General features: G+C 39.5%; 1 protein-coding gene and 1 pseudogene across 5 annotated transcripts; both read left to right on the plus strand.

The window, feature by feature from the left end:
- On the plus strand, nucleotides 21819–22351 carry LOC689816 (similar to ribosomal protein L24; annotated as a pseudogene).
- Zfp931 (zinc finger protein 931) lies at nucleotides 40576–121403 on the plus strand. 5 transcript variants are annotated; one of them, XM_008762575.4, is made up of 7 exons: nucleotides 40576–40704; nucleotides 52065–52191; nucleotides 52397–52457; nucleotides 68634–68760; nucleotides 75101–75227; nucleotides 75438–75498; nucleotides 76648–79334. In XM_008762575.4, the coding sequence occupies exons 1-7, from the start codon at nucleotides 40630–40632 to the stop codon at nucleotides 77438–77440; spliced, it is 1371 nt and encodes a 456-aa protein (XP_008760797.2). In that variant the 5' UTR covers nucleotides 40576–40629; the 3' UTR covers nucleotides 77441–79334. The 5 variants fall into 5 exon arrangements, with proteins under 5 accessions (XP_008760797.2, XP_063141204.1, XP_063141205.1 ...); XM_063285134.1 differs by lacking the exons at nucleotides 75101–75227; nucleotides 75438–75498; nucleotides 76648–79334 and adding exons at nucleotides 107635–107757; nucleotides 120206–121403; XM_063285135.1 differs by lacking the exons at nucleotides 75101–75227; nucleotides 75438–75498; nucleotides 76648–79334 and adding an exon at nucleotides 107635–107770.
- Nucleotides 121404–125982: the final 4579 nt, after the last annotated feature.

A 125982-nucleotide genomic window follows, 5' to 3' on the forward strand; every position in this document is an offset into this window, starting at 1 on the left:
TCCTGTAGGTAGAAAGGGTTTGTAGATGGGTTATTATAATCATTTCTTCTTGGGTGTCCTCTCCAGTCAGGCTCCATTTCACACACTCCTTGAGAGTGAGTCTCAGGTACATTCACACTAATACATTCCATAGTGCATCCCCCATTCCAGATCTCTAGCACATCCTAGACAATCCCTTCCCCATCCTCTTATTCCTTCTCGAGATGCCCCGTACCTCCTCACATCTGTCATCCTCTAGTGGGTATGGGTCCCTCGGTAAGGTCACAGCAATCAGGACAGTTGGCAGGCAGAGAAACTGGGCAAATCTACATACAATTTGCAATTTTTCAGTACCATTTACAGGCAAGCAGAATAAAAATTTCTCACAGCTTCTAACTCACAGCAGCTCCTACTACACAAACAGTAGTTTATCTGGGCACAAGTTGACCTAAATCAACTTGCAGTTTGAGATATTTGTCTGGGGTCATACTGTTCCAAGTGTTGATAGGGGTCAGCATATGCCTTTATGCTTACATGTTGTCTCCCATAGTTTCACTGCTTGGAACAGACACCATGAACAAGGCAAGACTTACAAAGAACATCATTGAGTTGAGGTTAGCTTGCAGGTTCAGAGTTTCAGCCCACTATCATTAAGAAAGGAACATGGCAGCATTCCTGGTAGGCATAGTACAGGAGTAGCTCAAAGTTCTACATCATTATCTGAAGGCTGCTAGCAGAATACTGGCTTCCAGGCAGCTAGGATGGGGGTCGAAATGACCACACCCATAGTGATGTACCTGCTCCAATGGTACACACCTTCCAACAATTTAACCCACTTGGCCTAGCATGTGCAAAACAACACAAGGTAAGTTCTTTATCATCTGAGCTATTTACAGCCTGACTCAGTGGCATAACTATTGACAACAGAGCATTCTGCACAAGAGGTAGAATTTATGAAGCTGTGTGAACTGTCTCAGACAGAAAGGCCCAGGGATTCATCACAAGCTCTTGTACCCTCTTGGCATCTGTGCTCTCTCTCTCTGTGGAGCAAGGTTTGGGCCCCTCACTCAGCATGGTGCTTCTAGTGATTTAGAGGCCAGTCCTTTTACCAGATGGAGCAAATTTAGGTTTGCCTCCTAGTGTTCACTAACCTAACTTCTGTGACCCAGCTGACTTGGTGTCCCACATGTTTGCCATTCCTCTCCACCTACTTGTCCTCCTCCTCTTCTTCCTCCTCTTCTTCCTCATTTCATTCTTCTCCTGCTTGTCTTCCTGCTCCCCCCCTTATTTCCCTTGCTCGTTTTCCCTTTTACTTACAGTAAAGTACACAGGATCTATGATCTACCATGTTTCTACATTCAGGTATCTAATTCAGCATGTTAAGGAAATGATGTATAAATTTCAAAGAACATATACAGAGTATCTTTGATCTTCCAAATTTGTACTCTCTGCCTACTCAAACATTAATTTTCACCTTTCTCACCCACATATTGGCTCTCAGTAAATTCTAACTCTGTATGTTTGATAGCTCTAAGGATCACTTATATAAGGTTAAGTGTTTGTTGGTCATTGTGAGAGTGGCTCATTTCATTTTGCCTAAGGACCTCCTGTTGCTTTGAAAGAGAACACTGACTATACACTCATATGTTTGAATATTCTGTCCCTGGATGGTGGGACAATTTGGGAAATATTAGGTGGTATTAACTTATTGAGGACTTGTGCTTCCTGGGGGGTATCTGGGGGTGGGGTGGGCAGGCAGACCTTGACATTTGTAAAGCCCAACCAATTCTGAGTGTCTTGTGTCTGCCTCATCCTTGTGGATCAAGATTCAGGATGTGATGTCTTACCTACTGTGGCAACCCCATGACACCAGCTGATTGCCACTTTCCATGTCATGGTGGTTCATTCTTTTCTTTTCAGTGATATCCCGAACATTCAATTTTACCAGTGAAGACTCATTAGGCCAATGTTGTGGTGAAAGTCTTATAGATCAGAAGGCAGAGAAAGTACCCAACTGACCTTACTCCTCAACTGACTACCCAGAATTAAAGGGCCCTTTCTCTTTCTCCAAGCTATCTTAAATACTCCTCTACTCATTTCCTTCCTTTCCACGTCTTGTGTTCATTCTCTCTCAACTATCACCTTGCTTTTAATTTTGATTTATGGTCAAGTTCATTTAATCCTGTTTATAGAAACCTCTCAGAATTAAAGTTATGTCCTAGAGCTGAGCCATAGCACATCAAGGAACAGGATTTTCCAATTCACAATCTTGGGGCTCACAATAAAAACAAATGTCTAGCAACAATGGCTGTAAAATCTTACTGTGCTTGCTATGAAACTGTAAGTCCTCAATGAGGTTTTCTGTGTTCCCTTTGTTATGGTATTTTATCACAACAAGAGAAACACCATTGGGAGACTTCAATGTTAATTCGCATTATGGCAGATGTGTTGACAGATACTTTGTTATCTGTATAAAGCATGCACATTCCTTACTTCTTCATCTCACTAATGAAGTCTGGCTGTTTGTACTTCCATGTCTTGAGAATATAGGTGTGATGAAGATTGGTGTTGAAACCTATATGACACCTGGTGTTCAGTTCTTCTGTAAATGGAATCAAGAGCTTCCCCACTCTAATTATTTTGTTGCTTGCTCTAAGGCAGTTACCATACCATTTTTTATAGGGTGGTATCCTCTCACAATCCCCCAACCATGAACAAGTGCTCCAGTTTGACCAAATCCCAGAACACTTGCTTTCTTAGTCTAGCTCATCTACCGTAGAAATGAAAAGGATTTGATGGATCCTTCTTATTCTAAACTTGGCACAATCTGGAAACACAGGAAGGAAAGTCTCGAGCAGAAATCATTTGAATCAGGTTAGCATTTGACTATATCAGTGGGATACTGTCATAATTATGTTTCTTGAGGTGAATACACTCACCACAGTGAGTGCTTCCATTTCCTAGGCACGAACCCTGGTTGTCGAAGAATTCAGAAAGTGAACTGTTCATTAGCCCACATGAACTAAGCAATTTCTGCTCTTGACTGTGGACAGCTATGAACTCTTGTCTCAAGCTCTTGACCCTTTGAAATTCTACAATAATGGGATATAGCCAGGAACTGTGATCTCACATTATGCTTTTTTCAAAAGTTGCTGTTCTTACTGTATTTTATTTTAACAATACTAATGAGCTTTAGAGATAAATTTAAACATTTTGTTTCTATTTGAAGGATTTTTTTTAAAAATGAAATTTAAAGTGAATGAGGTTTGGAAGGGGTTTTCCACAGAATACCAAGTTTTCATTTGCAGAGACATGTAATCCTGTCTCCTGGGATTAAAAGTTTGTTCTAAGTTGGCTGGAGTTATTTAGTTGGGTGGGATCTTGCCACAAGGTCATTATTTCCTTAATTCATTTTAATATGCTTGAGCATAGGATCCAGCTCCGTTTTACTGCCAAGTTTCACTTTAACACTCGAATCATATTTTGTACTTTTTGTCTCTACTTCTCTTATTTCATTAAAATGATCTACATGAGTATTAACCAGAAAACAAAGTCTATGATGGGTATTTCTCACACTTCTTTTGTCAATGCAATTAATCTGAGTCATTTTACCTTAGCCTCAGGCAGACTCTTCAGACAAGGTATAAAGTAGCTACATTCTACAACAAAATGCCACATAAGCAGTCTATACAGCACATACTGAAATCCTTCTCCTCTGAACCCTCTTGGGCCAAGCCTGGACAATTCAAATCACTCTCAGTAACAAATATTTCCCCATTCCTAATAAGATCACACATAAAGTCCCATTACAGCATTCCACTGCTTTCCAAATCCAAAGTCCCAAAGTCCACATTCTTTCAAACAAAAGAATGAACAGGCCTATAACAGAAATACCCCAGGCCCTGGTACCAATTTCTCTCTCACTTATGGTTTTATTTCTGTGAACAGACACAATTGCCACTGCATGATTTTGAAGGACAAGGTTTAATTGGGGAAGGCTTACAGGTACAGAGGTTTAATTCATCATCATCAAGGAGGGAGCATGGCAGCATCCAGGCAGGCATGGTGCCGGAGGAGTTGAGTTCTACATCTTCACCCAAAGGAAGCCTGGAACAGACTCATCATCCTAGGAGTAGGTAGGAGGAGGGTCTCCAAGGCCATGACACAGTGACACACAACCTCAAACAAGGCCATCCCTTTTAATAGTGCAAATCCCTTGGGCAAACATATGAAAACCATCACAATATACAATAAGATGAACGTGGGTTTTTTCTATGAGTTTCTTTATACAGTGGATTAGATTTGTGGAGTTACATATAATTTAACATCCCTTCATTCCTATGATGAAGCCTACTTGATCGGGATGGGTGATTATTTTGATGTGTTCTGGAATTTGGATTGGTAGAAATTTATTGAGTATTTTGTAATAGGTATTCTTATGGGAAATTGATCTGGAGTTCTCTTCTTTGATCGGTGCTTTAAGTTTAAGCATAATTGTGGCTTCATAAAAGTAATTAGGTCAGACAAGCCTGGGAAACCAGAAGAGACTCCTCTCTGCACACACATCTCGGACGACAGAGGAAAAAGCCAAAGACCATCTGGAACCCTGGTGCACTGAAGCTCCCGGAAGGGGCAGCACAGGTCTTCCTGGTTGCTGCCGCTGCAGAGAGCCCGTGGGCAGCACCCCACGAGCGAACTTGAGCCCCGGGACCACAGGTAAGACCAACTGTTCTGCTGCAAGAAAGCTGCCTGGTGAGCTTGGGACACAGGGAAGCAGAATTCCTCTAGGACCGGGCACGTTCTGTGTTTACGGGAAGTCCCACACCCGCGAACCCCGGCCCACAGCAGCTCTCTGCCCCCAGACCCTGTGAGAGAGAGACACAACCGCCTGGTCAGGTGGGCACTCCTGAGGCTGCAGAGCGGAAGAGACCACCAACACTGCTCACCCCTGCCCACATCCCTGGCCCAAGAGGAAACTGTATAAGGCCTCTGGGCTCCCGTGGGGGAGGGCCCAGGAGCAGCAGGACCCCTGCCTGAGACACCACCAGAATCTGAAGGAAAGAGACCGGATAAACAGTTCTCTGCACCCAAATCCCGTGGGAGGGAGAGCTGAACCTTCAGAGAGGCAGACAAGCCTGGGAAACCAGAAGAGACTCCTCTCTGCACACACATCTCGGACGACAGAGGAAAAAGCCAAAGACCATCTGGAACCCTGGTGCACTGAAGCTCCCGGAAGGGGCGGCACAGGTCTTCCTGGTTGCTGCCGCTGCAGAGAGCCCGTGGGCAGCACCCCACGAGCGAACTTGAGCCCCGGGACCACAGGTAAGACCAACTTTTCTGCTGCAAGAAAGCTGCCTGGTGAACTCAAGACACAGGCCCACAGGAACAGCTGAAGACCTGTAGAGAGGAAAAACTACACGCCCGAAAGCAGAACACTCTGTCCCCATAACTGACTGAAAGAGAGGAAAACAGATCTACAGCACTCCTGACACACAGGCTTATAAGACAGTCTAGCCACTGTCAGAAATAGCAGAACAAAGTAACACTAGAGATAATCTGATGGCGAGAGGCAAGCGCAGGAACCCAAGCAACAGAAACCAAGACTACATGGCACCATCGGAGCCCAATTCTCCCATCAAAACAAACATGGAATATCCAAACACACCAGAAAAGCAAGATCTAGTTTCAAAATCATATTTGATCATGATGCTGGAGGACTTCAAGAAAGACATGAAGAACTCCCTTAGAGAACAAGTAGAAGCCTACAGAGAGGAATCGCAAAAATGCCTGAAAGAATCGCAAAAATCCCTGAAAGAATTCCAGGAAAACATAAATAAAAAAGTAGAAGCCCATAGAGAGGAGACACAAAAATCCCTGAAAGAATTCCAGGAAAACATAAATAAACAAGTAGAAGCCCATAGAGAGGAGACACAAAAATCCCTGAAAGAATTCCAGGAAAACACAATCAAACAGTTGAAGGAATTAAAAATGGAAATAGAAGCAATCAAGAAAGAACACATGGAAACAACCCTGGATATAGAAAACCAAAAGAAGAGACAAGGAGCTGTAGATACAAGCTTCACCAACAGAATACAAGAGATGGAAGAGAGAATCTCAGGAGCAGAAGATTCCATAGAAATCATTGACTCAACTGTCAAAGATAATGTAAAGCAGAAAAAGCTACTGGTCCAAAACATACAGGAAATCCAGGACTCAATGAGAAGATCAAACCTAAGGATAATAGGTATAGAAGAGAGTGAAGACTCCCAGCTCAAAGGACCAGTAAATATCTTCAACAAAACCATAGAAGAAAACTTCCCTAACCTAAAAAAAGAGATACCCATAGACATACAAGAAGCCTACAGAACTCCAAATAGATTGGACCAGAAAAGAAACACCTCCCGTCACATAATTGTCAAAACACCAAACGCACAAAATAAAGAAAGAATATTAAAAGCAGTAAGGGAAAAAGGTCAAGTAACATACAAAGGCAGACCTATCAGAATCACACCAGACATCTCGCCAGAAACTATGAAGGCCAGAAGATCCTGGACTGACGTCATACAGACCCTAAGAGAACACAAATGCCAGCCCAGGTTACTGTATCCAGCAAAACTCTCAATTAACATTGATGGAGAAACCAAGATATTCCATGACAAAACCAAATTTACACAATATCTTTCTACAAATCCAGCACTACAAAGGATAATAAATGGTAAAGCCCAACATAAGGAGGCAAGCTATACCCTAGAAGAAGCAAGAAACTAATCGTCTTGGCAACAAAACAAAGAGAATGAAAGCACACAAACATAACCTCACATCCAAATATGAATATAACAGGAAGCAATAATCACTATTCCTTAATATCTCTCAATATCAATGGCCTCAACTCCCCAATAAAAAGACATAGATTAACAAACTGGATACACAACGAGGACCCTGCATTCTGCTGCCTACAGGAAACACACCTCAGAGACAAAGACAGACACTACCTCAGAGTGAAAGGCTGGAAAACAACTTTCCAAGCAAATGGGCAGAAGAAGCAAGCTGGAGTAGCCATTCTAATATCAAATAAAATCAATTTCCAACTAAAAGTCATCAAAAAAGATAAGGAAGGACACTTCATATTCATCAAAGGAAAAATCCACCAAGATGAACTCTCAATCCTAAATATCTATGCCCCAAATACAAGGGCACCTACATACGTAAAAGAAACCTTACTGAAGCTCAAAACATACATTGCACATCACACAATAATAGTGGGAGATTTCAACACCCCACTCTCATCAATGGACAGATCATGGAAACAGAAATTAAACAGTGATGTCGACAGACTAAGAGAAGTCATGAGCCAAATGGACTTAACGGATATTTATAGAACATTCTATCCTAAAGCAAAAGGATATACCTTCTTCTCAGCTCCTCATGGTACTTTCTCCAAAATTGACCATATAATTGGTCAAAAAACAGGCCTCAACAGGTACAGAAAGATAGAAATAATCCCATGCGTGCTATCGGACCACCACGGCCTAAAACTGGTCTTCAATAACAATAAGGGAAGAATGCCCACATATACGTGGAAATTGAACAATGTTCTACTCAATGATAACCTGGTCAAGGAAGAAATAAAGAAAGAAATTAAAAACTTTTTAGAATTTAATGAAAATGAAGATACAACATACCCAAACTTATGGGACACAATGAAAGCTGTGCTAAGAGGAAAACTCATAGCTCTGAGTGCCTGCAGAAAGAAACAGGAAAGAGCATATGTCAGCAGCTTGACAGCACACCTAAAAGCTCTAGAACAAAAAGAAGCAAATACACCCAGGAGGAGTAGAAGGCAGGAAATAATCAAACTCAGAGCTGAAATCAACCAAGTAGAAACAAAAAGGACCATAGAAAGAATCAACAGAACCAAAAGTTGGTTCTTTGAGAAAATCAACAAGATAGATAAACCCTTAGCCAGACTAACGAGAGGACACAGAGAGTGCGTCCAAATTAACAAAATCAGAAATGAAAAGGGAGACATAACTACAGAGTCAGAGGAAATTCAAAAAATCATCAGATCTTACTATAAAAACCTATATTCAACAAAACTTGAAAATCTTCAGGAAATGGACAATTTCCTAGACAGATACCAGGTATCGAAGTTAAATCAAGAACAGATAAACCAGTTAAACAACCCCATAACTCCTAAGGAAATAGAAGCAGTCATTAAAGGTCTCCCAACCAAAAAGAGCCCAGGTCCAGACGGGTTTAGTGCAGAATTCTATCAAACCTTCATAGAAGACCTCATACCAATATTATCCAAACTATTCCACAAAATTGAAACAGATGGAGCCCTACCGAATTCCTTCTACGAAGCCACAATTACTCTTATACCTAAACCACACAAAGACACAACAAAGAAAGAGAACTTCAGACCAATTTCCCTTATGAATATCGACGCAAAAATACTCAATAAAATTCTGGCAAACCGAATTCAAGAGCACATCAAAACAATCATCCACCATGATCAAGTAGGCTTCATCCCAGGCATGCAGGGATGGTTTAATATACGGAAAACCATCAACGTGATCCATCATATAAACAAACTGAAAGAACAGAACCACATGATCATTTCATTAGATGCTGAGAAAGCATTTGACAAAATTCAACACCCCTTCATGATAAAAGTCCTGGAAAGAATAGGAATTCAAGGCCCATACCTAAACATAGTAAAAGCCATATACAGCAAACCAGTTGCTAACATTAAGCTAAATGGAGAGAAACTTGAAGCAATCCCACTAAAATCAGGGACTAGACAAGGCTGCCCACTCTCTCCCTACTTATTCAATATAGTTCTTGAAGTTCTAGCCAGAGCAATCAGACAACAAAAGGAGATCAAGGGGATACAGATCGGAAAAGAAGAAGTCAAAATATCACTATTTGCAGATGACATGATAGTATATTTAAGTGATCCCAAAAGTTCCACCAGAGAACTACTAAAGCTGATAAACAACTTCAGCAAAGTGGCTGGGTATAAAATTAACTCAAATAAATCAGTTGCCTTCCTCTATACAAAAGAGAAACAAGCCGAGAAAGAAATTAGGGAAACGACACCCTTCATAATAGACCCAAATAATATAAAGTACCTCGGTGTGACTTTAACCAAGCAAGTAAAAGATCTGTACAATAAGTACTTCAAGACACTGAGGAAAGAAATTGAAGAAGACATCAGAAGATGGAAAGATCTCCCATGCTCATGGATTGGCAGGATTAATATAGTAAAAATGGCCATTTTACCAAAAGCAATCTACAGATTCAATGCAATCCCCATCAAAATACCAATCCATTTCTTCAAAGAGTTAGACAGACCAATTTGCAAATTCATCTGGAATAACAAAAAACCCAGGATAGCTAAAGCTATCCTCAACAATAAAAGGACTTCAGGCGGAATCACTATCCCTGAACTCAAGCAGTATTACAGAGCAATAGTGATAAAAACTGCATGGTATTGGTACAGAGACAGACAGATAGACCAATGGAATAGAATTGAAGACCCAGAAATGAACCCACACACCTATGGTCACTTGATTTTTGACAAAGGAGCCAAAACCATCCAATGGAAAAAAGATAGCATTTTCAGCAAATGGTGCTGGTTCAACTGGAGGGCAACCTGTAGAAGAATGCAGATCGATCCATGCTTATCACCCTGTACAAAGCTTAAGTCCAAGTGGATCAAGGACCTCCACATCAAACCAGACACACTCAAACTAATAGAAGAAAAACTAGGGAAGCATCTGGAACACATGGGCACTGGAAAAAATTTCCTGAACAAAACACCAATGGCTTATGCTCTAAGATCAAGAATCGACAAATGGGATCTCATAAAACTGCAAAGCTTCTGTAAGGCAAAGGACACGGTGGTTAGGACAAAACGGCAACCAACAGATTGGGAAAAGATCTTTACCAATCCTACAACAGATAGAGGCCTTATATCCAAAATATACAAAGAACTCAAGAAGTTAGACCGCAGGGAATCAAATAACCCTATTAAAAAATGGGGTTCAGAGCTAAACAAAGAATTCACAGCTGAGGAATGCCGAATGGCTGAGAAACACCTAAAGAAATGTTCAACATCTTTAGTCATAAGGGAAATGCAAATCAAAACAACCCTGAGATTTCACCTCACACCAGTGAGAATGGCTAAGATCAAAGACTCAGGTGACAGCAGATGCTGGCGAGGATGTGGAGAAAGAGGAACACTCCTCCATTGTTGGTGGGATTGCAGACTGGTAAAACCATTCTGGAAATCAGTCTGGAGGTTCCTCAGAAAATTGGACATTGAACTGCCGGAGGATCCAGCTATACCTCTCTTGGGCATATACCCAAAAGATGCCTCAACATATAAAAGAGACACGTGCTCCACTATGTTCATCGCAGCCTTATTTGTAATAGCCAGAAACTGGAAAGAACCCAGATGCCCTTCAACAGAGGAATGGATACAGAAAATGTGGTACATCTACACAATGGAATATTACTCAGCTATCAAAAACAACAAGTTTATGAAATTCGTAGGCAAATGGTTGGAACTGGAAAATATCATCCTGAGTGAGCTAACCCAATCACAGTAAGACATACATGGTATGCACTCATTGATAAGTGGCTTTTAGCCCAAATGCTTGAATTACCCTAGATCCCTAGAACAAACGAAACTCAAGACGGATGATCAAAATGTGAATGCTTCACTCCTTCTTTAAATGAGGAAAAAGAATACCCTTGGCAGGGAAGGGAGAGGCAAAGATTAAAACAGAGACTGAAGGAACACCCATTCAGAGCCTGCCCCACATGTGGCCCATACATATACAGTCACCCAATTAGAGGAGATGGATGAAGCAAAGAAGTGCAGACCGACAGGAGCCGGATGTAGATCGCTCCTGAGAGACACAGCCAGAATACAGCAAATACAGAGGCGAATGCCAGCAGCAAACCACTGAAGTGAGAATAAGTCCCCCGTTGAAGGAATCAGAGAAAGAACTGGAAGAGCTTGAAGGAGCTCGAGACCCCAAAAGTACAACAATGTCAAGCAACCAGAGCTTCCAGGGACAAAGCCACTACCTAAAGACTATACATGGACTGACCCTGGACTCCGACCCCATAGGTAGCAATGAATATCCTAGTAAGAGCACCAATGGAAGGGGAAGCCCTGGGTCCTGCTAAGTCTGAACCCCCAGTGAAGTAGACTATGGGGGGAGGGCGGCAATGGGGGGAGGGTTGGGAGGGGAACACCCATAAGGAAGGGGAGGGGGGAGGGGGATGTTTGCCCGGAAACCGGGAAAGGGAATAACACTTGAAATGTATATAAGAAATACTCAAGTTAATAAAAAAAAAAACAACAAAAAAAACAAAACAAAAAAAAAGTAATTAGGTAAGGTTTTTTCTATTTTTATGTTGTGGAATAGTTTGTAGAGTAATGGTATAAGGCCTTCTATGAAGAAGAATTCTGCACTAAACCCATCTGGTTCTGTTTTTTTTTTTTTTTTTTTTTTGGTTGGGAGACTTTTAATGACTGTTTGTATTTCTTTAGGTGTTATGGAACTGTTTAAATGGCTTAATCTGACACTGATTTAACTTTGCTCCTTGATATCTGTATAGAAATTTGTCCCCTTTTTCCCGATGTTCCAGTTTTGTTCAGTATAGGTGTTTGGAGTAGAATCTGATAATTTTTTTTAATATTTTCTGTTTCTGTTGTTTTGTCTCAATTTTCATTACTGATTTTAATAATTTGGATACTGTCACTGTGTTCTGTGCTAAGTCTGGCTAAGGATTTTTCTACCTTGTTGATTTTCTCAAAGAACTAGGTTCTGGTTTTGTTGATTCTACATAGAGTTTTTGTTTGTTTGTTTGTTTCTTTCTTTCTTTGATTGACTGTTTGTTTCTCTTTGGTTGATTTCAGCACTGAGTTTCAGTATGTCCTGCTGTCTAGTCCTCTTGGGTGTATTCACTACTTTTTGTTCTAGAGCTTGCAGGTGTGCTGTCAAACTGCTGCTGTATACTCTCTCCAGTTTGTTTTTGGAGGAATTCAGAACTTTGAATTCTCTTCTTACAACTGCTTTCATTGTGTCCCATAAGTTTGGGTATGTTGTGCCTTCATTTGCATTAAATTCTTAAAGTCTTTTATTTATTTTTTTCTTTCTTCCTTAACCAAATTATGTTGTTGTTAAATTGTAAAATATAAAATGGTTTTCTTTCACTCCCTCTAGATCCAGCACTGCAGTGCCCCATGATATTTGGCAAATATATTAATCTCAATCAACAATGCCTCTAACCTGCTTTGCTCCATCCCATATCACACTGCTGAAGGTCTCTCTCTGAGCCTGGCAGCAATCTCTCTACCCATCTAGTTCCCAAGTCAGGTTTCTATGCCAGAAACATCCCAAATCCACAGTTGCCCAGTGTTTCCAGCCATTGCACACTTCCTTACACTTAAATCACTACATGAAAGAACACACAACACAGTAACCTTATGACCCAATTGCTAAGATATAATTGCACACCTAAAGACACAAAGCCCAGTACACATCCATCCCTTAAGAACATTCCTTCCATGTTGTCTACAGGCTACTCTCTCTCTCTCCCTTCCGTTCCTGTCTCCTCCTCTTCCTTCAAACTCTTCTGCAGCCCATCCCTCCTTCTCATCCAATGACAGGCCTCCTCCTATCTTGTACCTGCCCTCACCTCTATTTTACAAATTAAAAGGGGAAAATGTTCTGGTCAAGTCACATGAGTCCTCAGTAAGTGACTAGGCAGCCATGCTAGTAGCAGTGGAATTAGCATCAAAATACAGGTAACTCCAGGGCAAACCACAACAAAACTAACATTGAGTAGAGCTTTGTTCAATTTCCCTGTATATGTTGGCTTTCTATAGTTTTTGTTGTAATTGAAGACCTAGTCCCTGGTGCAAAGATAGAATACATGGGACTATGTCAATCTTCTTGTATCTGTCGAGGACTGTTTTTTAAGCAAACATATGGCCAATTTTGGAGAAGGTAACGTAAAGTTCTGAGAAGAAGATATATTCTTTTGTTTTAGGATTAAATGTTTTTTAGATATCTGTTAAATCAACTTAGATCATAACTTCTGCTAGTTACATTTTATCTCTGTTTATTTTCTGTTTCTTTGATCTGTCCATTGATGAGAGTTGGGTGTTGAAGCCCCCCACTATTATTATGTGAGTTACAATATGTGTTGAAGTTTTAGTAAAATTTCTTATGAATGTGGGTGTCCATGCATATGGAGCATAGATATTCAGAATTGAGAGTTTATCTTGGAGGATTTTTTCTTTGATAAGTATGAACTGTCCTTCCTTATCTTTTTTGATAATTTATGTTTGAAAGTCTAAATTATTCAATATTCGAATGGCTACTCTGTCTTATTTCTTGGTACCATTTACTTGGTCTCAAAAGTTTTCCCAGACTTTCATTCTGAGGAAGTATGTGTCATTATCACTGAGTTGTGTTCCCTGTATGCAGCAAAATCCTGGGTCCTGTTTATGTATCCAGTCTCTTAGTCTTTGTGTTTTCATTGGGGAATTGAGTCCATTGATGTTGAGTTATTAGGGAGCAATTATAGCTGTTTCCTATTATTTTGGTTGATAGAGGTCGAATTTTATATGTGTGACTATCTTCTTTTTTGTTAGTTGAAAGAAGATTAATTCCTTGCTTTGTCAAGGACAGAGTCTACCTACACATGTTCAAGTTTTCCATATATTATCATTTGTAGGACTGGATTTGTGGAAATGTTTTGTGTAAATTTTATTTGTAATGCAAACTACATTGTAATTTAGACCAAAGACCAGCCAACAGATTGGAAAATGATCTTTGGCAATCATACATCGGATAGAGGACTAATATTCAATATGTAAAAGAACTCAAGGAGTTAGTTTCCATAGAATAAATAACCCTACTAAATGGGTTGCAGAGCTAAGCAATTTTCAACAGAGGAATATTGAATGGCAGAAAAAGAGCTAGAGAACAGAATGAAGGAGCTGAAAGGGTTTGCCACCCCATAAGAATAACAATACCAACAAACCAGAGCTCCCAGTAACTAAAGCAACATCCAAAGTGTACAAATTGACAGACTCATGTCTCCAGTTGCATAAGTAACAGAGGATGGCTTTGTTGTACAACAAATAGGAGGAAAAACCCTTGGTCCTGCCAAGGCTGAACTCTTCATTATAGTGGAATGTCATGGCGGGGAGACGGGAAGAGGTAGGTGGTTGGGAGGGGAAACTCCCTCACAGAAGAAGAGACAGGGGGATTGGATAGGTGGTATGAGGCAGGAAACAGGGAAAGGGGATAACATTTGAAATGTAAATTATAACATATCCAATATCTCAAAATAGTAAAATTGCATGAGGTCAAAATCTGAGGTAGCAAGAGATACTGGCAAGGATGTGGAGAAAGAGAAACACTCCTGGACAATGGTAGGATTACAAGCTGGAAATCATTCTGGAGGTTCCTCAGAAAAGTGAAAATAGTACTACCTGAAGAATCAGCTATACCACATAACCAAAACTGCTCCAACATATAACAAAGACATTGCTCCACTGTCTTCATAGAAGTCCTATTTATAATAGCCAGAAACAGGAAAGAACCCAGATGTCCCTCAACAGATGAATGAATACTCAATTGTGGTACATTTATAAATGGAGTACTACTCAGCTATTAAAAACAATGACTTCCTGAAATTCTTTTTTTTTTCTTTTTTTTTTTTCGGGGCTGGGGATCGAACCCAGGACCTTGCGCTTCCTAGGCAAGCGCTCTACCACTGAGCCAAATCCCCAACCCCGACTTCCTGAAATTCTTAGCCAAATGGATGGAAGTAGAAGATATTATCCTGAGAGAGGTAACCCAGTCACATACGAACTCACACGGCATATAATCACTGATAAATGCATATCTGCCAACAAGATGCTCAGAATAACAGCAATACAACTCTCAGACTATACCAAATCCAAGAAGGAAGATCACACCAAAGTGTGGATGCTTCAGTCTTACTCAGTAGGTAGAAGAGAATATTTTCTGGGAAGTAGAGTGAGAGGGATCTGGGAGTTGGTAGGAAAAATTTGGGCCAGTTCAGATTTGGGAGAAAATGAGGGAGAAGTTAGAGTCTCATGAATTTGAAGGTAGGTATATAGAAGTAGGGTTGGGAGAACTAGGCATTGTCACCAGAAAGTCCCAGATGCCAAGGAACTAATAGTTTCCTAGGATATAACAGGGAGGATATTAGCCAAAATGACCATAGAAGTGGAAATAGATCCTGTAGACACCATATCTAGTTGCTAGGCATGGCCCCCAGTTGAGGGATGGCGGTATCATCCCACCTCAAAATAGTAATCCAGAATTCCTCATGTCAAAAGGAAATACAGGGACAAACAGTGGAGCAGAAACAGAAGGAAAAACCGTCAAAAGACTGCCCACCTTGGAATCCATCCCATTTGCTGACCCCGAATTCAGAGACTGTTGCGGATGCCAAAAGTGCTTATTGAAAGGAGCCCGGTATAGATGCCCTCTGAGAGGCTCTTCAGGAGTCAGGCTAATGTCAACGTGGATAGTCATAGTGAAACTTTGACTGGACACAGGGACACTAATATGGAAGTCAGGGCAAGGACTTAAGGATGTGCAGTGGTTTACAACCTCATAGGAAGAACAAAAATATCAAATAAATAGACCACTCAAACAATCCAGAAACTAAACCAGTAACAAAAGAATATACAGGGGATCCCCATGATTGCAGCTAGAATGTACCCTTGGTCCTGTGGAGGCTTTATGACCCAGGATAGGGGAACATTAGTCCACTGATGCAGAAGTGGTTGGTTGGGTTTGGGGACACCCTAACAGAGGGAGCAGGGGAGAAGGGTGATAGGTGTCTTGTGTAGGGAAAACTGTGAATGGAATAACATTTGAAATGTAAATAAATAAAATAATCAGGGTTGGGGATTTAGCTCAATGGTAGAGCGCTTGCCTAGCAAAAGCAAGGCCCTGGGTTCGGTCCCCAGCTCCGAAAAAAAAAAAAAAAAAAAAAAAGAAAAAGAAGAAAAAAATCAACAAGAAAAACGATCTTCTGGGGTAATCACCATCCCTGCCCTCAAGATATACTGCAAAACATTAGTAATAAAAACAGCATGGTATTGGCACAGAGATGGACAGATTGAAGACTGTACTAAAATTGAAGACCTAGAAATAAAACTACATAATTATGACCACTTGAGTTTGACATAGAGGCCAAAATATAAAATGGAACATAGAAAGCATCTTCCATAAATAGTGCTAGTTTCACTGGTAGTATGCAGAAAAAAGAAAATGAATCTGTGTTTGTCACCTTGAACAAATATAATGTCCAAGAGGATCAAGGACCTCAAGATAAACCAAATATACTTAATGTAATAGAATAGAAAGTGGGAAAGAGCCTTGAACACATGGGCACAGTGGGAAGGGATAGATTTGCTAAAAAGAACTCCAATGGCTCAGGCTCTAAAATCAAGAATTGATAAATGAGACTCATGAAATTGAAAATCATCTGTAAGGCACAGGACAGAGTAATTGGCAACCTAGAGACAGCGAAAAAAAATCTTAACTATCCTCACATCAAAGAAAAGGATAACATCTAAAACATATAAGGAATTTAGAAGCTAGCCACTAAAAAAAAATCCAATCCAAAAATGCACCTAAACAGAGAATTCAATGATATCTCAAATGGCTGAGAAGCACTTATAGTAATGGTCAATGTACTTTTTGATCAAGGACATGGAAATCAAAAAGACCCTGAGATACCACCTTACACCAAACAGAATGGCCAACAACAAAACTCAGGAGACAGCACAGGTTGGTGAGACTGTACATTAAGTAGAACACTCCTCCAGTGCTGGTGGAATTGCAAAAACACTCTGGGAAACAATCTGTAGATTCCTCAGAAAGTTAGAAATAGATCTACTTTAAGACGCAGCTCTACCATCCCTGGGCATATACCAAAAGTGTGTCCCAACAAAACACAAGGGCATGAGTGTCACTATGTTCATAACAGCCATATTTGTTTTAGCCAGAAGCTGGAAACAATTCAGGTGTCACACAAGGGAAGAAAGGATCCAGAAAATGTGGTTCATTTACACAATGGAATTCTATTCAGCTATTAAGAACCAGGACATCATGAGTTTTGCAGGCAAATGGATGGCACTAGAACATGTCATCCTGAGTGAGCTCTCTCAGACCAAAAGGGGCATGCATGGTATGTATTCACTAATAAGTGTACATTAGCCAGAAAAGTACAAAAAAAAACCTAGAAGCAATCCATAGAAGTCAAGAAGGTTAAGAAGCCAAAGGACCCAAGTGAAGATGCTTCAAACTCACTATGGAGGGGCAGAATGCAGAGGGCAGCGGGATGGAGGGAAATGGGTGGGAGAGGGAAAAGATTGGGGCAGAGGAAATGGTCATCTAAGAGGGACCAGAAGTGAAGCACAAGAGCCAGCACAGTGAATATATTCAGGGGGTGGGGGTGTGTGATGTAACACTCTAGACCTGGTGTACGTGAGAGAATCTGAAGACTCAAACAGATAGATCATAGATAAAATGCCCAACAATGGAGAGAGAGAACTTGTTGAATCTACCTACAGCAGAAAGATAGAGCATCAAGTGGAGGGATGTGGTTGCCATACCCACAGTCATAGACTCTGACTTAAAATTCTTCCTGTCTAAACGAACAGCTGAGTCAAATTTGGAGAAGAGAATGAAGGAAAGGAGGTCCAGTGCTATACCTAAATTGTGATCCAGATCAAGGGGAGGCTCTAAGAACTGACATTATTACAGAGAGTGTTATTTGCTTAAAGACAGAGGAGTAGCATGGCTGCTGGACTAGAGACCCAGCAAACAGCTGACTGAGACAGAAGCAAATATTATGCCCAACCAATGTATGTCATTGGGGGACCCTGTGGTTGAATCCGGAAAAGGCTTGAGTGCATTGAGGAGGAAGTGTGATCAGAGGAAGACCAGGAGTCTCAACAAACCTGGATCCCTGAGATCTCCCAAGCTCAAAACCCCCAAAGAGGCAGCATCTATTGGCTGGCTTGGGGCTCTCAATATCTATACAGCAAAGGACTTCCTGGTCTGGACTCAGAGAAAGGAGACACATCAAACACTTGAGAAACTTGATGTTTTTGGGAATCGGACGATCTTATAGGCTGTTGTCTATGTGGTTGGGGACATCCTCTTGGAGACAGGGTAAGAGGAATGAGACGAGGAACTGTTGGAGGGCAAAAAGGAGGGGGATAAGGACTGGATTGTAAAAAAATGATTAAAGGAAAGTTTACAAAGTAATTTGCTTTCCTGGTTGTTTGAAATATCTCTTCTAAATTCCCAGAGAAACACCCCCTTCTCCTGGCCACAATCTAAGTTTGCAATCATCCTACTGAGTTAATAAAACTAGACTTTAATTACGGAAAGATAAATAGAAAGATAGATATAGAGATATAATGTATGTAATGTAATATACACATATATTTATATAATATACACCTTGCATTCTTTATTCAAAAGTTTGCAGTTACTGCCAGAAGACAGTATTTAACAAAGAATGTTTTCAGGTTTCCTTGTAGGGCACAGCAATATTAAGCCCAGAACCCAGGAGTTTTTGAAATGGTAATTTCAAGACATTCCCACCAAGCTCTCTTAGCATCTGTGCTTAACAGAGACAGATCTCTAAGTACTTTTGCAGTGTTAAAAGAAAATATGTCCTTGATATCTATTAAGAATTAAGTGCCTGTGGTCATGGGATGCTCATTCTTAAGATAATCAAAAGGAAACTTTGAGTAAATGAATGGATTGATATGTAAAATAAAAGACTGTGTTTATGATCTGCGGGAGATGAGCTATACAGAGATTTTGTTTTTGAACAGCAAGAGAGAATTGCTTGGATAATGGTTCCCAGCAAAGCATAGAGATTTTTCTAAAGATATCCAGGGATGGTAGATCAGGTAAAAAGAGAACAGAACAGAATGAAAGCAGACTAGAAAACTTTTTCCAGTTGAACAGACGTTGCCCTACTGTACTGATGATTTGACTGCCAGTTCTTTATTTTTGCTACTCACAGACATCCCTTCCCCCAGGACAGTCCTTCTACCCCAGGCATGGATCTTGGCAACAGAGGTGTTTTTTATATGACTATTTTTATGTCTATATAAAAAGACTTACATAAAATGTCTCATTTATGTAAATGTCCATATCAATGCCAGGTACAATCTTATACCCATCTCTTTTGATTTATGATTCTTATGGAAATGTAGTTAAATGGTGATCTGCCTTGTGAGTGTAAGATATGAAATGGATTTGAATAGTGCTCCTGACAATGAATGATCGCTGCATGCCCACTCACCCAGTTTCAATAAAATAAAAGAGAATACTGTGCACAGGATATTAGATATACAAGGACCAGTTTTAAGTAAAGCAGCAAGCAGGTTGTGAAGTTTGCAAAAAGGAAGATTGTGTGCAGAAGGTGAAAGAGTTGGAGGAGTGGGAATACATAAGACCTTATGGCTAAAACAATTTCACCATAATCACAAGTTGCTGAATGAAGACCTATTAGTTTTGTTTTCCCTGATAAATTTTGGTTGTGTTTGTTCTATTTGCCCTTTCTTGTTTATGATCTGATCTTTCTGGGAAGGATCATTTTTGGGGGACATAATAAGGAGTAAATGGAACAGCCTCTCTACAGGATATGGAGCAGTGTGGTCAGATTAAAATGTAATTTCCACGTTTAAAGAAAATATAGTAGTTAAAGGAAACTGGTTTCCATAGCCTCATATGTTCACATACTACTTTTCTGTTGGAACTGTTTAGGAAGGAGCACAGGTATGGCCGTTTTGAAAGAGGTGGGTCACATGAAGTTATTTTTATGTTTTAACATCTTCTGACCTGCCCATTTTGCTAGCAACCTCTTGTCTGAGGCTCAAACTCTGAGCTCTCAGCTCTGCCTGATGGTATGTGTTCATGGTGCTATTATTGAATCTGACACTTTGGAACTGCAAACCCATTTTGATGCCTTCAATTACAATTTGCTTTGTCCATGCTGTGTTTTATGATACCAATCGAAAGGTCAATAAATATACAGTAGTGTTCTGTTGAAGATCAGAACACAGAAAATTTTCCCTTCCAAATATGGAAACTAGGGAGGAATATTTTCCAAATTTTATCTCTGAAGTACGTATGATTTGTTCCTTGCCTTTGAAGCTAGGAGTGATCTGAAGATTGACTATTAATAAACTTTCCTGAAGAGTCAACCCCTTGAAGAACACTCTCTTTTACATCTTACCCAAACAACACCAAATAATGTATCAGGTCTATCTTTCATTTAAAAGTGTTATGTAATGAATGGAGGTCCAAAAAAGCACAGGAACATATATATATGTACATATATATATATATATATATATATATATGTTATTGTCCCAATTCTCAAATCTTCTCTTATTCTGTGTTGTAAATTTTGTTTTTTTATTCCTGTAAGTGTGTGTGTGTGTGTGTGTGTGTGTGTGTGTGTGTATGTCAGTGTCTGTGTGAGTTCTTAATTAGCACTGGCTATTTTAAAACTCTGTGATCTCACTGCCTTGTGTTCTGAATGCTGGGATTGAAGAAATGCATTGCTATCCTCATCTTCTAATAAGTTCTATCTATCTATCTATCTATCTATCTATCTATCTAATCTATCTATCCTTGTTTCTCTCCCTCCTCTCTCTAGTAAAAACAGTTTTATTTTGTTTGTATAGTTGTTTTGCCTATATGTGTGTTTTTGTGTCCTGCACATGCTTGTTGTCCAGGAAGACCAGGAAGGACAGGACAAGGTTTTGGAACTCCAGGAACTTTATTTAGAAACAGAAGTGGCCGCTTTAAGTACTGTGACTGGAACCCATGGGCTCTGAAAGAAACTGCAGTGCTCTTAGCTTTACAGGAATTTTCCACCCCTATGTTTTCTATTTCTGATAATATTCCTGTAGGACTCCTCATGATTTAATTTTTCTTATAGGAATCCCTGCAAGTATCACATAGGAAAATATACAGGAGAGAATGGAAACACAGTGGATATTGATTTGGTTAAACTACATCATACTTGGGGAATCTACATCATACATGTGGAATCTTTGCCAGTAGAATTGTGGAAAAGATTTACAGGCAACAATCAGTCCAATCAGTCTACCTCTAGGGATACAATAAAGCTTAAGGTGTGACTACGTAGAAATTCTTTTCCAAAGGACAGGTGACCAGGGTTGTTTCCATAGCTGAAAGACCTCGAATTGAATGTGGACTCTGACCAATAGCATGGAGGACAGCTAAACACAAACTGCATGTTTCATCTCCACAGAGTGTGCCGATGCCTCTAGGAAAGAGTGTGGAATAATCATTTTTGGGAATTTGGTTTAGTTAAGCCAACCATGTAGGAAATTGAAGTTGAAGTCTGTTTCCACAGATGGCAAAGAGGTTAGAAGCACTTTAAACAATACTACTCCAAGATTTTGATGTTCCTGGTTTCCCTAGTACTCTGTTTGCAAGGAATCTGTGCCTTCAACATCCTGCTGCTCAATAAAGAGTAGAACTCTCCTGCAGGTGGGACAATTAGACTCAGAAAAACCTGACTTCCCTCTGTCGCCATTCAGTGCAATCAGTGCAGTTTGATCAGTCCTGAAACCATGTGCACACAGCACCTGAAATGGACTCATCATGCTTTATTCATGTATGTGAACATACTTTTTCACACATAGTTAAAAGTAGTAAGAAATTGACTGGTAGCTTTTTCTCTTCGCCATCTTTCCCCCGGCAGGCCGACATCTGTCACCATGAAGGTCAACCTATGCAGTTTTAGCGGTTACAAGATCTACTCAGGACACGAGCGGCTCTACGCCAGGACCGATGGGAAGTTTTCCAGTTTCTTAATGCCAAATGTGAGTCCGCATTCCTTTCCAAAAGGAACCCTCGGCAAATTAACTGGACTGTCCTCTACAGAAGAAAACACAAGAAAGGACAGTCGGAAGAAATTCAAAAGAAAAGAACCCACCTTGCAGAAGTTCCAGCGGGCCATCACAGGCGCTTCTCTGGCTGATATAATGGCCAAGAGGAATCAGAAACCAGAAGTTAGGAAAGCTCAGCAAGAACAGGCTATCAGGGATGCCAAGGAAGCAAAAAAGGCTAAGCAGGCATCAAAGAAGACAGCAATGGCTGCTGCCAAGGCCCCCACAAAGGCAGCCCCTAAACAAAAGATTGTGAAGCCTGTGAAGGTCTCTGCTCCCAGAGTTGGTGGGAAACGCTAATTTGGTAGATGAGAGTTTAAAAATAAAGATTTGTCTCTAGGTGAAAAAAACAAAAGAAATTGACTGGTAAAGTTTTGGGAAATGATGGTCCAAGGAATAAATGGGACAACTGATGTAGCAGATGTTCATTAAAAAGGATAAAAATAATTTTGAATTAAAAAAATGGCTAGTGGGCTGAGTTAGAGTTTAGAGTAATTGACGTTGTTGCCAAGGATTAATGTTCCATCCCGGTTTTGCTGTAATTCCAGTCCCACGCTTCTCCTTTGATTGTATGTCCTCTGTGGGAGCAGACACATGCAAACACGTGAAAAGCCACTCACTCATGTTCACACACATGTTCTAGGTTTTCTCTAGAGACATACATACATATATGTGATCATGAATTAATTGTAATATAAGTGTAAACAGTGTATTAATGTGACAGACATATTTTTTTACCTTGTGTTTGTCCCCAGAACCTCCACAACAAAACTTAGATTTATGTACAACTGCACATCAGTTGCTAAGCAATTAAGACCTTTCCTTATCTGTGATGCTGACCTGGCTACCTCCAAACCCTATCCCATGGTACTTATTTATAATTATTGACTTGGCTCTTCAGATCCTTTTTTCAAGGGTCAGTTTCATTTGTCCACACAGCACATCTGCTCCCCACCTCTCCTTCCTCCTCCCTGTGGAATTCCCGCCCTGATCTCTGATTCTGCCCTGACATTTATTCAGGATTAATTGATCAGCATTTATTCACAAGGCAAAGAATACCTGATAAGAATTGTGTACACAAACTTACAAACTTGAAATAGGAGATCCTTGGTATAATCGTTACAATGTATCTCCCCAATTTAAATAGGATTTAAGAGATCAGCATTTAAATCACACAAATGCAGATTTTAGACACCATGGAATATATTATGCCTATATATGTCTAGAAAGAATTTGTATGTTTGTGTTTCTCTATGTGAGTGTTTGTATGTGTGTATGAATGTTTATACAATGATGTCATAGCTCTCAGAAATAGCAGTTCCTCTATGAGCAGTGTCTATGCTGAAAAGGTGACTTTTCTTTGAAGTTTTCTGAATTTGTGTTCTTTGTCCTTTATAACTGTAAAACTGTTAGCATTGATATATTTATGTATTACATCACAGATTATGATTAAAAGGTAGGACTGGCCCCTAAGTAATCTGTTGTCACAGCGTCATTTACTTCATTTTCAACTAATACCTTGTAGTACAAGATGAACTTTCCACATGCATTTCTGTCTGGCACAAATGGAGACTGGAAGGCAGTATCATGCTGTATTATTTATGCATGTATTGAATCTTTTAGCATGTACTGACCTATGATGATGTGCATGTGAATTTCACTCAGGAAGAGTGGGCATTGCTGGATCCTGCTCAGAAGAATCTCTGCCAAGGTATGATGCTGGAGACTTATAGGAATCTCAGTGCTATAGTTAATGCAATGAATTTATCATTCACTTTGTAAAATGTAATCACAGCAGGTTTTGTTTATTATTATTTGTTTTTTTATTTCACTTAAAAATGAGGAAGAATGAGGTGAATAAATCAGTCATGGTTCTAAAGTTCACAAAAGATAGTAACTTAAATGTTGCCTAATTCCAATAATTTAACATACTTTCTCTGATACCACTTTTAGGCTACATTTGGGAAGACAATGCTCCTGAAGAATATTGTAAAAGTTCTCTAGGACATGGAAGGTGATTTTCATATGCAAGATGATAACAAAATGCCTCCCAAGAAAGTTTAATAAGTCCAGCAGGTTTGAAAAAGAGCAATAGGGTAAAATATGTACTGCAGAACACATTGATTAGGTCATCATTATGTATCTACAACTTTTAATGAGCAAATAGTCTATAGTAAATTTGTGGTGAACTATATTCTCATAACATAATGGCTAAATTTACTAAGATGAACAGTTTACAAGATTCAAGAAAGGTTTTGTGGAGAAACCTTAAACCCTGTACCAAATCTCTGTGAGGAAAAAAATAAAACTGTATGAATGTAATGCGGAACTCTTCTTTGGTAATGATGTAATGTGCTATTCTTCTTTTGATATGAATGTCATATGTCCCTATGAATGCAAGCCATGAGAGCATAGTGATACTGAAAGAAGCAACATACCTCTCTCTTTTCCAGAACAATTAGAAGATGTGCAGTACACCCCACTTTGAGTAGAGTTTCTTAATGTTGTAAAAGTTTATAAATATTTAGTTTTTGTCCATTATTGGGGACATTTTCACATTGAAAGTGCTGAATCACTTTATGAGATTAGGGTTATAGAAATTTTTCATTGCATTGGTTCCTGTTGCAAATGTAATATTCCTCAAAAGAAAGCAAAATTTATATTCACAGTCAGACTACAAAATCTCTGAGTTCATCATGTTCTCTTCAAATATGTTTAAACTCTTTAATAGAAAAATTATGGAATAAATGCGATTCATGTAATCAAATCTCTTTCTATTCCATGTATCTTCAAACATTCAAGACAACCCATAATGAAAGGGAAGACCATTGAATGTAAACAAACTGATATTATGTTAAGATCATATTGCTCTTTACAATGAAATCAAATGTGAAATGAATTCATAGATATAAAAAGATTCGTGAATATAATCAATGTGAGAAAAAAATTTACATGCGCCAATTGTATTTGCAGGTATGAAAGAAGTTTTACTGGAAAGCAAACCTTTGATTTTATTCAGTGTGGTAATGGCTTTGAAATTCATAGTCATACCCAAAGGCATAATGGAGAGAAGCCCTATGAATGTAACCATTGTGATAAAGCTTTTGCACAAAGGAGTACTCTCAAAACACATAAAAGTACACATGATGGGGAAAAACATTCTGAATGTAACCAATGTTGTAAAGACTTTATAAGAAGCAGTGTTTTCCAAAATAAAAGGAGAGAAAACTCTGAATGTAATCAATGTTATAAAGCATTTGTACAAAACCATGGTCTCCAAAGACATAAACGAACACACACAGGACAGAAACCCTATGAATGTAACCAATGTTGTAAAGCCTTTGCAAAAAGCAGTCATCTCCAAAGACATATAAGAAAACATACAGGTGAGAAACCCTGTGAATGTAACCAATGTGGTAAAGCCTTTGCAGGAAGTAGTAATCTCTAAGAACATAAACGAACACATACAGGAGAGAAACCCTATGAACGTAACAAATGTGCTAAAACCTTTGCACAAAAAAGGCATCTACAAAGACATAACAGAAACCATGCAGGAGAGAAACCCTTTAACTCTTACCAATGTGCCAAAGCTTTTTCACAAAGCAGTGGTCTCTAAAATCTTAAAAGTACACATACAGCAGAGAAACTTTTTTGAATGTAACCAATGTGGTTTTAAACCATTTTCACAAAGAAGTGGCCTCCAAATACATAAACAATCACATACATCACAGAAACCCTATGAATGTCTTAAATGTCCTGAAGCCAGTTCACATCACAATCATCTTCAACTGCATAAATCAATATGTACTAGAAAGAAATGCTTTGACTGTAACTCATATAGTAAAGCTTTTGCCCACAATGGTCATCTCCTAGCACATAAAATAATACAAACTGCATAGAAAACCTATGACTGTAAGAAATGCGGTAAACCTTTTGCATGTCGCAGGACTTTCTGAGTAAATAAAAGAAGACGCACTCAGGAGAAACCCTATGAATATAATCAATGGGATTGAGCCTTTGTATTTGAACGAGCAATCATACTTCAAATACATAAAAGAAGACAAACATGAGGGAAACCCTATGAATGTAAGCAAAATGGTGTAGCCTTCACATATCAGTCATATTCAAAGGCACAAAATAAAAGATAGTGTAGAGAAATCCTGAGAGTGTATTTAATAAAATATTGTGAGTGCATGTAACATGATGAAACCTTCATGGATTCCTATAGTCAGTCTTCATCAACCTGAAACGATCTGTACCAGAGAGAAACTATGTGAAGGGATTTAATATGGAGAAGTCTTTTCCATTTTCACACATTATCACAATGGAAAAAAAACCTATAAAGGGAATGAACCCTTTGCACATTTCTATAGTCTTTATCATCATGAAAATAATACTCCAGAAATATGAGTGTGAACAATGTGGTAAAGCCTCTGTGGAATGCGGTCAACACAAACCCAACACAACTTAAACTCAGGTGATGAAAATAGCAGGAATTTACTATAATAATGCTGCTCCTGGATCATGGACAGAAAATGAACTCAAAGCCTAAACTGTGACAAGTAAGACATCCCCTAATCACTGTTACATAGAATGTCAAAGAGCTGCCATCCCACAATCAAAATCTCTGACCAGAATGGTCCCTGTGTAAAAGAACTGGAAGAACAAAAATGGAGAAGAGCCTGAGCAAAAGGAGGTCCAAATTGAGTTCCAGCTCAGTGGGAGGCACCAAGATCTGACACTATGATTCAGGCTATGGTTTGCTTACACACAGGGGCCTATCATGACTGCCTTCTGAAAGACCCTAGAAGCAGCTGAAAGAGTCAGATGGAGACATTTACACCCAACCAATGGGCAGAAACTGGGGACCCCTGTGGTTGAATTAGGAAAAACCTGCAAGAATCTGAAGGGTGATCCTATATGAATACCAGCAGTGTCAATTAACCTGGGCCCCTGGGATGTCTCAAACACTGAGCAACCAGCCAGGCAGCATATACATGATAATATGAGACCCCCCCAACACCTACAGTAGAGGACATTTAGTTCAGGACTCATTCAGAGAAGACAGTCATATCTGTCAAGAGACTTGGGTCCACAGAATGTGGGATGGTGGGATGGGGACATCCTCCTGGGGAGTGGGGTCGAGGTGTGGGATGTGGAACAGTCAGGGTACACTGGGAGGGGGATAAGTCTGGAATGAAAGATATTAAACAATAAATTATAAAATAAACTGGAAACATCTGTGCCATGTCCAGCTACATTTTTCCATTGTCCAGGATTTAAGTCTCCCAAATGTATATTTTACTCACCATGGAATACAGATGCCTATATATGTCTGGAGAGAGTTTTTAAGTATATGTTTCTCTATTTGAGTGTTTGTATGTGTGTATGAATGTTTATACAATGATGTCATAGGTCTCAGAGAAATAGCAGTTCCTCTATGAACAGTGTCTTCCTAAATGGTGACTTTGCCTTGAAGTTTTCTGAATTTGTGTTCTATGTCCTTTATGTCTGTAAAAATATTAAGATTGATACATTTATGTATTACATCACAGATTATGATTAAAATGTAGGACTGGTTCCTGAACAATCTATTGTCACAGCATCATTTACTTGATTTTCAGCTAATTTCTTGTAATACAAGATGAGCTTTCATGAGCCATTTCCGTCCCCCATTTTTATTATTTACATGTGTTTATTCATGACTTTCAGGTAAGAATGTCCTCAAGTATTGATGCTTTTACATTTGACCATGTTCAGAAGAGGAAATAATATTCCTAGGCGAACCTATATTGAAACATATCCAGATTCCCTTAGTAAAATCTCAGTGCTCTTTTTCTGAGAAAGGCATTGGGTTAGAAATGGCCCCTATGCTTGTCTTATGTGCCCCAGTAATCAATATTTCCCAGCTCTTCTGCCTTTCTGTTGTGCTTGCTATTTTTGGTAGTCATATCTGGAATAACAACAAACCAAGGAGTTAGGAACTGTGAGGGATTTCTCTTCATTATAGTTTTGGACCTGGGAAAAGTATTAATCTGTGTCTTTTCAGGTGATAAGAACCACATTTAACCTATGTCATAGTTTGTGCAAACAGCCTGCAGATAAAGATCATTGAACATGGTAGCTCTTTTTCTTTGTCCTATGGCCCTACATCTGTCTAGCAACTTTGTGCTGTCATTTGTTTGTTTCTTTTTTGTGGTTATGTCATTAGAATCTATTTTTCACAATTCAGGTATATACTTAATAACAGCCGAGACATTCAGCCACATGGACTGAACCACTCTTGGATTCTTCATCTTTCTGTGGGTAGACAGCCATTGTTGGATAGTTGAGCTGCAACCAGTGAGCCATTCTAATAAATGCGTTTTCTACACAATAAGAGATTCATTCTATTACCTTTGTACATCTGGAGAAACTGCACAAATGTAGTTGTGGATTTGTTGTTGTTGTTTTTGTTATGTTCATTTAACTAATTCATGGAGACTGATCAACTGATTAACGAGAGTACTCTACAGTGTGTCAGATAACACTTGATTTGTTCTGAGGCTTGTCACGTAGACATCAGGGGAAACTATTTACATTTTACCTTAACCCAGCTTGAAGGCACAAAATAAAATACTGTTTTCTAAAAGGTCACATTAACTCTATTTTAAGCTGGTTTATGAACTATGAAATCCATCAGAATTAAATCCAGGAGGGTACCAGTGTAATGGTCAAATGAGTGCTGTGATTGTAGCTCACTCTAACCCTATCTCAAAATATGCAAATCAGTGAACAGAGTGTCACTACCCACATGGAATAGAAGCAGACAGTTGCTTAGCAGGGATCTGGAGTGTAACTTTCTGTCAGGGGATTGATTGGAGGACAGACAGGTAATATTGGAAGAGAAGCGCTTGTGCTGCTGAAATTCAGATTGGCAGATTTCTAAAGATTGACCCAGGGTGGATCCACTATGCTGTGTCCCTTTCTTTACCCCTAACCCTAATGACAGGCTGATGTCACTCAAAATTCACTAGCCAATCAGTACCTCCAGAGGGACTTGCCAGTCAGGCGAGGAGGCAGGTCTTCTGGGTAAATGGGTTACAACTTCCCGTTGGTAACTCAGCCTGTATGAGTGTTTCTGAGAGGAACGTTCTGAGTGACTACTCGGGGTGCTGTGAGGGGAGTTCAGACATGATAAATGCAAGGTCATGTCCACAAACAGGAGGAGCAAGCTGCTTAGCAAAGGGTATATGTATAATGGGTCCTCCCAGTGGCTGGATGGTAAGCAGCAGAGACACCTAATGCAGCCACTTGTGAGGTCCTTGGCAGGCTTTCCTTGTGTGGATAATGAATAACTTTATTATAGGACCTGCATTTGTCCCAAATCATGACAGCGGTGGCTTATGTGGAGAATTATTCTTGGCAGGATGCAAAACCTGAAATCCCGGGTTTTATATCATCCTCTATAAGTTCTGACTTTAGAAGTTAACAGGTAGGTAAAACGTCCATTTTGAGTTAATTTTGTGGAGGCAGTAAAAGACATCTCATGTGTGGGACAGCTGTTCCCTTTGTGCAGCACTGTATTATTCGAATTCTCCTGAGTTTGTACCATCGTATGATATTAAGCTCTGATGGATATGAGCTGTATTGATGATGTAAAGATTTACCAACTTTTTGGATATAATACCTTACACTGAGTAGAATGTAGCTGAGGTGGACTGGGTATAAACACCTCACAAGTATGGAGTATGCTAAACAGTGCAGTTTAAGATTAGGATAGTACTTTATATCTTGTTTACCATGATTGTCGACACATTTGTCTCCAAACCATAATAAAGGGTACTAATCTGGTTTATAGTCAGCCTTTAGGCCCATGCTGATATCAAAGTACAGGCCCCTAACCAACTCCTCAAGGTGGGATTATAGGGTCACAACCAATATTAAGACCTGGCCATCAATATGGATCCTGTTTTGTTCTTGAGATAAAGGATAGTTTTGACTCAAGTATAGGACTATACCCTGTGACAGCTCTTTGAAAAGGACAGGCAATGTTTTGTTTAGGGCAGTCCCACTCAAGCAAGCCTTGATCCTAATGGGTGGAGAATTACAGGGTTCCTTCTTATACTCCAGACCCATGTCAGTCTGGGATCCAGCATACACATACAATAGAGAAAATTTTGAATGTACCCAATGTGGTTTTAAACCATTTTCACGAAGCAGGGACCTTCAAATACATAAACAAACACATACAGGAGAGAAAGCCTATGAATGTCATCCATGTCCTGAAGCCTATAACTTGGGATGGGGATCTGTGCGAGGAACCTATTGAAGTTGAGAATACTGAATCTTCAGATTCTCAATGGTTTGTCCCACCTGAGGAAGCAGTACCCTCAGCCCTAACCCTTTATATTATGCCTAATTCACATGAGGAAATTAGGCCCTCAGAGTCTGATAAACCAGCAGTGACCCTAAATGAAGAAAATAACATAGAAGACAATGTTGATATTAAGGTCCACCAATAGTTTCTTCTATGCCCATAGGCAGACCTAAGGCAAAACAGGCCCCTAGAGAGGAGGTATTGTACAGAGACAGGCAGATAGAGAAGTGGAATAGAATTGAAGACCCAGAAATGAACTCCCACACCAATGGTCACTTGATTTTTGACAAATGAGTCAAAACCATCCGAAGGAAAAAGATAGCATTCTCAACAAATGGTGCTGGTTGAACTGGAGGTCAGCATTTAGAAGAACGCAAATGAATCCATTATCACCCTGTACAAAGGTTAAGTCTAAGTGGATCAAGAACCTCCACCTCAAACCAGATACACTCAAACTAATTGGGGAAGAGGAAAATTGGGGAAGAATCTCAAACACATGGGCACTGGAGAAAATTTCCAGAACAGAACACCAATGGCTTATGTGCTAAGATCAAGAATGGGCAAATGGGATCTCATAAAGCTGCAAAGCTTCAGTAAGGAAAAGGACACTGTCATTAGGATAAAACGGCAACCAACAGATTAGGAAAAGATCTTTACCAATCCTATAACTGATAGTTAATATCCAAAATATACATAGAACTCATGAAGACTCAAGAGAGCCAATTAAACTTATTAAAAATGGAGTACAGAGTGAAACAAAGAATTCACAGCTGAGAAAAATTGAATGGTTGAGAATCACCTAAAGAAATGTTCAACATCCTTAGCCACAGGGAAATACAAATCAAACAACTCTGAGTGAGTCCACCTTAAACCAGTCAGAATGACTAAGATAAAAATCTCATGTGACTGCATATGCTTGTCAGGATGTGGATAAAGAGGAAGACTCCTCTATTGTAGGTGGGATTGCAAACTGGTACAACCTTTCTGAAAATCAGTCTGGAGTTTCCTCAGAAAATTGGACATTGTACTACTTGAGGACACAAGTATACCTTCTCCTGGGCATATACCCAAAATATGCCCAACATATAACAAAGACACATGCTCCACTATGTTTATAGGAGCCTTATTTATAATAGCGAGAAGCTAGAAATATCCAAGATGCCCTTCAACAGAGGAATGGATACAGAAATGTGTTTCATCTACACAATGGAGTAATACTCAGCTATCAAAAACAATGACTTCAAGAAATTCATAGGCAAGTGGATGGATCTACAGAATATCATCTCTAGTGACGCAACCCGATCACAGAAGAACACACATGCTATGCACTGATTGTTAAGTGGTTATTAGCCCAAATGCTCAAATAACCCAAGATGCACAAACCACAAGAACTCAAAAAGAGTGACCAAAATGTGGATGCTTCAATCCTTCTTTTAAAGGGGAACAAAAATATCCATAAGAGAAAATAGGGAGGCAAAGTTTAGAGGAGAGACTGAAGGAACAGCCATTCAGAACCTGCCCCACATGTGGCCCATATAGTTACAGCTACCAAAACTAGATAAGATGCAAGAAGTTTAAAAGTGCATGCTGACAGGAACAGGATATAAATTTCTCCTGAGAGAAACAGCCAGAACATGTCAAATAACAGAGGTGACTGCCAGCAGCAAACCACTGAATTGAGAATGGGACCCCGGTTGGAGGAATAAGAGAAAGGACGGAAAGAGATAAAGGGGCTTGCAAAACTATAAGAACAACAATGCCAACCAACCAGAGCTTTCAGGGACTAAACCACTACCCAAATACTATACATGAACTGACCCTGGGCTCCATCTGCATAGGTAGAAGTGAATAGCATTGTTGGGGCACCAGGGGAAGGGGAAGACCCTGGTCCTGCCAAGGCTGGACCCCCAGTGTAGGGGAGTGGGGGATAGAGGTAATGGGATTGGGTGGGGAGGGGAACACCCATATGGAAGGAGAGAGGGAGGGGTTGGGGGCTGATGGACAGGATACCAGAAAAGGAAATAACATTTGAAATGTAAATAAATACTAAATTTAATAAAAATGGATTTTAAAAAAAAAGAAATTTGTTAACATGCTCCTGATATTCCAGTTTTGTTTAATGTAGGTGTTTGTAATGGGATCCGACAATTTTTTAAAGTTTTCTGTTTCTGTTATTTTGTCTCCCTTTTCATTTCTGATTTTGTTAATGTGGATACTGTCACTGTGCTCTCTGCTGAGTCTGACTAAGGGTTTTTCTATATTGTTGATTTTCTCAAAGAAGTAGCTTCTGGTTTTGTTGAATCTATATACAGTTCTTTTTGTTTCTACTTGGTTGATTTAAGCACTGAATTTCAGTAAGTCTTGCTGTCTAATCCTCTTGGGTGTATTTGCTACTTTTTGTTCTAGAGCTTGCAGGAGTGCAGTCAAGCTGCTTGTGTATGCTCTCTCCAGTTTCTTTTTGGAGGAACTCAGATCTTTGAGTTCTCCTCTTAGTACTGCTAAGTACTAAGTTTCAATGTGTTGTTCCTTTATTTTCATTAAATTCTTAAATTTAATTTAAATTTAAAGTCTTTAAGTTTTTTCTTTCATTCTTTCTTTTTTTCTTTCTTTCTTCCCTCCCTCCCTCCCTCCTTCCTTCTTTCCTTCCTTCCTTCCTTCCTTAACAAAATTAACATTGGGTAGAGCATTGTTCAACGTCCATGTAAATGTGGGCTTTCTGCTGTTTTGTTGTTATTGAAAATCCTTGTCCCTGGTGCCTGATAGGATACATGCGACTATGTCAATCTTCTTGTATCCATTGAGGCCTGTTTTGGGAATAACTGCATGGTCAGTTTTGGAGAAGGTACCAATAAGTTCTGAGAAGAAGATATATTCTTTTGTTTTAGGAATAAATATTTTATAGATTTCTGCTAAATTAACTTGGTTCATAACTTCTGTTAGTGTCATTGTATCTCTGCATACTTTCTGTTTCTATGATCTGTCCATTGATGAGAGTGGGGCATTGAAGTTCCCCACTGTTATTATGTGAGTTGCAATATGTGTTGGACCTAAGTAAAGTTTCTTTTATGAATGTTGGTGCCCTTGCATTTGGAGTATAGATATTCAGAATTGGGGTTCATCTTGATGGATTTTTTTCTTTGACAAGTATGAAGTGTCCTTCCTTAACTTTTTTGATAACTTCTGGTTGAAACTCTACATTATTCAATATTAAAATGTTCACTCCAGCTTATTTCTTGGTACTATTTGCTTGGTGTCAAAAATTTTCCCAGAATTTTATTCCAAGGAGGTGTCTGTCTTTATCCCTGAGGTGTGTTTCCCATTTGCAGCAAAATTCTAGGTCCTCTTTATGTATTCAGTCCATTAATCTTGTGTTTTTATTAGGGAATTGAGTCCACTGATGTTGAGTTATATTACGGAGTAATGATAGTTGTTTCATATTATTTTTGTTGATAGAGGTAGAATTTGGTTTGTGTGACTCTCTTCTTTTCACTTAGTTGAAATAAGACCAATTTCTTGCTTTGTCAATGGTGTACTCTCCCTACATTTGTTGAAGTTTTCCATCTATTATCATTTCTGGGCTGGATTTGTGGAAATGTTCTGGGTAAATTTTATTTGTAAGGCAAAGTACATTGTCTTTAGGACAGAATAGCAAACAACCGATTGGAAAAAGATCTTTGCCAATCATACATTGGATAGAGGGCTTATATTCAATATATAAAGGAACTCGAAAATGTAGTTTCCAAAGAATCAAGTAACTCTGTTAAAATTGTGTTACAGAGAGAAACAATTTTCCACAGAGGAATATCGAATGGCATAAAAAGAGTTAGAGAACAGAATGAAGGAACTCAAAGGGTAAGCAACTCCATAAGAACAACAATACCAACAAACCAGAGTTCCCAGTAAGTAAAACACCATTCAAAGAGTACACATGGACAGACCCATGGCACCAGCTACTTCAGTAACAGAGGATGGCCTTGTTGGGTACACATAGGAGGAAAAGCCCTTGGTCCTGCCAAGACTAACCACTTCAGTATAGTGTAATGTCAGGACAGGGAGGCAGGAAGAGGAAGTTGTTTGGGTGGGGAAACACCCTCACAGAAGATGGGGCATAGGGGATAGGATAGGTGGTGTGTGGACAGGAAACCAGGTAAGGGGATAACATTTGAAATCTAAATAATAAAATATCCAATATCTCACACCAGTAAGAATGCCTGAGGTCAAAATCTCAGGTGGCAATAGATGCTGGCAAGGTTGAGGAGAAAGAACAACTCTCCTTGACTGTTAGCAGGATTGCAAGCTGGGGCAAGCACTTTGGAAATCAGTCAGGAGGTTCCTCAGAAAATTGGGCATAACACTACCTGAGGACCCAGCTATACAATTTAACCAGAAATGCCCAAACATATAACAAGGACACATGCTCCACTGTGTTCATGGAAGTATTATTTATAATAGCCAGAAGCTGGAAAGAACCCAGATGTCCCTCAACAGATGAATGGATACATTAAATGTCATACCTTTATAAATGGAGTACTAAGGAGCTATTAAAAACAATGACTTCCTGAAATTCTTAGGCAAATGGATGGTTACCTCATTTGAGTAGGTAACTCAGTCAAAAAAGAAATCACATGGTATATAATCATTAATAAGTGTTTATTTGCCAACTTGAAGCTCAGAATATCCACAATAATACTCTAAGACTATATGAAACCCTAGAATGAAGATAACACCAAAGTGTAGATGCCACAGTCCTACTCAGTAGGGGGAAGAGAATATTCTCTAGGAAGTAGAAGGAGAAAGAGACCTGGGAGTTGGGAGAAAAAATTTGAGCCAGTTTAGATATGGGAGAAACTGAGGGAGAAGTTAGAGTGTCAGGAATTGAAAAGTAGGTATGTAGAAAAAGGGTAGGGGTAATTAGGCATTGCCACCAGAAAGTCCCAGATGCATGGGACCTAAGAGGTTCCTAGGATATAACAGGGAGGATAGTAGAAGAAATGACTGTTGAAGTGGAAATAGATCTTGTAGACACCATATCTTGTGATAGGGGCATGGCCTCCAGTTGAGGGATGGGACTATCCTCCCACCTCAAAATAATAATACAGAATTCCTCATGTCAAAAGGAAATGCAGGGACAAAGAGTGGAGCAGAAGCATAAAGAAAGACCATCAAGAGACTACCCACCTTGGAAACCATCTCATCTACTGACACCAAATGCAGACACAAATTCATGGTTCTACTCATACCAAAAGTTCTTACTGACAGGAGCCCAGTACAGATGTCTCCTGAGAGGCTCTGCAAAAGTCAGAGGAATACCTATGTGGACGGACTTAGCAAAACATTGGATTGAGAACAGGCACCCCAATGACGAAGTCAGGGGAAGATCTTAAGGACATGAAATGGTTTCCAATTTCATAGGAAGAAAAAAAAATCAAAAAAGCAGTTCCCCCAAATAATCCAGAAACTAAACCACAACAAGAGAATATACAGGGGATCCCCATGGCTTGAGCTAAAATGTACCCTTTGTCCTGTGGAGGCTTGATGACACAGGATAGGGATTAGGCCACTGATGTGGGTCGGTGGGTTTTGTGACATCCTAATAGAGAGGGTTGTGGGACGAAAAGAGTTATAGGAGGCTTGTCGAGGGAAAACTGTGGAGAGAATAACTTTTGAAATGTAGATAAATAAAATAATCAATAATAAATCGATCTTCTGGGGTAATCCCTATCCCTGACTTCCAGATATACTACAGAACAATAGTAATAAAAACAGCATGGTATAGGCACGGAGATGGACAGATTGAACACTGTATTACAATTGAAGACCTAGTAATAAAGCCACATAATTATGAACACTTGAGTTTGAAAAAGGAGCCAAAGTATACAATGGAAGAAAGAAAGCATCTTCCATAAATTGTGCTAGTCTAACTGGCATCCAGTATATAGAGAAATCAAAACAAATCTGTATTTTTAACCTTGAACAAAGCTCATGTCCAAGTGGATCAAGGACCTCAACATAAACCAGATACACTTCATGTAATAGAGGAGAAAGTAGGAAAGAGCCTTGAACTCACAGGCACAGTGGGGAGGGGGTAGATTTGCTAAAAAGAACTCCAGTGGCTCAGGATCTAATAATCAAGAATTGATAAATGAGAGTTATGAAATTGAAAATCATCTGTAAGGCACAGGACAGAGTAATAGGTAGCCTAGAGACAGGGAAAATATTTTCACTATCCTTACATCATTGTGAGGGCTATCATATAAAACATATAAAGAACTCAGAAGCTAACCACCAAAAAAAATTCAATAAAAATGCACCTAGAGAGAAAATTCAGAGATATCTCAAAGGGCTGAGAAGCACTTACACTACTGGTCAATGCACTTTTTGATCAAGGACATGGAAATCAAAAAGACCCTGACATATCACCTTATACCAATCAGAATTCTGACATCAAACACTCAGGAGACAGTACAGGTTGGTGAGAATGTAGAGAAAGTGGAGTACTTCTCCAGTGCCAGTGGGATTGCAAACCGGTACAACCACTCTGGAAATCAATCTGTAGATTCCTCCGAAAGTTTAAAACAGATTTACTTTAAGACCCAGCTTTATGACCCCTGGGCATACAGCAAAAATGTGTTCCACCATAACACAAGGGCATGTGTGTCACTCTATATTCATAATGACCATATTTCTTTCAGCCAGAAGCTGGGAACAACTCAGGTGTCACACAAGAGAAATGATCCAGAAAATGTGGTTCATTTACACACTGGAATATTATTCAGCGTTTAAGAACCAGAACATCATGAGACTGCAGGCACTAGAATGAATGGCACTAGAGTAAGGTTTCTCAGAACAAAAAGGGTATGCATGCTATGTACTCACTAATAAGTGTACATTAGCCAGAAAAGTACAGAAAAATCTGGAAGTAATCCATAGAACTCAAGAAGGTTAATAATCAAAAGTGCTCAAGTGAGGATTCTTCAATCTCATTATGGAGAGAGAAGGATGCAGATGGTAAGGGGATTGAGTGAAGTGAGTGGGAGAGAGAAGGGGTTGGGGCAGAGGAAAAGGGGAACATGATCATTAAACGGTGACCAGGAGTGAAGCCCCAAGAGCCAGCATAGTGAATAGATTCAGTGGGTGTGGGATCTGTGACTTAACACTCTAGACCTGGTGTAGGTGTGCGAATCTGAAGACTCAAAGGGATAGATCATAGATAAAATGCCCAACAGTGGAGAGAGGGAACTTGTTGAATCCACCTGCAGCAGAAAGACAGGGCATCAAGTGGAGGGATGTGGTTGCCATGGCCACAGTCAAAGACTCTGACTTGGACTTCTTTCTGTCTAAAGGAACTGCAGAGAAATAAATGGAGAAGAGCATGAGGGAAAGGAGGTCCATTGACATACCCAAATTGTGATCCAGATCAAGGGGAGTCTCTAAGGTCTGACATTATTACAGATGATATGGTGTGCTCACAGACAGGAGCCTACCATGGCTGTGCTATAAGACACCCAACAAAGAGCTGATTGAGACAGAAGCAAATATTACTGCCAACCAATGTATGAAGTTGGATTGGAAGCGTTTAGGAAAGAAAGAGTATGGAAAATCATTTTTGGGAAATTGCTTTAGTTAGGTCATCCTTGTAGGAAATCAAAGGTGAAGTCTGCCTCCAACACTGGCAAAGAAGGTACAAGCCCATTAACCAAATCCACTCCAAGGTTTAGTATTGAAATTAGGTATTTTATCTCAATCATTGGGAATCCTGTCTTCTTGACATTCCTGGTTTACCTACTACCCTGTGTTTGCAAGATCCTCTCTGACCCCAACACCCTACTGCTCAATAAATAGTAGAACCATCCTGCATGTGGAACAGTTAGACTCAGGAAAACCTGACCTCTCCCCGTTGCTATTCATTGCAATCAATGCAATTTGGTCAGTCCTGAAACCGTAGGCACACAACTGAAATGGATTCAACATGCTATATTCATATATGTGAACATACTTATTCACACACAATTACAAGCAATAAGATATTGACTGGAAATGTTTTGGGACATGATGGTGGTAGGTATAAATGGGAGAACTGATGTAGCAGATTTCCATTAAGAAATATAAAAGTAAGGGCTGGGGATTTAGCTCAGTGGTAGAGCGCTTACCTAGGAAGCGCAAGGCCCTGGGTTCGGTCCCCAGCTCCGAAAAAAAAAAAAAAAAAGAACCAAAAAAAAAAAAAAGAAATATAAAAGTAAATTTTAAATTAAAAATTGGCTAGAGGGATAAGTTAGAGTTAAGTCTAATTGATATTGTTGCAAAGGATTAAAGTTCCATCCCTAGAAAGTGGTTATGCGGTAATTCCAGTCTAATGCTGCTCCTGGGGATTTCTGCCATCGTGGGAAAAAGGCACATGCAAACACATGAAAACCCACTAATGCATGTACACACAGACACACACACACACAAGTTTTTTATATATATATACATACATACATACATACATACATACATACATGTGATCATGAATTAATCGTAACATAAATGTAAACAGTGTATTAATCTGTCAGAGGTATTTCTTTACCTTGTGTTTGTCCCTAGTACCTGCACAACAAAACTTTTATTTACCTAAAACTTCACATCAATTGCTCAGCAATTAAACAATCTATCCTTACCGTCTATGCTGATCTGGCTTCCTCCCTATCCCATGGTACTTACATATTATTATTGACCTGACTCTTCAGATCAAATTCATTTGTCCACATGGCACATCTGCTCCCCATCTCTCTTCCTCTTGCTAGTGGTATTCCCACCCTAGCTGATTTTGCCCAGTCATTTATTCAGGATTGGTTGATCAGCATTTATTCACAAGGCAGAAAATACAAGATAAGAACTGTGTACGCAAACTTGAAACAGGTGATTCTTGGTAGAAGCATTACAATGCACCTTCTTGATTTAAATACGATTTAAGAGAAACTAGCATTTTAATCACCCAAGTGTAAATTTTATTCAGCATGGAATATATTATGCCTATATATGTCTATGTCTCTAGAGAGAGAGAGAGAGAGAGAGAGAGAGAGAGAGTTTGGAATTAACTAAAATCACAAGAGTTGGGCACTGTGAGGGTTTTTTCATAATTATAGATTTGGACTTGGGAAAAGTATTTTTTATTTTGTATTTTTGGTGTTAAGAACCACTTTTAATCTAGGTCATAGTTTGTGGAGACAGCCTACAGATAAAGATCATTGAACATGGTACCTCTTTTTCTTTGTCCTATTGCCCTATCTCTGGCTAACAACTCTTTGTTGTTTTGTTTGTTTGTTTGTTTCTGTTTGTGTTTATGTCATTAGAATATTTTTTTTCAAAATTCAGGTATCTAATTAATAACAGGAGAGACATTCAGCCACATGGACTGAACCACTCTTGGAATCTTCATTTTTCCATGGGTAGACAGCCATTGTTGGACTAGTTGAGCTGCAACCTGTGAGCCATTCTAATAAATGCATTTTCTACATAATAAGAGATTCATTCTATCAGCTCTGCTCATCTGGAGAAACTGTACAAAATGTAGCTGTGGATTTGTTGTTGCTGTTGTTGTTTTTGTTATTGTTGTTGTGTTCATTTTACTAATTCACGGAGGCTGATCAGCTGGTTAAACAGCATAGTCCACAGTATGTCAGATATTTCCTGATTTGTTCTAACGTTTGTCACATAACTGCCAGGTGAAAAGCATTTACAATTTACCTAAACTCAGCTAAAAGATATAAAACAAAATATTGTTTACTAAAATCCCTCTTTTAACTCTATTGCAAGCTGATTTATGAACTCTGAAAGCCATACAAATTAAATCCAGGAGGAAGAAGTGGAAGGGTCAACTGAGTGCTATCATTAGAGCTCAGGCAAGCTCCAAATTTGCAAATCAGTGAACACAGTGTCACTAGCCACATGGAGTAGAAGCATTCAGTTGAACAACAGCGATCCTAAGCTTAACATTCTGACAGTTGATTGACTGGAGGACAGACAGGTAAGCTATTTGAAGAGAAGCAGTTGTACTGCTGAACTTCAGATCTGCAGGTGTGGCAAAACTTTGGCAGAGGCTGGAACCATTATGCTGTGTCCCTTTAGTACCCTCCAATCCTAAGTGTTAGGCGGATGTCACTCGAAATTCACTAGCCAATCAGAACCTTTGAGGGACTTGCCAGTCAGGCAAGGAGGCGGCTCTTCCGGGTACAAGGCTTGCAACTTCCTTCTGGTAACTCAGCAGGTATTAGTGTATATGTGCGGTCTGTTGCGAGTGACTCTTCGGGGGTGCTGTGAGGGGAACTCAGGCAAGCTCAGGACTCCAGACATGGTAAGTGCAAGGACATGTCCACAAACAGAGGGAGCAAGCTGCGTAGCAAAGGATACATATGTAATGGTCTTCCCAGTGGCCGGATGGTAAGCGGCAGCCGGACCTAATGCAGCCACTTGTGATCTCCTTTGTGGTCTCTCCCTGTACTACACTGTAGCTCCTTAATGACTTTATTATGGGACCTGCATTTGTCCGAGGTCCTTATGGTGGCGGCTTGTGCTGAGAAATATACTTGGCAAGTTATCAACCCTGAAATCCTGGGTTTTATACTATCCTGTATACATGAACTGACCCAGGGCTCCAACTGCATATGTAGCAGCGAATAGCCTTGTTGGGGCACCAGTGAAAGGGGAAGCCCTTGGTCCTGCCAAGATTTGACCCCCAATACAGGGGAATATTTGGGAGTTGGGCAATAAGGGGGAAGTATGGGGGGAATACCCGTATGGGGGAGTGGGAGGCGGAGGGAATAGGATGGTGGTTTATGGACAGAAAACCAGGAAGGGGAATAACATTTGAAATGCAAGTAAAGAAATATATCTTAAAAAAAAAACAATTTAAAAAAGACATCTTGTGTGTTGGGTAGCACTCGAATATTAAACCGTGTTTTACAAGTGTAGAATTGATGATGTAAGCATTTACCAAATTTTCGGCTATAATACGTAGCTATAATTTTCGGCTATAATACTTAGTAGAATGTAGTTGAGGTGGGCTGGGTATAAACACCTCACAGGTATGGAGTATGCTAAGCAGTCCTTTTTAAGATTAGAATAGTAGTATATATCTTTGTTTACCAGGATTTTCCAGACCCTTTTCTCCAAACCATAATAAAGGTTACAAACCTGGTTTACAGTCAGCCATTAGGCCCATGCTGATATCAAAGAACAGGCCCCTAACAAAATGCTCAGGGTGAGATAATAGGGTCACAAGCAACACTGAGGCCAGGTCTGCCATATGGATACTGTTTTGTTCTTGAGAAAAGGATAGTTTTGGCTCAAGGGTAGGACTCTACATGGTGACAGCTCCTTGAGAAGGAAGGACAGATTTTTGTTGAGTGCAGGCACGAGCAAGCAAGCCTTCATCCTAATGTATGGAGAATTATATGGCTCCTTCTTAAACTCCAAACCCTTATCAGCCTGGGGTTTAGCATTGGGAGCGTAACCTAAGGCCCTGATGTATTGATTCTACCTTCTACTTTTCTAATGTTTCTCATCCTCAGGAACCTCCAAATCAGGACCCTATACAGAAAATGATCTCCTATTTCAGGACTCTCATGCACTTAAGAAATGATTCTGGGGATCTTTGCTGTGTAAATCTGCTAGCTGCCTAAGTAGGACTTGCAGTCCTTATTTAAACTGTATTTGAACAATCCGAGGCCTTTTCTGTATAGAAAATTATCAATCCCAGCATCTGTGGAATCCAAAACATTGATTTTTGCCTGGCTCCTCTTTGAGCATTATACAGAGCTGATCCCATGCTATCATTAAAGAGATCTTTGCTTGTTAACGTTTTAATTGTATATGGAGTGAATTCTTTCTGGGATATATTAATACTGAGACAGCTGCTTCTTGTGCTCTTTATAGAAATAATTCTCAGACAGTCTAGCCTTAGACTAGCCTAAAACTCAGATAGCCTTGATCCTGTTCATTTGCTCTACAGGGCAATGACCTTGCATTCTTTTGTTGAAAATCTGAAATTCTTGAGTTAAATGAATAAAAAAAATCAGTGTTTTATACTTGCTCATTTGATTTACGTAATGGAATATCCATTTCTTCTACCTTCACATGAGAACAGGAGAAATAGTGTACTCTATTCACGGTCAGGTGAAACAGGGCAGGCAATAGCTAGATAAGAGACCAAAGTTTAAGGGAGGCATCTGTAGGTGTCACCATTCTGGAGAAGGACATGATTCAGGCATGGTGAATAATTTTGTAATTGCACATCACGTATTAAATAATACATGTAATTAAAAAAGTAGATTGATGGGTGTTTTATTTGAGAAGGTGAGCTGAGGCAGTTGATAATAAATCCCTATTTTAGGACCTGTATTATAGAGATATGTGCAATCCTTGTTTACATATCTAAATCATCCCTGAATTGTACAATAGATGCTATCAGCTGTAGCTTGGTGTGCCATGATATAGATCTCAGCAGTTAACACTGCACAGAGGGGCAAGGTCAAACACTATCTTTTTAATGCCATTCCTTCTATAAGGAAGGACTTCTTTTTCAAAGTAACTTGTATTTATAGTTTTTTTTTTTTTATTAACTTGAGTATTTCTTATATACATTTCGAGTGTTATTCCCTTTCCCGGTTTCCGGGCAAACATCCCCCTCCCCCCTCCCCTTCCTTATGGGTGTTCCCCTCCCAACCCTCCCCCCATTGCCGCCCTCCCCCCATAGACTAGTTCACTGGGGGTTCAGTCTTAGCAGGACCCAGGGCTTCCCCTTCCACTGGTGCTCTTACTAGGATATTCATTGCTACCTATGAGGTCAGAGTCCAGGGTCAGTCCATGTATAGTCTTTAGGTAGTGGCTTTGTCCCTGGAAGCTCTGGTTGCTTGGCATTGTTGTACTTTTGGGGTCTCGAGCCCCTTCAAGCTCTTCCAGTTCTTTCTCTGATTCCTTCAACAGGGGACCTATTCTCAGTTCAGTGGTTTGCTGCTGGCATTCGCCTCTGTATTTGCTGTATTCTGGCTGTGTCTCTCAGGAGCGATCTACATCCGGCTCCTGTCGGTCTGCACTTCTTTGCTTCATCCATCTTGTCTAATTGGGTGGCTGTATATGTATGGGCCACATGTGGGGCAGGCTCTGAATGGGTGTTCCTTCAGTCTCTGTTTTAATCTTTGCCTCTCCCTTCCCTGCCAAGGGTATTCTTTTTCCTCATTTAAAGAAGGAGTGAAGCATTCACATTTTGATCATCCGTCTTGAGTTTCGTTTGTTCTAGGGATCTAGGGTAATTCAAGCATTTGGGCTAATAGCCACTTATCAATGAGTGCATACCATGTATGTCTTTCTGTGATTGGGTTAGCTCACTCAGGATGATATTTTCCAGTTCCAACCATTTGCCTACGAATTTCATAAACTTGTTGTTTTTGATAGCTGAGTAATATTCCATTGTGTAGATGTACCACAATTTCTGTATCCATTCCTCTGTTGAAGGGCATCTGGGTTCTTTCCAGCTTCTGGCTATTATAAATAAGGCTGCGATGAACATAGTGGAGCACGTGTCTCTTTATATGTTGAGGCATCTTTTGGGTATATGCCCAAGAGAGGTATAGCTGGATCCTCAGGCAGTTCAATGTCCAATTTTCTGAGGAACCTCCAGACTGATTTCCAGAATGGTTTTACCAGTCTGCAATCCCACCAACAATGGAGGAGTGTTCCTCTTTCTCCACATCCTCGCCAGCATCTGCTGTCACCTGAGTTTTTGATCTTAGCCATTCTCACTGGTGTGAGGTGATATCTCAGGGTTGTTTTGATTTGCATTTCCCTTATGACTAAAGATGTTGAACATTTCTTTAGGTGTTTCTCAGCCATTCGGCATTCCTCAGCTGTGAATTCTTTGTTTAGCTCTGAACCCCATTTTTTAATAGGGTTATTTGTTTCCCTGCGGTCTAACTTCTTGAGTTCTTTGTATATTTTGGATATAAGGCCTCTATCTGTTGTAGGATTGGTAAAGATCTTTTCCCAATCTGTTGGTTGCCGTTTTGTCCTAACCACAGTGTCCTTTGCCTTACAGAAGCTTTGCAGTTTTATGAGATCCCATTTGTCGATTCTTGATCTTAGAGCGTAAGCCATTGGTGTTTTGTTCAGGAAATTTTTTCCAGTGCCTATGTGTTCCAGATGCTTCCCTAGTTTTTCTTCTATTAGTTTGAGTGTGTCTGGTTTGATGTGGAGGTCCTTGATCCACTTGGACTTAAGCTTTGTACAGGGTGATAAGCATGGATCGATCTGCATTCTTCTACAGGTTGCCCTCCAGTTGAACCAGCACCATTTGCTGAAAATGCTATCTTTTTTCCATTGGATGGTTTTGGCTCCTTTGTCAAAAATCAAGTGACCATAGGTGTGTGGGTTCATTTCTGGGTCTTCAATTCTATTCCATTGGTCTATCTGTCTGTCTCTGTACCAATACCATGCAGTTTTTATCACTATTGCTCTGTAATACTGCTTGAGTTCAGGGATAGTGATTCCCCCTGAAGTCCTTTTATTGTTGAGGATAGCTTTAGCTATCCTGGGTTTTTTGTTATTCCAGATGAATTTGCAAATTGTTCTGTCTAACTCTTTGAAGAATTGGATTGGTATTTTGATGGGGATTGCATTGAATCTGTAGATTGCTTTTGGTAAAATGGCCATTTTTACTATATTAATCCTGCCAATCCATGAGCATGGGAGATCTTTCCATCTTCTGAGGTCTTCTTCAATTTCTTTCCTCAGTGTCTTGAAGTTCTTATTGTACAGATCTTTTACTTGCTTGGTTAAAGTCACACCGAGGTACTTTATATTATTTGGGTCTATTATGAAGGGTGTCGTTTCCCTAATTTCTTTCTCGGCTTGTTTCTCTTTTGTATAGAGGAAGGCAACTGATTTATTTGAGTTAATTTTATACCCAGCCACTTTGCTGAAGTTGTTTATCAGCTTTAGTAGTTCTCTGGTGGAACTTTTGGGATCACTTAAATATACTATCATGTCATCTGCAAATAGTGATATTTTGACCTCTTCTTTTCCGATCTGTATCCCCTTGATCTCCTTTTGTTGTCTGATTGCTCTGGCTAGAACTTCAAGAACTATATTGAATAAGTAGGGAGAGAGTGGGCAGCCTTGTCTAGTCCCTGATTTTAGTGGGATTGCTTCAAGTTTCTCTCCATTTAGTTTAATGTTAGCAACTGGTTTGCTGTATATGGCTTTTACTATGTTTAGGTATGGGCCTTGAATTCCTATTCTTTACAGGACTTTTATCATGAAGGGGTGTTGAATTTTGTCAAATGCTTTCTCAGCATCTAATGAAATGATCATGTGGTTTTGTTCTTTCAGTTTGTTTATATAATGGATCACGTTGATGGTTTTCCTTATATTAAACCATCCCTGCATGCCTGGGATGAAGCCTACTTGATCATGGTGGATGATTGTTTTGACTTGCTCTTGAATTCGGTTTGCCAGAATTTTATTGAGTATTTTTGCGTCGATATTCATAAGGGAAATTGGTCTGAAGTTCTCTTTCTTTGTTGTGTCTTTGTGTGGTTTAGGTATAAGAGTAATTGTGGCTTCATAGAAGGAATTCGGTAGTGCTCCATCTGTTTCAATTTTGTGGAATAGTTTGGATAATATTGGTATGAGGTCTTCTATGAAGGTTTGATAGAATTCTGCACTAAACCCGTCTGGACCTGGGCTCTTTTTGGTTGGGAGACCTTTAATGACTGCTTCTATTTCCTTAGGAGTTATGGGGTTGTTTAACTGGTTTATCTGTTCCTGATTTAACTTCGATACCTGGTATCTGTCTAGGAAATTGTCCATTTCCTGAAGATTTTCAAGTTTTGTTGAATATAGGTTTTTATAGTAAGATCTGATGATTTTTTGAATTTCCTCTGACTCTGTAGTTATGTCTCCCTTTTCATTTCTGATTTTGTTAATTTGGACACACTCTCTGTGTCCTCTCGTTAGTCTGGCTAAGGGTTTATCTATCTTGTTGATTTTCTCAAAGAACCAACTTTTGGTTCTGTTGATTCTTTCTATGGTCCTTTTTGTTTCTACTTGGTTGATTTCAGCTCTGAGTTTGATTATTTCCTGCCTTCTACTCCTCCTGGGTGTATTTGCTTCTTTTTGTTCTAGAGCTTTTAGGTGTGCTGTCAAGCTGCTGACATATGCTCTTTCCTGTTTCTTTCTGCAGGCACTCAGCGCTATGAGTTTTCCTCTTAGCACAGCTTTCATTGTGTCCCATAAGTTTGGGTATGTTGTATCTTCATTTTCATTAAATTCTAAAAAGTTTTAAATTTCTTTCTTTATTTCTTCCTTGACCAGGTTATCATTGAGTAGAGCATTGTTCAATTTCCACGTATATGTGGGCATTCTTCCCTTATTGTTATTGAAGACCAGTTTTAGGCCGTGGTGGTCCGATAGCACGCATGGGATTATTTCTATCTTTCTGTACCTGTTGAGGCCCGTTTTTTGACCAATTATATGGTCAATTTTGGAGAAAGTACCATGAGGAGCTGAGAAGAAGGTATATCCTTTTGCTTTAGGATAGAATGTTCTATAAATATCCGTTAAGTCCATTTGGCTCATGACTTCTCTTAGTCTGTCGACATCACTGTTTAATTTCTGTTTCCATGATCTGTCCATTGATGAGAGTGGTGTGTTGAAATCTCCCACTATTATTGTGTGAGGTGCAATGTGTTTTGAGCTTTAGTAAGGTTTCTTTTACGTATGTAGGTGCCCTTGTATTTGGGGCATAGATATTTAGGATTGAGAGTTCATCTTGGTGGATTTTAACTTTGATGAATATGAAGTGTCCTTCCTTATCTTTTTTGATGACTTTTAGTTGGAAATTGATTTTATTTGATATTAGAATGGCTACTCCAGCTTGCTTCTTCTGACCATTTGCTTGGAAAGTTGTTTTCCAGCCTTTCACTCTGAGGTAGTGTCTGTCTTTGTCCCTGAGGTGTGTTTCCTGTAGGCAGCAGAATGCAGGGTCCTCGTTGCGTATCCAGTTTGTTAATCTATGTCTTTTTATTGGGGAGTTGAGGCCATTGATATTGAGAGATATTAAGGAATAGTGATTATTGCTTCCCTTTTTATTCATATTTGGATGTGAGGTTATGTTTGTGTGCTTTTCTTCTCTTTGTTTTGTTGCCAAGACGATTAGTTTCTTGCTTCTTCTAGGGTATAGCTTGCCTCCTTATGTTGGGCTTTACCATTTATTATCTTTTGTAGTGCTGGATTTGTAGAAAGATATTGTGTAAATTTGGTTTTGTCATGGAATATCTTGGTTTCTCCATCAATGTTAATTGAGAGTTTTGCTGGATACAGTAACCTGGGCTGGCATTTGTGTTCTCTTAGGGTCTGTATGACATCAGTCCAGGATCTTCTGGCCTTCATAGTTTCTGGCGAGAAGTCTGGTGTGATTCTGATAGGTCTCCCTTTATATGTTACTTGACCTTTTTCCCTTACTGCTTTTAATATTCTTTCTTTATTTTGTGCGTTTGGTGTTTTGACAATTATGTGACGGGAGGTGTTTCTTTTCTGGTCCAATCTATTTGGAGTTCTGTAGGCTTCTTGTATGTCTATGGGTATCTCTTTTTTTAGGTTAGGGAAGTTTTCTTCTATGATTTTGTTGAAGATATTTACTGGTCCTTTGAGCTGGGAGTCTTCACTCTCTTCTATACCTTTTATCCTTAGGTTTGATCTTCTCATTGAGTCCTGGATTTCCTGTATGTTTTGGACCAGTAGCTTTTTCCGCTTTACATTATCTTTGACAGTTGAGTCAATGATTTCTATGGAATCTTCTGCTCCTGAGATTCTCTCTTCCATCTCTTGTATTCTGTTGGTGAAGCTTGTATCTACAGCTCCTTGTCTCTTCTTTTGGTTTTCTATATCCAGGGTTGTTTCCATGTGTTCTTTCTTGATTGCTTCTATTTCCATTTTTAATTCCTTCAACTGTTTGATTGTGTTTTCCTGGAATTCTTTCAGGGATTTTTGTGTCTCCTCTCTATGGGCTTCTACTTGTTTATTTATGTTTTCCTGGAATTCTTTCAGGGATTTTTGTGTCTCCTCTCTATGGGCTTCTACTTGTTTATTTATGTTTTCCTGGAATTCTTTCAGGGATTTTTGCGATTCTTTCAGGCATTTTTGCGATTCCTCTCTGTAGGCTTCTACTTGTTCTCTAAGGGAGTTCTTCATGTCTTTCTTGAAGTCCTTCAGCATCATGATCAAATATGATTTTGAAAATAGATCTTGCTTTTCTGGTGTGTTTGGATATTCCATGTTTGTTTTGATGGGAGAATTGGGCTCCGATGGTGCCATGTAGTCTTGGTTTCTGTTGCTTGGGTTCCTGCGCTTGCCTCTCGCCTTCAGATTATCTCTAGTGTTACTTTGTTCTGCTATTTCTGACAGTGGCTAGACTGTCCTATAAGCCTGTGTGTCAGGAGTGCTGTAGACCTGTTTTCCTCTCTTTCAGTCAGTTATGGGGACAGAGTGTTCTGCTTTCCGGCGTGTAGTTTTTCCTCTCTACAGGTCTTCAGCTGTTCCTGTGGGCCTGTGTCTTGAGTTCACCAGGCAGCTTTCTTGCAGCAGAAAAGTTGGTCTTACCTGTGGTCCCGAGGCTCAGGTTCGCTCGTGGGGTGCTGCCCACGGGCTCTCTGCAGCGGCAGCAACCAGGAAGACCTGTGCCGCCCCTTCCGGGAGCTTCAGTGCACCAGGGTTCCAGATGGTCTTTGGCTTTTTCCTCTGTCGTCCGAGATGTGTGTGCAGAGAGGAGTCTCTTCTGGTTTCCCAGGCTTGTCTGCCTCTTTGAAGGTTTAGCTCTCCCTCCCTCGGGATTTGGGTGCAGAGAACTGTTTATCAGGTCTGTTTCTTTCAGATTCCGGCGGTGTCTCAGGCAGGGGTCCTGCCGCTCCTGGGCCCTCCCCCACGGGAGCCCAGAGGCCTTATACAGTTTCCTCTTGGGCCAGGGATGTGGGCAGGGGTGAGCAGAGTTGGTGGTCTCTTCCACTCTGCAGCCTCAGGAGTGCCCACCTGACCAGGCGGTTGGGTCTCTCTCTCACCGGGTCTGGTAGCAGAGAGCTGCTGCTGTATTTATAGTTTTAAAATTCAATTTTGGTTATTACGTTATAAATTTCATTTTTTATGCAGAGATGCTTTGGTCTTATACTTCTTTCTATTCTCCAATGTTTCCCAGGAATTACGAATTTCATTCCTTTTTCTTAAGAGATTTTATATCTTCCTGTTTAGAGCAACATCTCCTGTAGCCCATACTTTCTTAGTGTCCTTTCTAGTCCACCATTCCTTGGTGCAGAGATGTAGGATGAAATATTCTATAGATATCTGTTAAATCCATTTCGTTTGTAACTTCTGTTAGTTTCACTGTGTCTCTCCTTAGTTTCTGTTTCCATGGTCTGCCCATTGATGAATATGGGTGTTGAAATCCCCAACTATTATTGTCTGAGGTGCAATGTATGCTTTCAGATTTAATAAAATTTATGTTATGAATATGTGTGCCCTTGCATTTGGAGCATAAGTGTTTGGAACTGAGAATTCATTTTGGTAGATTTTATTTTGACAGTTTTGAAGTGTCTTTTCTTGTCTCTTTTGATAAGTTTTGGATGAAAGTCTATTTTATTTGGTATGAGATTTTCTACTCCAGCTTGTTTCTTGGGACCACTGTCCTGGAAAGTTTTTTTTTTTCAGCCTTTTACTCTGAGATAGTGTCTGTCTTTGTCACTGAGGTACAATTCCTGTATGCAGCAAAATGTTGTGTCCTGTTGAAGTATACAGTCTATTAGTCTATGTCTTTTAGTTGGTGAATTGAGTCCATTATATTGAGGGATATTAGAGATCAATAATTGTTGTTTCCTGTTATTTTTGTTCTTTGTGATGGAATTAAGGTTGTATGGAAATCTTCCTTTGGGATTATTAAAAGAAGATTACTTTCTTCCTTTTTCTATGGTAGTTTCTTTCTTTGTGTTCCAGTTTTCCAACTATTATCCTTTGTAGGGCTAGTTTTTTTGGACATATATTGGGTAAATTTGGTTTATCATGGAATATCTCAGTTTCTCCAACTATCGTATTTGAGTTTTACTGGATATTGTAGCCTGGGCTAGCATTTGTGTTCTCTAAGTGTTTCTATGTTATCTGTCCAGTTTCTTCTAGCTTTCGCAGGTTCTGTTGATAAATCTCGTGTGCTCCTGATAGGTCTGTGTTTATAAGTTTTTTTTCCTTTTTCCCTTACTGCTTTTAATGTTCTTTCCTCGTTTTGGGCATTTGGGGTTTTAACTGTTATGTGTGTGATGGGAGGAATTTCTTTTCTGCTTCCATCTGTTTGGAGTTCTATAGGATTCTGTTATGTTCATGGACCTCACTTTCGTCAAGTTAGGGGAGTTTACTTCAAAAATTTTTTGAATATATTTACTGTTCCGTTAAGTTTGGAATCTTTGCTGGTTTCTATAATTATAAACCTTTAGCTTGGCCTTCTCATTGTGTTCTGTATTTCCTGGATGTTTTGGCTTAGAAGATTTTTGCTTTTTTTTTGCCCTTTCTTTGTCTGCTCTGTCAGTGTCTTCTGTGGTATCTTCTGCCCCTGAGAATCACTCTTCAATGCCTTATATTGTGTTGGCAATGCTTTTGTCTATGACTTCTAATCTCTTTCCTAGATTTTCTACCTTCAAGGTTTTCCCTCTTTGTGATTTCTTTATTGTTTCTTTTCCATTTTCAGATACTGGATAGTTTTGTTCAATTTCTTCACGTCTTTCTCTGTGTTTTTCTCTCAGTCTTTAGGAGATTTTTGAGTTTCCTCTTTAAGGCCACCACTTGTTTACATGTGTTCTGTATTGCTTTAAGGGAGTTATTTATGTCCTTCTTAAAGTCCTCTATCATCATCAGATGTGATTTTAAATACAAATCTTGCTTTTCTGTTTTATTGGGTTATCCATTATTTGTTATAATAGGAAATCAATGTTGTGATGATGACAATTAGTCTTGGTTTCTATTGCTTAAGTTTTTGGGCTTGCTTCTTGACATCTGGTTATTGCAGATGTTCGTTGTTCTGGCTGTTTCTGACTGGAGCTTGTACATCCTACACCTGTGTGCCTGTGATCTTAGGCATGAGATCACTCCTGGCATACCAGTACTTTCTGTGCTTGTTTTGGGTAAGGAGGGCTATGAGACAGCCTTAACTCTGCGCAAACATGGAGACCAGATGGATCCTCTCCCAGGCTGCCCTGCATCTCCAGTGCCTTTCATGTTCTGAGAATGTCTCTCCTAGGACTATCTATGAGGCAAAAGTGGGGTCCCATCTGTGCCGAGGAGTATGAGCACTCCTAGGAGACCACATCACTGTAGGCAGCTTTTTGGTATGGAGAGCCATGAGACAGCCCCAGCTGTGGGAATAGATGGAGACCGGAAGTTTCCTATTCCAGTCTGCTCTGCAGTTCCTGTGCCCTGTACACTCCTGCTGGGTCTCCCTTTGGACAGTCAGTGGAAATAATGTGCGGTCTAACCTGTGGGTTTAGGGGTGAGAATGCTCCTGACAGACAACCTCTGAAGGCACGTTTTAGGTATGGAGGACTTTGGGACAGCCCCAGCTCTGGGAACTGATGGAGACTAGAAGGAGGTATCATGCTTTGTTATGTACACATGTATTGGATCTTTTAGGATGTACTTACCTATGATGATGTGCATTTGAAATTCACTAAGGAAGAGTGGTCATTGCTGGATGCTTCTCAGAAGAGTCTCTATCAAGGTGTGATGCTGGAGACCCTTAGGAATCTCACAGATATAGGTAATAGAATGAATTTATTTTTCAGTTTGTAAAATGTAGGCACAGGTGGCTTGGTTATTGTTATTTCTGTTTATCATTTCAGTTCAAAATGAGGAAGAATGGTGTCAATAAATCAGACATTGTTCTAAAATTCACTAAAGGTAGTAACTTAAATGTTATCTAATTTCCAATAATGTAACATAGTTTCTCTGGTACCATATTTTAGGCTACATTTTGGAAGATCATTCTACTGAAGAATATTTTAAAACTTCTGGAAGACATGAAAGGTAATTTACATGATAAGCTGATAAGAAAATGCTTCCCAAGAAAGTTTAATATATCCTGAAAGTTTTAAAGAAAAGGAATAGGGTAAAAGACACACTGTGTTAAGGTATAAATGATTACTAAATCTTCCAAACCTTGTGCACCAATGTCAGGTTCTAATTTGTGTTTGCAAGTCATTTCTCAATTGGGAAGACACAGAAGCAATGGCTTAACAGATATGTTACTATTTGAATCAATCACAGCTGAACCAGTGTGTAGAACTTTCACTAGGTTCAATCTCACACCTCTGAGCTACTGCAAAAGAGAAACACATTGATTAAGGCATAAGTATATGTCTACAGCCTTATAACAAGCAGATAATGCTTCTGAGGTTTCTGTCCACAGTGAGAGGAATAGTGAAGAAATGCCTTTCTCCATTTTGCTCTAATTCTCCCTTGGTCCCTGCACAACGATTGTTGCATCCCTCCACATCTCCTAAGACACTGCCTGGATGTGAAGGGAACCGGTCAACAGCTCCCTGCACCCAAATCCCATGGGACGGAGAGCTAAACCTTCAGAGGGCAGACATACCTGGGAAGCCAGAAGAGACTACACTCTGCCCACATTTCTGACTCTAGAGGAAAACACCTAATGCCATCTGGGACCCCTGTACACAGGGGCCCGAGAAAAGGCAGGGCAGGCCCCTCTGGTTGCCGCCCTCATGGAAAGCTGAAATGCAGCACCTCAGGAACAACTTCAGGCCTTGTACCAGAGGTAAGACCAACTTTTCTGCTCCAAGTGACTTGCCTGGTAGACTCAGGACACATGCCCACAGGAACAGTTGAAGACCAGTAGACAGGGAAGACTACACACCTGAAAGCAGAACACTCTGTTACCATAACTGGCTGAAGAAAACAGGAAAACAGGTCTAAAGCACTCCTGACACATAGGCCTATAAGACGGTCTAGCCACTGTCAGAAATAGCAGAACAAGGTAACACCAGAGACACCTAATGGCGAAAGGCAAGTGCAGGAACCCAAGGAAAAGAAACCAAGGCTACATGGCATCCTTGGAGCTTAATTCACCCACCAAAGCAAACACTGATTATCCAAACACACCAGAAATGCAAGATCTTGATTTTAAATCATATTTGATCATGATGATGGAGGACTTCAAGAAAGACATAAAGAACTCCCTTAGAGAAATGTAGGAAAACATAAATAAACAAGTAGAAGGCTATACAGAAGAATCACAAAAGTCCCCGAAAGAATTACTAGAAAACACAATCAAACAGGTGAAGAAATTAAAAACGGAAATAGAAGCAATAAATAAAGCAAAAAGGGAGACAACCGTGGATATAGAAAACTAAAGGTAGAGACAAGGAGCCATAGATATAAGCATTACCAACAGAATACAAGAGATAGAAGAGAGAATCTCAGAAGCAGAAGACTCCAGAGAAATTACCAACACAATTGTTAAAGACAATGTAAAACAGAAAAAGTTACTGGTCCAAAACATACAGGAAATCCAGGTCACAGTTAGAAGATCAAACCTAAGGATAAAAGGTATAGAAGAGGGTGAAGACTCCCAGCTCAAAGGACCTGTAAATATCTTCAACAAAATCATAGAAGAAAACTTCCCTAACCTAAAGAAAGAGATGCCCATAAACATACAAGAAGCCTAAAGACCTTCAAATAGATTGGGCCAGAAAAGAAACTCATCCCATCACCTAATAGTCAAAACACCAAATGCACAAAACAAAGAATATTAAAAGCAGTAAGGGAAAAAGGTCAAGTAACATATAAAGGCAGACCTAACAGAATCACACCAGACTTCTCACCAAAGACTGTGAAAGCCAGAAGATCCTGGACAGATGTCATACAGACCCTAAGAGAATACAAATGCCAGCCCAGATTACTGTATCCAGCAAAACTCTCAATTAACATAGATGGAGTAACCAAGATATTCTATGACAAAACCAAATTCACACAATATCTTTCTACAAATCCAGCGCAACAAAAGATAATAAATGGTAAAGCCCAACATAAATAGGCAGGCTACACCCTAGAAAAAGCAAGAAACTAATCGTCTTGCAACAAAACAAAGAGAAGAAAAGCACACGACCATAATCTCACATTCAAAGATGAATATAATAGGAAGCAATATCAATGGACTCAATTCCCCAATAAAAAGACACAGATTAACAAACTGGATACCCAATGAAGACCCTACATTCTTCTGCCTAAGGGAAACACACTTCAGAAACAAAGACAGACACTACCTCAGAGTGATAGGCTGGAAATTAACTTTCCAAGCAAATGGTCTGAAGAAGCATGCTGGAGTAGACATTCTAATATCGAATAAAATTGATTTTCTACCAAAAGTCATCAAAAAAGATAAGGAAGGACACTTCATATTCACCAAAGGAAAAATCCACCAAGATGAACTCTCAATCCTAAATATCTATCCTCCAAATCCAAGGACACCTCCATACAGAAAAGAAATCTTACTAAAGCTCAAAGCACACATTGTACCTTACACAATAATAGTAGGAGATTTCAACATCCTACTCTCATCAATGGACAGATTATGGAAACAGAAATTAAACAGAGACATAGACAGGCTAAGAGAAGTCATGAACCAAATGGACTTAACACATATTTATAGAACATTCTATCCTAAAACAAAAGGATACACCTTTTTCTCACCACCTCATTGTACTTTCTTCAAAATTGACCATATAATTGGTCATAAAGCAGGACTCAACAGATACAGAAAGAGAGAAATAATCCCATGCGTCATATCAGACCACCATGGGCTAAATCTGGTCTTCAATAACAATAAGGGAAGAACACCCACATATACATGGAAATTGAACAATGATCTACTCAGTTATAACCTGGTCAAGGAAGAAATAAAGAAAGAAATTAAAGACTTATTAGAATTCAATGAAAATGACGGTACAACATGCTCAAACTTACAGGACACAATGAAAGTTGTGCTAAGAGGAAAACTCGTAGTTCTCAGTGCCCTCAGAAAGAAACAGGAGAGAGCATATGTCAGCAGCTTGACAACACACCGAAAAGCTCTAGGACAAAAAGAACCAAATACACCCAGGAGGAGTAGAAGGCAGGAAATAATCAAACTTGGAGCTGAAACCAACCAAGTTGAAACAAAAAGGACTATACAAAGAATCAACAGAACCAAAAGCTGGTTCTTTGAGAAAATCAACAAAATAGGTAAACCCTTATCCAGAGTAATGGAGGATATAGAGAGTGTGTCCAAATTAACAAAATCAAAAATGAAAATATCTACCAAATCAGAGAAAATTCAAAAAAATCATAACATCCTACTACAAAAGCCTATATTCAACAAAACTTGAAACTCTGGAGGAAATGGACAATTTCCTAGACAGATTCCAGGTACCAACGTTTAATCGGGAACACACAAACCATTGAAACAATCCCATAACTTCTAAAGCAATAGAAGCAGTAATTAAAAGTCTCCCAACCAAAACGAGCCCAGGTCCATATGGGTTCAATGCAGAATTCTATCAGACCTTCATAGAAGACCTCATACCAGTACAATCTCAACTATTCAACAAAATTGAAACAGATGGAGTGCTACTGAATTCCCTCCATGAAGCCACAATTACTCTCATACCTAAACCACACAAAAACCCAACAAAAAAAGAACTTCAAACCAATTTCCCTTATGAATATCAATATACTCAGTAAAATTCTTGAAAATTGAATCCAAGAGCCCATCAAAACAATCATCCATCATGGTCAAGTAGGCTTCATCCCAGGCATTCAGGGTTGATTTAATATACGGAAAACCATCTACGTAATCCACTATATAAACAAACTGAAAGGTAAAAATCACATGATCATTTCTTTAGATACTGAGAAAACATTTCACAAAATTCAACACCCCATCATCATAAAAGACCTGGAAAGAACAGGAATTCAAGGCCCAAACGTAAGCATAGTAAAGCCATATACAGCACACCAGTAGCTAATATTAAACTAAATGGAGAGAAACTTGAAACAGTCCCACTGAAATCAGGGAGTAGATAAGGCTGCCCACTCTCTCCCTACTTGTTCAGAATAGTTCTTGATGATCTAGCCAGAGCAATCAGACAACAAAAGAAGATCAAAGGGATACAGATTGGAAAAGAAGAAGTCAAAATATCACTATTTGCAGATGATATGACAGTATATTTAAGTGATCCCAAAAGTTCCACCAGAGAACTACTAAACCTGATAAACACTTTCAGTGAAGTGGCTGGGTATAAAATTAACTCAAATAAATCAGTAGCCTTCCTCTACACGAAAGAGAAATAAGCCAAGAAACAAATTAGGGAAACGACACCCTTCATAATAGACCCAAATAATATAAAATAACTTGGTGTGACTCTAACAAAGCAACTGAAAATCTGTATAAGAGCTTCAAGCTTCTGAAGAAAGAAATTGAAGAAGATCTCAGAAGGTCAAAGATCTTCCATGCTCATGGATTGGCAGGATTAATATAGTAAAAAAGGCCATTTTACCAAAAGCAGTCTACAAATTCAACGGTATCCCCATCAAAATACGAATGCAATTCTTCAGAGAGTTAGACAGAATAATTTGAAATTTCATCTGGAATAACAAGGAAACTCAGGATAGCTAAAACTATCCTCAACAATAAAAGGACTTCCGGGGGAATCACTATCCCTGAACCCAAGCAGTTTTACAGAGCAATAGTGATAAAAACTGCATGGTATGTGTACAGAGACAGACACATAGACCAGTGGTATAGAATTGAAGACCCAGAAATAAATCCATACACCTATGGTCACTTGATTTTTGACAAAGGAGCCAAAACCATCCAATGGAAAAAAGGTAGCATTTTCAGCAAATGGTGCTGGTTCAACTGGAGGTCACCATGTAGAAGAATGCAGATCGATCCATTCTTATCACTCTGTACAAAGCTTAAGTCCAGTTGGATCAAGGACCTCCACAGCGTACAAGAAACACTCAAACTAATAGAAAAAAAAGTGGGGAAGAATCTCAAACACATGGGCACTGGAGAAATTTTCCTGAACAAAACACCACTGTCTTATGCTCTAAGAACAAGAATTGACAAATGTGATCTCGTAAAACTGCAAAACTTCTGTAAGGCAAAGGACACTGTTGTTAGGACAAAATGGCAACCAACAGATTGGGAAAAGATCTTTACCAATCCTTTAACTGATGGAGGGCTTATATCCAAAATATACAAAGAACTCAAGAAGTTAGACTGCAGGAAACAAATAACCCTATTAAAAAGTGGAGTTCAGAGCTAAACAAAGATTTCACAGCTGAGGAATTCCGAATGACAGAGAAGCACCAGAAGAAATGTTCAACATCTTTAGTCATAAAGCAAATACAAATCAAAACAACCCTGAGATTCCCCCTCACACCAGTGAGAATGGCTAAGATCAAAAACTGAGGTGAGAGCAGATGCTGGCGAGGATGCGGAGAAAGAGGAACACTTCTCCATTGTTGGTGGGATTGCAGACTGGTACAACCATTCTGGAATTCAGTCTGGAGTTTCCTCAGAAAATTGGACATTGAACTACCTGAGGACCCAGCTATTCCTCTCTTGAGCATATACTCAAAAGATGCCCCAACATATAACAAAGACACATGCTCCACTATGTTCATAGCAGCCTTATTTATAATAGCCAGAAGCTGGAAAGAACCCAGATGCCCTTCTACAGAGGAATGGATACAGAAAATGTGGTACATCTACACAATGGAATATTACTCAGCTATCAGAAACAATGGCTTTATGAAATTCATAGGCAAATGGATGGAACTGGAAAATATCCTGAGTGAGGTAACCCAATCACAGAAAAACAGACATGGTACGCACTCATTGACAAGTGACTATTAGCCCAAATGCTTGAATTACCCTACATGCACAGAATACATGAAACTCAAGAAGGATGACCAAAATGCGAATGCTTCACTCCTTCTTTAAAAGGGGAACAAGAATACTCTTGGGAGGGAGTAGGGAGGCAGAGTTTAGAACAGAGGCATAAGGAATACCCATTCAGAGCCTGCCCCACATGTGGCCCATACATATACAGTCAGCAAACTTGATAATATGGATGAAGCAAAGAAGTGCATGCTGACAGGAACTGAATGTAGATCTCTCCTGAGAGACACAGCCAGAGTACTGCAAATACTTAGGCGTTTGCCATCATTAAACCACTGAACTGAGAACGGGACCCCCATTGAAGGAATCAGAGAAAGGACTGAAAGAGCTTGAAGGGCCTTGAGACCCCATATGAACAGCCATGCTAAACAACCAGAACTTCCAGGGACTAAGACACTACCCAAAGACTATACATGCACTGACCCTGGACTCCAACAGCATAAGTACCAATGAATAGCCTAGTAAGATCACCAGTGGACAGGGAAGCACTTGGTCCTCCCAAGACTGAACCTCCAGTGAACGTGTTTTTGGGGGGAGGGCGGTAATGGGGTGAGGATGGGGAGGGGAACACCCATAGAGAAGGAGTGTGGGAGGGGTTAGGGGGATATTGGCTTGGAAGCCGGGAAAGGGAATAACAATCGAAATGTAAATAAGAAATACCCAAGTTAATAACGATGGAAAAAAAAAAAACAAGCAAATAATACTTAGTAAATTTGTGGTTAACCACATACTTGCAATAACACTGCTCTAAATTTAGTGAGATGGCCAGTTTATGAGATCCAAGAATGGGTTTCCGGAGAAACCTTAATCCCTGAACCACATCCCTATGAAGAAAAAAATTAAAACTGTGTGAATGAAATGTGGAACTCTTTCACTTGTTATTCTTTTTACTTGGATGTCACATTTCCTATGGATATAAGCCATGTGAGCACAGTGACTGTTAAAAACAACATACCTCTGTCTTTTCAAGAACAATTAGAAGATGAACAATACACCTCAGTTTAAGTAGAGTTTCTTAATGGGATATAAGTTTATAAATAATTATTTTTTTTCCATTAGTGGGGCATGTAGGAATTCAAAGCGCTGAATCTCTTTATGAAGACTAAGGTTGTTGAAAATTTTTGATTACATTGGTTCATGTGGCAAAGTAGTATTCCCCACATGAGAACAAAATTCATATTTGCAGTCAGAATGGAAAAGCGCTGAATTCATTGTGTTCCCTTCAAATATGTGAATAATCCCTTATAGAAAAATTATTGGATAAATGTGAGTCGTATACTCAATACTCTTGCTGTTCCACGTATTTTCAAACCTGCGATAGAAATGATAATGAAAGGAAACACCTTTGAATGTATACATACTGCTGTTATATTAAGATCATTTTGCTCTTTACAAGTAAGCCAAATTTGAAATTAATTCAGAGACATAAAAAGATGCATGAATATAATCAATGTGAGAAAAAATTTACATGTGCCAATTGTATTTGCAGGCATGAAAGAAGTTTGACAGGAAAGCAACCCTTTGAATGTATTCAATATGTTAAAGCCTTTGCATATCAGAATCTTACCCAAAGGCATAATGGAGAAAAGCCCTATAAATGTAATCAATGTGGTGAAGCTTTTGCACAAAGGAGTAGTTTCAAACCACATAAAAGAATACATTATAGAGAAAAACTTTATGAATGTAAACAATATTGTAAAGCCTTTGTAAGAAGCAGTGCTCTTCAAAATCATAAAAGAACAGACATGGGAGAGAAACTTTATGAATATAGTCAATGTGGTAAAGCTTTTGCACAAAGGAGTAGTCTCAAAATACATAAAAGAATGCATACAGTAGAGAAACCCTGTGATGTAACCAATGTGGTAAAGCTTTTTCACAAAGCAGTGGTTTCTAAAATCTAAATTAAGTATACAAATGTGAGAGAAACTTTTTGAATGTTACCAATGTGGTTTTAAACCATTTTCACAAAGCAGTGAGCTCCAAGTACATAAAAAAAATAAAAAAAAAATATAAAAGAGAAACCCTATGAATTTCATCCATGTTCTGAAGCCCTTTTACATAATAATCATCTTCAAATCCATAAAAGAATATGTACTGTAACTAATGTGGTAAAGACTTTGCACAAAACAGTCATCTCCTAACACATATAATATTTCACACTGCATGGAAAGTATGACTATAAGAAATGTGGTAGGGGCTGGGGATTTAGCTCAGTGGTAGAGCGCTTGCCTAGGAAGCGCAAGGCCCTGGGTTCGGTCCCCAGCTCCAAAAAAAAAAAAAAAAAAAAAAAGAAATGTGGTAAACCTTTTGCAAGTCACTACAAATAAATAAAAGAAGACACACTCCAGAAAAACCCTATGAATATAATCAATGGGATAAAGTCTGAGTACATTGAAATCATCTTCCAGATATATCAGAAGACAAACAGGTGAGAAACTGTATGAATATAAGCAATGTGGGAAAGCCTTTTCATTTCATTCATATTCAACAGAACAAAATAACATAGTGTAGAGAAACCCTGTGAGTGTATTTAATAAAATCCTGTGAATATATTTAATATGTTGAAGCCCTCACGTATTTCTATAGTCTTCATCATCATGAAACAGTTCATACTGGAGAGAAACTATGTGATTGTATTTAATATAGTGAAGTTTTTCAATTTTCACACATCATTATCACGTAAAAAAAACCTATGAAGGGATTGAACATAGTAAAGGCTTTGCACATTTCTACAGTCTTTATCATGATGAAAGTAATCATATTGTAAAGATATGAGTGTATACAATGTGGTAAAGTCTTTGCGGAATGAGGTCCTCTTAAATTCAACACAACTTAAACTCAGGTGATGAAAATGACAGGAATTTTTTGTAATAAAGCTGCTCTTGGATCATCAACAGAAAATGAACTCAGAGACAAAACTGTGACAAGTGAACAGCTGCCTAACCACTGTGGGCCAGAATGTTATAGAGCTGCCATCCCACAATCAAAAACTCTGACCCAGATTGTCCATGTCTGAAAGGACAAAAATGGAGATGAGCCTGAGCAAAAGGAGGTCCAAATTGCGTTCCAGCTCAGTGGGAGGTACCATGTTCTGACACTATTATTCATGCTATGGTAGGCTTACAAACAGGGGCCTATCATGCCTGCCTTCTGAAAGACCCAACCAGCAGCTGAATGACATTTACACCTAACCAATGCGCAGAAACTGGTGACCCCTGTGGTTGAATTAGGAAAAAACCTCAAAGAACCTGCAGAGTGGTCCTATATGAATACCAGCAGTGTCATTCAACCTGGACCCCTGGGATGTCTCAGACACTGAGCAAACAACCAGGCAGCATACTCATGATGATATGAACTCCCAACACATATGGTAGAGGACAGTTGTGTGATAAATCTCAAGAGACTTGGGACCACAGAAAGTTGGATGGTGAGATGGAGACATCCTCTTGAAGATGTGAGAAAGAGGAGTGGAATGTGTAACAGTCAAAGGGTGACCCTGGAGGGGCTTAGGTCAGGATTGTAAAAAAAAAAGTTTAAAAAATAAAAAATAAAAAAAAAAACTAAGAGGAAAAAGAAATATCTGTGCCAAATTCATCTACATTTTCTCACCAAGCACGATTGAGGGGTAGGTGCTGATGTAGTTTTCAGTGTCAACTGTTTTAGGATGTGAGTGTTAAAGTTTAATCAATGATAATCATTTGCCCTTTGATGGAAAGAAAATCATGATATGTATTGAGGAATACATCATAAATGGCAGAGGGCTATTTTAGAGACATTCATTATGTTTTCAAAAAATATAAGTTGAGTAAGGGGAGGCGGTCCACCAATCGAAGTCCACAACTCCCCTCTCCATGAGAACTTGAAGTTAGTTCCACCATATGATTAAATGGGGGGTGATAACAAATAGGGAATACTTAGAGCTTGTGCCTGTTCGTTTCTTTTTTTGCTTCTTTCCAATTGTCGTTGATTGGTTCTTATGTACCATTGTGCTAAGTCCTGCATTTGAGACAATGAGATTCCCTATCCCCAGGTGATTCTAATTGTTAAAATTGCCAGAGGCCAATGTCAAGGCAGAGACAGAGGAATCACTTTTGAATTTAGGGGTAAGGTTACAGAAGAGGATCACCATGCCAGGAAAAGAATTGGACGCAGTCTTGAGAGATGAGAAAGACAGAATACCCTCCATGTAAATGTCAGGGGGGGAGGGGTCCCAGTGGTGTCTCCCCAGGTTCGTTCTGGCTAGCAAAGATGGGATATGGACTTTAGTAAGTAAGAATTCAGGGCTATCACAAGGGAGGCATTAGCAATGTGGAAATTTGGGAGTGTCCCAGAAACTGAGCTGATATAGGCATATTAAACGAATTTCTCTCTCTCTCTCTCTCTCTCTCTCTCTCTCTCTCTCTCTCTCTCTCTCTCTGTGTGTGTGTGTGTGTGTGTGTTGTGTATGTGTGTGCGTTTCATTTGAGAATCCATAGCATTTTCTAGAGCAGCCAGGAATGTGGCTCGGGTATGTGGTGTCCAGTTGTAGAACAGAGTAACCAACCCCCTCTGCACAATGTGTGGAGATTCCCACAACATTTGGAGATTCCCAAATGGAAAACACAGGCCAGGATGTAAGATTCACTAATTTCCTGGGGAAAATTGGATTGTTAGCAGAGTCACTGTTTTGCTGGAACCACATGGTTCCTTAGAAGCTGTGCACATTCAGAACTACAATAAAAGTTGTGCTGAAACTTTTGCATAATTCTGGGGTTCATGGCATGAGCTGGGACACATCATATTTCCCCAAGCTGACACAGGCAAGCTGGGTTTCAGGGGTTTACCATAGGCCCTTCTGAAAGATTTCTGTCTAACTCAAAGTGTTTAAGCTCAGAAATGCTGGGAGCCCCTGTTGTACTAAGAGACAGGTTGCTCAGAAGGCAGAGACAGAGGTCAGTGGTGGAGGTTGCCTGCCTGTTATTATCAGATAAGCAAAGGACAGAGATAGATGATATTTGCTTTATTGCTTTTAAGTATAAAAGATATAGTGGTGATTGTTTAAGTGTTTTAAAGTATATATGGAATATTGTAATCCAGGCCTTTGATCTCAAACATAGGATACAAAGGCAGAAAGATAAAAAGAAACCTTATCTCAACAAATTATACTAGGTGAAATTAATGTCCACAGAATGGAGAATGAAAGGAAAAATGCTTTAAAGAAAATGTGAGAAAGTCTATGCCAGGGATGGCCCTTGCGATTTTTGAGGGAGAGCTACACAGGAATGCTGGAATTGCTTGGCCAGATATCACAAATTAATATAAATATAGATGTACAGATATAAATAACCATACTGATGGAGATATTAAGTTCCATAGAATGGAGAATTTAAGTCTGCATAGGTAAATTAATAGAGTATTTTGGTCTCAAAATGTGCATGAAGAGCAGGGCATAGGTAGAATAATCATATGCCAGGCAAATACTGTAAACTTAGGCCTTTTTCTCATGTATGAACAAGGCAAGAAATAGGGGAGGAGTTTTGTTTCAAAGGAAAAAAAAAACAATTACTCAGATTGTTTAGATTGTTTTGAATTCTTTATCAAAATGTGTAGTTGTAAGTTTTGTGGTTATATTAAAAATCCTCGGACAAGAGGTCAAAAGACGTCAAGGCTGAAGAGAAAGGAAGCCGCTAATTGAATCAATCTACACAATTGATGATTTTGGCTTACTGGAACAAGGAGACCAGTTATGACACAAGAACACCCCCTTAAGATCTTGGATACAGAAAAGAAATGTTTGAGAAAATCAAACAGTACAGAAAACTTGATTCCTTGATTCTTCCATATGGGAACAGCGCTGTAACTGGTCTAGACATAAAAATGTCACCTTAGCTAAAACTCGACAAGTTGTTGGTTATAGATCAGTTAAGATTCATAGTGAAATTTTTCACATGGCATGAAGGAAGATTTATTACAATTTTTTTTTTTTCGGAGCTGGGGACCGAACCCAGGGCCTTGCGCTTCAGGGCCTTGCACTTGCTAGGCAAGCGCTCTACCACTGAGCTAAATCCCCAACCCCCAACAATTTATTATTGATCAAATTAACTCATAAATGGATAGTTGGTCTTCAACTTCTCAAACAAGGATCAACATTTATCTTAGCTGTTCTGTGCACCTTGCACAATGCATGCAAAGATCTTAACAGTACTATTAAGTATTTTATGAATGTAACCAATGTTGTAAAGCCTTTGTAAGAAGCAGTGCTCTTCAAAATCATAAAAGAACAGACATGGGAGAGAAACTTTATGAATGTAGTCAATGTGGTAAAGCTTTTGCACAAAGGAGTAGTCTCCAAACACATAAAAGAATACATAATGGAGAAAAACCTTATGAATGTAACAACGGCTGTAAAGCCTTTGTACGAAGCGGTGATCTCCAAAATCATAAAACAAACCATACAGGAGAGAAACCCTATGAATGTAACCAATGTGGCAAAGTCTTTGCACAAAGCGGTCATCTCCAAAATCATAAAAGACAGCACAAGGAGAGAAATCCCATGGATATGAGCAATGTGGTAAAGCCTTTGCAGGAGTTGGTCATCTTCAAGTACATAAACGAACACAACAAGAGAGAAACCGTATGGATGTAATCAATATGCTAAAGTTGTTGACCAAAAGAATCATCTACAAAGACATAACAGAAACCATACAGGAGGGAAGCCTTTTAACTGTAACCAATATGGTAAAGCAGTGGTCTCTAAAATCTTAAAAGTATACAAACCTGAGAGAAACTTTTTGAATGAAACCAATGTGGTTTTTAATCATTTTCAAAAAGCAGTGGCCTCCAAATCATAAACAGTCACATACAGAAGAGAAACCCTATGAATGTCTTAAATGTTCTGGAGCCCTTTCACATCACAATCATCTTCAACTGCATAAATGAATTTGTACTCGAAAGAAATACTCTGACTGTAACTAATGTGGGAAAGCCTTTGCTCAAAACAGTCATTTTCTAGCACATAAAATTTTACACACTGGATAGGAACCCTACGAATGTAAGAAATGTGGTGAACCTTTTGCAAGTAACAGTACTTTCCGAGTAAATAAAAGAAGACACACTCAAGAGAAACCCTGTTAATATAATCAATGAGATTAAGCCTCTGTGTTTGAATGAGCAATCATTTTTCAAATACATAAAGAATACAAACAGGAGGGAAACCCTGTGGATATAAGCAAAGTGGTAAAGCCTTCGCATTTCAGTCATATTCAAAGGCACAAAATAAACCATTGTTTAGAGAAATGCTGTGAGTGTATTTAATAAAATCCTATGAGCACATGTAAGGTGAAGCCTTCAGGTAGTTCCATAGTCTTCATCAACATGAAACAATCTGTACTGGAGAGAAATTATGTAAGTGTATTTAATATGATGAAGTCTTTTCAATTTTCACACACCATCGTCATGAAAAAAAAAACTATGAAGGCATTGAACATGGTGAAGCTTTTGCACATTTCTACAGTCTTTATCGTCATGAAAGTAATCATACTGTAAAGATATAAGTAGAAGCAATGTGGTAAAGCCTCTGTGGAATGGGGTTGACACAAACCCAACAGAACTTAAACACAGGTGATGAGAATGGCAAGAATTTACTGTAATAAAGCTGCTCCTGGATCATGGCAGGAGAATGCACTGAGAGCCTAAACTGTGACAAGTAAGACACCTGCCTGACCACTGTGAGCCAGAATGTTATTGGGCTGCCACCCCACATTCCAAATATCTGACACAGAGTTTTGCCTGTCAAAAGAACTGGAAGAACAAAAAATGGAGAAGAGCCTGAGCAAAAGGAGCTCCAAATGGGTTCCAGCTCAGTGGGACGTACCAAGGTCTGACACTATTGTTCATTGTATGGTATGCTTACAAATAGGGGCCTATCATGACTGCCTTCTGAAAGGCCCATCACCAGCTAAAAGAGTCAGATGGAGACATTTACACCCAACCGATGGGCAGAAACTGGTGATCTCTGTGGTTGAATTAGGAGAAACCTGGAGGAACCTGGCGATTGATCGCACATGAATACCAGCAGTGTCAATTGGTATGTCTCAGACATTGAGCAACCAACTCCACAGCCTACATGTGATTCTGGGAGGCCCCCAACACGTACAGTAGAGGACATTTGTGTCTGGACTCATTCAGAGAAGATATATGCATCTGTCAAGAGACTTGGGGCCACAGAAAGTGGAATGTTTGGATGGGGACATCCTCTTAGGGATTTGGGGAGGAGGTGTGGGATGTGGAACAGTCAGGGTGACTGGGAGGGGGATAAGTATGTAATGAAAAAAATTAAGCAATAAATAAAAAATAAAGAAGAAACACATTTGTGCCAAGTTCAGCTACATTTTCCCAAGGGGTAGGTGCTTATGTAGTTTACAGTGTCAACTGTTTTAAGATGTGGGTGTTACAATTTAGTCAATGATATGCATTTATTCTTTGGTGTTAGGGAACATGTGTTATGTTTTGAGGAGCACAAGATAAATACCCTAGGGCTTTGTCAGAGACAGTTATTATGTTTTCAAAAACAAAATGATGAGTAAGGAAAGGTGGCCACCAATGTGAAGTACACAACTCCCCTCTGCCTTTGAACTGAAATTTAGTTTCACCATAGGATTAAATGCAGGATGATTAAAAGAAAAGAATATACTTGGGGCTTTGCATGTTTGGTGCATTTTCCCAATTGGTGTGGACTGGTTCTAATGCACTCTTGTGCTAATTGGTTCCTAATTCCTGCATTTGAGAAGCTGAGATTCCCTATCCGCAGCTGGTTCTAATTGTTAAAATTGACAGAAGTCAATGTCTAGGCAGGGACAGAGGAATCACCCTTGGATTCAAGGGCAAGGGGACAAAGGGAGATCACCAAGCCAGGAAAGGAATTGGATGCAGATTTGAGTGCTGAGAAAGACAGAGTACCCTCAGTGGTGTCTCCCCAGGTTGGTTCTGAGTATCAAAGATGGGATATAGATTTTAGTAAGCAATCAGTTAGGACTATCACAGGGAAGCATTAGCAATGTGGAAATTGGGAGTAGCACAGGTACTGAGCTGATTTATTCATATGAAAATGTGATTTATGCATATTAAAATGTGTGTGGGGGGGGTTGTGGATTTAGCTCAGTGGTAGAGCGCTTGCCTAGGAAGCACAAGGCCCTTGGTTCGGTCCCCAGCTCCGAAAAAAAGAAAAAAAAAGTGTGTGTGTATCTGTCTGTCTGTCTGTCTTTCTTTTGAGAATACCCATTTGCCATGGCAGCCAAGAACTTGGGCACATAGTGTCCAGTTGTAGAGCCAAGTAACCAACCACCTCTACAGAACATGTCTCACCTGTAGGCTTGATTTCAGTATTAAAAGTTAATTGGAGGGGTTGGGGATTTAGCTCAGTTGTAGAATAACCTTATGCCACACAAATACTATAAACTTAGGCCTTTTTCTCATGTAAGGACAAGAAAGGACATAGTGGAGGAGCACTGCCTCCAAGAACGATAACAAGTACTGAGATTGTTTTGAATTATTTATCAAAATGTGTCATTATAAATTTGGTCTATATATTGAAAGTCCTCAGGAAAGGTCAAAAGAGGTCAAGGTTGAAGATAAAGGAGACTGCTAATTGAATGAATCTATCCCATTGATGATTTGGGGTTACTGGACCAAGGACATGGTATTATGGGAGCGAGCCTGTATATTTGAGCTCACAGCAGGAAAGCAAAGGCTTAGGACCTCTTCCAGGATGATAGGGAGCAGAAAAGACAGGGGAAGACACCCTTAGTGTCTTGGCTAAAAAGTAGAAAAGTTTGAGAGGATCAAACAGTACAGAAAACTTGATTTGCTGATTGTTCCTCATGGGAACAGCCCTGTAACTGGTCTAGACATAAAAATGTCTCTACCCAAAACTTCAGCTGAAATTAGACATGTTGCTGTTTGTGTAGCAGTTAAGATTCATAATGAAATCCTTCACTTAGCATTAGTGAAGATTTATTACAATTGATTATTGAACAAATTAACTCAAAAGTATAGTTCTCTTTCAGCTTCTCAACAAGGAGCAAAGTTTCATCTTAGCTGATCTGTGCACCTTGCACAATGCATGGAAAGATCTTAATAGTACTAAAATCTTGGTTGTCAGATTTATATATTGTTGAATATTCTGCTTTGAGAAGAATCATTTACAGGAGAGCTGAGATGTCCTGCTATTTCAGCTACCTGCCTTGTGTTGTTTCCAGAGACTCGCTTCCAGAACAATTTCAGAAAGTGTTGCAGGCTCAAACTGGACTCAGTTCATCAGCCTTTCAGACAGAACTTCAGTCCAACCCTGAGACTTCAAAGCATGCAGAGACTGGAAAACAAATGGTAAAGCTACTTTTCTTAATTTTAACCAATATTTTTTTCTAATTTTCCTACCCCATCTTTCCCCTTTAAAGAATTTGTGCAATAGAAGCTGTTGTGATTTAGAAACTGTGAGAAATTTTTATTCTGCTTGCCTGTAAATGGTGCTGGAGAATTCAAAAATGTATGCAGTGCTGCATTTTCTCTGCCTCCCCAGTGTCCTGAGTGCTGTGACCCTACCAAGGAAGCCCAACACATTGGATGATGACAGATGTGAGGAGGTAGAGGGCATCTCCAGAAGGAATAGAAGCCTGGGGAAGGGCTTCTCTAGGATGTGCCAGGAACCAGGAATGGGGGATGCTCCATGGAATATATGAGAGTGTTTGTACCTGAGACTCATTCCAAGGAGTGTGTGATATGGAGTCTGAATTGACCACCTCCTGAGCATGACAGGGTTCCCAATGAAGGAACGATCATACTAACCCATCTATAAACCTTCCTGCCTACAGGAGGTGCAGGGACAAAGAAGGAGTGGGGTCTGAGGGAGTGGCCAACCAATGACTGGTCCAACTTCAGACCCATCCCATGGACAAGAACCAATCCCTGACAGCATTAATGATACTCTGCATCCTGACAGACAGGGGCCTAGCATATCTGTCCTCTTAGAGGCTCCAGGCTGCAGCTGTACAGTATGGTGAAAGGAGTGGAAGGAGCTCCAGGATTTTTGGAATATTTCTAGGAGGAATTGAGTAATCTGGAAGTAATAAGAACTTCAAAAGTAAACCAACAGAATTAATTGACCTCTATCATTAAGTGTCCCTTAAAACTTCTTTATTGTTGGTAATAGTTTTGGCTATCCTGGGTTTTTTGTTATTCCAAATGTGTTTGCAAATTCATGCATCTAAATTTATGAAGAATTGAGTTGGAGTTTTGATGAGGACTGCATTGATTTTGTAGATTGCTTACATTAAGATTGCCATTTTTAGTATGTTAATCCTGCCGATCCATGAGCATGGGAGAACCTTTCACCTTTTGAGATTTTCTTTGATTTCTTTCTTCAGAGACTTGAATTTCTTGTCATACATACCTTCCTTTCTCTTGCTAGGTTATATTCACTCTGAGGTGTTTTATATTATTTATCACTATAGTAAACGGGGTTGTTTTCCAGATTTCTTTCTCAGCCTATTTATCCTTTGAGGGGAGAAAGTCTACTGATATTTTTGAGATAATGTTATATCCAGCCACTTTGCTGAAGTTGTTTATCAGATTTAGGAAATTTCAGGTGGAATTTTTGAGGTAACTTAATATACTAACATATCCTATGCAATTAGCAATATTTTGACTCCTTCCTTTCCAATCTGATTCCCTTTCACCCCTTTTTGTTGTCTAATTTATATGGCTAGGAATTCAATTAATATATTGAATAGTTAGGGAGAGAAGGAAGTCTTGTCTACTTCCTGAATTTAGTGGGATTGCTTCAAGTTTCTCCCCATTTAGTTTGATATTGGCTACAAGTTTGCTGTATATTGTTTTTACTATGTTTAGATATAGGACTTCAGTTCCTGATATTTTCAAGACTTTTATCATGCAGGGGTGTTGAATTTTGCCAAATGCTTTCTTAATATCTAATGAGATGATCATGTGGTTTTTGTTTTTGAGTTCGTTCATATAGTGGATTACATTGATGGGATTACATAAACTGAACCATCCCTGCATTCCTGGGAAGAAGCCTACTTGAACAAGATGGATGATTATTTTGATGGGTTCTTAGATTTGATTTGTGAGAATTTTATTGAGTATTTTCTCATAGATATCCATAAGGGAAATTGTTCTGGAGTTCTCTTTCTCTGTTGGGTTTTTGTGTGGTTTAGGTATAAGCATAATTATGGCTTCATAGAAAGAATTGGGTAAGATTTCTTCTATTTCTATTTTGTGGAGTAGTTTGGAAAGTACTGTGATAAGGTCTTCTATGATGGTCTGAAAGAATTCTGCACTAAACCCATCTGGTTCTGGGCTTTGAGAGCCTTTTAATGAATCTTACTCTTTCTTCAGGGCTTATCGAACTGTGTAAATGCTTTATATGATCTTGATTTAAGTTTGGTACCTGGTATATGTATCGAAAATTGTCCACATTCTCCTGATGTTCCAGATTTATTGAGTTATTTGTAGTTGGATGTGATTTTTTTTTTATCTTTCTCAGTTTCTGTTGTTTTGTCTTGCTTTACATTTCTGATGTTGTTAATTTGGATACTGTCACTGTGCCCTCTGGTGAGTCTGGCTAAGTGTTTTTCCATCTTGATGATTTGCTCAAAGAACAAGGCAATGGTTGTATTGATTCTCTATATAGTTCTTTTTGTTTTTACTTGGTAGATTTCAGCACCAAGAGTCACCATTTCATGCTGTCTACTCCTCTTGGGTGTATTTGCTTCTTTTTGTTCTAGAGTTTTCAGTTGTGCTGTCAAGCTGCTAGTTTATGCTTTCTCTCATTTCTTTTTCGAGGCATTCAGATCTTTGAGTTCTCCTCTTAGCACTGATTTCATTTTGGTGCATAAGTTTGGGTAGGTTGTGTCTTCAGTTTCATTAAATTCTCTTTTAAAATTTTTGATTAGATATATTTCTTTACTTACATTTTAAATGTTATTCCCCTTGCCAGTTTTGTCTCCATAAACTCCCCTCCCCTCTCCTCCCCTCTCCTCCCCTCCCCCTCCCCCATATGGGTATTCCCTCCCATACATCCCCTTACTGCCCCCCATATTTTCCTGCAGCGGGGGTCCAATGTTGTCAGGACCAAGGGCTTCCCCTTCCACTGGTGCCCCAACAAGTCTATTCTCTGCTGCATATGTAGTTGGAGCCCTGGGTCAGTCTTTCGGTAGTGGTTTAGTACCTGGAAGTTCTGGTTGGTTGACATTGATGTTTTTATGGGGTTGCAAGCTCCTTCAACTTTTTCAATACTTCCTCTAATTCCCCCTAAGGGGATCCTGGTCTCAGTTCTGTGGTTTGCTGCTAGCACTGACCTCTGTATTGGACATGCTCTGGATGTGTCTCTCAGGAGATATCTATATCCAGTCCCTTTCAGCAGCATGCACTTTTTAGTTTCATCAATCTTACTTAGTGTTGGTGCTTGTGTGTATATACACACACACACACACACACACACACACACACACACACACACACACACACACATACACACACACACACACATATACACACACACACATACATACATACATGTGGGGCAGGCTCTGAATGACCATCCCTTCAGTCACTGCTCTAAACTTTACTTCCATGTCCCCTCCTATGGATATTTTTCCCCTTTTAAGAAGGAGTGGGAACATCCACATTTTGGTCATCCTTCTTCATGAGCTTCCTGTGGTCTGTGGATTACATCTTCGGTAACTCGAGCTTTTTGGCTAATATCCACTTATCAATGGGTTCATACCAAGTGTGTTTTTCTGTGAGTGAGTTACCTAACTCAGGATGATATTTTCTAGTTCATTCCATTTGCCTATGGAATTCATGAAGTCATTGTTTTTGATAGCTGAGTAGTACTCCATTGTGTAGATGTACCACATTTTTTTAATCCATTCTTCTGTTGAAGGGCATCTGGGTTCTTTCCAGCTTCTGGCTATTATAAATAAGGCTTCTGTGAACATAGTGGAGCATGTGTCTTTGGTGTATGTTGGAGCATCTTTTGGGTATATGTCCAGGAGGGATATAGCTGGGTCCTCAGGTAGTGTAATGTCCAATATCATTAGTCATCAGGGAAATGCAAATCAAAACATCCATGCGTTTCCTCCTCACACAACTCAGAATAGCTAGGATAAAAATCTCAAGGGACAGCAGATACTGGCAAGGATGTGGAGAAAGGGGAACACTCTTCCATTGTTGGTGGGATTGCAAACTGGTACAAATTCTGTGGAAATCCATCTGGAGGCTCTCCAGAAAATTGGATATTGTACTATCTGCAGACCCACCTATACCTCTCCTAGGCATATACTCAAAAGATGCTCCAACATACAACAAACACACATGCTACACTATGTTCATAGCAACCTTATTCCTAAGAGCCAGGAGCTGGAAAGAACAGAGATGCACTTCAACAGAGGAATGGAAACAGAAAATGAGGTACATCTACACAATGTAGTACTACTCAGCTATGAAAAACAATGATTTCATGAGATTCATAGGCAAATGGAATGAACTAGAAAATATTGAGTGAGGTAGTCCAATCACAGAAAAAGCAAAGCAAAGCAAAACAAAACAAACAAACAAACAAACAAAAAACCCACATTGTGTGCACTCAATGATAAGTGGATATTAGGCCAAAAGCTCAAATTACCCACGATGCAATCCACGGACCACTTGAAACTCAAAAAGAAGGATTACCAAAATGAGGATGCTTCACTCTTTCTTTAAAAGGGGACCAAAAATATCCGTAGGAATGGATAAGGTGGAGAAGTTTAGAGCAGAGACTGAAGGAATGACCATTCATACCCTGCCCCACATGTGGCCCATATATATATATATATATATATATATATATATATATATATATATATATATATATATATATATACAGCAACCACAACTAGATAAGATGGATGAAGCTAAGAAGTGCATGCTTACAAGAATTGGATATAGATCTCTCCTGGGAGACAGAGTTGGAATATGTTAAATACAGAGGCAAAAGCTAGTAGCAAACCCCTGAACTGAGAATGGGACCTCTGTTGGAGGAATTAGAGAAAGATCAAAAGGTCTGAAGGGGCTTGCCACCCCCTGAGAACAACGTCAATCAATCAGAGCTTCCAGGTATTAAACTACTACCCAAAGACTATACATGGACTGACCCATGGCTCCAACTGCATATGTAGCAAAAGATGGCATTGATGGGCATCAATGGAAGGAGAAACCCTTTGTCCTTCCAAGGTTCGACCCTCGCCCCCGAGTAGGGGTTAATTTGGGTTGGAGGGGTAAGGGATGTTGAATGGGGAAGGGAACATCCTTATAGAAGGAGAGGGGGAGGTGTTAGGGGACTTATGGATATTAAACTGGGAAAGGGAATAACATTTGAAACGTAAATAAGAAATACCCAATTAAAAAAAAGGAAACATTGTTGAAGATATTTACTGTCCCTTTAAGTTTGAAACCTTCCCTGTTTTAGATAACTACTACCTTATGTTTGGTCTTCTCATTATGTTCTTGAATTCCTGGATGTTTTGGCTTCCAAGCCTTTTGTGTTTTTTGCATTATCTTTGACTGTTGTGGCAATGTTTCCTACGTTATATTATGCCCCAAGATTCTCTCTTCAATCCCTTATATTTTGTTGGTGATGCGTCTATGACTCCTGATCTCCTTCCTAGGTTTTCTATCTCCCCGATTGTCTCTCCTTGTGATTTATTTATTGTTTCAATTTACATTTTTAGATTCTGGATGGTTTTGTTCATTTTCTTCACCTCTTTCTTTATGTTTTTTCTGTAACTGTTTAGGGGATTTTTGTGTTTTCTCTTTAACATTACTTGTAGACACACGTTCTGTATTGCTTTCAGGGAGTTATTTATGTCCTTGTTAAAGTCCTCTATCATGAACATGAGATGTGTATTTAAACGCAAATCTTACTTTGCTGGTATGTTGGTATATCCAGTACTTGCTATGGTGGGAAAACTGGGTTGTGATGATGACAAGTAGTCTTGGTTTCTGTTGCTAGGTTCTTGGGCTTGCCTCTTGCCATCTGGTTATTGCTGATGTTAGTTGGTCTTGCTGTTTCTAACAGGAGCTTGTTCCTCCGGCAAACCCGTCTTCCTCTGATCTTAGGAATGAGAGCACTCCTGTGAGACGTGTACTCTGGGCTTGTTTTGAGTTTGGAGCGCTATGACACAGGCTTTGCTCTGGGCACAGATGGAGATCAGATGGGTCCTCTCCCAGGCCGTCCTACAGCTGCAGTGCCTGCAAGTTTCCAGTGGCTCAGTCCTTGGTCAATCTATGGTTCAATAGTGGGGTCCCATCTGTGTGCTTAGGAGAGGGAGTACTCCTAGGAGTCCAACTCTCTGTGAGCAGGTTTGTGGTCTAGAGAACCATGGGACAGCTCCAGCTCTGGGAGCAGATAGTGAAAGGAAACATCCCATCCCAGGTTGTTCTGATTTTCCAGTGCCCTGTGCACTCCTGGTGGGTCTCTCTTTGAGCAGTCAGAGAGAGAAAGTGAAGTCTCCCTTGTGGACTTAGGAGTGAGAACCCTCCTCACAGACCAACTCTTCAGGCAAGTTTTAGGTCTGGAGTGCTTTGGGACAGCCCCAACTATGGGTGCAGATGGAGACTGGAAGGCTGTATCATGTTGCGTTATGTACACATGTATTGGATCTTTTAGGAGGTAGTGACCTATGATGATGTGCATGTGAACTTCACTCAGGAAGAGTGGACATGGCTGGATCCTTCTCAGAAGAGTCTCTACCAACATGTGATGCTAGAGACCTGTAGGAATCTTACTGCTACAGGTAATATAACGAAATTATTTTTTTTTTACTTTGAAGAATGTAGGCACAGCTGGTTTTGAATATTTGTATTTGATTTTGTAATTTCACTTAAAAATGAGGGAAACTGAGGTGAATAAATCAGTCATGGTTCTAAAGTTCACTAAAGGTAGTAATTTAAATGTTTTGTAATTTCCAACAATGTAACATAATTTCTCTGGTACCATATTTTAGGCTACATTTGGAAAGAACAAACTACTGAAGAATATTTTAAAAGTTCTAGAAGACATGGAAGGTAATTGTCATGTGCAAGCTGATAAGAAATTGTATCCCAAGAAACTTTAATATGTCATGCAAGTTTTAAAGGAAAGCAACAGTATGAAATATGCACTGCATTAAGTTATGAATGATTACTAAATCTCAGAAAACACATACGCCAATGTAGGGTATCTAATTTATGTTTGCAAGGCATTTCTTAATTAGGAAGTCACAGAAAGAATAGCTTGACAGATATGTGACCATTTGAATCAAGCACAGCAGAAACAGAGCGTAGAACTTTCACTAGGTTCAACCTCACATCTCTTACCTATTGCAAAAAGGAAACATATTATTAGTTCATAAGTATATGTCTACAACCTCGTAATAACGAAATAATGCATAGTAAGTCTGTGGATAACCGTATACTTGTAATAACACTGTTAAATTTAGTGAATAGGCCAGTTTATGATATTCATGAATAGTTTTGTTGAGAAACCTTAATCCCTGTGCTACATCTGGATGAGGGAAAAAAATTGAAGGTTGTCAATGTACTGAGGAACTCTTTCACTTGTTTTTCTTCTTTTAATATGGATGTTATATGTCAGGATGGATATAAGCCATGTGAACACAGGAGCAGTGAAAGAAACAGCATACCTCAATCTTCGTCAGAACAATTAGAAGATGCTCATTAGACCCCACTTTGAGTAGAATTTCTTAATGTAGTACGAGTTTATGAATAATTAGTTTTTGACCATTACTGGGGCATTTACAAATTCTAAGAGCTGAATCTCTTCATGAGAACTAGGGTTTTAGAAATTTTTCTGTTTGCATTGGTTCATGTTCCAAATATAGTATTACTTACATGAGAGCAAAATTTATGTTTGCAATCAGAGTGCATAAGCTCTATGATCATAATGTTGTCTTCAAAGATGTGAATAATCTATTATCGAAAAATTATGCGATAAATGTGAGTCCTGTAATCAATGCTCTTCCTATTTCACAAATTTCAAACATACAAGAAAACCCATAATGACAGGGAACACCTTTGAATGTTAAGAAACTAATATTATGTCAAGATCATGTTGCTCTTCAGAATTAAACCAAATTTGAAATGAATTCATAGAGGTAAAAAGACATGAATATAATCAATGGGAGAAAAATTTACATGTGCCAATTGTATTTGCAGGCATGAAAGAAGTTTTACTGGAAAGCAACCCTCTGATTTTTTTCAATATGGTAAACCCTTTGCACACCAGAGTCATACCAAAAGGTATGAAATAACAGAAAATGGAGAGAAATCCTATGAATGTAACCAATGTGGAAAAGCTTTATCACAAAAATGTAGTCTCAAAATACATAAAAGAACACATACAGGAGAAAAACCCTATAAATGTAAGCAATGTGTTAAAGCCTTTGCACAAATTGGTGATCTCCAAAAACATAAAAGAACACATACAGGAGAGAAACCCTATAAATGTAATCAATGTGTTAAAGCCTTTGCACAAATTGGTGATCTCCAAATACATAAAAGAACACATACAGGAGAGAAACCTTATGAATGTAACCAATGTGGTAAAGCCTTTGGACGAAGCTTTGCTCTCCAAACACATAAAAGAACACATACAGGAGAGAAACCCTATGAATGTAACCAATGTGGTAAAGGCTTTGCACAAAATAGTCATCTGCAAACCCATAAAAGAATGCACACAGGAGAGAAACCCTATGAATGTATCCATTGTGGTAAAGCCTTTGCACAAAGCAGTCATCTCCAAAAGCATAAAAGAACGCACACAGGAGAGAAACCCTATAAATGCAATCAATGTGGTAAAGCCTTTGCAGTCACATGGTCTCTTCAAGAACATAAACAAACACATACAGGAGAGAAACCTTTTGAATGTAACCAGTGTGGTAAATCCTTTGCAGGAAGGAGTAATCTCCGAGCACACGAAAGAACACACTTAAGAGGAAAAGCCCTGTGAATGTAACCAGTGTGGTTAAACTTTTTAAAAAATCAGTGGTCTTCGCATGCATAACAGAGCATATATGCTCTTACACCTGTCTTGCTCTTTGCTCTCTTTTATTCTCTGCTCTTCTCCTTTGTCCCTACTCTCCCCACCCCTTTCCTCCACCTTTCATGGCTGGCCTTTTTTCCTCCTCTCTTTTACTCTTCTTCTTTCATTAAACCTCTTCACCTGGAAAAAAACATATAGTTAAGGGAAACCTTTGACTGGACCCAGTGCGTGAAAGCTTTTTCACAAAGCAGAGATCTCCAAAATAATACAAGACGGAAACTGTGAAATGTATTCAATGTGGTTTTAAAACTTTTTCACAAAGAAGTGGACTCCAAATACATAAACACGTTCAGTGGAGAAACCCAATGAATGTCATCAATGTACTGAAGTCCTTTTCCATCACATTCATCTTCAAATCCATGAAAGAACATGTAGTGAAGAGAAATGCTCTGACTGTAAGTAATGTGGTAAAACCTTTGCACAAAACAATCATCTCCTAGCAAATTAAATAATACACACGGCATATAAACCCTATGAATATAAGCAATATGGTAACCCTTTTGACAATTACAGTACTCTTCAAGCAAATAAAAGAAGACACAAAGTAACCCTATGTATACAAACAATGGGAAAAGCCTTTGTATATTGCAATCATCTTCAAATACATAACAGAAGACAAACAGGTGAAAAACCCTATGAATGTAAGCTATATGGTAAAGCTTTCACATGTCAGTCAGACTCAAAGGCACAAAATAAACCATAGTGTAGAGAAATGTTCTCAGTGTATTTAATAAAATCCTATGAGTTCATTTAATATTGTGAAGCCTTCAGGGATTTCTATAGTCTCCATCATCATGAAATAATCCATACTGTGGAGAAACTATGTTAATGCATTTAAGATAGAGAAGACTTCTCAATCATCACACATCCTCATCATCCCAGAGTGGGGAAAATAACCTATGAATGCATTGAACATAGTGAATCATTTGCACATTTCTACAATCTTTATCATCATGAAAGTAATCATACTGTAAAGATATGTGTATAAACAATGTGGTAAAGCCTTTGTGGAATGGGGTCCTCTAAAATCCAGCACAACTTAGGTGAAGAAAATGACAGGAATTTATTGGAATAAAGCTGCTCCTGGATCATTGTCAGAAAATGAACTCAGGTCCTAAACTGTGACAAGTGAGACAGCCTACTATTCAGTGTGAGTCAGAGTGTGATAGAGCTGCCATCCCACAGTCAAAACCTCTGACCCAGAATTGTCTTTGAAAGAACAAAAATGGAAAAGAGCCTCAGAAAAAGGAGGTCCAAATATGGTACCAGCTCAGGAAGGTACCATGGTCTGAAACTATTATTCATGCAATGGTATGCTTACAAACAGGGGCCTATCATGCATGCCTTCTCAGAGGCCCAACTAAGCAGCTAAAAGAGTCAGAGAGAGACAATTACACCCAAGCAATGGGGAGAAACTGGTGATTCCTGTGGTTGAATAAGGAAAAACCTGGAAGAACCTGAAGACTGATCGTATAGGAATACCAGCAGTGACAAATGACCTGGACACCTGGGATGTCTCAGACACTGAGCAACCAACCAGGCAGCATGCACATGATGATATGAGACCCCCCAACACATACAGCAGAAGACATTTGTGTCTGGACTCATTCAGAGAAGATACACCTAACCCTCAAGAGACTTAGGGCCACAGAAAGTGGGATGGTGAGATGGGGACATCCTCTTGGAGATGGAGGAGGAGGTGTAGGATATTTAACTCTGACAGGGTGACCTGGGAGGGGCATAAGTCAGGACTGTGAAAAAAGTTTAAACAATAAATAAAAAAACTAAGAGGAAACAGAAACATCTGTGCCAAGTTCTCCTACATTTTTCCACCAAGCAGGTTTGAGTTGTAGGTGTTCATGTAGTTTTCAGTGTCAACTGTTTTAGGATGTGGGTGGTATAGTTTAATCAATGATATTCATTTGTTCTATGGTGGTAAGAAAATAATGTTATATTTTGAGGAACACAACATAAATGGCAGAGGGCATTTTTAGTGACAGTCATGTTTTTATATATAAGTACACTGTAGCTGTCTTCAGATACACCAGAAGGGGGCATCGGATCTCTTTACAGATGGTTGTGAGCCACCATGTGGTTGTTGGGAATTGAACTCAGGACCTCTGGAAGAGTAGTCGGGTGCTCTTAACCGCTGAGCCATCTCTCCAGCGACAGTCATGTTTTTAAAAAAATAAAATATGAGTAAGGGAAGGTGGTGCACCAATTGGAAGTCCACAACTCTCGTCTGCCTGGGAATATGAAGTTATGTTCATCTTATGATTAAATGAGAGGTGATAACAAAACGGGAATACTTAGGGATTGTGCTTGTTTTTTTCTTTTTTGCTTCTTCCCAATTGTGGTTTGGTTTCTTTTTTTTTTCCTATCTTTAGTAAATTGGGTATTTCTTATTTACATTTCAAATCTTAATCCCTTTACCGGTTTCCATGCCAACATCCCCCTAATCCCTCTCCTTCCCTTTCTATATGGGTGTTCCCCTCCACATCCACCCCCCATTACCACCCTTCCCCCATCAATTCCATTCACTGAGGGTCCGGCCTAGGCAAGACCAAGGGCTTCCCCTTCCACTGGTTCCCCTACTTGGCTGTTCATTGCTACCTACGTATTTGGAGCCCAGGGTCAGTCCATGTATAGTCTTTGAGTAGTGCCTTAGTCCCTGGTTGGTTGGTGTTGTTGTTCATAAGGGGTTTCAAGCCCCTTCATCTCTTTCAGTCCTTTCTCTCATTCCTTCTACAGGGATCCTGTTCTCAGTTCAGTGGTTTGCTGCTGGCATTCACCTATGTATTTGCCGTATTATGGCTGTGTCTCTCAGGATTGGTTTCTAATGCACTCTGTGTGTCTGTGAGTCTGCGTGTGTCTGTGTTTCATTTGAGAAGCCATAGCATTTTCTAGAGCAGCCAGGAACTCAGGCAGGTGGTGTCCAGTTGTAGAGCAAAAAAACCAACCTTCTCTGCACAATGTGTCTCACCTGTAGGCTTGATTGTAGGTATTAAAAATTAATTGGAATTTCCCAAATGGAAAACAGGCCATGATGTGAGATTCCCTAATCTCCTGGGGGAAATTGGATTATTAGCATAGTCACTCATTTTTCTGGAGCCACATAGGTCCTTACCAAGTTGTGCAGGTTCAGAACTACAAAAAATGGTGTGCTGAAACTTTGGCATAATTCTGGGGTTCCTGGCATGAGCTGGGATACAGTAAAGTTCCCCAAACTAACACAGGAAGCTGGGTGGCAGGGGTTTACCACAGGCCCTTCTGAAAGATTTCTGTCTGACTCAAAGTGTTTGAGCTCAGAAGTGCTGGAAGCCCCCATTGTACTAAGAGAGGTTGCTCAGAAGGCAGAGACAGAGGTCGGTGGGAGAGGTTTCCTGCCTGTTATTAAGCAAAGGACACAGAGATAGATGACATTTGTTTTACTGATTTTAAGGATAAAAGATATATAGTGGTGATTGGTTAAGTATTTTAAAGTATATGTGAAAGAAAGTAATCCAGGCCTTTGATCTCAATCATAGGAAACAAAGGCAGAAAGATAGAAAGAAACCCTATCTCAACAAATTATACTAAATGAAATTAATGTCCACACAATGGAGAATGAATGGAAAAAATGCTTTAAAGAAAATTTGCGTAAGTCTTTGTCAGGGAAGGCCCTTGGGATCTTTGACCAAGAGCTACACAGGAATGCTGGAATTGGCTAGTCCAGGTATGACAAATTAAGAGTCTGGAAATAGGCTTATACAGAAATAGAAGGGAATTTATCTGATTTTAAATCCGTAGTAAAGGAGGTGTATTCAACTTACATAAATTGAAAGGGTATATAAATATAGATGTATAGATATATAACAATACTGATGGAGATATTCAGTTCCATAGAATATAGAATTTAAGTATGCATAGATAAAGAAATAGACTATTTTGATCTCAAAATGTACATGAAGAGCAGGATATAGGAAGAATAACCTTATGCCAGAAAAATTCTATGAACATAGACCTTTTTCTCATGTACGAACAAGGCAGGATAACAGGGGAGGAGCACTGTCTCAAAGGATAACAGTTACTTAGATGGTTTTGGTTATTTTGAATTCTTTATCAAAATGTGTGGTTGTAAGCTTGGTAGTTATGTGAGAAATCCTTGAGAAAGAGGTCAGGGATGAAGAGAAAGGAAACTGCTAATTGAATCATTCTACACAATTGATAATTTTGGGTTACTGGAACAAGGAGATCAGTTGTAACAGAGGAAGAACCCTTTTAAGATCTTGGATACAGAAAAGAAAAGTTTGAGAAAAAAAAAAACTGAACAGAAAACTTGATTCCCTGATTCTTCCTCATGGGAACAACCCTGTAACTGGTCTAGACATAAACATGTCACTTCAGCTAAAACTAGACATGTTGTTGGTTATGTAACAGTTAAGATTCATAGTGAAATTTTTCACATGGCATGAATGAAGATTTACTACTATTGGTTATTGATGAAAACAACTCATGAATGGATAGTTGGTCTTTCAATTTCTCAAACAAGGAGGAACATTTCATCTTAGCTGATCTGTGCACTTTGTACAGTGCATACAAAGATCTTAATAGTACTAAAATCTTGGTTGTAAGATTCATATATTGCAGCATGTTCTGCTTTACAAGAATCATTTGCAGGGAGGCTGAGATGACCTGCTATTCCAGCTACCTGCCTTGTGATGCTGTTTCCAGAGACTTGCTTTGAGAACAGTTTCAAAAATTACTGCTAACTCACAGTGGACTCAGTTCATCAGCCTTTCAGACAGATTGCAGAATGTCAGTCAAACCCTGAGTCTTCCAAGCATGCAGAGACTGGAAAACAAATGGTAAAGCTAGCTTTCTTAATTCTAACCAATATTTTATTATAATTTTGCTACCCCTTCCATCCCCTTTAAAAAGTTCGTTCCTGAATGCAGGAGGAAGATTTTTGTGGAGTATAGTCATTGTGATCTGCTCTGGCCAGCAGGGGTTCAGAGTAGACCTGGGAAGGGACGAAAGAATGGGGGACAGGAGGCGCAATGAAGGAAAGCAAGTCTGTGTTCTGTTCAAGCTCTCAAACTTTATTTTAGAAAACAGCGACTTAGAAAGTCAAGGAGGGAGGAAGGCTACTCAGGACAATCCATCATTGCCACCACCCTCCGTATAACCCTTAAACCATAAATTTCAGGTATACTCTGATAAGAACAGAGAGCTGGAGGCAGAGGCTGTAACAGTGATAAGAACAGACAACTGGCTAGGTGTCCCAAGGCTGTAACTGGCTTAATTTTTCTGGACATAGGGGCCATATAATGAGCAGAGAATTCCTGAGAAGTATTCCTGAGACTGAGCATGCTTGGCTCCCAGCACTGGTCCCATATTTTGGGTGTCTGTTTATGATGGTTTTATAAGTAATTTGTAGGATGCTATTTTAAGGGGTAATTTTGAAATGGTCTTACTTTAAAACAAGGAGGAAATAAACAGGAAGGGTAACTAAATATATTGAACAAAGCATTGTATAGTCATAAACATATATGAATAGGAATCTATGCATTTGTTGCAAATTTGAATTATAAATTCTTGCATTGGTACAGAATTTATGTATTAATACAACTTTAATATTTTCATTGGTATTAATATATATCTTGTTTTAAAATTTGAAATTAATATCATTACTCTTACTTAAGCATTGTACCTATACCACTCATTTAACAATACAAGCCTCAGATCCAGTCCTTCTGTACATGCTATTATATACTGTTTAAAATCATTAACTTATGCTATTTAAGGGACAAATAGTAAACTGATGATTATATTAGATTCTGATTTAGTTATGATGAATTGTTTTCAATATTATTCAAATGGAAATAGCTAAGTGTAGAAAACATTTAACAATTCAGACATACTTAATCTATAGATTGTCTTGAAAAACATCAGCAATCCACAGAATCTGGCATTAGTTATCATTTCAGCATTATAAGAATTTTGACTATTAGGCATGTCAGCTCCTGAAAATACCCCCATCATAGTTTACAGAGGATATTGAGTATAATAATCTCTATATGGAGTTGCTCCATGTTTGGCATAATAGCCATTGGGTGAGAATTGCTCTAATTCATCTACAGACAAAAATACTGTCCAGGAAAGAACACAAGGTGCAGCAGATTCATAAGCTTGGTTCAGCCAAGACAGAAATTTCTAGTCTTTCATAAGAATTCCTTTGTTACTTTAAGTCTGTCAGAAGATTCTGGGCCAGAAGGCTGAAGGCAGATGCTCCAACATTTTGAGGAATATGGGGACATGCTGGTAATCAGCCATCTCTGAAGTTTAAGTTTTGTAAGCTATTTTTTTTTTGCTTCACATAAATACATTGCTACTCAGATGTCTGTTGTGGTTGAAGACTTGTTAAAGTCTCAAATAAAACCTAAAGTTCTTTACCATTGAGAAAAATGATGCATATATGAAAGGATGGTTTTCAGATGGTAATGCAAATTAAAATAAAAACATGATTCAAGTATAGAATTGTAAACTCTGTAAACTAGGATAGGTGCTAACATAATGTATGTATATTGCCCAAATTGAAGAACAGGAAGTTGTTAGTGTATATCATACCCTATACATATAACGGTTATAACAATAGTCAATGCATATCTCAGATAAAACACCTTTGTAATGTGCAAAATGAGTGAAATATGGATTGGTTCTAATGCTACTTGTGTTAAATCTGTTCCAAAATTGCACAAGAATCCTGCATTTGAGATGATGAAAATTGCTATACTCAGATGGTTCTAATTAGTAAACTTATGCAGTTGTCACCACACAGAAGAGGATATTAACCAACTACCATTACACCCAGCATTTGCTTATCAGTCATTTTTCAATAAGTAAAAAAATAATGACATTGACGAGAAACCCTACCAATGTAATTAATGTGTAAAAGCCTTTTTATAACACAATTATGAACAAATACATAATAAATACTGGACAGGATTCCTACGAATAAGCAATTGGTAAACCATTTACCTGTAGCCTTATTCTCAAATATCATCAGAAAATGTCATACTGAAAATAAATCCATATTTATAGTGGCTATGGTAATATTTTGCACATTAAGTATTATTATTACAAGACTAAAATGTTCAGTATATAATTAATCTCATATTCTTTGTATATCTCATTAGTCTAAAAGGATGTAATGAACTACACTGCAGGGAATCTATGACTATAAAGGGTTTGGTATGATCTATAGAAAACACACATTCAGCTACACAAGAGTAGTTTTCAGGAGAAACAATGAGTTGGTAATCTTTTGAAGCTGTATGATGTAATGATCCTATTTTCTTAAAAATTGTAATCTTACTTCTCTTCAATTACATGACATTTCTCAACCAGGTATAAAACATTTTGGACGTGTATTATTGCATTATCTGTTGATATGATAAAGCACAATGTCTAAAGCAACTTATAGAACAATAAAATTTAGCCTTGCCTTTAGAGGGGAGTAGGGCCACATGTGATGTGACCACAGAAGTGTCACAAATTCCCTTCAGATATTGTGATTTGTTATGTATCCTCACTTGGATGTCAGTCGTTAGTCAAGGGAATGTTTTGCATCTTGATTTTTACATGTCAGCCTACTGAATACAAGTTATAGCATAGAAGATACACTTCAATGTAGATGCACGTCAATGTGTCCTCTTTGGTCAACACATTTTAACAATGTTAAAGTTAAAATATTTAAAAAAAGAATGTAAGAATCATGAAATACTTCATATGTATACAAAACAGCATTTTCATGTAGCTCTAAGATGGTAAAAAATAGGATAATCAGCAACTAGGTGTGTTTGTCGCAGCATATCTTCATTGTTATAGATATGTACATATTTTTGATGTTCAATTCTTCTTCAGGTTGCAAATAGGTACCATTTGGTACTTCATCTTCAAGTATGTCATCACAAGAGATTATCTAGAGTAGTTAGATAATGTAAAAGAAATGAGATGTATTTTTAATAAGACATTTAGTGTTTGTGTGTGTGTGTGTGTGTATCATAAAGTCGTTGTTTTTCATAGCTGAGTAGTATTCCATTGTGTAGATGTACCACATATTCTATATCCATTCCTCTGTTGAAGGGCATCTGGGTTCTTTCCAGCTTCTGGCTATTATAAATAAGGCTGCTATGAACAAGTGGAGCATGTGTCTTTGTTATATGTTGTAGGATATTTCGGGTATATGTGCAAAAGAGGTAAGTATAGCTGGGTCCTCAGGTAGTGCAATGTCAAATTTTCTAAGGAATCTCCAGACTGTTTTCCTGAATGGTTGTACCAGTCCTCAATCCCAGCAACAATGTACGAGTGTTCCTCTTTCTCCACGTCCTCGCCAGCATCTGCTGTCACCGGAACTTTTGATATTAGCCCTTCTGACTGGTGTGAGGTGGAATCTCAGGGTTGTTTTGATTTGCATTTCCTTTATGACTAAAGATGTTGAACATTTCTTTAGGTGCTCCTCAGTTATTCGACATTCCTCAGCTGTGAATTTTTGTTTTGCTCTAGACCGCATTTTTTAATAAAGTTATTTGTCTCCCTGCAGTCTAACTTCACGAGTTCTTTGTATATTTTGGATATAAGCCCTCTATCTGTTGTAGGACTGGTAAAGATCTTTTCTCAGTCTGTTGGTTGCTGTTTTGTCCTAACAACAATGTCTTTTGTCTTTCAGAAGCTTTGTAGTTCTATGAGATTCCATTTATCGATCTTGATCTTAGAGCATAAGCCACTGGTATTTTGTTCAGGAAATTTTCTCCAGTGCCCATGTGTTTGAGATTCGTAACCACTTTTTCTTCTATTAGTTTGAGTGTAACTGGTTTGATGTGGAGGTCTTGATCCACTTGGACTTTAGATTTGTACAGGGTGATAAGCATGAATCAATCTGCACTCTTCTACATGCTGACCTCCAGTTGTACCAGCACCATTTGCTGAAAATGCTATCTTTTTTCCATTGGATGGATTTGGCTCCTTTGTCAGAAATCAAGTGACCATAAGTGTGTGAGTTCATTTCTGGGTCTTCAATTCTATTCCAGGTTTGTATGCCTGTCTCTGTACCAGTACCATATAGTTTTTATCACTATTGCTCTGTAGTACTGCTTGAGATCAGGGAGAATGATTCCCCCTGAAGTCCTTTTATTATTGAGGATAGTTTTAGCTATCCTGGGGTTTTTTTTTTTTGTTTTGTTTTGTTTTGTTTTTGTTGTTGTTGTTGTTGTTGTTGTTGTTGTTGTTGTTGTTGTTGTTGTTGTTATTCCAGATGAATTTGCAAATGGCTCTGTCTAACTCTATGAAAAATTGATTTGGAATTTTGATGAGGGTTGCATTGAATCTGTAGATTGCTTTTGGTAAAATGGCCATTTTTACTATATTATTCCTGCCAATCCATGAGTTTGGGAGGCCTTTCCATCTTCTGAGATCTACTTCAATTTCTTTCTTCAGAGGCTTGAAGTTCCTATCATACAGATCCTTCACTTGCTTCTTTAAAGTCACACTGAATTATTTTATATTATTTGGGCCTATTATGAAGAGTGTCATTTCCCTAATTTCTTTCGCACCTTGTTTCTCTTTTGTGTAGAGAAAGGCTACTGATTTATTTGAGTTCATTTTATACCCAGCCACTTTGCTGAACGTGTTTATCAGGTTTAGTAGTTCTCTGTTTAACTATAGGGATCACTTAAATATACTATCATATCATCTGCAAATAGTGATATTTTGACTTCTTCCTTTCCAATCTGTATCCCTTTCATCTCCTTTTCTTGTCTGATTGCTTTGTCTAGGACTTTGAGAACTATATTGAATAAGTAGGGAGAGAGTGGGCAGACTTGTCTTTTCCCTAATTTTAGTGGAATTGCTTCAAGTTTCTCTCCATTTAGTTTAATGTTAGCTACTGGTTTGCTGTATATGGCTTTACTATGCTTAGGTATAGGCATTGAATTCCTGTTCTTTCCAGGACTTTTATCATGAAGCAGTGTTGAATTCTGTCAAATGCTTTCTCAGCATCCAATAAAATGATAAGGTGGTTTTTATCTTTGTTTGTTTATATAATGGATTACGTTGATGGTTTTCCATATATTAAACCATCCCTCCATACCTGGGATGAAGCCTACTTGATCATGATGGATGTTTGTTTTGATTTGTTCTTGTACTCAGTTTGCAAGAATTTATTGAGTATTTTTGTGTTGATATTCATAAGGGAAATTGGTCTGTAGTTCTCTTTGTTCAGTTTTTCTGTGGTTTAGGTAGAAGAGCAATTGTGACTTAATAGAAGGAATTCTGTAACGCTCCATCTGTTTCAATTTTATGGAATATTTTGGATAGTATTGGTATGAGGTCTTCCTTCTATGAAGGTCAAATAGCATTCGGCACTGAACCCATCTGGACCTGGGCTCGTTTTGGTTGGGAGACTTTTAATGATTTTTTATTTCTTCAGGAGTTATGGGGTTGTTTATATGGTTTAACCTAATTTAAATTTGGGACCTGGTATCTGTCTAAGAAATTGTCCGTTTCCTCCAGATTTTCAAGATTTGTTGAATATAGGCTTTTGTAGTAGGATGTGATGATTTTTTGAATTTCTTCTGATTCTGTTGTTATGTCTCCCTTTTTTCATTTCTGACTTTGTTCATTTGGACACAATCTCTGTGTCCTCTGGTTAGTCAGGCTAAGGGTTTATCTTTCTGATCTTCTCAAAGAATCAGGTTTTAGTTCTGTTAATTCTAATATAGTCCTTTTTGTTTCTACTTGGTTGATTTCAGCTCTGAGTTTGATTATTTCCTGCCTTCTCCTCCTCCTGGGTGTATTTGCTTCTTTTTCTTCTACAGCTTTTAGGTGTGCTGTCAAGCTGCTGATAAATGCTCTCTCCTGTTTCTCTCTGCAGGCGCTCAGAGCCATGGGTTTTCTTTTTAGCACAGCTTTCATTGTGTCCCATAAGTTTGGGAATGTTGTTCCTTCATTTTCATTAAATTCTAAGAAGTCTTTAATTTCTTTCTTTATTTCTTCCTTGACCAGGTTATCATTGAGTAGAGAGCATTGTTCAACTTCCATGTATATGTGGGTGTTCTTTCCTTATTGTTGTTGAAGACCAGCTTTAGCCCATGGTGATTTGACAGGACGCAAGGTATCTTTTCTATCATTCTGTATCTCTTCAGTTCTGTTTTATGCCAGCTTATATGGTCAATTTTGGAGAAAGTGTTGTGACTTGGTGACAAGAAGGTATATCCTTCTGTTTAGATAGAGTGTTCTATAAATATCTGTTAAGTCCATTTGGTTCATGACTTCTCTTCATAGTCTGTCTATGTCTCTGTTTAATTTCTGTTTCCATGATCTGTGCATTGATAAGAATGAGGTGTTGAAATCTCCAACTATTATTGTGTGAGGTGTAATGTGTGCTTTGAGTTTTAGTAAGGTTTCTTTTATGTATGTAGGTGCCCTTGTATTTGGAGCATATATATTTAAAATTGAGAGTTCATCTTGGTGGATTTTTCCTTCAATGAATATGAAGTGTCCTTCTTTATCTTTTTTGATGACTTTTGGTTGAAAACCGATTTTATTCTATATTAGAATGGCGACTCCAGGTTGCTTCTTCAGACCATTTGCTTGACAATTTGTTTTCTAGCCTCTGAGGTGTGTTTCCTATAAGCAGCAAAATGCTGGGTCCTCATTACGTTCCAGTTTGTTTATCTATGTCTTTTTATTGGTGAATTGAGTCCATTGATATTGACAGATATTAAGGAATAGTGACTGTTGCTTCCTTTTATCATCGTACATGCAGTTGAGATTATGTTTCTGTGCTTGTCTTCTCTTTGTTTTGTTGCAAAACAATTAGTTTCTTGCTTTTTCTAGGTGTAGCTTGCCTCCTTGTGTTGGGCTTTACTATGTATTATCCTTTGTATGGTTGGATTTGTAGAAAGACATTGTATAAATTTGGTTTTGTCATGGAATATCTTCGTTTCTCCATCTATGTTATGAGAGTTTTGCTGGTACAGTAAACGGCTTGCATTTGTGTTCTCTTAGGCTCTGTATGACATCTGTCCAGGATATTCTAGCTTTCAAAGTCTCTGGTCTGCCTTTATATGTTACTTGACCTGTTCCCCTTACTGCTTTAATATTCTTTCTTTGTTTTGTACCTTTGCTGTTTTGATTATTATGTGAGGGGAGGAGTTTATTTTCTGGTCCAATGTATTTGGAGTTCTGTAGGCTTCTTGTATGTCCATGGGCATCTCTTTCTTTAGGTTAGGGAAGTTTTCTTCTATGATTTTGTTGAAGATATTTAGTGGTCCTTTGAGTTGGTAGATTTCACTCTCTTCTATACCTATTAGCGTTAGGTTTGATCTTCTCATTGCATCCTGGATTTCCTGTATTTTTTGGGATAGTAGCTTTTTCTGTTTTACATTATCTTTGACAGTTCTGTTGATGATTTCTGTGGAATCTTCTGCTCTGAGATTCTTTCTTCTATTGTTCTGTTGGTGATGCTTGTATCTATGGCTGCTTGTCTCTTCCTTTGGTTTTCTATATCCAGGTTTGTCTCCCTTTTTGCTTTCTTTATTGTTTCTATTTCCATTTTCAATTCCTTCACCTGTTTGATTGTGTTTTCCTATAATTCTTTCAGGGATTTTTGTGTTTCCTCTTTAAGAGTTTCTATTTGTTTAGTTGTGTTTTCCTGGATTTCTTTAAGGGAGTTATTTATGTCTTTCTTAGTGTCCTCCATCATCATGATCAAATGTGATTTTAAATCTAGGTCTTGCTTTTCTGGTGTGTTTGATATTCATTGTTTGCTTTGGTGGGAGAACTGGGTTCTAATGATTCCATGTAGTCTTGGTTTCTGTTGCTTAGATTCCTGTACTTGCCTCTTGCCATGAGGTTGTCTCTTGTGTTACCTTGTTCTGCTATTTCTGACAGTGGCTTGACCATCCTATATGCCTGTGTGACAGGTGTGCTGTATACCTGTTTTCCTGTTTTCTTTCAGCCAGTTCTGGGAACAGAGTGTTCTGCATTCAGGAATGGAGTCGTTCCTGTCCACTGACTTTCAGCTGTTCCTGGGGGTGTTTGTCCTGAGTTCACCAGGCAGGTCACTTGGAGCAGAAAAGTTGGTCTTACCTCTGGTCTTGGGCTTGAGGTCGCTCCTTGGGGCTCGGTTTCAGCTCTTGATGAGGGCAGCAGCCAGAAGGGCCAGCCTCTCCTTCTCCTGGGTCCCTATGCTAGGCATTTTCCTCTGGAGTCAGAAATGTGGGCAGACAGTAGTCTCATTTGTTTTCCCAAGTGTGTTTGCACCTCTGAAGTTCTAACTCTCCCTCCCATGGGATTTGGGTGCAGGGAGCTGTTTGACCGGTTTCGTTCAGATCTGGGCGCAGTCTGTACCATAGGACTCCTGCAGCTTGTCTGCCCCTCTCTTCCTGTGCCCAGAGGCCCTATACAGTTTCCTCTTGGACCAAGGATGTGGGCAAAGGCGGGCAGAAGTGGCCATCGCTCCTGCACTACAGTCTCAGGATTTCCCCCAGGTCTAGGCGATGAGCTCTCTCTCCCTCAAGGGGTTTGGGAACAGGGACCTGTGGGCCGGGATCAGCGAGGTTCCATGATATGGGTTCTTAAAGCATGAAAGATATGTGGAGACTGGGGCACAAAATTATAAAACCTCTTTATACAGTGTTCAAATTTATGTTGCGAGCATTACATACTGTAGACCTTTCCTATTGCAAATAAAATTAGCTAAACATTATAGTAGTAAAACATTGTCATCTGTACTTATTGTAAGATAAAAAGTATTTTTTCATTATTGCCATGTCCATGAGAATAGGCAGGGAAGTTAGGAAAAGAGACAGGACAAGCAGCCAACAGGCTGAGGGACCATCTCTGTTCCAGTTGTTGGGGAACATATATGAATAACAAGCTCCAAGCTGCACATAGGCTATACATGTTTTTGGGTGGTGGCACAGGACCAGGCTTTGATTGTTCTTTAGTTTTTTAATAATTCTCTGGTAACTCTTAAGGATAGAGGTCAATTAACTCTGTTGTTCTACTTGTGAAGTTCTTATTACTTCTAGATTCCTCAATTCCTCCTGGAAATAGTCCACAAATTCCTGGAACTCCCTCCAGTGTTTGCCATTTTAGACAGTCGCTGCCCAAATCCTCTAAGAGGATAGATAAGGTAGGCCCCTGTCTGTAAGGATGCAGCGCATCATTAATATTGTCAGGGATTTGTGCTTGTCCATGGGATGAGTCTGAACTTGGGCCACTCCCTCAGAACCCACTCCTTCTTAGTCCCTACGCCTCCCTTAGGCAGATCAGTTAGTATGATCGTTCCTTCATTGGGAATCCAGGCAGCTTACAGAAGGTGGTCACATCAGGCTCCATATCACACACTCTTTGGAGTGAATCTCAGGTACATTCACACTCATATATTCCATGGACCATCCCCCATTCCAGGTCTCTGGCACATCCTAGCAATCTCTCCCACATCCTCTTATTCCTTCTGGAGATGCCCCCTACATCCACATCTGTCATCATCTAGTGTGTTGGAGTCCCTTGGTAGGGTCAGAGCAATCAGGACACTGGGGTGGCAGAGAAACTGGGCAACACTGCATACAATTTGGATTTTTTCAGTACCATTTATAGGCAAGCAGAATAAAAATTTCTCACAGCTTCCAACTCACAACAGCTTCTATATAACTGTAGTTCATCGGGGTACAAGTTGACCTGAATCAACTTGCAGATTGAGATATCTGTCTGGGGTCATACTGTACTAAGTGTTGCTAGGGGTCAGCTCACACTTTTATGCTTGCATGTGGTCTCTGGTGGTTAACTGCTTGAAACAGTCACTTTGAACAAAGCAAATCTCATAAAGGACATCATTTAGGTGGGATTGGCGTACAGGTTCAGAGTTTCAGCCCACTATCATCAAGAGAGGAACATGGCAGCATACTGGTAGGCATAGTACAGGAGGAACTCAGAGTTCTACATCATTAGCTGTCAGCTGATAGCAGAATACTGGCTTCCAGGCAGCTAGGAAAGGGATCATAATGACCACAACCACAGTGATATACCTGCTCCAATGGTACACACCTAACAACTCCACCCACTTGGCCAAGCATGTACAAAACAACACAAGGTAAGTTCTTTATCATCTGAGCTATTTAGAGCCTGGTTCACTGGCATAATTATTGACAAAAGAGCATTCTGCACAAGAGGTACAATTTATGATGCTATGCAAACTTTCTCAGAAAGAAAAGCCCAGGGACAAATCACAAGATGTTATACCCTCTTGGCATCTGTGCCCTCACTGTGTGGAGCAAGGTATGGGCTCCTCATTCAGCATGGTGCTTCCAGTGATTTAGAGGCCAGTCCTTTCACCAGACGGAGCAAAGTTAGGGATGCCTCCTTATGTCCACCAACTTAACCTCTGAGTCCCAACTCCCCTGGTGTCCCTCATCCTTGCCATTCCTCTCCACCTCCACGTACTTCTCCTCCTCTTCTTCCTCCTCTTCCTCTTCTTTTTGTTCTTCTCCTGTTCATCTTTCTGTTCCACATACTCTCCTCCTATTTTCCTTGCTTGCTTTTCCTTTTACTTGCAGTAAAGTACACAGAATCTATGATCTACCATCTTTCTTCATTCAGTTATCTAATTCAGCGTGTTAAGAAAATGATGTATAAATTTCAAGTAACATCTACGCAGTATTTTTGATCTTCAAAATTTGTACTCTGTGCCTACAGAAAAATTAATTTTCACGTTTGTCACCCACATATTGGCTCTGACTAAATACTAACTCTGTATGTTTGATAACTCTAAGGATCCTGAAGTGTTTCTTGGTCACTGTGAGGGTGGCTCATTGCACTTTGCCTAAGGACCTCCTGGTGGTTTGAAAGAGAATGCTTAATATACACTCATATGTTTGCATATTCTGTCCCTGATTGGTCGGACAATTGGGCAAAGATTAGTTGATATGACTTTTTAGAGGTCTTGTGATTCCTGGGGCAGGAGCAGACAGACTTTGATGTTTCTGAAGCCCGAACAATTCTGAGTGTCTTTTTTTCTGGGTCATCCTTGTGGATCAAGATTCAAGGTGTAATGTATTACCTACTGTGGCAACACCATGACACCTGCTGATTGCCACTTTCAGTGCCATGATTGTTGATTCCTTTTTTTTTTTTTTTTTTTTTTTTTTTTTTTTTGTGAAATCCCAAACATTCAAATTTACCACTGAAGACTCAGGAGGCCAATGTTGTGGTGAAATTCTTCTAGATCAGAAGGCAAAAAAGAACCCAACTGACCTTATTCCTCAACTGACTACCCAGAAATAAAGGGTCCTTTCTCTTTCTCCCAAGTTATCTTAAATACTCCTCAGCGCATTGCCTCCCTTTCCACATCCTGTGTTAATTCACATTCAATTGTCACCTTGCTTTTAATTTTGATTTATGGTAAAGTTCATTTAAAGCTGTTCATAGAAATCTCTCAGAATTAAAGTTATGTCCTACAGCTGAGCCACAGCACAACAAGCAACAAATTTTTCAGATTCAAAATCTTGGGGCTCACAATAAGAACAAATGTCTTGCGACAATGGCTGTAAAATCTTACTGTACTTACTATGAAACTGTAAGTCCACAATAAGCTTTTCCATGTGCTCCCTTTGCTATGGCGTTTTATCACAACAATAGAAAAACCACTGAGAGACTTCAATGTTCATCCACATTATGGCAGATATAATGACTGATACTCTTTTCTCTATATTAATCATGAATTCCTTACTTCTTTACCTCTCTAATGAAGTCTGGCCGTTTCTACTTGCATGTCTTGACGATATGGTTGTGATGAACCTGTCTGTGGAAACCTATATGACACCTGGTGTTCAGGAATTCTGTAAGTGCAATCATGGGCTTCCCTGCTAATACTTTTGCTAAGGCAGGCACCATACCATTTTTTATAGAGTGGGATCCTCTCACAATCCCCCAACTATGCACAAGTGCTCCAGTTTGTTCAAATGCCAGAATACTTGCTTATTTGGTCTAGCTCATTTACTGTAGAAATTAAGAGGATGTGATGGATCCTTCTAATTGTCACCTTAGCACAATCTAGAATCACAGGAAGGAAAGTCTCAAGCAGGGACCATTTGAATCAGGTTTGATCTGACTATATCTGTGGGATACTGCCATAATTATGTTTCTTGAGATGAATACACTCACTACAGTGAGTGCTTTATTTCCTAGGGACGGACCCTGGTTGTGGAAGAATTCAGAAAGTGAACTGTTCATTAGCACACATGATCTCAGCGATCTCTGCTCTTGTCTGTGGATAGCTGTGAATGCTTGTATCAAGCTCCTGGCCTTATGACATCATCCAATAATGGGATGTAACTAGGAACTGTGATATCAAATTATGCTTTCTTTCCCAAGTTGCTATTGTTACTGTATTTTAACAATAGCACTGAGCCTTGGAAATAAATTTAAACATTTTGTGTGTACTTGAAGGATTTTTTAAAAGTAAAACATAAAGTGAATGTGGCCTGGAAGGGGTTGTCCACAGAATACAAAGTTTTCGATTGCAGAGACATGTACTCCTGTCTGCTGGGATTAAAACTTTGCTCTAAGTTGGCTGGAGCTAATTTATCTGGGTGGGATCTTGCCACAAGGTCATTGCTTCCTTAATTCAATTTAATATCCTTGAGCACAGGATTCAGCTCCATTTTACTGGTGAGGACAATTTTAATACTCACATGTTTGTACTTTTCCTCTCTCAACTTCCCTTTTTTTTTTTTCATTAAAATGCTCTTCATGAGACTTAACCAAAAACAAAGTCTATGATGGAATTTCTTTTTTTTTATTTTGCTTTTATTATTTCTTTTTTTCCTCCATTTTTATTAAATTGGGTATTTCTTATTTACGTTTCATTTGTAATTATTTTTCCGGGTATCGAGGCCAACATGCCCCTAACCCCTCCATCTCCCCTTACATATGGTTGTTCCCCTTTCCATCTTTCCTGCCCTCCCCCAAACTATTACATCCACTGGGAGTTCAGTCTTGGCAGGGCAAAGGGCTTCCCCTTCCACTGGTGCCCTTACTAGGCTATTCATTGCTGCCTATGCAGTTGGAGCCCAGGGTCAGTCCATGTATAGTCTTTGGGTAGTGGCTTAGTCCCTGGAAGCTCTGGTTGGTTGGCATTGTTGTTCATATGGGTCTCAAGCCCCTTCAAGCACTTTCAGTCCTTTCTTTGATTCCTTCAATGGGGGTCCCATTCTCAGTTCAGTTGTTTGCTGCTGGCATTTGCTTATGTATTTGCCATATTCTGGCTGTGTCCCTCAGGAGAGATCTACATCCGGTTCCTGTCAGTCTGCACTTCTTTGCTTCATCTTTCTTATCTAGTTTGGTGGCTGTATATGTATGAGCCACATGTGTGGCAGGCGCTAAGTGGTCATTCCTTCAGCCTCTGTTCTAAGCTTTGCCTCCCAAGTGTATTCTTGTTCCCCTTTTAAAGAAGGAATGAAACATTCATATTTTGTTCATCCTTCTTGAGTTTCATTTGTTCTGTGCATTAGGGTAATTCAAGCATTTGGGCTAATATTCACTTATCAGTGCATACCATGTGTGTTTTTCTGTGATTGGGTTAACTCACTCAGGATGATATTTTCCAGTTCCATCCATTTGCTTATGGATTTCATAAAAATCATTGTTTTTGAGAGCGGAGTAGTATTCCACTGTGTAGATATACCACATTTCCTGTATCCATTCCTCTGTTGAAAGGCATCTGAGTTCTTTCCAGCTTCCAGCTATTATAAATAAGGCTGCTATGAACAAGTGGAGCATGTGTCTTTGTTATATGTTGGAGCATCTTTTGGGTATATGCACAAGAGAGGTATAGCTTGGTCCTCAGGTAATTCAATGTCCAATTTTCTGAGGAACCTCCAGACTGATTTCCAGAATGGTTGTACCAGTCTGCAATCCCACCAACAATGGAGCAGTGTGCCTGTTTCTCCACATCCTCGCCAACACCTGCTGTCCCTGGAGATTTTGATCTTAGCTGTTCTGATTGGTGTGAGGTGGAATTTCAGGGATATTTTGTTTTGCATTTCCCTTATGACTAAAGATGTTGAACATTTCTTTAGGTGCTTCTCAGCCATTCAGGATTCTTCAGCTGTGAATTCTTTGTTTAGCTCTGAACCCCATTTTTAATAGGATTATTTGTCTCCCTGCAGTCTAACTTCATTAGCTCTTTGTATATTTTGGATATAAGCCCTTTATCAGTTGTATAATTGGTAAAGATCTTTTCCCAATCTGTTTGTTGCCCTTTTGTTGTAACAACAGTGTCCTTTGCCTTACAGAAGCTTTTCAGTTTTTTGAGATCCCATTTGTCGATTGTTGATGTTAGAGCATAAGCCACTGGTATTTTGCTCAGGAAATTATTTTGATGTATTCTGGGATTTGTATTGCTAGACATTTATTGAGTATGTTCTAAAAGGTATTCTTATTGGAAATTGTTCTGGAGTTCTCTTCTTTAATAGGTGTTTGTGCTGTAAGAATAAGCATAATTGTGACTTCATAGAAGGAATTGGGTAAGGTTTCTTCTATTTCTATATTGTCAAATAGTTTGTAGAGTATAGGTATAAGGCCCTCTATGAAGGTTTAGAAGAATTCTGCACCAAACCCATCTGGATCTGTTTTTTTGTTTGTTTGTTTGTTTGTTTGTTTTGTTTTTGTTTTTTTTTTTGTTGGGAGACTTAATGAGTGTTTCTATTTCTTTAGGTGTTATGGAACTTTTTAAATGATTTATCTGATCCTGATTTAAATTTCTTCCTTGGTACCATAGAAAATTGTCCACTTTCTCCCGATGTTCCAGTTTTGTTGAGTATAGGTGTTTGGAGTAGAATCTGATAATTTTTTTAAAAATATTTTCTGTTTATGTTGTTTAGTTTCACTTGTCATTTCTGTTTTGTTAATTTGGACACTGTCACTGTGTCCTCTGCTGAGTCTGGCTGAGGGTTTTTCTCTCTTGTTGATTTTCTCAAAGAAGTCGTTTCTGGTTTTGTCAAATCTATATACAGTTCTTTTTGCTTCTATTGTTTGATTTCAGCACTGAGTTTCAGTATGTCCTGCTGTCTAATCCTCTTGGGTGTATTTGCCACTTTTTGTTCTAAGCTTTCAGGTGTACTGTCGAGCTGCTGCTGTATACTCTCTCTAGTTTCTTTTTGGAGGAACTCAGAACTTTGAGTTCTCCTCTTAGTACTGCTTTTATTGTGTCCCATAAGTTTCGAAAAGTTGTGCCTTCATTTGCATTAAATTCTTAAAAGTCTTTATTTTTTCTTTCTTCCTTAACCAAGTTATATTGTTGTAAATATATAAAATACAAAACAGTTTTCTTTTATTCCCTCTAGATCCTATACTGCAGTGCCCCATGATATCTGGCAGATATCTTAAATCTCAGTCACCTGCTTTGCTCCATCCCATATCCCACTGCCGAAGTTCTCTCTCTGAGCCTGGCAGGAATCTCTCTACCTATCTAGTTCCCTAGGCAGTTTTCCATGCCAGAAACATCCCAAATCCAATGTGGTCCAGTGTCTCTAGCAACTGTATACTTTCCTACACTTAAATTGCTGCATGAAAGAAGACAGAAACCAACAGCCTTTTGATCCAATTGATAAGGTATAATTGCACACCTAAACACACAAAGCCCAGTACACACCCATCCCTTAAGAGCATTCCTTCCATGGTGTCTACAGGCTACTCTCTCTCCCCTGCTCTATTCCAGTCTCCTCCTCTTCCTTCAAACTCATCTCCAGCCCATCCCACCTTCTCATCCAATGACAGTTCTCCTCCTATCTTGTACCTGCCTTCACCTATATTTTACAAATTAAATGAGGAGTAGGTTCTGGTGAAGTCAACTGAGTCCTGAGTAAGTGACAAGGCTTGAGGCAGTGGAATTAGCATCAAAAGTACAGATAACTCCAGGGCAAACCACAACAAAATTAACATTGGGTAGAGCTTTGTTCAATTTCCCTGTGCATGTGGGTGTTCTGTAGTTTTTGTTGTAATTGAAGAACTTAGTCCCTTGTGCCCTGATAGGATACATGTCAATCTTCTTGGACCTGTTGAGGACTATTTTTTGAGCAACTATATGGTCAATTTTGGAGAAGGTACCATTATGTTCTGAGAAGAAGATATATTCTTTTGTTTTAGGATTAAGTACTTTATAGTCATCTGTTAAATCAACATGGTTCATAATATCTGCTAGTTTCATTGCATCTCTGTTTAGTTCCTTTTTCTTTGATCTGTCCATTGATGAGAGTGGAGTGTTGAAGTCCCCTACTATTATTATGTGAGTTGCACTATGTGTTGAAGCTTTAGTAAAGTTTTTTTTTTAATGACTGTATGTGTCCTTTCAATTGGAGCATAAATATTAAGAATTGGGTGTTCTTCTTGGTGGATTTTTTCTTTGATATGTATGACCTGTCCTTCCTTATCTTTTTTAATAACTTGTGCTTGAAAGTCTATTTTATTCAATATTAGAATGGTTACTCTGTCTTATTTCTTGGTGCCATTTGCTTGGTCCCAATAATTTTCCCAGACTTTTATTCTGAGGAAGTGTCTGTCATTATCACTGTGGTGTGTTCCCTGTATTCAGCAAAATCCTAGGCCCTGTTTATGTATCCATTCTGTTAGTCTATGTGTTTTCATTGGGGAATTGAGTCCATTGATGTTAAGTTATATTAGGGAGCAATGATAGTTGTTTCCTACTATTTTTGTTGGTAGAGGAGGAATTTGGTTTGTGTGGCTCTCTTCTTTGGGTTAGACATAGGATTAATTACTTGCTTTCTAAAGGGTGTAGTCTCCCTACATGTGTTGAAGTTTTCAATCTATTATCATTTCTAGGGCTGGATTTGTGGAAGTGTTTATTGTAAGTTTTATTTGTAAGGCAATGTACATTGTCATTAGAACAAAATAACAACCAACAGATTGGGAAAAGATCTTTGCCAATCATGCATCAGATAGAGGGCTAATATTCAATATATAAAAGAAACTAAAGAGTTACTCTCCAGAGAATGAAATAATTCAATTAAAATGGGTTACAGAGTGAAACAGTTTGCAACTGAGGAATAAGGAATGGCAGAACAAGAGTTAGAGAACAGAATGGAGGAGCTGAAATGGTTTGCAACCCCATAAGAACAACAATACCAACAAACCAGATTTTCCAGTAACTAAAGCACTATTCAAAGAGTACACATGGACAGACCCATGGCTCCTGCTGCATAAGTAACAAAGGATGGCCTTGTTGGGTACAAATAGGAGGAGAAACCCTTGGTCCTGCAAGGTTGAACCCTTCAATATAGTATAATGTCAGGGTGTGTAGGCAGCAAGAGGTAGGTGGTTGGGTGGGGAAACACCCTCATAGAAGAAGGGGCAGAGGGATACAATAGGTGGTATGTCCACAGGAACGCAGGTAAGGGGATAACATTTGAAATGTAAATAATAAAATATCCAATATCTCACACCAGTAAGAATGCCTGAGGTCAAAATCTCAGGTGGCAATAGATGCTGGCAAGGTTGTGGAGAAAGACGAACCCTCCTCAATTGTTAGCAGGATTGCAAGCTGGAGCAAGCATTCTGGAAATCAGTCTGAAGATTCCTCAGAAAATTGGATGTAATATTACCTGAGGACCTAGCTATAACATATATTGAAAAATGCCCCAACATATAGCAAGGACACATGCTCCACTGTCTTCATGGCAGTCTTATGTATAATAGCCAGAATATGGAAGGAACCCAGATGTCCCTCAACAGGTGAATGGATACACAAAATGTGGTACATTTATAAATGGATTACTAAGGAGCTATTAAACACAATTTCTTCCTGAAATACTTAGGGAAATGGTGTGAAGTAGAAGATATTATCCTGAGTGAGGTAGCACAGTCACAAAAGAACTCACATGGCCTATAATCATTGATAAGTGCATATTTGCCAATTTGAAGTTCAGAATAAACACAATACAACTATATTCAGACTATATGAAACCCTAGAAGGAAGTTCACACCAAAGTATAGATGCCACAGTCCTACTCAGTAGGGGGAAGAGAATATTCTCTGGGATGTAGAAGGAGAGAGGGACCTGGGAGTTGGGAGTAAAATTGGGCCAGTTCAGATACAGGAGAAAATGTGGGACAAGTTAGAGTGTCTGGAATTGGAAAGTAGGTATGTAGAAGTAGGGGAGGGTTAACCAGGCATTTCCACCAGAAAGTCTCAGATGCCAGGTACCTAAAAGGTTCCTTGGATATAATGTGGAGGATATTAGAAGAAATGACCATAGAAGTGGAAATTGACACTGTAGACACAATATCTAGTGGTTAGGGCATGGTCCCCAGTTGAGGAATGGGGCCATCCTCCCACCTCAAAATAGTAATACAGAATTCCTCATGTCAAAAGGAAATGCACATACCAAAGTGGAGCAGAAGCAGAAGGAAAGACCATTAGGAGACTGCCCACCTTGGAATCTATCCCATCTGCTGACTCCAAATTCAGACACTGTTGTAGATGCCAAAAGTGCTATTGACAGAAGCCCAGTACAGATGCCCCATGAGAGACTCTGCAAGAGTCAGATGAATACTGATGTGGATAGACTTAGTGAAACATTGGATTGAGCACAGGTACCTGAATGGGGAAGTGAAGGGAAGGACCTAATGACATGAAGTAGTTTACAACCTCATAGGAAGAACAAAAATATCAAACAAGCAGACCAATAAACCATCCAGAAACTAAACCACAAATGAGAATATACAGGAAATCCCCATGGCTTCAGCTAGAATGTACCCTTTGTCCTGTGGAAACTTGATGACCCAGGACAAGGAAAAATCAGGGCACTTATACAGAAGTGGGTGGGTAGGTTTTGAGACACACAAGTAGGAGTTGGGGGAGGGGAAGTGTTATAGGGAGCTTGTAGAGGGAAAACTGTGAAGGGAATAACATTTGAAATGTAAATAAATAAAGTAGTCAATAATAAATCGATCTTCTGGGTTAATCCCCATCCCTGACTTCAAGATATACTGCAGAACAATAGTAATAAAAACAGCATAGTATAGGCATAGAGATGGACAGATTGAAGAATGTACTAAAATTGAAGACCTAGATATAAAGCCACATAATTATGAACACTTGAGTTTGACAAAGGAGCCAAAATATACATTGGAACAAAGAAAGCATCTTCCATAAATGGTGCTAGTCTAACTGGCCTCCAGTATATAGAAAAATGAAAATATGAATCTGTATTTTTCACCTTGCACAACACTCATGTCCAAGTGGATCAAGGAGCTCAACATAAACCAGATATAGTTAATGCAATAGAAGAAAATATAGGAAAGAACCTTGAACTCACATGCACAGTGGTCAGGGATAGATTTGCTAATAAGAACTCCAATGGCTCAGGATCTAAAATCAAGAACTGATAAATGAGACATGAAATTGAAAGTCATCTGTAAGGCACAGGACAGAGTAATGGGCAGCATAGAGACAGGGAGAAAAATCTTCACTATCCCCATAAAAAGTGAGGGCTATCATATAAAACATATAAAGAACTCAGAAGCTATTCCCCCCCAAAAAATCCAAGAAAAATGCACCTAAACAGAAAATTCAGAGATATCTCAAATGGCTGAGAAGCACTTAAAGTAATGGTCAATGTAATTTTTGATCAAGGACATGGAAATCAAAAAGACCCTGATATATCACTTTATACCAATCAGAATCCTGACATCAAACACTCCTGAGACAGTACAGGTTGTTGAGAATGTAGAGAGAGTGGAATACTACCCCAGTGCTGTTGGGATTGCAAACCGGTACAACCACTCTGGAAATCAATCTGTAGATTCCTCAGAAAGTCGGAAACAGATCTACTTTAAGAATCAGCTTTATCACCCCTGAGCATATAGCAAAAATTTGACCTACCACGACACAAGAGCACATGTGTCACTATGTTCATAGTGGCCATATTTCTTTTAGCCAGAAGCTGGGAGCAACTCTGATGTCACACAAGAGAAGAAAGGATCCAGAAAATGTGGTTCATTTACACAATGGAATACTATTTAGCTATTAAGAACCAGGACATCATGAGTTTTGCAGGCAAATGAATGGCACTAGATCCTGTCATCCTGAGTGAGGTATCTCAGACCAAAAAGGGTATGCATGGTATGTACTCACTAATAAGTGTACATTAGCCTGAAAAGTATAGAAAAACCTGGAAGTAATCCATAGAACTCAAGATGGTTAATAAACCAAAGGGCTAAAGTAAGGATGGTTCAATCTCACTATGGAGAGAGAACAATGCAGAGGAGAGTGGGATGGAGGGAAGTGGTTGGGAGAGGAAGGGGTTGGGGCTGAGGAAAAGGGGAACATGATCATTTAAAAGGACATGAATGAAGCCCTAAGAGCCAGTGTAGTAAATATATTCAGCAGGTGTGGGAGCCGTGAAGTAACACTCTAGACCCGGTGTAGGTGAGCTATCTGAAGACTCAAAGAGATATACCATAGATAAAATGCCCAAGAGTGGAGAGAGGGAACTTGCTGAATTTACCTCCAGTGGAAAGACAGGGCATCAAGTAAATCGGTGTGGTAGCCTTACCCACAGTCAAAGACTCTAACTTGGAATTCTTCTTGTCGAAAGGGACTGCAGGGAAATAAATGGATAAGAGTGTGAGGGAAAGGAGGTCCACTGACATACCCAAATTGTGATCCAGATCAAGGGGAGGCTCTAAGGTCTGACATTATTACAGATGTTATGGTGTGCTCACAGACAGGAGCCTACCATGGCTGTGCTATAAGACACCCAACAGACAGCTGATTGTGACAGAAGCAAATATTACTGCCAACCAATGTATGAAGTTGGATTGGAAGCGTTTAGGAAAGAAAGAGTATGGAAAATCATTTTTGGGAATCTGGGTTAGTTAGTTCAACCTTCAAGGATATCGAAGGTGAAGTCTGCCTCCAACAATGGCAAGGAAGTTACAAGCCCATTAAACAAATCCACTCCAAGACTTTAGTATTGACACTAGGTCTTTTATCTCTATCACTGGGAAGAGGATCCTGTCTTCTTGACATTCCTGGTTTCCCTAGTACTCTATGTTTGCAAGGTCCTCTGTGCTACCAACCTCCTGTTGCTCAATAAAGAATAGAACTCTTCTACATGTGGGACAATCTGACTCAGGAAAACTTGACCTCCCCCTGTTGCTATTCATTGCAATCAATGCAATTTGGTCAGTCATAAAACCATAGGCACACAACAACTGAAATGGATTCAACATGCTATATTCATATATGTGAACATACTTAGTCACACACAGTTACAAGTAATAAGAAATTGACTGGAAATATTTTGGGACATGATGGTGGTAGGAATAAATGGGAGAACTGATGTAGCACATTTCCATTAAGAAGTATAAAAATAAATGTTAAATTAAAAAATGACTAGAGGGATAAATTAAGAGTTAAGCCTAATTGAAATTGTTGCAGAGGTTTAAGGTTCCATCCCTAGAAACTGGTTACCCGGTAATTCCAGTCGCATGCTTCTCTGGGGGTTGTCCTCTCTCTGTGGAGCAGACACATGCAAACACATGAAAACACACTCACGCATGTACACACACACAAATTTTGTGTATATACATACATACATATATGTGGTCATGAATTCATTGTAATATATATGTAAACAGTGTATTAATCTGGCAAAGGTATTTCTTTACCTTGTGTTTGTCCCCGGTACCTGCACAACAAAACTTTGATTTACTTAAAACTTCACATCAATTGCTCAGCTGTGAAACAATCTATCCTTACCTTCTTCTTCTTTTTTTTTTTTTTGTTCTTTTTCTTTTTTTAGGAGCTGGGGACCGACCCAGGGCCTTGCACTTGCTAGGCAAGCACTCTACCACTGAGCTAAATCCCCAACCCCCTATCCTTACCTTCTATGCTGAGCTGGATTCCTCCCAATCCCATGATACATATTATTATTGACTTGGCCCTTCAGACCATTTTTCTGTGGATCAAATTCATTTGTCCACATGGCACATCTGCTCCCTATCTCTCCTCCTCTTGCTAGTGGTATTCCCACACTGTTCTCTGATTTATCCCAGTCATTTATTCAGTATTGTTTGCAGAATTTATTCACAAGGAAGAGAATACATGATAAGAACTGTGTACACAAACATGAAATAGGAGAATCTTGGTGGAAGCATGAAAATTCACCTTCCTGATTTAAATACAATTCAAAAGAAATCAGCATTTAAATCACCCAAGTGTAAATTTTATTCAGCATGGAATATATTATGCCTATATAGGTCTAGTTGTCTCTGTCTCTATATATCTCTCTATCTCTCTGTCTCTCTTTCTTTCCCTAAATGTGTGTGTGTGTGTGTGTGTGAGAGAGAGAGAGAGAGAGAGAGAGAGAGAGAGAGAGAGAGAGGATGTGTGTGATTATTTGCGTGAGTGTTTGTATGTGTGTATGAATGGTTATAGAATGATGTAATAGCTCTCAGAAAAATAACAGTTCCTCTATGAGCAGTATCTATGCTGAAAATATGTGTTTACCTTGAAGTTTAACAAATTCGTGTTCTCTATCCTTTGTATCTGTGAAAATGTTAGAATTGATACATTTACATGTTACATCACAGATTATGATTAAAAGGTAGGACTGGTGCCTGAACAGTCTATTGTCACAGTGTCATTTATTTGATTTTCGGCTAATGCCTTGTACTCTTTCTCCACATCCTCGCCACCATTTGCTTTCTTCGGAGTTTTTGTTCTTAGCCATTCTGACAGGTTCGAGGTAGAATCTTAGGGTTGTTTTGATTTGCATTTCCCTTATCACTAAAGATGTTGAACATTTCTTTAGGTGCTTCTCAGCCATTCAGCATTCCTCAACTGTGAATTCTTTGTTTAGCTCTGAACCCCATTTTTTAAAAAAATTTTTTTGTTACCTTGAGTATTTCTTATTTACATTTTGAGTGTTATTCCCTTTCCCGGTTTGTGGGCCAACATCCCCCTAACCCCTCCCCCTCCCCTTCTTTATGGGTGTTCCCTTCCCCATCCTCCCCCCATTGCCGCCCTCCCCCCAACTGACACGTTCACTGGGGGTTCAGTCTTAGCAGGACCAAGGGCTTCCCCTTCCACTGGTGATCTTACTAGGATATTCATTGCTACCTATGAGGTCAGAGTCCAGGGTCAGTCCATGTGTAGTCTTTAGGTAGTGGCTTAGTCCCTGGAAGCTCTGGTTGCTTGGCATTGTTGTTCATATGGGGTCTCGAGCCCCTTCAAGCTCTTCCAGTTCTTTCTCTGATTCCTTCAACGGGGGTCCTGTTCTCAGTTCAGTGGTTTGCTGCTGGCATTCGTCTCAGTATTTGCTATATTCTGGCTGTGTCTCTCAGGAGAGATCTACATCCGGCTCCTGTTGGCCTGCACTTCTTTGCTTCATCCATCTTGTCTAGTTTGGTGGCTGTATATATATATGGGCCACAAGTGGGGCAGGCTCTGAATGGGTGTACCTTCTGTCTCTGTTTTAATCTTTGCCTCTCTATTCCCTGCCAAGGCTATTCTTGTTCCCCCTTTAAAGAAGAAGTGAAGCATTCACATTTTGATCATCTGTCTTGAGTTTCATGTGTTCTATGCATCTAGGGTAATTCAAGAATTTGGGCTAATAGCCACTTATCAATGAGTGCATACCATGTGTGTTTTTCTGTGATTGGATTACCTCACTCAGGATGATATTTTCCAGTTCCAACCATTTGCCTATGAATTTCATAAAGTCATTGTTTTTGATAGCTGAGTAATATTCCATTGTGTAGATGTACCACATTTTCTGTATCCATTCCTCTATTGAAGGGCATCTGGGTTCTTTCCAGCTTCTGGCTATTATAAATAAGGCTGCTATGAACATAGTGGCACACGTGTCTTTTTTATATGTTGGGGCATCTTTTGGGTATATGCTCAAGAGAGGTATACTTGGATCCTTGGGTAGGTCAATGTCCAATTTTCTGAGGAACCTCCAGACTGATTTCCAGAATGATTGTACCAGTCTGCAATCCCACCAACAATGGAGGAGTGTTCTTTCTCCACATCCTTGCCAGCATTTGCTGTCACCTGAGTTTTTGATCTTAGCCATTCTCACTGGCGTGAGGTGAAATCTCAGGGTTGTTTTGATTTGCATTTCCCTTATGACTAAAGATGTTGAACATTTCTTTAGGTGTTTCTCAGCCATTCGGCATTCCTCAGCTGTGAATTCTTTGCTTAGCTCTGAACCCCATTTTTTAATAGGGTTATTTGTCTCCCTGCGGTCTAACTTCTTGAGTTCTTTGTATATTTTGGATATAAGGCCTCTATCTGTTGTAGGATTGGTAAAGATCTTTTCCCAATCTGTTGGTTGCCGTTTTGTCCTAACAACAGTGTCCTTTGCCTTACAGAAGCTTTGCAGTTTTATGAGATCCCATTTGTCGATTCTTGATCTTAGAGCATAAGCCATTGGTGTTTTGTTCAGGAAATTTTTTCCAGTGCCCATGTGTTCGAGATGCTGCCCCACTTTTTCTTCTATTAGTTTGAGTGTACCTGGTTTGCTGTGGAGGTCCTTGATCCACTTGGACTTAAGCTTTGTACAGGGTGATAAGCATGGATTGATCTGCATTCTTCTACATGTTGACCTCCAGTTGAACCAGCACCATTTGCTGAAAATGCTATCTTTTTTCCATTGGATGGTTTTGGCTCCTTTGTCAAAAATCAAGTGCTCATAGGTGTGTGGGTTCATTTCTGGGTCTTCAATTCTGTTCCATTGGTCTATCTGTCTGTCTCTGTACCAATACTATGCAGTTTTTATCACTATTGCTCTGTAATATTGCTTGAGTTCAGGGATAGTGATTCCCCCTGAAGTCCTTTTATTGTTGAGGATAGTTTTAGCTATCCCGTGAACCCCATTTTTTAATAGGGTTATTTGTCTCCCTGCAGTCTAACTTCATGAGTTCTTGTATATTTTGTATATAAGCCCTCTATCAGTAGGATTGGTAAAGATCTTTTTCCTATCTGTTGATTGCTGTTTTGTCCTAACAACAGTGTCCTTTGCCTTGTAGCAGCAAACCACTGAACTCAGAACGGAACCCCCATTGAAGGAATCAGAGAAAGAGCTGGAAGAGCTTGAAGGGCCTTGAAACCCCATATGAACAACAATGCCAAGCAACCAGCGCTTTCAGGGAGTAAGCCACTACCCAAAGACTATACATGGACTGACCCTGGGCTCCAACCTCATAGGTAGCAATGAATAGCCTAGTAAGAGCACCAGGGGGAGGGGAAGCCCTTGGTGCTATTATGACTGAACTCCCAGTGAACGTGATTGTTGGGGGAAGGGTGGTAATGGGGGGAGAAGGGGAGGGGGAGGGGTTAAGGGGATGATGCCCCAGAAACCGGGAAAGGGAATAAAAATCGAAATATAAATAAGAAATACTCAAGTTAATAAAGAAAAAAAATCCAAAAAAAAAAAAAAAAGAATAGGTCGATCTGCATTCTTCTACGTGCTGACCTCCAGTTGAACCAGCAACTTGTGCTGAAAAGGCTATCTTTTTTTCCATTCGATTGTTTTGGCTCCCTTGTCAAAAATAAAGTGACAATAGGTGTGTGGGTTCATTTCTGGGTCTTCAATTCTCTTCCACTGGTCTATCTCCCTGTCTCTGTACCAATACCATACAGTTTTTATCACAACTGCTCTGTAATACTGCTTGAGTTCAGGGATAGTGATTCCCCCCGGAAGTCCTTTTATTGTTGAAGATAGTTTTAGCTATCCTGGGTTTTTTCTTCTTCCAGATAAATTCGCAGATTGTTCTGTCTAACTCTCTGATGAATTGGACTTGAATTGTGATGGGGATTGCATTGAATCTGTAGATCGCTTTTTAAAATGTCCATTTTTACTGTATTAATCCTGCCAAACCATGAGCATGAGAGATCTTGCCATCTTCTGAGATCATCTTCAATTTCTTTCTTCAGAGACTTGAAGTTCTTATCATACAGCTCTTTCACCTGCTTGGTTAATGTCAAACGGAGGTATTTTATATTATTTGGGACTATTATGAAAGGTGCCATTTCCCTAATTTCTTTCTCACCTTGTTTCTCTTTTGTGTAGAGGAAGGCTTCTGATTAATTTGAGTTAATTTTGTACCCAGCCATTTTTCTGAAGGTGTTTATACGTTTTAGTAGTTCTGTGGTGGAACGTTTGGGATCACTTAAATATACTATCATATCATCTGCAAAGAGTGATATTTTGACTTGTTCCTTTCCAATCTGTATCACATTGATCTCCTTTCGCTGTGTGATTGCTCTGGCTAGGACTTCAAGAAGTATAATGAATAAGTAGGGAGAGAGTGGACAGCCTTGTCTAGTCACTGCTTTTAGTTGAATTGCTTCAAGTTTCTCTCCATTTGTTTTAATGTTAGCTACCTGTTTTCTGTATATAGCTTTTACTATGTTTTGGTATGGGCCTAAAATTCCTGTTATTTCCAGGACTTTTATCATGAAGGGGTGTCGAATTTTGTCAACTGCTTTCTCAGCATCTGATGAAATAATCATGTGGTTTTTTATCTTTCAGTTTGTTTATATAGTGGATTAGGTTGACGGTGTTCCGTATATTAAACCATCCCTGCATATCTGGGATGAAGCCTACTTGATCATGATGGATGAGTGTTTTCATGTGCTCTTGAATTCAGTTTTCAAGAATTTTATTGAGTACTTTTGCGTCGATATTCATAACATAAATCGGTCTGAAGTTCTCATTCCTTTTTGGATCTTTGTGTGCTTTAGGTATAAGAGTAATTGTGGCTTCATAGAAGGAATTCGATAGCACACTGTCTGTTTAAATTTTGTGGAATAGTTTTGGATAGTATTGGTATGAGGTCTTCTATGAAAGTCTGATAGAATTCTGCACTGAATCCATCTTGACCTGGGCTCTTTTTTGTTGGGAGACTTTAATGATTGCTTCTAATTCTTTCGAAGTTATGGAGTTGTTTCAATGGTTTACCTGTTCCTGATTTAACTTTGGAACCTGATATCTGTCTAGAAATTGTCCATTACCTCCAGATTTTCAAGTTTTGTTGAATATAGTCTTTTGTAGTAGGTCTGATGATTTTTTGAATTTCCTCTGATTCTGTTGTTATGTCTCCCTTTTCATTTCTGATTTTGTGAATTTGGACAAACTCCCTGTGTCTTCTGGTTGCTCTAGCCATGGGTTTATCTATCTTGTTGATTTTCTCAAAAAACCAGCTTTGGTTCTGTTGATTCTTTGTATAGTCCTTTCTGTTTTTACTTGGTTGATTTCAGCTCTGAGTTTAATTATTTCCTCTCTTTTACTCCTCCTGAGTGTATTTCCTTCTTTTTCTTCTAGAGCTTTTAGATATGTGTCAAGCTGCTGACATATGCTCTCTCCTCTTTCTTTCTGCAGACTCTCAGAGCTATGAGTTTTCCTCTTAGCACGGTTTTCATTGTATCCTATAAGTTTGGTTATGTTGTACCTTCATTTTCATTAAATTCTAAGAAGTGTTTAATTTCTTTCTTTATTTCTTCCTTGACCAGGTTATCATTGAGTAGAGCATTGTTCAACTTCCAGGTATATATGTGGGTGTTCTTTCCTTGTTGCTATTGAAGACCAGCTTTAGCCGTGGTGGTCTGATAGGACACATGGGATTATTTCTATCTTTCTGTATTTGTTATATGATCAATTTTGGAGAAAGTAGCATGAGGTGGTGAAAAGAAGGTATATCTTTTTGTTATAGCATATAATGTTCAATAAATATCTGTTTAAGTCCACTTGGTTCATGTCTTTGTTTAGTCTGACTATGTGTCTGTTTAATTTCTTTTTCCATGACCTGGCCATTGGTGAGAATGGGGTGTTGAAATCTCCTAGTATTCTTGTGTGAGGTCCAAGGTGTGCTTTGAGCTTTAGTAAGGTTTCTTTTATGTATATAGGTGCCCTTGTATTTGAAGCATAGATATTTAGGATTGAGATTTCATCATGGTGGATTTTTCCTTTGGTGAACATGAAATTTCCTTCCTTGTCTTTTTTGATGCCTTTGCTTGAAAATTGATTTTATTTGATATTAGAATGGTTGCTCCAGCTTGGTTCTTCAGACTATTTGCTTAGAAAGTTGTTTTCCAGCCTTTTACTCTGAGGTAGTGTCAGTCTTTGTGTCTGAGGTGTGTTTCCTGTAGGTAGCAAAATGCTGGATCCTCATTACATATCCAGTTTGTTAGTCTGTGTCTTTTTATTGAGGATTGAGTCCATTGAGGTTGAGAGACATTAAGGAATAGTGATTTTGCTTCCTGTTATATACATATTTGGATGTGAGATTATGTTCGTGTTCTTGTCTTCTCTTTGTTTTGTTGCAAGACGATTAGGTTCTTGCTTTTTCTATGGTGTAGCTTGCCTCCTTGTGTTGGGCTTTACAATTTATTATCCTTTGTATGGCTGGATTTGTAAAAGATTGTGTGAATTTGGTTTTGTCATGGAATATCTTGGTTTCTCCATCTATGTTAATTGAGAGTTTTGCTGGACACAGTAACCTGGACTGGCACTTGCGTTCTCTCAGGGTCTGTATGACATCTGTCCAGGATCTTCTGGCTTTTATAGTCTCTGGTGAGAAGTCTGGTGTAATTCTGATAGTTCTGCCTTTATACATTACTTGACCAGTTTCCATTACTGCTTTTAATATTCTTTCTTTGTTTTGTGCATTTGGGGTTTTGACTGTTATGTGACGGGAGAAGTTTCTTTTCTGGTCCAATCTATTTGGAGTTCTGTAGGCTTCTTGTATATTTATGGGCATCTCTTTCTTTAGGTTAGGGAAGTTTTCTTCTATGATTTTGTTGAATATATTTACTGGTCCTTTGAGTTGGGAGTCTTCACTCTCTTCTCTATCTTTTATCCTTAGGTTTGATCTTCTCATTGTGTCCCAGATTTCCTGTATGTTTTGGGCCAGTGGCTTTTTCCCTTTTCCATTATCTTTGAGTTGTGTCAATGATTTCTATGGAATCTTCTGCTCCTGAAATGCTCTCTTCTTTCTCTTGTATTCTGTTTGATGCTTGTATCTACAGCTCCTTGTCTCTTCATATATATATATATATATATATATATAGATAGATAGATAGATAGATAGATATAGATATAGATATAGATATAGATATAGATATAGATATAGATATAGATATAGATATAGATAGATAGATATATATCTCCAGGATTGTCTTCCCTTGTACTTTCTTCATTTTTCCTATTTCCATTTTCAGTTCCTTCACCTGTTTGATTGTGTTTTCCTGTAATTCTTTCAGGGATTTTTGTTTTTCCTCTCTAAGGGTTTCTACTTGTTTATTTGTGTTTTTCTGCATTTCTCTAATGGAGTTCTTTATGTCTTTCTTAAAGTCCTCCATCATCATGAACAAATGTGATTCTAGATCTTGCTTTTCTGGTCTGTTTGGATATTCAGTGTTTGCTTTGATGGGAGAATTGGGCTCCTATGATACGATGTAGTCTTGGTTTCTGTTGCTTTGGTTCCTGCACTTGCCCCTTGCCATCACGTTGTCTCTGATGTTACCTTGTTCTGCTCTTTCTGACATTGGTGAGACCGTCCTATAAGCCTGTGTGTCAGGAATGCTATAGACCTGTTTTCCTGTTCTCTTTCAGTCAGTTATGGGAACAGAGTGTTCTGCTTTCGGGCGTGTAGTCGTTCCTGTCTACTTTTCTTTAGGAGTCCTATGGATGTGAGTCCTGATTCTACCAGGCAGGTCACTTGGAGCAGAAATGTTGGTCTTACGTCTGGTCTCAGGCGTTAAGTCTTTCCTTGAGGGCTGCGTTTCAGCTCTCTGTGAGGGCAGCATCCAGAAAGGCCTGACCCACCTTTGCTCAGGACCCTGTGCACAGGGGTACAGATGGCACTAGGTGTTTTTCTCTAGCATCAGAAATGTGGGCAAAGAGTATTCTCCTCTGGCTTCCCAGACATATCTGCCCCTCTGAAGGTCTAGCTCCCCCTCCCGTGGGATTTGGATGCAGAGAGCCTTTTGACCAGGTTCCTTAAGATCCCGGTGGTGTCTGGACCGCATTGGGACCTGCAGATTGAGTACCCCTATCTTCTTGTTCCCAGAGGCCCTATACAGTTTCCTCTTGGGCCAGGGATGTCGGCATGGGTGGGCAGTACTGGCGGTCTCTCCTGCCCTGCAGTCTCAGGAGTGCCCACCTGTCTGGGCGGTGAGCTCTCTCTTCCCTGGTGTTTCACAGCAGGGAGCTGTGAGCCAGGATCAGAGAGGTTTGGTTCCCAGCTAGAAACCTGAAGTGCCCGGTCCCAGAGGAATTTTGCCTTTGTGAGCCCTGAGTCCACCAGGAAGGTCACTTGGAGCTGAAAAGATGGTCTTACCTCTAGTCTAGGGCCTGGAGTCCGTTCTCAGCAGGGTTTCTGCTCTCCATGAGGGCAGCAAGGAGAAGATCCTGCCCTGCCTTCGCTTGGGACCCTGTGCACATCAGGCCCAGATGGTGCTAGGCACTAAGCATTTTCCTCTAGAGTCAGAAATGTGGGCAGACAATTATCTCCTCTGGCTTCCCAGGTGTGTCTGCCCCTCTGAAGGGTTAGCTCTCCCTACAAAGGAATTTCACTGCAGGGACCCTTCCGATCTTGGCTGTGTCTGGACCACAGCATTTAGTTGACCATTTCTTTAGGTGCTTCTCAGCAATACGGCATTCTTCAGCTGTGAATTCTTTTTTTAGCTCTGAACCCCATTCTTTAATAGGGTTGTTTGCCTCCTTGCCATCTAACTTCATGACTTCTTTGTATATTTTCAATATGAGCCCTCTATCAGTTGTAGGATCTTTTCTAAATTTGTTGGTTGCCCTTTTGTCCTAACAACAGTGTCCTTTGTTTTACAGTAGCTTTGTAGTTTTCTGATATCCCATTTGTAGATCCTTGATCTTAGAGCATAAGCCATTTGTATTTTGTTCAGGAAATTTTTGCCAGTGCCCATGTGTTCAAGACTCTTCCCCACTTTTTGTTCTATTAGTTTGAGTGTATCTTGTTTGATATGGAGGTCCTTGATCAACTTGGACTTAAGCTTTGTACAGGGTGATAAGCGTGGATCGATCTGCATTCTTCTACATGCTGACCTCCAGGTGAACCAGCACCATTTGCCGAAAAAGCTATCGGTTTTCCATTGGATGGTTTTGGCTCCTTTGTCAAAACTCAATTGACCATAGGTGTGTGGGTTCATGTCTGTGTCTTCATTTCTATTCCACTGGTCTATCTGCCTGTCCCTGTACCAATACCATACAGATTTTAATCACTATTGCTCTGTAATATGGCTTGAGTTCAGGGAAAGTGATTCTCCCAGAGGTCCTTTTATTGTTGAGGATAGTTTTAGCTATCCTGGGTGTTTTGCTATTCCAGATGAAATTGAAAATTGTTGTGTTTAACTCTCTGAAGAATTGTATTGGTATTTTGATGGGGATTGTATTGAATCTGTAAGTCGCTTTTAGTAAAATGGCCATTTTTACTATATTAATCCTGCCAATCCACGAGCATCAGAGACATTTGCATTTTCTGAGATCTTCTTCAATTTCTTTCTTCAGAGGATTGAAGTTCTTATCATGCAGATCTTTCACTTTCTTGGTTAACGTCACACCGAGGTATTTTATATTATTTGGGTCTATTATGAAGGGGTCGTTTCCCTAATTTCTTTCTCGTCATGTTTCTCTTTTGTGTAGAGGAAGGCTGCTGATTTATTTGAGTTAACTTAATACCCAGCCACTTTGCTGAAGGTGTTTATCAGTTTTAGTAGTTCTCTGGTTGAACTTTTGGGATCACTTATATATACTATCATATCATTGGCAAATAATGATATTTTATCCTCTTCCTTTCCAATCTGTTTCCCCTTAATCTCCTTTTGTTGTCTGATTGCTTTGGCTATAACTTTGAGAACTATATTGAATAAGTAGGGAGAGAGTAGGCAGCCTTGTCTAGTCCCTGATTTTAGTGGGATTGCTTCAGGTTTCTCTCTATTTAGTTTAATATTAGCTATTGGTTTGCTGTATATGGCTTTTACTATGTTTATGTTTGGGCGTTTAATTCCTGTTCTTTCCAGGACTTTTATCATGAAGGGGTGTTGAACTTTGTCAAATGCTTTCTCAGCATCTAAAGAAATGATCATGTGGTTTTTATCTTTCAGTTTGTTTATATAGTGGATTAGTTTGATGGTTTTCTGTTTATTAAACCATCCCTGCATCCCTGGGATGAAGCCTACTTGATCATGAAGAATGATTGTTTTGATGCGTTCTTGGATTGGGTTTGCAATATTTTGAGTATTTTTTGTAGATATTCATCAGGGAAATTGGTGTGAAGTTCTCTCTCTTTTTTGGGTCTTTGTGTGGTTTAGGTATAAGAGTAATTGTGGCTTTGTAGAAGGAATTCAGTTGCTCTCCAATTGTTTCAATTGTGTGGAATATTTTGGATAATATTGGTACGAGGTCTTCTATGAAGGTCTGATAGAATTCTGCACAGAACCCATCTGGACCTGGGATCTCTTTGGTTCGGAGTCATTTAATGACTGCTTCTATTTCATTAGGAGTTATTGATTCAATGGTTTATCTGTTCCTGGTTTAACTTTGTTACCTGGTATCTGTCTAGGAAATTGTCCATTTCCTCCAGGTTTTCAAGCTTTTTTGAATATAGGCTTTTGTAGTAGAATCTGATGACCTTTTGAATTTCCTCTGATTCTGGAGTTATGTCTCCCTTTTCATTTCTGATTATTTTTCCTCTTTTTTTTTTTTTTTTTTGAGCTGGGGACCGAACTGAGGGCCTTGCACTTGCTAGGCAAGCGCTCTACCACTGAGCTATATCCCCAACCCCTATTTCTGATTTTTTTTTAATTGGAAACACTCTCTGTGTTATCTGGTTTGTCTGGCTGGTGGTGTATCTACATTTTGTTTTTCTCAAAGAACCAGCTTTTGGTTCTGTTGATTCTTTGTATAGTCCTTTTTGTTTCTATTTGGTTGATTTCAGCTCTGAGTTTGATTATTTCCTGCCTTCTACTCCTCCTGCGTGTGTTTGCCTCTTTTTGAACTAGACCTTTTAGGTGTGCTGTCAAGCTGCTGATACATACTCTCTCCTGTTTCTTTCTGCAGGCACTCAGAGCTATGAATTTTCCTCTTAGCACAGCTTTCATTGTGTCCCATAATGACTGGGAATGTTGTACCTTCATTTTCATTAAATTCTAAGAAGTCTTTGATTTCTTTCTTTATTTCTTCCTTGACTAGGTTATCATTGAGTAGAGCATTGTTCCACTACCATGTATATGTGGGCATCCTTTCCTTATGGTTATTGAAGACCAGCTTTAGCCCATGGTGGTCTGATAGGATGCATGGGATTATTTCTATCTTTCTGTATCTGTTGAGGCCTGTTTGATGACCGATTATATGGTCAGTTTTGGCTAACGTACCATTAGGTGCTGAGAAGAAGGTATATCCTTTTGTTTTAGGATAGAATGTTCTATAAATATCTGTTAAGTCCATTTGGTTCATGACTTCTCTTAGTCTGTCTATGTCTCTGTTCAGTTTCTGTTTCCATGATCTGTCCATTGATGAGAGTAGAATGTTGAAATCTCCTACTATTATTGTGTGAGGTGCAATGTGTGATTTGTGCTTTAGTAAGGTTTCTTTTATGTATGTAGGCGCCCTTTTCTTTGGACCATAGATATTTAGGATTGAGAGTTCATCTTGGTGAATTTTTCCTTTGATGAATATGAAGTGTCCTTCCTTATCGTTTTTGATGACTATTGGATGAAAATGGATTTTATTCAATATTAGAATGGCTACTCCAGCTTGCTTCTTCAGACCATTTGATTGGAAATTTGTTTTCCAGCCTTTAGCTCTGAGGTAATGTCTGTCTTTGTCTATGAGGTGTGTTTCCCGTAGGCAGCAGAATGCAGGGTCCTCATTGCATATCCAGTTTGTTAATCTATCTTTTTATTGGGGAGTTGAGACCATTGATGTTGAGAGATATTAAGGAATAGTGATTATTGCTTCCGGTTATATTCCTATTTGGATGTGAAGTTATGTTTGGGTGCTTGTCTTCTCTTTGTTTTGTTGCAAGACAATTAGTTTCTTGATTTTTCTAGGGTGTAGCTTGCGTCCTTGTGTTGAGTTTACCATTTATTTTCCTTTGTAGGACTGGATTTGTAGAAAGATATTGTGTAAATTTGTTTTTGTCATGGAATATTTTGGTTTCTCAATTTATTTTAATTTAGAGTTTGCTGGATACAGTAACCTGGGCTGGCATTTGTGTTCTCTTAGGGTCTATATGATATCTGTCCAGCATCTTCTGGATTTCATAGTCTCTGGTGAGAAGTCTGATGTAATTCTGATAGGTGTGCCTTTATGTATTACTTGACCTTTTTCCATTACTGCTTTTAATATTCTTTCTTTGTTTTGTGCATTTGGGGTTTTGACTATTATGTGATAGGAGAAGTTTCTTTTCTGGTCCAATCTATTTGGAGTTCTGTAGGCTTCTTGGATGTTTATGGGCATCTTTATGTTAGGGAAGTTTTCTTCTATCATTTGGTGAAGATCTTTACTGATTCATTGAGCTGGGAGTCTTCACTCGCTTCTATATCTAGTAGTCTTGGTTTGATCTGCTCATGATGTCCTGGATTTCCTGTATGTTTTGAGTCAGTAGCTTTTTCTGTTTGACATTATCTTTGACCATTGTGTCAATGATTTCTATGGAATCTTCTGCTCCTCAGATTCTCTCTTCTATCTCTTGCATTCTGTTGGTGATGCTCGTGTCTACGGCTCCTTGTCACTTCCTTTGGTTTTCTATATCCAGGGTTGTCTCCTTTATGCTTTCTTTATTGCTTCTATTTCCATTTTTAATTCCTTCACCAGTTTGATTGTGTTTTCCTGTAATTCTTTCAGGGATTTTTCCATTTCCTCTCTATAGGTTTCTGCTTGTTTATTTGTGTTTTCCTGCATTTCTCTAAGGGATTTCTTTATGTCTTTCTTGAAGTCCTCCATCATCATGAACAAATGTGGTTTTTAATTCTAGATTTTCTGGTCTGTTTGGATATTCAGTGTTTCTTTGATCGGGAGAATTGGGCTCCAATGATGCCATGTCATCTTCCTTTCTGTTGCTTGGGTTCCTGCACTTGCCTCTTGCCATCACGTTGTTTCTGATGTTACCTTGTTCTGCTATTTCTGACAGTGGTTAGACCATCCTATAGGCCTGTGTGTCAGGAGTGCTGTAGACCTGTTTTCCTGTTCTTTTTCTGCCAGTTATGGGAACAGAGGGTTCTGATTTTAGGCCTGTAGTCATTCCTGTCTACTGTTCTTCAGGTGATCCTGTGGGTATGTGACCTGTGTCCACCAGGCAGGTCACTTGGAGAAGAAAAGTTGTTCTTATCTCTGGTCTCAGGCCTGAAGTCGCTCCTCTGGGGCTGCATTACAGTTTTCTGTGAGGTCATCAACCAGAAGAGACTGCCCCTCCTTTTCTCGGGTCCCTGTGCACACGGGGCCCAGATGGAACTAGGCGTTTTCCTCTACAGTCAGAAATGTGGGCAGCATGTAGTCTATTCCGGCTTCCTGGGCCTGTCTGCCCCTCTGAAGTGTTAGCTCTTCCTCCCACTGGATTTGCGTGCAGGGAGCTTTTTGACTGGGTTCCTTCAGATCAGCGTGGTGTCTGGACCCTATTGGGACCTGCAGTTTGAGTGCCCCTATCTTCCTGTTTACAGAGGCCCTGTACAGTTTCCTCTTGGGCCAGGGATGTGGGCAGGGGTGGGCAGTAATGGCAGTCTCTCCTGCCCTGTAATCTCAGGAGTTGCCACCTGTCTGGGTTGTGAGCTCTCTCTCCCACGAGGTTTGGAAGCAGGGAGCTGGGGGTCATGATCAGAGAGGTATGGGTTCCAGGTAGAAACTGGAAGTGCCCGGTCCTAGAGGAATTTTGCCTTTATGAGTCCTGAGTCCATCAGGCAGATCACTTGGAGCAGAAAATTTGTCTTACCTCTAGTCTCGGGCATGGATTTGCTTTTCAACCAGGTTTCAGCTCTCCATGAGGGCAGCAACTAGGAGGGCCTGCCTCACCTTCACACAGGACACTGTGCACAGTGGACTCAGATGGCACAAGGCAGTAGGTGTTTTCCTCTAGAGTCAGAAATGTGGGCAGAGAGTAGTCTCCTCTGGCTTCCCAGGTGTGTCTGCCCCTCTGAAGTCCTAGCTCTCCCTCCCATGGGATTTGGGTGCAGGGAGCTGTTTGACCAGGTCCCTTAAGATCCAGGCAGTGTCTGGACTGCAGAGGACTTGCAACTTGAGTGCCCATATCTTCCTCTTCCCAGAGGCCCTCTACAGTTTCCTATTGGGCCAGGGATGTGGGCAAGGGTATTCACCATCTTTTTTGATTACTTCTGTTTGAAAGTCTATTTTATTCAATATTAGAATGGTTAGTCTGTCTTATTTCTTGGTACCATATGCTTGGTCCCAAAAATATTCCCAGACTTTTATTCTCAGGAAGTTTCTATCATTATCACTGAGATATGTTTCCTGTATGCAGCAAAATCCTAGGTCCTATTTATGTATCAATCTCTTAGTCTACGTGTTTTCATTAGGGAATTGAGTTGGTGTTGAGTTATATTAGAGAACAATGATAATTGTTTCATAATATTTTAATATTTCTGTTGGTAGAGGTGGAATTTGGTTTGGTGACTATCTTCTTTTGGGATAGTAGAAAGAAGATTAATTGCTTGCTTTGACAAGGGCGCAGTCTCCCTACATGTGTTGAAGTTGTCCGTATATTTTCATATGTAGGGATAGATTTGTGGAAATGTTTTGTGTAAATTTTGTAGGGCAAGTACATTGTTATTTGGACAAAATAGCAAACAACAGACTGGGGAAAGATCTTTGGCAATCATACATCTGATAGAGGGATAATATTCAATATATAAAATAACTCAAGTAATTAGTCCAAGGAATCAAATAACCCTATTAAAAATGGGTTATTAAACAAACCATTTTCAACTAAGGAATATTGAATAGCCAAAAAAGAGTTAGAGAACGGAATGAAAGACAATAACTTCTTGAAATTCTTAAGCAAATGGATGGAAGTAGAAGCTAGTATCCTGAGTGACGTAACCCAGTCACAAATTAACTCACATGGCATATAATCACTGATAAGTGCACATCTGACAACAAGAGGCTGAGAATACCAATAATGCAGCTCTCAGACTATATGAAATCCAAGAATGAAGAAGATCACACCAAAGTGTGAATACCACATTCCTACTCAGTAGGTAGAATAGAATATTCTCTGGGAAGTAGCAGAAGAGAGGGATCTGGGAGCTGGTAGAAAAAATTGGGCCAGTTCAGATTTGGGAGAAAATGAGGGAGACATTAGAGTGTCAGGAATTTGAAAGTAGGTATGTAAAAGTAGGGGAGGGGGAACACGGTATTTTCACCAGAAAGTTCCAGATGCCAAGCACCTAAGAGCTTCCTAGGATATAACAGGGAGGATATTATCGAAACGACCATAGAAGTGGAAATAGATCCTGCAGACACCATATCTAGTTGCTAGGCATGGCCTCCAGTTGAGGGATGGGGAAATCATCCTACCTCAAACAGTAATTCAAAATTCTTCATGTCAAAAGGAAATGCAGGGACAACGAGTGGAACAGAAACAGAAGGAAAGGCCCACCTTGGAATCCATCCCATCTGCTGACGCCAAATTCAGACACTGTTGTGGACGCCAAAAGTGCTTATTGACAGGGTCCTGGTACAGATGCCCCCTGAGATGCTCTACAGGGGTCAAACAAATATCAATGTGATAGACATAGCAAAGCTTGCCTAGCAAGCTCAAGGCCCTGGGTTCGGTCCCCAGATCCGAAAAAAAGAAAAAGAAAAAAAAACAAAAAAACAAAAAAACTTGGAATGGACACATCGATGCTAATGCAGAAGTCAGGGAAAGGACATAAGGAAGTGGTTTACAACCTCATAGGAAGAACAAAAATAGCAAACAAACAGACCACCCAAACCATCCAGAAACTCACTTAGGAGGCAGAAGGATGCAGAGGGCAGTGGGATGGAGGAAAGTGGGTGGGAGAGGGAAGGGGTTGGGGCAGAGGAAATGGGGAACATGAACACATTAGGGGGACCAGGAGTGAAGCCCCATGAGCCAGCATAGTGAATAGATTCAGGGGTTAGGTGGATGGTGAAGTAACACTCTAGACCTGGTATACATGATAGAATCTGAAGACTGAAAGAGATAGATCACATATAAAATGCCCAACAGTGGAGAGAGGGAACTTGTTGAATCTACCTCCAGCAGAAAGACAGGGCATCAAGTGGAGGGATGTGGTTGCCATACCCACAGTCATAGACTCTGCCTTGGAATTCTTCCTGCCTAAAGAAACTGCAGAGACAAAAGTGGAGAAGAGCATGAGAGAAAAGAGGTTCAGTGATATACCCAAATTGTGATCCAGATCAAGGGGAGGCTCTAAGGCCTGATATTATTACAGATGGTACAGTGTGTTTAAAGACAGGGGAGTAGCATGACTACCCTACGAGAGGCCCAGCAAACAGTGTAGGGAGCGGCACATATAGATAAAAGATGGTGCTGATATCTGGTGGTCGTTTGTGTTTAACACCCACAAAGCGCATGTCCTGGCATTTCTCCGGCAGCTCAGGCTAGAGTGATATTCATGCTAATGAGGTATTTCATGCTCCACCAATCCCTAGAGGACAAGTATATAGCCATAGACTGTTTTGTATATAAGGCTGGTGCCTTTGTTGCTCGGGGTCCCCATATCAACAATGAGGTGTTCCTGCAATAAAGGCTGTTGAGAAGAATCCAACGGTGTTGCGTCTTCCTTGCTGGACGAGGTGGGCATTGCAACTGGTGGCCATGTACGGTGACCCAAGGACATCTTCGTGGATTCAGAACTCTTCAGTATCAGGACGGCGACGTCGGTAAGTTCCCAGATGGGATAATAAAGCTCCTGGATAAGGGACAATAAAGTTCCTGGATGAGGGACAATAAAGCTCCTGGGTGAGGGACTATAAAGCTCCCGGGTAAAGGGATTATAAAGTTCCCAAGTAGGGACAATAAGGTTCTCTGGAGTAAGCAGAGATGATGAAAGCCTTGGTTTAGAGGCAAAAAGGTTTGTGGAACACAGCAATGTTGTTTTCCCCAATTGATCCTCTGTGTGTTGGACTAGCACTTTTGCCTTTTACCCTTTTTGTATGGTGGTGTTGTTACTGTTTGAATTGCCACCGTCTCGGGCATGAGTGCATTTGCTGGGAAGAGCCCACTAATGATGAGCTACAAGATCGTGTGTAAATAAACATGTCAGCACACCTTGCTCATAAATCGATTGTAAATAAGCTCGTAAAGCATGGGAAACTCACACTCCACCCCGCTCTTGTTAGCTCTTCAGGAGCTACTTGGTCAGCGTAAGCTTAAAATCGAAAAGAAAATCCTGTTGAGTTTTCTTGATGAATGTGACCGTTGTGCTCTGTGGTTTATAGTGTCAGGATCTCTTACTTTGAGAGCATGGGACAAGTTAGGAAAAGATCTGGATAGGGAAACAACACAGGGCAAGCTTAAACCAGGGACAAAGCCACTTTGGCAAATGGTCCGTGCCTGCTTAGAAGATAAACGATGTGAAGAAGCTGTGAGGACAGGTCAGAAAATCCTTATAGAGCAACAAGAAAGTATGTCAGAGGGAGAGAAAGTTTTGAAGGAAGGAAAGAAAAGTAAAGGATGAAAGGGAATAAAAGAAAAGACAGAAAAAAACAAGAAGAGGATAGAGAAGGACAAGAATAATATTTCGGACCTAGAGACAAAGAAAATATATCCCTCTTTAAAGGCATTGACCTTGGGAATGTCTAGTGACTCAGAGCTTAGTGAAAATGACTTGGCAGACCTTGAGAAAGAAACCGCTCGTAAATAAAAGTTCCCCAGATAAGGCCTCCGGGTATGGAGCAAGTGTAGTGAGTAGGAAATTTAATTTTGTGGACCCCGCTGTAGTGGCGGTGTGTTGGTTGATAGCCAACGTTATTTTTTGAAACCTAGTGTTTTATCTGTGCTTGTGCTTGTGCTTGTGCTTGTGCTTGTGCTTGTGCTTGTGCTTGTGCTTGTGCTTGCAGCCCACACAGTAGGGGGGAGAGAAACTAGATGCAGAGCTGCTGCAGCGAGCATGGGGACTTCTCAGTCTCACCCAATTTTTCTGGCTCTTCAAGAGCTGTTTGAAAGAAAAAAGGCTTAGGATGAAAAGAAGCACTATAGAGAGATTTCTTAGTGAGTGTAATGCCATTGCACCTTGGTTCGATATCTCTGGGAATCTCATGGTGGGCAGCTGGGATCAGAAATGCTGTCAACAGGCTATAAAAAAGGGACAGGCTGTTTTAGAAATGCTACAAGAGGAATGATCTGAAAAGGCTGAGAGCAAGGTGGGGGAGGACGCTAAGGAAAACAAGAACAAGAAAGGAATTTATCCATCCCTCAAAGAACAAGGTCAGAGAAAAAAAATATTCCAGTTGCTGCCTTTAGTGGCCTGACCTTCAACATTTGATCACAGAAGGAGAGAGTTCATTAAGAGAAGTTCTTTAAGGGAGCCTACCTTATCTATTGGTCTTATTCCAAGAGAGGAGTCAATCTCCAACATTAAGTTACCTTTCCCGTTGGTCATCATTTACATGGAGAGTGCTTTTGGTCCTATCCCCTCAGCAGCCAGTTCCTGCCTCTATGGTCAAAATGTCCCAGGTTTGTGGACAGGGGAGCCCCTAAAGTAGTTTCAGAAAAAGTCTGCAGCAGACTGTGAGTAACTTTGTTTTGCCATACAGAACTGGCTTTACTCTAGGATGATAAGAGGAGAAAGTCTTGGCATCGGCTCTTTAGCTTACTCCAACTGGAGGCTGTGGCAAAGGTCAAGATTAATGTTTTCTTTTCCATGAGCCCACTGAGACAGTTTTATAAAGGGCTGCTACTGAAGTCCTGAAAGTCCCAGGTTAACTGGTTACAATTCTTTTGTCAGTCACTTGATGAAAAAATCATTTAAAAACATTAAATGACTTTCAGAAGTTACTAGGAAGCATAAATTGGATTCGACCCTACATTAAAATGCCCAATGTAGAGTTACAACCATTCTATGAGATCCTGAAAGGGGGTTCTCAGCTTACTTCACCCCATGCTTTAACCAAGGAAGCATGATTATCCTTAAGGAAAGTAGAAGAAAGACTGGAAAAGGCAATGCTAAGAAGGTACAAGGAAAAGGAAGATCTCCTTTTGTGTATACTGAGAACCTTTCGTCAGCCTACAGGAGGGCTATGGCAACAAGGACCGCTTCTATGGATTTATCCCCATATTTCTCCTAATAAGACCCTTGAATATTACCCTTTTTCCATTGCACAGCTTGCTATGTTAGGTGTAAAATCTTGCATTCAGCATTTTGGTATTTTTTTCAAGAAAATTATTATACCTTATACTACAGCTCAGATGGAAACATTGTGTGCCCTGATAGATGATTGGGCCATATTACGCTGTAGTTTTGATGGAGAGTTTGACAATCATTATCCTAAGGATCCTTTGTTACAATTTTTTACTGAACATCCAGTGATCTTTCCTAAGGTCACTGCCTCAGAGCCTTTGTCCGGAGCGTTAGATATTTATACAGATGGCTCCAAAACAGGTGTAGGTGCCTATATGGTTGATTCTCAAGAACCAGTATTAATTCAATACAGTCCAGGCACCCCCCAAATTATAGAATGTAAAATTGTATTTGAAGTTTTTAAAAGATTTCATGATTCTTTTAATTTAATTTCTGATTCTGCCTATGTAGTTAATGCTGTGTGCTCACTTAAAATTGCAGGGCCAATTAGGTCGACTAGTACTGTATGTCAAATTCTTTTAGAATTACAAAAATTGATTTAGGCCAGAAAAAATAAATTTTTCATACAACATATTCGAGCCCATACTAATTTGCCTGGTCCCATGGCCAGCAATAACGCCCTGGTGGATGCTAGTTCTCGCAGAGTTTATTTTTCATGCTGCTCCGGTTGATCTTGCTTGATCTTGCTAGAGAATTTCATCAAAAGTTTCATGTTCCTGCCTTTACTCTTCAACAAAAATTTAAAATCTCTAGAGCTGCAGCTCGTGATGTGGTATTGCGTTACCAGAATTGTGTTCAATTTCACCACCCTCCTCAGGTGGGAATCAACCCTCATGCTCTGATTCCGCTAAAACTTTGGCAGATGGATGTCACACACATATCTCAATTTGGAGATTTAAAATATGCTCATGTTTCTGTTGATACCTGTTCTGGAATTATACTTGCCACTCTGATGACTGGGGGAAAAGCTCGTAATGCCATTAGTCATTGCTTAGAGGCGTGGGCAGCCTGGGGAAAGCCTGATAGTCTCAATGCCTGCAAAGTCCTTTCAGGCATTTTGCCAGACAATGCAGGTCAAGCATACTACTGGATTACCGTACAATCCCCAGGGTCAAGGAATTGTGGAAAGAGCACATCGCACCTTAAAAGAGCTTATACAAAAACAAAAAGGTGGAATTGCCTATGGCAGAAAACCAAGAGAACAGTTGTCATTAGCGCTTTTTACTTTGAACACCTATAACTAATGCAGTAAAGTGGAAGGATGTCTTAACTGATGAATGGCGTGGCCCAGATCCCGTGATTTCGAGATCTAGGGGAGCTGTTTGTGTTTTTCCGCAGGATCAAGAAAATCCAATTTGGGTGCCTGAGCGTTTGACTCGCAAACTGCCTCCTGCTATTCCTGACAATGGAACTACGCACTCTATTATTGCTGGGAATGGTAATCCAGGTTGATTCACTCACTCTGTGGGCTATTGCCAGATCCAGGCCAGTACTTATGCTGGTTCATAGCAATTCCACTGTATTGCCAACCTTTTTCTCCACCTCCTGTTTGCGTGATGTTCCCTGTATAGTGCCTAATGGAGAATTGGCCCAACAGTATACTGCCACTAATCTTTCTTTGTTGCATACATTATGTTTCACTCTTAAAAATTCTTCCCAGCCTTGTATATGGCTGCGAATTACAACATTGGCTAATTGGTTGGATCGTATGAGCAATAGTGCTGTGGGCATTGGGACCATCCTGGCTGCTTTGAGTCAAGTTACCCAAGGAGCCTCTTCAGGCAGTGGAGACACATCAATCAATAATTCTGCTGAGTTGAACATTACAACTTTGATTATGATGCATAATTGTAGTTTTCCATCACGCCCGGGACAAGGCATTCACACACTGGATAACTCTACCTGTCGTAGAGTCCTACCTACTTGCCCCCCATATCAAGCGTTTCCACCTAATTTTATCCCATGTCAGAGTCCATTCCATAGAGCAAAACTATTCCTACCGGGATTTGAATTTTCCCCTCCTCTTGGCAATGTACAGT

Source organism: Rattus norvegicus, chromosome 3, assembly GCF_036323735.1.
Source record: "Rattus norvegicus strain BN/NHsdMcwi chromosome 3, GRCr8, whole genome shotgun sequence".
Lineage (NCBI taxonomy): Eukaryota > Metazoa > Chordata > Mammalia > Rodentia > Muridae > Rattus > Rattus norvegicus.

Coding starts and splice junctions, on each gene's coding strand:
- Zfp931 (XM_008762575.4), top strand. CDS start 40,630: ATGTGCGGTCTGTTGCGAGTGACTCTTCGGGGGTGCTGTGAGGGGAAC. Junction 52,192..52,396: donor TAGGAATCTCACAGATATAG/GTAATAGAATGA, acceptor ACCATATTTTAG/GCTACATTTTGGAAGATCAT. Junction 75,499..76,647: donor AGTTCTAGAAGACATGGAAG/GTAATTGTCATG, acceptor TTGTATTTGCAG/GCATGAAAGAAGTTTTACTG.